The following is a 103,759-nucleotide window of genomic DNA, read 5'->3' as shown; positions in this document are numbered from 1 at the left end:
AGGACTGATGCTGAACCTGAAGCTCCAGTACTTTGGCTACCTGATGCAAAGAGCTGACTCACTGGAAAAGACCCTGATACTGGGCAAGATTGAAGGCAGGAGGCGAAGGGGACAACAGAGGATGAGATGGTTAGATGGCATTACTCAACTCAGTGGAGTTTGAGCAAACTCCCGGAGATAGTGAAGGACAGGGAAGCCTGGTGTGTTGCTGCCCATGGGGTCATAAAGAGTTGGACACTACTGAGTGACTGAACAACAAAGTAGAAACTGAACGGAAAAAGATTGATTTTACATTAAAAATTTTAAACTTTCTATCAAAAAATTACAATAAAAAGTAGAGTTCAAAGTAAAGTCAAAGGATGACAGAATAACATAAAACTAAAAGATGGTTAGTATCAGTACTGAATCTTTTCTTTTTTAATATTTATTTTTATTTATTATTTGGCTGCTCTGGGTCTTACTTGTGATATGTGGGATCTAGATCCCTCACCAGGGTTCAAACCCCGGCCCCTGGCATTGTGAGCATGGAGTCTTAGCCACTGGGCCATTAGGGAAGTTCCTGAATCTTTTCTTACAGAGAAATTGATAAAGACAAAACAGCCAATTTACCAAATAAAGAAATACAGTAAAGAAACTTAAATGGCCAATAAATCTATGAAAGATGATTTGTAATCATAGTAGTTAAATAAATTCAGTTTATTTATTTATCTATTTTTTGGCTTAGCATGTGAGATCTTAGTTCCCCAACCTGTGCCCCTTGCAATGGAAGTGAAGAATCTTAACCAATGGACTGCCAGGGAAGTCCCTAAATAAATGCAATTTAAAACAATAAGATGCTATTTTGTGTCAATCATGTTGTTACTTTTAAATACATAAAACCCATCATTGATGAGTGTGCAAGGAAATAGACATTTTCTTATTCCTCTGATAGGACTGTAAATTGGTGAACTGTAATGGAAAGCAACTTAACATCTTGTCCATACAGATTAAAAATTGCCTACCCTTGGGAATTCTCTGGTGGTCCAGTGGTTAGGGCTCTGCACTTTTACTGCTGAAAGCACAGCTTTGATCCCTGGTCAAGAAGCTAAAATCCTGCATGCTGCACGGCTTGGCCAAAAAAAAAAAAAATTGCCTACCCTTAACCCAGCAATTCTGTATCTAGGAATTTTTTGCACGAATACTTTTGGACATATATAAGGAGTTACATACTAAAATGTTCAGTACATCATTAATTTTAAAAGTGCAAGCAGTCTTAAATATCTAACAATTCGGTGTGTGTGTTAGTTGCTCAGTTGTGTCCGACTCTTTGCAACCCCATGGACTGTAGCCCGCCAGGCTCCTCCATCCCTGGAATTTCCCAGGTAAGAACGCTGGAGTGGGTTGCCGTTTCCTTCTCCAAGGGATCTTCCCAACCCAGGGACTGAAACCGAGTCTCCAACATTGTAAGCAGACTCTACCGTCTGAGCCACCAGAGAAACAATATAGTTGTTGATTTTTTTTTATTATTATTATTTTAAAGTTTTACTCCACACCCATGCCCCCTGCAGTGGAAGCACAGAGTCCTAACCATCAGACTGCCAGGGAAGTCCTAGTTGACTTTTAAAGTATAATAAACCTAGAGATTGAAATGTTATACTATATTCAGTTCAGTTCAGTTCAGTTCAGTCGCTCAGTTGTGTCAGACTCTTTGCGACCCCATGAATCACAGCATGCCAGGCCTCCCCGTCCATCACCAACTCCCGGAGTCTACTCAAACTCATGTCCATCGAGTCGGTGATGCCATCTGGCCATCTCATTCTCTGTCATCCCCTTCTCCTCCCGCCCCCAATCCTTCCCAGCATCAGAGTCTTTTCCAGTGAGTCAACTCTTTGCATGAGGTGGCCAAAGTATTGGAGCTTCAGCTTCAGCATCCAATGAATTGGAAGTCCTTCCAATGAACACCCAGGACTGATCTCCTGTAGAATGGACTGGTTGGATCTCCTTGCCATCCAAGGGACTCTCAAGAGTCTTCTCCAGCACCACAGTTCAAAAGCATCAATTCCTCGGCGATCAGCCTTCTTCACAGTCCAACTCTCACATCCATACATGACCACGGGAAAAACCATAGCCTAGTCATTAAGGAAATACAATTCGAAACCGTAATGAGATACTACTCTACTGCTTCACACCTACTAGGAGAGCTGCAAGAACAACAGCAACAAACGGAAACTAACAAGTGTTGGCAAGGACGTGGAGGAACTGGACCTCTCATGTATGCTGGTAGGAGCATAAATGCTGCTTTGGAAAACAGATTGGCATTTCCTCAATAGATGAAACATAGAATTACTATACGAGCCAGCAATTCTTCTCTTATGCATTTACTAAACAGGTGTTCAAACAAAGGTTTAGATATAAAAATATTCATAGAGAAAGGATGGAAACAACTCAAATGACCATCAACTGATAAATGAATACATAAGATGTGATATATCCACAGAATGGAACACTTCTTACTCCACTATGCTGCTACAACGTGGATGAACCCTGCAAATATTGTACTAAGTGAAAGAAGCCAGACACAAAAGGCCACACATTGTGTGATTCCATTTATCTGAAATATCTAGAATAGGCAAATCCATGGAAACAAAAGGCATATTAATGGTTGCCATGGGCTAGGGAGAAAGAATGGGCCAGGACTGCGTAATGGCTATGGGGTTTCCTTTTGTGATGCTGAAAGTGTTCTGGAACTAGATAGTGGTAATGATTGCAGAACGCTGTGAATGTATTAAATGACACTGAATTGTATACTTTAATATAGTTAAAATAGTGAAATGTATGTTATGTGAATTTTACCACAATAAAAAACAGCACATTACAAAACAGTAGATATAGTTGGTTTTGTTTTTCTAAAGTATATGCATAGGAAAAAATGTGTAGAAGGATAGGGACTCCTCTGGTGGTCCAGTGGTTAAGAATTGCCTTCCAGTGCCGGGGATGCAGGTCTGATCCCTAAATAGTTTCTGATCAGTCTCTCTCAGTCTTGTCTAACTCTTTGCAACTCCATGGAACCTGCTAGGCTCCTCTGTCCTTCACTATCTCCCTGAGATTGCTCAAACTTATGTCCATTGAGTCGGTGATGCCATCCAACCATCTCATCCTCTGTCACCCCCTTCCCCTCTTTCCCTCAATCTTTCCCAGCATCATGGCCTTTTCCAATGAGTCAGCTCTTCACTTTAGATAGCCAAAGTATTGGAGCTTCAGCTTCAGCATCAGTCCTCCCAAGGAATATTCAGGGTTGATTTCCTTTAGGATTGGCTGGTTTGATCTCCTTGTAGACCAAGGCACTCTCAAGAGTCTTCTCCAGCCCTACAATTCAAAAACATCAATTCTTCAGCACTCAGCCTTCCTTATTATCCAACTCTCATATCCATACATGACTACTGGAAAAACCGTAGCTTATACACACACACACGTATATATAAAACCTCCATAATCTGGGTTTTAAATATTATTTTAAAGTTTTCCTGGAGGATACATGAGCATCGTATAGTGTGAGAAGCTCCCTTTGTCTCACACCTTCAATTTACTAGTAAAACATCCCTGACTCAAGAAAAGATCCCTACCCAACACACCAGGATGCTAGAGAGATCCATACATCTGTACATGTGAAGGTGGGTGGATTGGAACACAGAGTTGGAAGGTGGGGAAACAGCAGAGGCAGTGCCCAGGATCCCAGCCCCTTGGTCACAGCAGCTGAGCCTAGCAAACAGCGTAGCAGGAGGAGGGGCAGCAGACACAACTTCAGCATCTCTGATGCACAGGAAATAGGGCAGCGGCACTGGTGGGGACAAGACAGTCCCTTCCACTGTGGTGACGCCTACAACTCTCCATGCTCCCCTGCCCTTGCCTACTGCAGCAGTTACTGCAAACCAAACAACCCCAGACATGGTGGAGGTGTCCCTGACCCTGGCTCCCCCAGCTCTTCCACTCCTCTCTCATCGTGGTGACAGTGTTTGCAACCCAGACAACTTCGGACAAAACAAAGGTTCCTACCATCCCAGTGCCCCTGGTGGTGACACCAGCAACACCAGCGTTACCAGCAGCAGCAAAGCACTAGGAACCCCAGAGGCACAGGCAGCGATGACAAGGGCAGCAGTGACACCCTTGGCAAAAGTAATGGAAGACTGAAAGTGCTAATTCTCAAATATAGGCAGCAGCTCTGGTAAGAGAAACCGAAAACTTGTGCTATAGCACCACCTACTGATAAACGAAAGGCATAGTGACCGGTCTGTTAAATTGTTAAAAGTAAACAAAACTACTTAGAAAAGTGTTCACTATTTCAAATGCGCTGGCAGAGGATTTGTTCATCAAGCATCATAAAAAACATGATAACACAGTATCAAAAAAAGAAAATGACAAGTCCATAGAAATGAAACGAAATCACAGATTTCTAATCCAACTGTTAAAGAAATTAAAAATAGCTGTCATGAAGAAATGAGCTACAAGAAAATACAGAAGACAGCTCAATGAGCTCAGGAATAGAATCAATGAACAGAAGGAATATTTTGCCAAAGAGAATGAAATTCTAAAAAAGAACCAAGTAGAAATTGTGGAGATGAAGAGCTCAATAAATGAGATGAAGAATGCATTTCTTAGAAAGCATTGAAAATAGAGAAGACCATATAGAAGAGATACTTCACAGACTCAAAGATGGAAATCTAGAATTGATTCATGTAGAAGAGGATATAATAAAACTAAGTTTTGTTTTGTTTTCACTGAAGAAACTATGAGAACTATCTACATTAGGAAAGGCAACATAAAGATAATGGGTATCCCAGAAGAAAGGAGGAAGAGGGAGCAAAGAACTTTTAAAGAAATAATAACAGAATTTTCCAAACCTGGGGGAGGAAATGGATGTATACATTCATGAAGCTAGTACATCTAATTATATCAGTACAGAAAGACCTTTTCCAAGACATATTATATTAAAACTGTCAAAAGTCAGTGACAAAGAAAGAATTTAAAAGACATCGAGGGAAAAAAGAGTAACCTACAAAGGTACCTCGATAGGCTATCAGCATATTTCTCAGTAAAACCTCTACAGGCCGGAAGGCAGCAAAATGACATACTCAAAATATTGAAAGATAAAAACTTTCAGCCAATAATACTCTATCCAGCAAAGTTATTATTCAGATATGAAGGAGGAATAAAGGCTTCCCCAGACCAACAAAAGCTGAGAGAGTTCATCATCACTAGATCTATTTACAAGAAATGTTGAAGGGAGCTTTTAAACGTGAAACCAAAAGACGAAAGTACAGAAAACTTTGAGTAAGGTGATGAATAGACAGAATCAGAAAAATTAGAACTCTGTATCAGAATACTGTTAAACAATAAGTATAAAGTTTAAAGGGAGAAAAGTATTTAAAATAACTATAGCTTCTTCAATTTGGTAATGAACTCATGATATAAAGAAGGATAATTTGTGACAATAAGAACATGGAAGGGAAGAGGAAAAGGACAAACCTATATAGACACATGAAGACAAGATGCTATCAGCAGAAAAAGAAACTATAGTCCTAAAAACGACTATTATATCTATATTTTCTACAAACCTTATGCTAACCACACACACACACAAAATTGGAGCAGAGATATGAAACATGAACAAGAGGAAACAGAAAAACATCATAGAAAACGACCAAACCAAAATAACAGACAGAAACACAAGGAAAAAGAAACAATGGAGATGAAGAGGAACTAGAAAACAGAAGATCAAATGGCAGGACTAAGTCCTCGTCTGTCAATACTCACCTTAAATGCAAATAGATTGAATTCACTAAGTAAAGGATACAGAGTGGCTGGATGGATTAAAAAACAAGACCCAACTATACGCTGCCTTTGGGAGACTTAGCTCTAAAGACCAACATAGGCTCAAAGTGAAGGGATGGAAGATAATACACCAATCAAATGGCAGCCAAAATAAAGCAGGTACAACCACTACTCATATCAGATAAAATAGACTTTAAGAAAATAAAGTAACAAGAGACAAAGATGTACCTAATGACAAAGGGGACAATCCTTCAAGAAGATATAACATTTATTAATACAGATGGAACTAATATATATGAATCAACTATTAATAGACCTATAAAGAGAAATTGACAGCAGCACAATAATAGTTGGTAACTTTAACATCCCACTACATCAATGGATAGATTATCCAGGCAGAAATTCAATGAGAAAATATCAGTCTTAAATCAGGTGAACTTAATAGATTTATGCAGAAGACCCCATTAAAAAACAATAGAATACACATTCTTCTCAAGTGCACATAGAATATTTTCAAGGATATAGACTAGATGCTGGGACACGAAATAGCTTTCAGTAAGTTTAAGAAGACTGAAATCACATCAAACATCTTTTCCATACATAACAATGTGAAACTAGAAATCAGTTACAAGAAAAAAGCTGGGAAAAATACGTGGAGACTGAACAACATGTTTCTGAAAAACAATTGAGTCAATGAAGAAATCAAAGGAGAAATATAAAATATACCTGAAGACAGAAATAATGATATACCAAAATCTATGGGATGCAGCAAAAGCAGTACTAAAAGGAAAGTTTATGGCAACATAAGCCTACCTCAAGAAACAATAAAAATCTCAAATAAACAACTTAACCTTATATTTAAAGGAACTAGAAAAGAACAAATGAAGCCCAAAGAAAGAAATAATAAAAATCAGGGTGGAATTAAATGAAATAGAGACTAAAAAGATACCAGAAAAGATCAATGAGGCTAAGAGTTAGTTCTTCGAAAAGATAAAAAATAGACAAAATCAGAAATGAAAGAAGAGGAATTATAACAGAAACGACAGAAATACAAAGGATTATAAGAGAATGCTATGAACATCTATACAACAACAAATTGGACAACCTAAAAATAGGTAAATTCTTTGAGTCATAAAGTCATACAACCAAGACTGAATCAAGAAATAGAAAATCTAAATAGACTGATCTCTAGTAATGAGATTGAAATAGTAATAAAAACCTCTGAAAAAACAAAAGTCCAAGACAAGATGGCTTCTCTGGTGAATTCTACCAAACATTCAAAGGATATTTAATACCAATCCTCAAACTATTCCAAAAAAATTGAAGAGGAGGCAATGCTTCCTAACTCGTTTTATGAAGTGATTATGCCAATACCAAAACCAGACAAGAGCACCACAAAAAAACGAAATTACAGGTCAATATCACTAATGAAAATAGATGCAAAAATCCTCAACAAAATATTAGCTAACCAAGTACAATAGTACATTTAAGTTATCACACACCATGATCATGCTTCCCTGGTGGATCAGCTGGTAAAAAATCCTCCTGCAATGCAGAAGACCTTGGTTCAATCCCTGGGTCAGGAAGATCCCTTGGAGAAGGGGTAGGCTACCCACTCCAGTCTTCTTGGGTTTCCCTGGTAGCTCAGATGTAAAGAATCTGTCTGCAGTGTGGGAGACCTGGGTTCGATCCCTGGGTTGGGAAGATCCCCTGGAGGAGGGCATGGCAGCCCCCTCCAGTATTCTTGCCTGGAGAATCCCATGGACAGAGGAGCCTGACTGGCTGCAGTCCATGGGGTCACAACAGCGACTAAGCACAGCACAGCACACCATGATCAAGTGAGATACATTCCAGGTATGCACGGATGGTTCAACATCTGCAAGTCAATCAGCATGATGCGCCACATTAGTAAATGAAGGATAAAAGTCATATGATTATCTCAATAGAGTAGAAAAAGCATTTGACAAGATCCAACATCCACTTATCTGGGTCATGAACATTTTTTTGGTACAGTTCTTCTGTGTATTCTTGCCACTTCTTAATATCTTCTGCTTCTGTTAGGTCCATACCATTTCTGTCCTTTATTGCACTCATCTTTGCATAAAATGTTCCCTTGGTATTTCAAATTTTCTTGAAGAGATCGCTAATCTTTTCCATTCTATTGTTTTTCCTCTATTTCTTCACTTTGATCTTTGAGGAAGGCTTTCTTCTCGCTCCTTGCTATTCTTTGGAATTCTGCATTCAAATGGGTATATCTTTCCTTTTCTCCTTTACCTTTTACTTTTCTTTTCACAGCTATTTGTAAGGCCTCCTCAGAAAACCATTTTGCCTTTTTGCATTTTGTTTTCTTGGGGATGGTCTTGATCACTGCCTCCTGTACAATGTCACGAACCTCCGTCCATAGTTCTTCAGGCACTCTGTCTATCAGATCTAATCCCTTGAATCTATTTGTCACTTCCACTGTATAATTGTAAGGGATTTGATTTAGGTCATACCTGAATCATTTAGTGGTTTTCCCTAGTTTCTTCAATTTAAGTCTGAATTTGGGAATAAGGAATTCATGATCTGAGCCACAGTCAGCTCCCGGTCTTGTTTTTGCTGACTGCATAGAACTTCTCCATCTTTGGCTGCCAAGAATATAATCAATCTGATTTCGGTATTGACTATCTGGTGATGTCCATGTGTAGAGTCTTCTCTTGTGTTGTTGGAAGAGGGTGTTTGCTATGACCAGCATGTTCTCTTGGCAAAACTCTGTTAGCCTTTGACCTGCTTTGTTTTGTACTCCAAGGCCAAATTTGCCTATTATTCCAGGTAGCTCTTGACTTCCTACTTTCGCATTCCAGTCCCCTATAATGAAAAGGACATCTTTTGGGGGTGTTAGTTCTAGAAGGTCTTGTAGGTCTTCATAGAACTATTCAACTTCAGCTTCTTCAGCATTACTGGTTGGGGCATGGACTTGGATTACTGTGATATTGAATGGTTTGCCTTGGAAACGAACAGAGGTCATTCTGTCATTTTTGAGATTGCATCCAAGTACTGCATTTTGGACTCCTTTGTTGACCATGATGGCTAATCCATTTCTTCTAAGGGATTCTTGCCCACAGTAGTAGAGATAATGGTCATCTGAGTTAAATTCACCCACCCCAGTCCATTTTAGTTCACTGATTCCTAAAATGTCACTCACCTAAGTGGGCCTTAGGAATCATCACTATGAAAAAAGCTAGTGGAGGTGATGGAATTCCAGTTGAGATATTTCAAATCCTAAAAGACGATGCTGTGAAAGTGCTGCACTCAATAGCCAGCAAATCTGGAAAACTCAGCAGTGGCCACAGGACTGGAAAAGATCAGTTTGCATTCCAGTCCCAAAGAAAGGCAATGTCAAAGAATCTTCAAACTACCACACAATTGCACTCATCTCACACACTAGCAAAATAATTCTCAAAATTCTCCAAGCCAGGCTTCAACAGTACATGAACTGTGAACTTCATTGTTCAAGCTGGATTTGGAAAAGGCAGAGGAACCAGAAATCAAATTGCCAACATCTGCTGGATCATTAAAAAAGCAAGATAGTTCCAGAAAAACATCTAATTTTGCTTTATTGACAACGCCAAAGCCTTTGACTGTGTGGATCATAACAAACTGTGGAAAATTCTGAAAGAGATGGGAACTCCAGACCACCTGACCTGCCTCCTGACAAATCTGTATGCAGGTCAAGAAGCAACAGTTAGAACTGGACATGGACTGGTTCCAAATCGGGAAAGGAGTACATCAAGGCTGTATATTGTCACCCTGCTTATTTAACTTATGCAGAGTATATCATGCGAAATGCCAGGCTGGATGAAGCACAATCTGGAATCAAGATTGCTGGGGAAAATATCAATAACTTCAGATATGTGGATGACACCAACTTTATGGCAGAAAGCAAAGAAGAACTAAAGAGCCTCTTGATGAAAGTGAAAGAGAAGAGTGAAAAAGTTGACTTAAAACTCAACATTCAGAAAACTAAGACCATGGCATCTGGTCCCATCACTTCATGGCAAACAGATGGAAACAATGGAAACAGTGAGAGACTTTATTTTTGGGGGCTCCAAAATCACTGCAAATGGTGACTGCAGCCATGAAGTTAAAAGAATTAAAAGAATAACTCCTTGGAAGAAAAGTTATGACCAACCTAAACAGCGTATTAAAATGCAGGGACATTATTTTACCAACAAAGGTTCATCTAGTCAAAGCTGTGGTTTTTCCAGTAGTCATGTATGGATGTGAGAGATGGACCATAAAGAAAGCTGAGCAGCGAAGAATTGATGCTTTTGAACTGCAGTGTTGGAGAAGACTCTTGAGAGTCCCTTGGGCTGAAAGGAGATCAAACCAGCCCATCCTAAAGGAAATCAGTCCTGAATATTCATTGGAAGGACTGATGCTGAAGCTGAAACTCCAATACTTTGGCCACCTGATGCGAAGAACTGACTCATTGGAAAAGACCCTGATGCTGGAAAATATTGCAGGCAGGAGGAGAAGGGGACAACAGAGGATAAGATGGTTGGATGGCATCACTGACGTGAGGGACGTGAGTCTGAGTAGGCTCCGAGAGTTGGTGATGGACAGGGAAACCTGGCATGCTGCAGTCCATGGGGTTGCAAAGAGTCAGATATGACGGAGCAACTGAACTGAACTGAACTGAATGTCCAGTTATGATAAAAACTCTCAATAAAGTGGATACAGAGGGAAAAACCTCAACATGATAAAGGCCATTTATCACAAGCCCACAACTAATATACTCAGGGTAAAAAACTGAAAACTGTCGGCCTAAGATCAGGAACAAGACAGGGATTCCCACTCTCACCATTTTTATTCAACACAGCATTGGAAGTCCTAGTCAGAGAAGTTATACAAGAAACAGAAATAAAAAGCATCCAAACTGGAAATCAAGAAATAAAACTGTCACTATTTGCAGATGACAAGATCTTATGTATAGAAAACCCTAAAGATTCCACTAAAAACTATTATAAACAATAAATGAATACAGGAAAGTTGCAGCATATAAAATCGACATACAAAAATCAGTTCCATTTCTATATACCAACAATAAACTATCAGAAAGAAATTAAGAAAACAATCATGTTTACAATTGCAATGAAAAGAACAATATACACAGGAATAAATTAAACCAAGGAGATAAAAACCCTATACACTGAAAACTATAGGACATTGTTGAAAGAAATTGCAAAAGACATAAAGAAATGGAAAGGTATTTTGTACTTATGAATTGAAGAACTAACATTGTGTAAATATTCGTATAATCTAAAGTTATCTACAGATTCAATGTAATCCCTTTCAAAATCCCAATGAAATTTTTCACAGAAATAGAAAAGAAAATTCTAAAATTTATATGGAACCACCAAAAAACTCAGAAAGCCAAGGCAATCTTGAGTAAAAAAGAACAAAGATGGAAGTATCACACTCCCTGACTCCAAATTATACTACAAAGCTAGAGTAATCAAAACATCATGGTATTGGCAGAAAATCAGATGTACAGATCAATGAAATAGAATTGAGAGCCCAGAAACAAACCCACACATTTATGGATAACTAATTTATTATTTCAATTTGTGACAAATGAGTCAAGACCATACAATGGAGAACAGCAAATCTCTTCAATAAATGGTGTTGAGAAAACTGCACAGTCACATAAAAAACAATGAATCTAGACCACCATCTTACACAATACACAAAATCAACTCAAAATGGATTAAAAAAAAAAAAAAAGAAAAACTTGAAGACCTGAAATCATAAAATTCCTGGAAGAAAACATAGGCAATAACATTGCTCTTAGTAATATATTTTGCATATGTTTTCTCAGGCAAGGGAAATAACCTCAAAAATAAACAAATGGGTGGGAATTCCCTGGTGGTCTAGTGGTTAGGACTCCATGCTTTCATTGTTGAAGATTTGATTTCAGTCTCTGGTCAGGGCATTAAGATCCCACAGGCAACATGGTGTGAGCAAAAAATAAATAGATAAATAAATGGGATGACATCAAACTAAAAGCTCTTGCCCCGCAAAGGAAACCACCAACAAAACAAAGACTAATCTATTGAATGGAAGAAGACATTTGCAAATCATATATCCAATTAGGGGTTAACATTCAAAATATATAAAGAACACATACAACTCAAGAAAAACAAAAAAAAATGCAATTGATAAATGGGTAGAGGCTATGAATAGACATTTTCCCAAAGAAGACATGGAGATGGCCAACAGATAAATGAAAATATGTTCAACACCACTAATTATTAGGGAAATACAAATCAGAACAACAGTAAGTTATCACCTCATGCTTATTAGAATGGCTATTATAAAAAATACAATATATAGCAAATGTTGGAGAAGATGTAGAGAAAAGGGAATTCTCATAGTCTGTTGGTGGGATTGTAAATTTGTGTAAATGGAGATTCCTCAAAAAAAATTAAGAATAGATCTACTATACAATTCAGGTATTCCACTCCTGAGTATTCAAAGAAAACAAAAACACTAATGTGAAAAGATATACACACCTCTATGTTCATTGCAACATCATTTACAATAACCAAGATATGGAAACAACCTATGATCTTATCAGTGGATGAATGGATCAAGATGTGACACACATATACACACACATATATACATATATATATATATACAGTATATAATTAATATATATATACTGTATATATACACCATTCAGTCATAAAAAGGTGAAATCTTGCCATTTGTGACAACCTGGATGGATCTTGAGGGTATTATGCTAAGTGAAATAAGACAGATGGAGAAAGACAAATATCATATGATTTCACTCATGTGGAATGTAAAATATAAATAAATAAATGAACAAACAAAACACATAGACACAGAGAACAGATTTGTTCTAGACAGGAAGGAGGTTGAGAGGGAAGGTGAAGTAAGTAAAGGAGATCAACCGTATAGTGATGGATGGAAGCTAGACTTTTGGTGGAAAGCACACTATTGTGTATTTAAAAGTGAAATTATAATGTTGTACACATGAAACTAGTATGTTACAAATCAATGTTGCCTCAATTTTAAAAAGTATGCCATTTCCCAATCAACTGAAAAGAAAAAGTTCAATCAACTTGAAGTGGGAAAAAAAAGTTTTTCTTATATTTAGCCAAAAACTCTTTTTACTTATTAAATGAAACCTTTAGTTGGGGAAAAATTGATAGGGTTTTAAAGGTAAATAGCACCAAGGAATCTGGAAACTACTAAAATGATGATGGAAGAGAACATTCAGAGAAACAAGTAAACATGTACTTAGAAAGAAAAAAATCTTTCATAGCTAACTGAGTCAGAGATGTTACTGTAGGGGAGAAGCACCTTTCAAAAAGGGAAATGCAAGCAAAGAAAAGGGAATAAGGATGCAACAGAATCATATTAAGAGGTACAGACTAGAAGTTCCTTTTACAATCAACTGTAACAAATAGTGCTAGGGAATTAAAAAAGAACTCGGGGAAAAAATTAGAAAACTATTTTCCAAATCTGTTATCTCTGACTACAGCTGCCAGCTGGGTTGTAAGGATGTATGGGCTGTAAATGTGGTTTGTGTTCATGAAAAAACCTTCATAAGGGACCAGAGAAAATAACAGATACGTGCAGTCATGTAGCATTTATAATAATAATGATGATGATATCTTCATTTCTAATAATAGTATTTACACGTACCTTTGTCATGCTTACTCTGTGCTTCACCCTATCTTAAGCACTTCTAGTGTCTTAATTCTATTAATCCTTACAATATCCCTAAAAAGCAGGCACTAACATCCTTGTTTTACAGTTATGGAAAATAAAGCCCAGGAAAGTTACTATCACACAGCAGCTAGTCAGTAAAGAGCTGACTCATATCCAGGAGTCCTTGCTCTAGAGTACATGTACTTAACCCCAGTAACACTGCCTCTGTGGCCAAAACATTCCCTCCAGCTGTGATTCCCAAAGGGCAGTCCTTTCAAGAAGTCCAGGGGATCAAAAATATTTTCAAAGTAATACTAAGTTTTTTTTTTCTTTTTTCATTCTCATGTGTTTATGAGTACACAGAGGAAATCTCCAGAGGCTACAGGAAGTATAATGACATCATCACTTTAATGGCTAATAGATAATGGATTTGTATCAGTTCAGTTCAGTTCAGTTGCTCAGTCGTGTCCGACTCTTTGCGACCCCATGAATCACAGCACGCCAGGCCTCCCTGTCCATCACCAACTCCCGGAGTTCACACAAACTCATGTCCATCGAGTCGGTGATGCCATCCAGCCATCTCATTCTCTGTCGTCCCCATCTCCTCCCACCCCCAATCCTTCCCAGCATCCGAGTCTTTCCAGTGAGTCAACTCGTCGCATGAGGTGGCCAAAGTATTGGAGTCTCAGCCTCAGCATCGGTCCTTCCAATGAACACCCAGGATCGATCTCCTCTAGAATGGACTGGTTGGATTTCCCTGCAGGCCAAGGGACTCTCAAGAGTCTTCTCCAGCACCACAGTTCAAAAGCATCAATTCTTTGGTGATCAGCCCTCTTCACAGTCCAACTCTCACATCCATACATGACCACGGGAAAAACCATAGCCTTGACTAGACGGACCTTTGTTGGCAAAGTAATGTCCCTGCCCCTCAATATGCTATCTAGGTTGGTCATAACTTTCCTTCCAAGGAGTAAGCGTCTTTTAATTTCATGGCTGCAATCACCATCTGCAGTGATTTTGGAGCCCAAAAAATAAAGTCTGGCACTGTTTCGACTGTTTTCCCATCTATTTCCCATGAAGTGATGGGACCAGATGCCATGATCTTCCTTTTCTGAATGTTGAACTTCAAGCCACACTTTTCTCTCTCCTCTTTCACTTTCATCAAGAGGCTTTTGAGTTCCTCTTCACTTTCTGCCATAAGGGTGGTGTCATCTGCATATCTGAGGTTATTGATATTTCTCCCAGCAATCTTGATTCCAGCTTGTGCTTCTTCCAGCCCAGCATTCCTCATGATGTACTCTGCATAGAAGTTAAATAAGCAGGGTGACAATATACAGCCTTGACGTACTCCTTTTCCTATTTGGAACCAGTCTGTTGTTCCATATCCAGTTCTAACTGTTGCTTCCTGACCTGCATACAGGTTTCTCAAGAGGCAGGTCAGGTGGTCTGGTATTCCCATCTCTTTCAGAATGTTCCACAGTTTATTGTGATCCACACAGTCAAAGAAAGGGAATGCCAAAGAATGCTCAAACTACCGCACAATTGCACTCATCTCACATGCTAGTAAAGTCATGCTCAAAATTCTCCAAGCAAGGCTTCAGCAGTATGTGAACCATGAACTTCCAGATGTTCAAGCAGGTTTTAGAAAAGGCAGAGGAACTAGAGATCAAATTGCCAACATCTGCTGGATCATGGAGAAAGCAAGAGAGTTCCAGAAAAACATCTATTTCGGCTTCATAGACTATGCCAAAACCTTTGACTGTGTGGATCACAATAAACTGTGGATTTGCATAGTCTTGTGTTTTCTGGAGTTTTCTTTTTATGAACTTTTATTGGCATATAAATTGCTTTACAATGTTGTGTTAGGTTTCTACTGTGCAGCAAAGTGAATCAGGTATACATATATCCACTCTTCTAAAGATTTCCTTCCCATTTAGGTCACCACAGAGCACTGAGTAGAGCTCCCTGTGCTATACAGTAGGTTCTCATCTATTTTATACATAGTAGGGTATATACCTGGGATTTTCTAAGGTTAAGCTGTTTGGGATCCTGAAACCAAAAAGTTTGAGAACCATTGCCCTAAGGTAGAGTGTTCTCTGGTTTCTGACTGATTGCCATAATTTATTCATTCTTTCATTCAATAATTACTGAATTACTATTCCAGGTATAGGGATTACATTGGTGGATAAGAGTGGCATGGTCCCTTGAGTTTGGTGTGATGGTTCTAAAACATTAGGGTGCATGGGAGTCCCTTGGTAAGTTAACTAAAAGTACAAATTAAAATGCAGATTAATTTTTTTGGAGGTGGGGTTCAGGAATTTTTATATATATCCACTAACTATACATTGGAAAACGCTTGTCTAGCAGTTGTTTAGCGTGAAGAGAAAAATCGGAGAAATGAAAGTGATCACCACAGACTCTGCGTCTGCTAAAGAGCCATACCATAAACATTGTCATAAAAACGCTTACATTGGATGTTACATTCTTCTGTATGACCTCTAAGCATGAGGGAACTTTAAAAGAACCAAAAGGAGGGGCTGATAAAGGTCATAACTAATTTAGTGCACTATTTTAACCACTAATTTTCTCCAACAAACTATGTCAACTCAAATGATAAGGCACATTCCAAAGTGACCACTTAAGCTAGGACAGGCTATGAGGGCCAGCTAAAGTTCAAGAACTTTGAGAATGAGAGGATGAGGAATTTAGAGAATGAGGAAAAACTGAAAGCACCTTCCCAGACCTTCCCTTGTTCCTCACGTGGCTTCACCCCAAGTTCAGTGTAGCCTTAAGGGCCTTACTTCCGCAGTAAGAGCCAAGAACAGTAGACCTTTCTTCCATTTTGGGAGGGGAGGTCTGTCAGGCTTCATCATCCCTGCTAACACCTGAGTTCCAGGTTCACAGACTCTTTCTGTGATAGCCTAACTAAGAAACCCATAGGAAACATTTCATGTAACTTAGCTACTTCCAAGTTTCATTTCTTGCTGTGCAACTAGACCTACTAGAGATTTCAGTTCAGTCAGTTCAGTTCAGTCGCTCAGTCATGTCTGTCCAACTCTTTGTGACCCCATGGACTTCAGCACACCAGCCTCCCTGTCCCATCACCAACTCCCGGAGTTCACTCAAACTCATGTCCATCGACTTGGTGATGCCATCCAGCCATCTCATTCTCTGTTGTCCCCTTCTCTTCCTGCCCCCAATCCCTCCCAGCATCAGGGTCTTTTCCAATGAGTCAACTCTTCGCATGAGGTGGCCAAAGTATTGGAGTTTCAGCTTTAGCATCAATCCTTCCAATGAACACCCAGGACTGATCTCCTTTAGGATGGACTGGTTGGATCTCCTTGAAATCCAATGGACTCTGAAGAGTCTACTCCAACACCACAGTTCAAAAGCATCAATTCTTCGCTGCTCAGCTTTCTTTATGGTCCATCTCTCACATTCATACATGACTACTGGAAAAACTAAAGCTTTGACTAGAAAAACCAAAACCTTTTTTGGCAAAGTAATGTCTCTGCTTTTTAATATGCTGTTTAGGTTGGTCATAACTTTTCTTCCAAGGAGCAAGCATCTTTTAATTTCATGGCTACAGTCACCATTTGCAGTGATTTTGGAGCCCCCAAAAATAAAGTCTCTCACTGTTTCCATTGCTTCCCCATCTGTTTGCCATGAAGTGATGGGACCGGATGCGATAATCTTAGTTTTCTGAATGTTGAGTTTTAAGTCAACTCTTTCACTCTCCTCTTTCACTTTCATCAAGAGGCTCTTTAGTTCTTCTTCACTTTCTGCTATAAGGGTGGTATCATCTGCGTGTCTGAGGTTATTGATATTTTCCCCAGCAATCTTGATTCCAGATTGTGCTTCATCCAGTCCGGCATTTTGTATGATGTACTCTGCATATAAGTTAAATAAGCAGTGTGACAGTATACAGCCTTGATGTACTCCTTTCCCGATTTGGAACCAGTCTGTTGTTCCATGTCCAGTTCTAAATGTTGCTTTTTGACCTGCAAACAGATTTGTCAGGAGGCAGGTCAGGTGGTCTGGTATTCCCATCTCTTTAAGAATTTACCACAATTTGTTGTGATCCACACAGTCAAAGGCTTTGGTGTAGTCAATGAAGCAGAAGTAGATGTTTTTCTGAAACTCTTGCTTTTTCAGTGATCCAGCAGATGTTGGCATTTTGATCTCTGGTTCCTCTGAGATGAGAGATACTATAACATATTTGTATAACGGAAGAAATTGATGGTGCAGAAGAGAGAGGGTGTAATGTAGGAGCAAACCCTGTGAGTAAGGAATAGGCATTAGACTTTAGCACACAGATGAGGGGTTTGGCCTTAAATGTTAATGAGAATAGTTCATCCATTGTCAAAGGTGAGAAGGCAGACAGGTACAGGCCTAGGTGTTTCAGTAGCTTGGTGAAAAAGTTTTTGGCAGCAAGATTGTGGAGTAGAAGGGTGTGCATTCATCTTCTCCTGCGAGAACTCCAAAATTACAGCTCGCTGCTGAACAACCATTGACAGGAGAATGTTGGATCCCACCAAAAAAAGATACCCCATGTCCAAGGGCAAAGGAGAAGCCCCAGCAAGATGGTGAGGGGCGAAATCACATTTAGAATCAAACCCCACACCCGCCAGAGACCCTCGGAGGACTCAAACAAACCTTGTGCACTCCAGGACCCAGAGACCCCACAGAGACTGAGCCAGAGATTTCAGTACAGAAAACCTAGCCGTGTCCTGTACAGTATCTGTGGCCCACTCTTGAAAGCAAACACTATTATGCCCATTTTAGAGATGAACTAGAATTGATTTTATAACTCACTTCATAGTTCACTGAGAAAATAGAGAAATGCAGTTGAAAACTACTTGAAATTTTTCACCAAGCTGCTGAAACACCTAGGCCTATACCTGTCTGCCTTCTCTCCTGTGACAATGGATGAACTATTCTCATTAATATTGAAGGCCAATCCCCTCATCTGTGTGCTAGATTCCAATCCCTTTTCCTTACTCACAGGCTTTGCTTCTATAACTATATCCTCTCTCTTCTACACCATCAATTTCTTCCTCTGTAAAATATGTTATAGTATCTCCCATCTGTGGAGAAAAACAAAATTTTGTTTCTATCATGACATTGCCTATTTTCTCTGCTCTCCTATGTCAGTGGCAGTGTAAATTATGCTTAGTCACATATAACATAAGATCCAAAATCTATAAGACAGGGTCTGTTTTCTTTTATATAAAGGAAGCTCAGAGGTAGAGATTATGGGTTCATACTGTCCCCAGGGACCCAAACTCCTCTGTCTTCCTGCTCAGCCATCCTTTGCATAGAATTTCCAGGCTCAAGGTCACCTTCTGACCCAATATATCTACTGTACTCCAGACATCTTATCTATGTTCCAGTTTCCAGCATACCAAAATCAAAAAAAGATATGACTTCTGACTAAGCACTTCCTGGAAGGTAAAGCAAGAACAATTTCTAGTGGATTAGTAATACTGTCTCTTTAGCTGGATAGTGAGTGATTGCATTTTATTTTTAATCACTATATAATAAATAGACATGAATATGTTTAAAATACTCTCTTGTAGATTTTCAGTGTTTAAAAACAATCCCTTGACAAAAGAAAAACAAAATAAATGAGGGGAAAGAAGGAATTAATAAAGAAAAATCTGACATTAATAAAATGGGAAACTGATACATTGTAGAAATAAGAAAAACCGCAAAACAGAATGTTTTCAAAGGTTGATAAAAATCCTCTGCTAAGTGTTATTAAGGAAAATAAAACAAATATATGAAGAATGTGTAAGGCACTATAACCATAGAAACACACAAAAGAAATGAGTAGCTAGTACAAATTTATGAAAGAGTTACTATGGGTAACTAAAACACTGTTTTAGATATTGTATCATTTAAATTTCACAAGTGTATTATGTAATTTAATTTTCACAACAGTTTTATACATAAAATAGATTTTACTGTTATCCCTATTTCCCAAATGAGACAAACTTAGCAGAGAGAGGTAAAAGAACTTCCCCAAATTTACATTGCTAGTGAGTGACAGAGCTAGATTAAAATTAGGCAGTATATGTGTTTAATCCTTCCTCAACATTGCCTTTCTTCATATGTTTATCTCATGGAGTGTTGTTGTCCAGAAGATCCTTCAGTTCAGTTCAGTTCAGTTCAGTCGCTCAGTCGTGTCCGACTCTCCGCGACCCCATGAATCACAGCACGCCAGGCCTCCCTGTCCATCACCAACTCCCGGAGTTCACTCAAACTCATGTCCACAGAGTCGGTGATGCCATCCAGCCATCTCATTCTCCGTCGTCCCCTTCTCCTCCCTCCCCCAACCTTTCCCAGCATCAGAGTCTTTTCCAGTGAGTCAACTCGTCGCATGAGGTGGCCAAAGTATTGCAGTTTCAGCTTTAGTATCAGTCCCTCCAATGAACATCCAGAATTGATCTCCTCCAGAATGGACTGGTTGCATCTCCTTGCAGTATAAGGGACTCTCAAGAGTCTTCTCCAACACCACAGTTCAAAAGCATCGATTCTTCGGCGGTCAGCCTTCTTCACAGTCCAACTCTCACATCCATACATGACCACGGGAAAAACCATTGCCTTGACTAGACGGACCTTGGTTGGCAAAGTAATGTCTCTGCTTTTTAATATACTATCAAGGTTGGTCATAACTTTCCTTCCAAGGAGCAAGCGTCTTTTAATTTCATGGCTGCAATCAGCATCTGTAGTGATTTTGGAGCCCAAAAAAATAAAGTCTGACACTGTTTCCACTGTTTTTCCATCTATTTCCCATGAAGTGATGGGACCAGATGCCATGATCTTTGTTTTCTGAATGTTGAGCTTCAAGCCAACCTTTTCACTCTCCTCTTTCACTTTCATCAAGAGGCTTTTGAGTTCCTCTTCACTTTCTGCCATAAGGGTAGTGTCATCTGCATATCTGAGGTTATTGATATTTCTCCCGGCAATCTTGATTCCAGGTTGTGCTTCTTCCAGCCCAGCGTTCCTCATGATGTACTCTGCATATAAGTTAAATAAGCAAGGTGACAATATACAACCTTGACGTACACCTTTTCCTATTTGGAACCAGTCTGTTGTTCCATGTCCAGTTCTAACAGTTGCTTCCTGACCTGCATACAGGTTTCTCAAGAGGCAGGTCAGGTGGTCTGGGATTCCCATCTCTTTCAGAATGTTCCACAGTTTATTGTGATCCACACAGTCAAAGGCTTTGGCATAGTCAATAAAGCAGAAATCCTTACAGACCACTTAATCCTTTTCTCATTTTATGGTAGAGGGATCTTTTTTCGGATTGTCCAATACTTTGGCCACCTCATGCGACTAGTTGACTCACTGGAAAAGACTCTGATGCTGGGAGGGATTGGAGGCAGGAAGAGAAGGGGACGACAGAGAATGAGATGGCTGGACGGCATCACCAACTCGATGGACATGAGTTTGAGTGAACTCCTGGAGTTGGTGATGGACAGGGAGGCCTGGCTTGCTGTGATTCATGGGGTCGCAAAGAGCTGGACACGACTGAGCGACTGAACTGAAGAACTGAAGCTTTCTAAAGATACGTGGTGATGAATTGAGAAGATCATTCCATTATTTTTCTTTCCCAAACCTTTCTTAAAGCTTCTTTCACATCCTTGTTTCTCAAAGAATAGATAAGGGGGTTGAGCAGTGGGATCACCACTGTGTAGATCACAGCAACTGTGCGGTCTTGGGTCAGGGAGTAGCTGGACCTGGGGCGCAGGTACGTGAAAAGTGTTGTGCCATAGAAGAGGCACACGGCAGTGAGGTGGGAAGCACAGGTGGAAAAGGCCTTGAACCTGCCCTGGGCTGAGTTCATTCTCAGGATGGTGATGAGAATTAAGAGGTAGGAGACCAAGATGGTGAGGGTACAGCTCAAAAGGTTGAAACCAGCAAAAATGAAGAGCAAGATTTCACACAGTGAGGTGTCCACACAAGATAGAGACAGGATGGGTGGTCCATCACAGAAGAAGTGAGTGACCATGTGAGTACCACAGAATTTCAGACTAAAGATACAGCTTGTGTGGATCAGAGAATTAAGAAATCCTGCACCATAGGATCCCACAATCAGAGAGGCACAGACCGTAGGAGACATGGCAGTTGGGTAGAGAAGGGGGTTACAAACAGCCGCATAGCGGTCATAGGCCATGGCAGCAATGAGATAGCATTCACTGGTGGCAAAACCCGCATAGAAAAACATCTGAACCACACAGCCAAGATAGGTGATCACCTTCCTCTTGGCCAAGAAGTTCACCAGAGTCTGGGGGACAACCGTGGAGGAGTAGCAGAAATCCAAGAAGGAGAGGCTCTTCAGGAGGGAGTACATGGGTGTGTGCAGCGTGGCACTTACATGGATCAGAAGAAACAGGATTAGATTCCCCAGCACTGTGACAGTGTACATGCCCAGGAACACCACGAAGAGCAGCTTCTGGAGCCAGGGGTCACTGGTGAGCCCCAGAAGCTCAAACTCAGTCCCTCGGCTCAGGTTGGCCCTTTCCATATTTCTTCAATGCTCTGAGACATGGAAAGAGAGGACCACCAGAAAGAAGTGAAACACCCAGGGGCTCTCACTGGCTTACTTCTGCCCTAAGGACAACCTTCTGAAGATTGCTCTCACCGAGGAAGTCTGGCTTTGTCAGTGGAATTCTGTCATAGAGAAGTTCTCCTCAACTTGGCTGATTAATCAGTTCGGAAGCATTACTTGAGCAGCAATGGAAAATAGAAAAGAAATATACACAATTTGGTCTCTCAGGGATCTTAAAAAATTCTAAATAATGAAACAATTACTTACCAAAAATTTACTGACCATCTTCTATAAACTTAGCTCTACGTTCTTCCTATCAGGAATTCAAGTATGTCTGACTTTCAGGAAGCCTATATTCTAGAGACTATATATTTTGTGTTTAAGCACACAAGCTCTGGCATCAGACTGGCAAGGTTCCAAACTGACACCTCACCATTAGCCAGCTGTGTAACCTTGGGAATGTTACTTAATCTTTCTTCTGATTTTCAGTTTTCTGTAAAATAGGGATAACAACACTAATCTCAAAAGATTATTGTAAAACTTCAATGAGTTAATTCATGTAAAGCACTTGAACAAAGCCTGGCACTTTGAGAAAGAATATTAGCTTTGATTATTCTTGGAGAGAGAGATCTAACACAAAACTAAACAACAATAAAAATAAATAAATGAAACACTGACAAGATTTAACAAACAACCTACCACCAAACAAAATAGAAGAGAAACATATACTAAGTAACAGTGACTAAACAAGACTTCAGAGGATCCGGAGAATTCTAGAGGAGTGGAAAGTGGTTCGTTGGCTCAGCTATAAAATTGCTTCTCGGAACTTGGCGCAAGTCAAGCACTATTGTGGACTCTAAAGGTGATGGGGGTTGGGATGTGGAGAAATAGGGGTGGTGTAAGGCTGCAGAGTGTACACTGAGAACTTGCACTCCAGAGCATCAGCCAAGGGGAAAATGTCACCCATCCTTCATGAAGGCACCGTCATTTCCAGTGAATAGAATCACCTTCTTCTCAAGGGATGTTGGGGCCAGCAGGGAAGGAATAGCCCCTCCCCAGGACTAGGACTTTGAAAAAATGCCTTTTACATGCAGAGAATGAATAAAGTCATGATGAATAAAGTCATGATGTACTCTTTAGAGTCCCTTGGACTGCAAGGAGATCCAACCAGTCCATCCTAAAGGATATCAGTCCTGAATATTCACTGGAAGGACTGATGCTGAAGCTGAAACTCCAATATTTTGGCCACCTGCTGCGAAGAACTGACTCATATGAAAAGACCCTGATGCTGGGAAAGATTGAAGGCAGGAGGAGAAGGGGATGACAGAGGATGAGATGGTTGGATGGTATCACTGACTCAATGGACATAAGTCTGAGTAAACTACGGGAGTTGAAGATGGACATGGAGGCCTGGCGTGCTGTAGTCCATGGGGTCACAAAGAGTTGGACACGACTGGGCGACTGGGCAACAGAACTGAACTGAACTGTACCACCTGAACACCACACTCTATCCTGCTCCATTGGCTGCTCTGTTCCTGAGTTACCTTGGGGTCTGGAGTCAGCTAAGTCTCCTGTTCTCTTTGGCGAGGATCCTCAGTTGTGAAGACTCTGAAACCAGCAGATGTGATTGAGGAGGCTAGGAAGGGAAAAAATTGAGCCCCCTCCTCCTGCCCTGAGGAGTAAATGAATAATGGAGCTGTGAAAGATGTTGGGAAGATTCCAGAGAGGAAAGAGCTGTCATGAACAGGAAAAAGATTCTGGTTTGTCCCATTGGCAAACTTTCCAGAATCAGCAAAGTGCCAGAGCAGGGGAAGACTCTAGAATATGGATAACTAAATTTATCCATAAATTTGTTGAGGGACTTCCCTGGTGGTCCAGTGGTTAAGATCCTGTGGTTAAGGATCCAGTGGTTAAGACTCTGTGCTCCCAATGCACGGGACCTGGGTTTGATCTCTAGGCAAGGAACTAGATCCCACATACTGTAACTAATAGCTCACAAGCTGCAACTAAAGATCCTACATGCCACAACTAGGACTTGGCACAGCCAAATCAATAAATAATTTTTTAAAAAATTTTAGCTATCAAGTAGATACTGAAGGCACTATGGCTATTGATGGAACGCTGTGAGTGGTGACTGGAAGAAATCATTGTAATGCCCAATGTCCTAATAAAGTTGCGATACAAAACCCAAGAGGGCAAATTTGAATACAGGGTACTGGTAACATCTTTTATAGCACATGGAGCACAACTGACTTATTTGGTGTAGCTGAGATGTAACATTTCAGCCATTCTGAACCCAATAGTTGCTGCTGCTGCTGCTGCTGCTAAGTCGCTTCAGTCGTGTCCGACTCTGTGTGACCCCATAGACGGCAGCCCATCAGGCTGCCCCCCAGGATTCTCCAGGCAAGAACACTGGAGTGGGTTGCCATTTCCTTCTCCAATGCGTGAAAGTGAAAAGTGAAAGGGAAGTCGCTCAGTCGTGTCCGAATCTTAGCGACCCCATTGACTGCAGCCCACCAGGCTCCTCCATCCATGGGATTTTCCAGGCAAGAGTACTGGAGTGGGGTGCCATTGCCTTCTCCAAATAGTTGCTAGTTTATGATAAACCCTATTATTGTAGGATTGCAGGCAGCCCCAGATTTGGGTTGCAAATGTCATTGGCCCTATTGGTGTCAAAAGCCAACTCAGCTTCAAGGCAAATTACAAGGACTTTAAAGAATTAACTGTAAAAATCTCAGGATGAAATAACTTACAGGCACTTCAAGAAATTGAGAAATGGTTATTATGAGTGAAGCAGAACTTAAGACCCAAGTTCACACCTTCTTCAATAGGTGGTTTCAGTGTGGGTAACAGGTCTGCAAGTACTTCTCTGATTAAAAGAGTAGACAAAAGCTGAGAAGAGTAGGAATGCGGCCAACACTCAGGCCAGGAGGTGGGATAGAAAAGGGTAGGGTAGTGGGTAATGTAATGGGTAGCTGATCAGATTTCTGATTTATTACTTGCTTTATGTCTACTTGCTTTCTCTTCTTCTCCCCTTTCCTCTGTCATCCCTCTTCTCCAATCTGCACTAAATTCAAAACTATTCAGAGTATAGAGAGTTAGTCAAGCAAGGAACTGTGGACAAACTGACATCTCTGACAGTCTTTCAAAGGATGCTGGAGTGGGGTCTCCGTGGCGGTCCAGTGACTAGGACTCTTTGGTTCTAATTCAGGGGGCACAGGTTTGATCCCTGGTCGGGAAACTAGGATCCCACATGTTATGCAACATGGCCAAAATAATAATAACTAAATGGAAGTAGTTCATCTTGGCGGAGGGGGAAGGATGCTGGAGTAACCACTGTTTCTGTTGGCTGTAGTTTATACCTGTGAATGGAAACTAGGAAGAAAACTTGAGTGGTCTAGTCTAGTCATGCTGGAGTGGAGTGTTTACGAGTGAGAGCAGGTGCCAGGGGCCTGTAGATGAGGGAGGAATAAGCAAGGGGTTTTATTATACCTGTTTCTTTGCCTTCCTCCCTGGGATAACAGAGTGGGAGTACAACGGAGAGCAGGCAGCCAGAGGGAGCAGCAATGACCCCAAACAGTGAGCAACAATGACCCCAAACAATGGTTCTGAAACATTAAGGCACTCTGCCCAAGGTTCCCTGGAGAAGCTTGCTGCATGTGCAGATTCTAGGTACCAACCTCAGAAAATGTGATCTAGTAAATCTAAAGCCAGGCCCCCAAATCTGGTGAATCTGAAACAGGTGGTGACTGACCACTCTTTGAGAAACACTAAACCATGGAGTATCTTCCCCTGAGCCACATATAAATATCCTTTTCTGAGTTGCTACAATTCTCCATGTCCTGGAAAATCAGATCAGCCTGTAGGATAAGGTGGTTGTCCTGGACATTCCCTTCCTTCCAGAAGACATATCAGTAGTTAACAATTCCCAGAAATCTGAGTATTACTTTGTGATAGTCAAACACCAGCAAATTTCCTCCTTCAAGTTTGCTTTAGATGTTCATAAGGAAACCATTTAATTCCAACAGAGCATGTGACTTGGTGGCAGAGCTGTTGCTCTGGAGGTCAGAACACAATCTTTCGTTAGAAAAACAGTGATGATAAAGCCAGACTCATTGGGTCCATAGACTGAGTCTGGGGATCAGAGCCAGCTACTGACTTTAACCTCTCACGTGGTGAGGGGAAGAAGGCAGCCCCCACTCTGAGAGGCACTCACAGCTGGTCCTGTACTGGGAAGAGACACCCCAGAGCCATCTTTTCCCATGGGTGGCCCATGAGCTCATAGCTGGGGAGGATGGGTCTTCATTAATGAAGGCTTAGCAGGCAGGTGAAGAAGTAAGAATAATTGGCCCCATATAGATCCATTAATGTATTTGCAAAGTTACTGAGTTTCTACCCTTGAGAAATCTGGTGACTGGGACACTGGGAATAAGGGAACGGATTCATACCAGATCCCTGCCAATACACTGATCGGTAGCCCCAGAGGACCTCTCTACCTCAATCCCAAATTGAACTCTTATGTAATTATTATCTGTATTTCTTCTATGCTGGAGAAACAAGTTTTTAAGGTTTTTCTTTCCTTTATTCCAGTTTCCCAATGTACATAGTGACCTAGACTACAGTGGAGGATGACCTCTCCATCCATCAAGATCACAGTAAAATTAGAGGTATATGATTTACTTAACACATACTTGGGATTTTCTAGGGATAGTTTTGTTATCAATTTCTAATTTAATAGCATGTCATCAGAGAACATGCTTTGTATGACTTGAATACTTTTGGATTTATTGAGACTTGTTTATGACCCAGAATATGGTGTATTTTGATGAATGTTCCATGACCACTTGAAAAGAATTATATTCTGCTGTTGTTAGGTCAAGTGGTCTATCATTTTCAATCACCTCATGTTGCTTAATAGTGTTGTTCAAGTCTAGTATATCCTTTCTAATTTTCTGCCTACTTTTTCTATCAAAAATTGAAAGAGGAGTACATTGAAATCTCTAACTATAATTGTGAATTATTTTTTTCTTGCAGTTTTCCAGTTTTGCTTTCATGTATTTTGAAGTTTTGTTATGAGGTACATAAACATTTAAGATTGTTATGTCCTCTTGATAAATTTTCCCACATATATTATATAATGACCAGGAGCTGAGAATCACCAGGGCCATCTTGAAGGCTGGCTATCATAGTCCTCCCTCTGGCCCTCACTGATTCTTGTCCAACTTATACATGAATATATGCTCAAAATATACTCACACCTCCCAAAAGTCATGTTCCATTACAGTGTCAGCTCAAAGTCCACAGTCACGTCATCTAAATCAGGTATAACTGAAGTATGGTCCCTCTGTAAGAGTATCTTGACTATAGTTCCTTTCAGTCTTAAGACTGGTGAACTAAACACAGAAGTTACATCTGGCTTCTATACACACAAAACATACAATGGCAGGACAGGTATGGGATAAGCTCTGTAGGAAAAAATGGGGGATGGGGAAAGGTGGGCACACAAGAGTCACTGAGTCACAAAAATTCTAAAATCCAGTAAGATGCTTGTTGACAAGTCCTTGATTAGGACTCAAATCCTAAGAATAATTCTCTGTGGCTCTTGGCTCCACTCGGAGATTATAGTTGTCTCAGATGGTAAAGCGTCTGCCTACAATGCGGGAGACCCAGGTTTGATCTCTGGGTCAGGAAGATCCCCTGGAGAAGGAAATGGCAACCCACTCCAGTATCCTTGCCTGGAAAATCCCATGGACTGAGGATCTTGGTAGGCCATAGTCCATGGGGTCACAAAGAGTCAGATATGACTGAGCGACTTCACTAAATTATCCTTCACTTTATATGAAAGCAAGCCTGTGTTTGTAAGCTGAGTAGTTTTCTTAGCTTGCTTCCTACTGAAGGAATTGGGGGACTGAAAGGTTTCTCTTCATTTTTTTCTTACAGTTCAATCTGGTGGTGGTTTCTGTCTTCGTGATATTCTTAAAAACTTGGGGGTCTTCTGTGACTCTTATTAACAAATCTTTCTTGACACAGCCCTCTGCCTTGAACCTCTGCTGAGACTGTTGAGGGCTTGTGCTCTGAAACTTTTTGGAAGTCCTATCATTTAACTGAACCATTCTCTGAGGCACTACCTTAGATCTTCCTAAAGTCTTAACAAAATATTTTACCAACCCTCAGTTTCATCTTTGGTATTTATTTGGCCATGAGCCGCTTGAGGGATCTTAGCTTCCTGACCAGGGATTGAACCTGGGCCTTCAGCAGTGAGAGCATGCAGTCCTAACCACTGGACAGCCAGGGAATTCCCAGATTGCCAATTTCATTAGGCAATTCATATTTTCTACCATCTACGTTACTGAAGGCACCACTGTTGCTAAACTCTCTGCAACTGCATAATAGAGATTTTTTTTCCCTCTCAGTTTCCAATAACATTTTCCTCATACTTATCTAAATCCCACGTTTATTTTTATTGGCAGCCTTCTCAAAGACTATCAGAATTTTGCTAACAGTCTCTTCAAGGCATTTTAGACTTTCACTGATCCTCTCCTCAAAGTTCTTTCAGCTTCCTCCCACCATATTGTCAAAGATGCTTATAATTTTTTAGGGTTTTATTAAATCCACGTCTCATTTCCATTTTCCAAAGTCTGTTTTATTATCCATTGCTTTGTAATAAACCTAAAATTTAGCAGCTTAAGAAAACAATAAACACTTAGTATTTCACATGATTTCTATGGGTCAAAAATTTGAGAGACCTTGGCTTTCTCATGGAGTTGCAGTTAAGATGTCAACGGGAGCTGCTGTCAGTTGAATCATTGGAGGATCTGCTTACAAGATAATTCACTCACTTGACTGGTGTTGATGCTGTTAGCAGGAGACCTCAGTTCTACACATGGATCTCCCCACAAGACTGTTTGAGTGTCCCCCTGACGTGATGGCTGCCTCCCTGCAGAGGAGGTGAACAGAGTGCAAGGAGAAAGCCACAGGGTGTTTTAAGACCTTGGAAGCCTCAGAAAGCACACACTATTACTTTCACAATATTCTGATGGTCACTCAGGTCAGCCCTACTAAGGGCTGGTAAGGGCCAAGAGGGCTGGCTATCATATTTGGAAGTTAAGAGGGAATCAATTCAGTGTCTTGAAAACTAGGATTTAAAGGGAAAGAATCAAACATTTATTCTGTATTTCTTATATGAACTACCACATCTAAAATATAAAGACAAAGAAAACTCAAAAGTAAAAAACTGAAAAATATATATACCACGCACATTTTAACAAAAAGAAATCTAGTTTAACTATGCTAATATAAGTTAAAGTAGACATTAAAGGAAAGAGCTTTAGGAGAGACTAAGGGCATTTCATAATAACAAAAGGGCCAATCCAACAGGAAGATGTAATAATCTTAAAATTAATATGCATTTAATAACACAACCACAAAAGCAAAGTGATAGAACATAAGGTGAAACATTAAATTACAATCATAGTTGGAGATTTTAACACATCTCTGTCACTAAATGATGGGACAAGCTGACCAAAAGTCACGAAGGATATAAAGGATATGAATAAACGCCTAATGAAACTGATATACATAAAACAGTGCACCTACAAATCACAGGATGCACATTCTTCTAAAGCGATATATGCTTTGGATATTTACCAAAATGGAACATATACCTGGCAATACAGTAACTCTTAAAACATTTCAAAGGAATGATATTATAAAGAGTGTGTTCTCTGAATGCAGTGGAATTGAACTATAAATAAAAAAGACAATTATAAAATCCTGCTTAGAAATTAAATAGTAGACTTAAGAAATAAAGCAATAGACTGACTTCTAAATAACCAGAGTTAAAAAAGAAATCACAATGTTAATGACATACAACAAAGATTTAAAAGATACAAGAATATTATGAATTATATTTATTATCCCAATAAGTTTGAATTTAAATAAAATAGAAAAAAATCCTGAAAGAGCATAACTTATCAAAAAAAGAGGAAATAATCAGAATAGTCCTAAAGCTAATACAAATTTTAATCCATTATTAAATTTTCCCTACAAAGAAAACTCTAGGCCCAGATGGCTTTATCAGCAAAATTTCCCAAACATTTAAAGAATAAATACCATCTATATTACACAGAAAATTCCAGGGGGTAGGAAAAGAGGAAATTCTGTTTAATTTATCATAAAAGACCCATATAACCTTGACGACCAAAACCTGGAAACAACACTGTAAGTAAGGAACCCCAGGTCAATTTCTCTCATGAACATAGAGACAAAACTCCTAAATAAAATATTTCTGTGTGTGTGCTCAGTCATGTCTTTCTGTCTGTGGCCCCATGGACTGCAGCACTCCAGGCTCCTTTGTCCATGGAATTTTCCAGGCAAGACATCTGGAGTGGGTTGCCATTTCCTTCTCTAGGGGATCTTCCCAACCCAGGAATCAAACCTGCGTCTCTTACGTCTCCTGCCTTGGCAAGCGGATTCTTTACCACTAGTGCCACCTGGGAAGCCCTAAATAAAATATTAGGAAAACAAATATAGTAATATATAAAAAGGGTACACATTACATCAAATTGATTTTATCCTAGGAATGCAATGTTGATTTAACATTCAAAATAGAATCTAAACAAGGGGTACAAATGAACTCATTTACAAAACAGAAGTAGAGTCACAGATGTAGAAAACAAACTTACGGTTATCAGAGTGTAACAGGGGGAAGGGATAAATTGGAGACTGGTATTGACATATACACACTACTATATAGAAAACTGATACTGAGACCTACAGTAAGAACCTACTGTACAGGGACATACTGCACAGGGAAATCTACTCAACTCTCTGATAGCCTATATGGGAAAATAATCTTTAAAAAGAATAGATATATGTATATGTAAAACTGATTCACTTTGCTGTGCACCTGAAACTAATACAACATTGTAAATCAACTATACTCCAATGAAAATTTTAAGAAAACATTCAAAATAAAGACTAAAATACATAATTGTCACAATTAATGGAGAGCAAGCATTTGATAAAACTTCATACCCAGTCATGATTTTTAAAAATCTTTGCAAACTAGTGATAAAAAAGAATATCCTGCTTCAGCAATACGTGAACCGTGAACTTCCAAATGTTCAAGCTGGTTTTAGAAAAGGCAGAGGAACCAGAGATCAAATTGCCAACATCTGCTGGATCATAGAAAAAGCAAGAGAGTTCCAGAAAAACATCTATTTCTGCTTCATTGACTATGCCAAAGCCTTTGACTGTGTGGATCACAATAAACTGTGGAACATTCTGAAAGAGATGGGAATCCCAGACCACCTGACCTGCCTCTTGAGAAACCTGTATGCAGGTCAGGAAGCAACAGTTAGAACTGGACATGCAACAACAGACTGGTTCCAAATAGGAAAAGGAGTATGTCAAGGTTGTATATTGTCACCTTGCTTATTTAACTTATATGCAGAGTACATCATGAGGAATGCATCAGATATGCAGATGACACCACCCTTATGGCAGAAAGTGAAGAGGAACTCAAAAGCCTCTTGATGAAAGTGAAAGAGGAGAGAGAAAAGTGTGGCTTGAAGCTCAACATTCAGAAAACGAAGATCATGGCATCTGGTCTCATCACTTCATGGGAAATAGATGGGGAAACAGTCAAAACAGTGTCAGACTTTACTTTTTTGGGCTCCAAAATCACTGAGGATGCTGACTGCAGCCATGAAATTAAAAGAGGCTTACTCCTTGGAAGGAAAGTTATGACCTACCTAGACAGCATATTCAAAAGCAGAGACATTACTTTGCCAACCAAGGTCCGTCTAGTCAAGGCTATGGTTTTTCCCGTGGTCATGTATGGAAGTGAGTGTTGGACTGTGAAGAAAGCTGAGTGCCGAAGAATTGATGCTTTTGAACTGTGGTGCTGGAGAAGACTCTTGAGAGTCCCTTGGACTGCAAGGATATCCAACCAGTCCATTCTAAAGGAGATCAGTCCTGGGTGTTCATTAGAAGGACTGATGCTGAAGCTGAAGCTCCAATACTTTGGCCACCTCATGCAAAGAGTTGACTCACTGGAAAAGACTCTGATGCTGGGAGGGATTGGGGGCAGGAGGAGATGGGGACGACAAAGAATGAGATAGCTGGATGGCATCACCGACTCGATGGACATGAGTTTGAGTGAACTGCAGGAGTTGGTGATAGACAGGGAGGCCTGGCGTGCTGTGATTCATGGGGTCGCAAAGAGTTGGACACGACTGAGCAACTGAACTGAACTGAACAAAACATAAATACAAAAACTTTACAGCAAGCATCATGTTTGTTGGTTTTATTAAAATCTAATAAATAGTAAAATACTTTCTCCCTGAGATCAGGAATGAGACAGTGTTATCCTCTATCAAAATTTTGATTCAACAATGAACTGGACAATTTCTATCAATAGTGTGTCATAGGCAAGAGCAAGAAATAGGTATTGGAAAAGAAGAAACAAAACTTTTATTATTCACAGACAGCATGATTGAATACATAGAAAGTCCAAAATGAATCTACAGAATTAAAAAGTTAATCTAGCAAAAACCTGAATATAAAGTTATAAAAATAAATTATTTGAAAAAGTTATTATAAAATAAAACATTTTAAATGATAGCATTTACTTTGGTATCCAAAATTAATTAAATTCTAATGAACGTGAAAATAGAGTGGGAAACAATGACAGACTTTATTTTGGGGGGTTCCAAAATCACTGCAGATGGTGACTGCAGCCATGAAATTAAAAGACGCACGCTCCTTGGAAGAAAGGTTATAATCAACCTAGACAGCATATTAAAAAGCAGAGACATACTTTACCAACAAAGGCCCATCTAGTCAAAGCTATGGTTTTTCCAGTAGTCATGTATGGAAGTGAGAGTTGGACTATAAAGAAAACTGAGTGGCAAAGAATTGATGCTTTTGAACTGTGGTGTTGGAGAAGACTCTTGAGAGTCCCATGGACTGCAAGTAGATCCAACCAGTCCATCCTAAAGGAAATCAGTCCTGAATATTCATGGAAGGAATGATGCTGAAGCTGAAACTCCAATACTTTGGCTACCTGATGCGAAGAGCTGACTCATTTGAAAAGACCCTGATGCTGGGAAAGATTGAAGGCAGGAGGAGAAGGGGACGACAGAGGATGAGATGGTTGGATGGCATCACTGACTCAATGGACTTGAGTTTGGGTAAACTCTGGGAGCTGGTAATGGACAGGGAAGCCTAGCGTGCTGCAGTCCATGAGGTTGCAGAGTCAGGCATGACTGAGTGACCGAACTGAATTGAAATAATGAAGTGCATGAAGCTACTAAATAATACTGAAACAACTAAAGAAGACTCAAAATTATAAAAATTCATTCCATTTGATCTATAGATTACATTCAGCCCCATTCAAAATCCCAACAGTTCGTCTTTAGAAATTGCAAACTGATTTTAAAATTATTACAGGTTTTTAAAAACGCCCTCCTCAAATCCCATCTTTAGTCAAAGGACTGGTAAAGGGGTGGCCTAGGAGAACAGAAAATCTTTTTGCAATATTCATACTACTCCAATCACCAAAGCAAAAAATGCAGTCAGCAATCCTGAATAAGGAACGTAGAATTCCACCTCCTTCAGTAGTAGTGAGGCACCATTCTCTCTGCAGAAGCTGAATGGAGGGTCTAGACTTCCATTCCTGCCTGACAGTAACAAAGTGCCCCTCTGAAGACGCATGACGTCAGTAGAGGCTTAATCAAAAGTCTAAATTTCTACCCCTACCCAGCAGTAATAAAGCATTTCTCCCCGTGTCAGCAGAGGCTGAGTGGAGAGCATGAATTTTCACTCCCACCCCGTGGAAAAAACAGGTATCCTTCCTTACTTCCAACCAGCAAGGTATCATTGGAGGCCTGCTAAAATACAAGACATAAATAAGATTTAGAAAGTCATAAAATAATAGTCAGTCCAGAGTACAACAAAAAAACCACTTGTCATACCAAGAACCAAATGAATACCAAAATAACACCAGATGAACACCAAAATAACACTGATGTTAGAATTATCTGAAAAAGATTTTAAAGCACCTATCATAAAAATGCTTCAATAAGAAATTATAAATAAGCTTAAAACAAGTGAAAGAACAGAAAATTTCAGCAAAGAAATAGAAAATACAAATTAAAACAAAGTTGAGTTTCCATTGGCAATCTAAATTTCCAACTTAGAACTTAAAAATAAAATAACTGAAATTTAAAGTAACTGAATGAGCTAAAATAGTACAAATGGGGATGACAGAGGAAAAAATATGTGAATGTGAAGATAGAACAATAGAAGCTACCCTATCTAAACAACAAACAGGGAGAAAAGAGATAAAACAAACACAAACAAAAAAACTCTCAGGTACTTGTGGGACAATAACAAGAGATCTAGCATTTGTATGATCACAGTCCCAGAAGAACAGAAAGAGAATGGGAATTTGTTAATTAAAAAAAAAAAAAGGCTAAATTTTCCCAAGATTAGGTGACAGGCATAAACCTGCAGATTCAAAAAGCCTAGCATATAATTCCTAACAAGATGAACCCAAAGAAAAATCACAGCCAGAACATCATAATCAAACCTCTGTAAACCAAGAAAGAAGAAAACATCCTGAAAGCACCTAGAGAGAAAAAATGGATTACCTACAGGGGAATAAGAATTCAAATGTTAGATTTCTCATGAGAAATCATGGAGGCCAGAAAGAAGTGGCACACTTCAAGTGCTGGAAAAATGGTGAAACTTGAATTCTCTATCCAGAGAAAATACCCTTCAAGAAGGAAAGTTAAATAAAGACATTTTCAAATGAAGGAAAACTAAGAATTTTTGTCAACCAACCTAAACACAAAGCAAGATCTTTGAAAAAGGATCTTGAAAAAAATCTTGGAACATTTGTAATGAAGAAAAAGACAATGAAAAAAGTAAAAATATGACTAAACATAATACACTATGCTCCTCTTGAATTAAAAAAAAATTCTGTTTGATGGTTGAAGCAAAAAATGAAATTGTCTGTTGTGGTTCTCTATGTAGGTAAAGGAAATATTTAAGACAACTGTATGATGAAGGAACATGGTAAAGGGATCTAAATAAGGCAGTTTTCAAAATTTTGCTCAAAATGGTAAATAAAAATAGTAGACTGTGATCAGCTTTTTATGTGTAATGTAATATTTAAGCAATATCTAAAACACTACACTTAGAGGAAAACATAGGCAGAACACTTGATGACATAAATCAAAGCAGGATCCTCTATGATTCACCTCCTGCTGCTGCTGCTGCTGCTAAGTCGCTTCAGTCGTGTCCAACTCTGCGACCCCATAGATGTTAGCCCACCAGGCTCCGCCGTCCCTGGGATTCTCCAGGCAAGAACACTGGAGTGGGTTGCCATTTCCTTTCCAATACATGCAAGGGAAAAGTGAAAGTGAAGTCGCTCAGTCATGTCCGACTCCCAGTGACCCCATGGACTGCAGCCCACCAGCCTCCTCCATCCATGGGATTTTCCAGTCAAGAGTACTGGAGTGGGTTGCCATTGCCTTCTCCATGACTCACCTCCTAGAGTAATGGAAATAAAAACAAAAACAAACAAGTGGGACCTAATTAAACTTAAAAGCTTTTGCACAGCAAAGGAAACTATAAGCAAAGGTGAGAAGACAACCCTCAGAATGGGACAAAACAGCAGATTAAACAACTGACAAAGGATTAATCTCTAAAATATACAAGCAACTCATGCAAGTTAATACCAGAAAAACAAACAACCCAGTCAAAAAGTGGGAAAAAGACCTAAACAGACATTTCTCCAAAGAAGACATACAGATGGCTAACAAACACATGAAAAGATGCTCAACATCACTCATTATTAGAGAAATACAAATCAAAACTACAATGAGATATCACCTCACACCAGTCAGAATAACCATCATCAAAAAATCTACAAACAATAAATGCTGGAGAGGGGAGAAAGGGAACCGTCTTGCATTGTTGATGGGAATGTAAATGGATACAGCCACTATGGAAGACTGTATGGAGAGTCCTTAAAAAACTAGGAATAAAACCACCATATAATCCAGAAATCCCATTCCTAGGCATATGTCCTGAGGAAACCAAAATTGAAAAAGACACATGTACCCCAATGTTCAATGTAACACTATTTACAATAGCTAGAACATGGAAGCAACCTAGATGTCCATCAACAGATGAATGGATAAAGAAGTTGTTGTACATATATGCAATGGAATATTACGCAGCCATAAAAAGGAACACATCTGAGTCAGTTGTGATGAGGTGGATGAACCTAGAGCCTATTATACAGAGTGAAGTTAAGTCAGAAAGAGAAAGATAAATATCATATACTAATGCGTATATGTGGAATCTAGAATGGTATTGATAAATTTATTTGCAAGGCAGCAATGGAGAAACAGACATAGAGAACAAACTTATGGACATGGGGAGAGGGGAGGAGAGGAGGAGAGAGTGAGATGTATGCAGAGAGTAACATGGAAACTTAGATTCAGTGCAGTTCAGTCGCTCAGTCGTGTCCGACTCTTTGCGACCCCATGAATCACAGCACGCCAGGCCTCCCTGTCTATGACCAACTCCCAGAGTTCAGTCAAACTCATGTCCATCGAGTCGGTGATACCATCCAGCCATCTCATTCTCTGTTGTTCCCTTCTCCTCCCGCCCCCAATCCCTCCCAGCATCAGACTCTTTTCCAGTGAGTCAGCTCGTCGCATGAGGTGGCCAAAGTATTGGAGTTTCAGCTTCAGCATCAGTCCCTCCAGTGAACACCCAGGATTGATCTCCTTTAGAATGGACTGGTTGGATCTCCTTGCAGTCCAAGGGACTCTCAAGAGTCTTCTCCAGCACCACAGTTCAAAAGCATCAATTCTTCGGCGATCAGCTTTCTTCACAGTCCAACTCTCACATCCATACATGACCACGGGAAAAACCATAGCTTTGACTAGATGGATCTTGGTTGGCAAAGTAATGTCCCTTCCCCTCAATATGCTATCTAGGTTGGTCATAACTTTCCTTCCAAGGAGTAAGCGTCTTTTAATTTCATGGCTGCAATCACCATCTGCAGTGATTTTGGAGCCCCAAAAAATAAAGCCTGACACTGTTTCCACTGTTTCCCCATCTATTTCCCATGAAGTGATGAGACCAGATGCCATGATCTTCGTTTTCTGAATGTTGAGCTTCAAGCCAACCTTTTCACTCTCCTCTTTCACTTTCATCAAGAGGCTTTTGAGTTCCCCTTCACTTTCTGCCATAAGGGTGGTGTCATCTGCATATCTGAGGTTATTGATATTTCTCCCAGCAATCTTGATTCCAGCTTGTGCTTCTTCCAGCCCAGCGTTCCTCATGATGTACTCTGCATAGAAGTTAAATAAGCAAGGTGACAATATACAACCTTGACGTACTCCTTTTCCTATTTGGAACCAGTCTGTCCAGTTCTAACTGTTGCTTCCTGACCTGCATACAGGTTTCTCAAGAGGCAGGTCAGGTGGTCTGGTATTCCCATCTCTTTCAGAATGTTCCACAGTTTATTGTGATCCACACAGTCAAAGGCTTTGCCATAGTCAATGAACTACTACATTACCATGTGTAAAAGAGATAGCCAATGGGAATTTGCTATGTGACTCAAGAAACTCAAACAGGGGCTCTGTATCAACCTAGAAGGGTGGGGTGGGGAGGGAGATGGGAGGGAGGTTCAAGAGGAAGGGGACGTATGTATACCTATGGCTGATTCAGGTTGATGTTTGACAGAAAACAACAAAATTTTGTAAAGCAATTATCCTTCAACTAAAAAATAAATAAATTAAAAGAAAAAACACTCTAGAAAATTAGGACTTCCCTTGTAGCTCAGCTGGTAAACAATCCACCTGCAATGTGGGAGACCAGTTTTGATCCCTGGGTTGGGAAGATCCCCTGGAGAAGGGAAAGGCTACCCACTCCAGGATTCTGGCCTGGAGAATTCCATGGATTGTATAGTCCATGGGGTTGCGAAAAGTCAGACATGGCTGAGCAACTTTCACAGAAAATTAAGAGTGAAAACACAACCCACAGAATGAAAGGAAATATTTGAATATCATGTAACTCATAAGGAATTGATATCCAGAATTCATAAAGGACTTCTTTAACCCAACAAAAAGGAAACAACTGGATTAAAAAATGGGCAAAAGGGACTGCCCTGGTGGTCCAGTAGTAAAGAATCCACCTGCCAATGCAGGGGACATGAATTCAATCCCTGGTCCATGAAAATCCCACATGCCATGAGGCAACTAAGCTCATGCACCCCAACTACTGAGCCCAAGTCAGCTACTGAAGCCTGCACACCTAGAGCCTGTGCCCTGCAACAGAGAAGCCACTACAGTGAGCAGCCCACTTACCACATCAAAGAGTGGCCCCCACTCACCACAACTTAAGACCCAGCACAGCCATAAATAAATAATGGATTTGAATAGACATTACTCCAAGGAACATATAAAACTGGTCAATAAACACAGCCAAAATGTTTAACATTATTAATCATTCAGTTCAGTTCAGTCGCTCAGTCGTGACCAACTCTTTGCGACCCCATGAATCACAGCACACCAGGCCTCCCTGTCCATCACCAACTACCGGAGTTTACTCAAACTCATGTCCATCAAGTTGGTGATGCCATCCAGCCATCTCATTCTGTTGTCCCCTTCTCCTCCCACCCTCAATCTTTCCCAGCATCAGAGTCTTTTCCAGTGAGTCAACTCAACTCATGAGGTGGCCAAAGTATTGGAGTTTCAGCTTTAGTATCAGTCCTTCCAATGAACACCCAGGATCGATCTCCTTTAGAATGGACTGGTTGAATCCCCTTGCAGTCCAAGGGACTCTCAAGAGTCTTCTCCAGCACCACAGTTCAAAAGCATCAATTCTTCGGCGATCAGCTTTCTTCACAGTCCAACTCTCACATCCATTCATGACCACTGGAAAAACCATAGCCTTGACTAGACAGACCTTTATTGGCAAAGAAATGCAAATCAAAACCACATTGAGATACTACTTAACATATACTGTGATGGCTATTATCAAAAAAAGAAAGAAAAATAATTACAAGTATTGGGGAGGACGTGGAGAAATTTGAACATTTGGCATTGCTGGTAAGACTTTAAAACGGTGCAGCCAAGGTAATTCCCCGGCAGTTAAGTGGTTAGAATTCGGTGTTCTCACTGCCAGGGCCTGGGTTTGATCTCTGGTTGGAGAACTAAGATCCCATAAGCCATGTGGTGTGACCAGAAAATTAATGGTGTGACCACTGTAGAAAATGGTGTGACAAACACCTCAGAAATTTGAATAGAATTTGCGTATGATCCAGAAATTCTACTTCAAAGTACATAGCCAAAAAAGTGAAAGCAGAAACTTGAATAGATATTTGTACACCATGTTCACAGCAGCAATCTTCACAACAGTCAATAGGAAGAAGCAAATCAGTGTCCATTAAGTAGATGGATAAACAAAAGTTTATCCATTATACATAGGAATAAATCTATGTAAGGAGGCAGGAGAAATGTACTCTGAAAACTGTAAAATGGTGATGAAAGAAAATAAAGATGACACAAACAGATGGAAAGATAGACTGTGTTCTTGGATTGGAAGGATCAATATTTTTAAAATGACCATATTACCAGGAATTCTCTAGTGATTCAGTGGTTGGAACTCCATGCTTCCACTGCATGGGGCACAAGTCGATCCTTGGCCAGGAAACTAAATAAAGTTGTGTGGCACAGCCAAAAAAAAAAAGACTATACTACCCAAGGAAATCTACAGACAAAATTCAACGCTCTTCATGAAAAAATATTCTCAGTGAGTTAGGAATAGACGGAAGTTATCTCAACCAGATAAAGAGTATATGTGAAAAATCTATAGCGAATATCATACTTATGGTAAAAGAGTGAGTATTTCCCCCCTCAAACTGGGAACAAAGCAAGGATGTCTGGTCTTTATGCATCATAGTACTACAAATCCTAGCCAGTACAAGAATGAAAGAAAACAAAAATCATACGTACTGGAAAGGAAGAAAATTCATATTTGCAGATGGCATGGATCTTGGAGATGAATCTATAAAATTCTCAATGCACGGAGAAAATTCATTTCCCAATGAAGCTATTAAAAACCTGAAACTACTAGAATAAGAGTTCAGTTAAGGTTACAAGATGATGCAAGATCAAGATAACAGTACAAAACGCTGATGAAAAGAAAAGACCTAAACAAAGGGAAAGTCATACCATGTTCATGGATTAAAGGACTCAACATTGATTAAAGCCATCAATTCTCCTAAACTGAACTATAGATTTAATACATTTCCTATCATAATCCAAGTAAGATTTTTAACATACAAGCATATTCCAAAATGCATATGGAAATGCAAAGGAAATAACTAAAACAAGTTTGAAAACATAGATTAGTAAAGTGGAAATAAACATTCTACCCAATTTTAAGACTTTCTATATAGCTGCAGTTAAAAAAATATGATATGGACAAATGGATTAATACACTGAACAATGGAACAAAAGAGAGAAACTAGAAATAGACCCATACAACTATGCTCAACTCATTTTTGACAAAAGTGCAGGAGCATTTCAGTGGAGGATGAACTGAAATTCAACAAATGGTGTTGGAATAATTGAATAGCCATAGTTTAAAAAAAAAAAACAAGAACAAGAACATCCTTCAGTCTAAATCTCTCATCTTATACAAAAAATAACTTTAAATGAATCATAGATTTAACATAAAAGCTAAAACTCAAGAAATTTTAAGAGAAAAACATAGGAGAAAATTGGCAGGGCTCAAGTCCTGGTAAAGAATTATTAGAAATGACACTAAAAGCATGATCATAAAAGAAAAAGAACTGATTACTGGACTTCACCAACATTTAAAACTTTTTTTCCACAAAGTCTCTGTTAAGATGAAAAACCAAGCTACAGAGTGGGGGGAAACATTTGCAAGCCATCTCAACAAAGGACATGGAGCTGGAAAATATAAAGAACTCTCAAAACTTAGCAGTTTAAAAAATTCAATGATAAAATTGATAAAAACATGAACAGCTATTTTGCCAAAGAGGGATGTATGGATAACAGATAAGCACATGAAAAGATGGTCAATACCATTAGCTACTAGGGAAATACAAACAAGCAAACAAAACCAGAAAGCCACTACAAACCTATCAGAAAAGTGAAAATAAAATTGAGTGACAATCCCAAATCCTGGCAAGTATATGGAGAAACTGGATGTCTCATACATTGTCCATGGGAATGTAAAATATTACAGCATCTCTGGTAAATAGTTTGGCAGTTTTTAATAAAAATAAACATGTACATTTACCATACTACTCACCAATCACCACAAATTGTCCACAAAAACTGATACACAGTTATTCATAGCAGCTGTTTTTAATAGCTCCAAACTGGAAACATCCCAGATGTCCTTAGCCAGATGAACAATTAAAACACTTGAATATCCACAGCAATAAAAAGGAACAAACTATTGATACATGTAACAACTTGGATGAAATTAAAGGGCATCTTGCTGTTGGGGTGGGGAGGAGCCATACTTAAAATTATCTACATACTGTCTGATACCATTTATATAACTTCTTGAAATTTTAAAATTATGGTGATGGACAGGTTAGTGGTTTCCACAGCTTAGGGATGGTAGTGGGAGGATGTGGGAGCACACAATGAAGTGATAAATAGTACACAAATGTTCCCTTGTGGTAATGGGACAGCTCTTCATTATACTGATTGTGGTGGTGGTTACACGAATTTATGCATGTGACAAAACTGAGCAGAAACACACACACATATAGGGAAGAACTGGCAAAATCTGAATAAGGTCTGGAGTTTAACAGTAATATGCCAGTATTGGCTTCTTATTTTTGACGAATGTGCCATGGTAGTGTTAAGATGTTAACATTAAGAGAAACTTAATGAGGGATGAGGGATACACAAGGAGTTCTCTGGACATCTTTGCAACTTTCCTGTAAGTCAAACATTAAAGTCTTATTTTTTATTTTTTATAAAAGAAAAATTTAATGTGATACCACTCAGTTCAGTTCAGTCGCTCAGTCGTGTCCGACTCTTTGCAACCCCATGAATCATAGCACGCCAGGCTTCCCTGTCCATCACCAATTCCCGGAGTTCACTCAAACTCATGTCCATCGAGTCGGTGATGCCATCCAGCCATCTCATTCTCTGTCGTCCCCTTCTCCTCCTGCCCCCAATCCCTCCCAGCATCAGACTCTTTTCCAGTGAGTCAGCTCGTCGCATGAGGTGGCCAAAGTATTGGGAGTTTCAGCCTTAGCATCAGTCCTTCCAATGAACACCCAGGACTGATCTCCTTTAGAATGGACTGGTTGGATCTCCTTGCAGTCCAAGGGACTCTCAAGAGTCTTCTCCAACACCACAGTTCAAAAGCATCAATTCTTTGGCGATCAACCACTAAGCATCTTTAAAATTAGAGAGAGAATATAGCAGGTAGGCAAGGGTGTGGAGAATACTCTTTATCCCAGTAACTTCATTCTTAGTTTCATAACCAGAAGAAATAGATACATGTGTTCAAGAATGTTCATAGCAGCTTTATTCATAACATCCAAAACCAAAAACAGTACAAATACCTACTCACAGAATGAATAAATTGCAGTATATTTTTACAGCATAATAGTCTACAACAGTATGAACATGCAACAATAGAGATGAATTGCACATGATGTTGAATCAAAAAGTCAGACACAAAAACTACATATTATACCATTTATTTACAGTTCAGAATCAGGAAGAAATAATCCATGGTGTCAGAATAGTATGTTCCTGGGATGGTGGTATAGAGATGAGAAGAGGGCATGCACACATGGGGCTATACTGGTGATTTTCCAGTTCTTGACTTCTAGCTATTGTGTATATTCAGTGTGAGAAAAGTTAACAGCTATACATGGTTTGTGCACTTTTCTATGTTAATTATACAATAAAAAGTTTACCAAAAGGAAACACAAAGTGAGATACCACTACATACTCATTAAAAAACCTAAAATTAAGAGGACTAACAATATCATGTTGGCAAGGATGTGGAGAATTGAAAATTTCATTTACAGTAAGAATATATATTAGTTTAACTTTGGGAAAAGTGTTTTGCAGTATCTACTAAAGCTAAATATACACATATTATATGACCCCCAAATTCCACCCAATTATATACCCTACAGAAATGTGTACCTGTGTGTTCTCCAAAGACAGGTTTAGGAATGTTCATAACAGTACTATCTCAAACTGAAAATAGTCCAAATGTCTTTCAATGCTGCTGGAGCCTATTAAGATTGATTATAGCCCATAATTGTATAAGTTAATGGGGAACAGGAGCCAGCATATTCCAGCCTCTATTCTCCCATTTCTCAGACAATTCTGGAAAGCATTACATGTTGTCTCAATAACACACCTTTATGTTGGCTTTTCCTTAACTAACTCTCCCCACTTCACTACTCCTGTCTTCCAGGATCAATCCCTCAATAAACTACTGCATCCAAGTGTTTTCTTGGGGAAGCCCAAACTTCCACAATACTATTCCATACATACATACTTCAAAAACAGACAAAACCTATCTAATGGTGACAGAAGTCAGAATAGTGGTTACCTAGTGGTATAATGACTGGAGGGGGCATGAAGGTTTCTGGGGTACTGGTATCATTCCATATCCTGATCAGGGTGGTTCACTTTACAAACCGTCAAGCTATATGCTTAAAATGTTTGCACCTTATAGGGTGTGTGTGTGTGTGTGTGTACACTTTTCTTGGCATCAGACAGATCATTAAGGGACTTGTTAGTGACTAACACTGGACGAGGATTGTGAAACAGTGGAAGCAAAGGCACTGAAGTCCACCTGTGAGGAAAGCACCTCCTTGAGACAGGCATAGGCATTACATTCTTCCAGGTGTGTTGTGAAGTCAGTTCTTCAGCCTTGTTTGGCATTCCTGCTGCTGTTTCTAAGACTGCCTTACACTAGGCTAACTCTTCTCCATGTCTTTCTTTCTTCATTCATACATCAAACATGTACTTTTGTGTCAGATACTGTGTTAAGCACTTGGGATATATTGGTGACCATTAACAGATGTGGTTTCTGCTTTCATTGTTTCAACTCTAAAACTTATTAATCAAATAATCATACAAATTGTGTCATCAGTGCTACAAAGACTCCTGGTTCTGAGAGCCTACTGGTCTAGTTAGGAAAGGAAGGGAGGATTCCTGGAGTGACACCTGAGCTAAATTCTAAGAATGAATAGAAGTTAACTATGGACAAATGAGTAAAGGTGGAGGGAGAAGAGCATGGGAAGTAGGTGGGGCAAAGAGAAGTTCCATATGGTTGGAAAAGATAAAGACCAGGAGCGTATGGCAGGGCAGCTGGACATTCAGGCAGGGTTAGCCCATTGATGCTTTTAAACTGTGGTGTTGGAGAAGACTCTTGAAGAGTCCCTTGGACTTCAAGGAGATCAAAGCAGTCAATCCTAAAGGAAATCAGTCCAGAATATTCAGTGGAAGGGCTGATGCTGAAGCTTCAATACTCTGGCCACATGACATGAAGAACTGGCTCACTGGAAAAGACCCTGACAATGGGAAAGACTGAAGACAGAAGGGGATGTCAGATGATGAGATGGTTGGATGGCATCACTGACTCAATAGACAGGAGTTTGAGCAAGCTCCGGGAGTTGATGATGGACAGGGAAGCCTGGCATGCTGCAATCCATGGGGTCACAAAGAGTAGGACATGACTTAAGTGACTGAACACTGTTTTGTCATTATCCTAAGGGCAAGTAAGGCCAGGGGGGTTTTAAGCTGAAAAGTGCCATCATTTTATTTTGAAAACGCTATTGTAATTGATGTGTAGTTAAGTGGACTAGAAAAGGATCACAGTGGGTATGGTTATACATGAGGGTACTGAGCAAGCCAGGGGAAGGGTGACAGTAGCCTGGCCTGGGATGACAGCAGTCAAGATGGTGAGAAAAAAACAACTGAACAGTTGTTTAGAAGGCACATGGGCTTTAACACCAGCTATTAATGTATGCTGTATCATCTTTATTTCTAAGCAGAGCAAATTGTGTTTACATGCTGCTGCTGCTGCTAAGTCACTTCAGTCGTGTCCGACTCTGTGTGACCCCATAGACGGAAGCCCACCAGGCTCCCCCGTCCCTGGGATTCCCCAGGCAAGAACACTGGAGTGCGTTGCCATTTCCTTCTCCAATGTGTGAAAGTGAAAAGTGAAAGTGAAGTCGCTCAGTCGTGTCTGACCCTTAGCGACCCCACGGACTGCAGTCTACCAGGCTCCTCCATCCATGGGACTTTCTGGGAAAGAGTACTGGAGTGGCTTGCCTCATGAGCTAGATGCAAATGTACATGTGTTGTTAACCTTGATTGATGTTTCACTAGCACATTTCTTACAAAAAAAGGTGTGGCCATGTTGCAACTGAATTGGGCCAGGATATTCTGAAACTGATAGATGTCAATAGTGCTTAAGGAAAAGAACTGAAGATTGCCATAAAACTGCCACAAGAGAGCAGGGGGAGAACATGGCTAGGGAACCAATGATGAAAAAACATCCAAAGGGCATTCTGAGGGAGGCAAAATGAAAATCAAGTGTACAGAAGACAGGCAGGAGGCTGCCATCTTGGTGAGAAAAAGTTGAAAAATGACTCCAGATACACCAAAGCTAAGTCAGAGCTTTCCAAGTTCTGTAGAGATTTAAGGAAAACAAACCTTCGAGTCCCTTGTGTGAAAACTGCAGAATCCTTGAAGTGCAGAACTCTACTGGGGGTGTTAAGTCTTTCCAAGAAAGATGTACATACTTACACTCTGGTGAACAGGACAAGAAAGCACAACTGCAGGGGTGTGCTGCCATGTGCCTGATCCCAGGTAGAGGGCGAGATAGTAGAACCCTGGGTATGTACCCAGCTAGTTGGAGGGCCCCACCAGAATGGATCAAGTTTGTATTCCCAGGTTAAGATGGAATGAAAACACTGACAGCTAACACTGAGGTCATCCATCTCCAAAAGTGTCTTGAGAAAACAAAGTGAGGATGCTGTCAAAGGCTGTTCCTCTGCCCAAGGCAGGGCTGAAATACCTGTAGTTGGGAGGTCCGTCCAACATGGGGCACCTGTAAAGGACAGTACAAGCCAGCACAGGATTTTCTGCAGTTATGCAGACAACTTCCTGGCAACTAAACCCCAGCCACTTCTGGGACTCTGGGAATGACCTAGTTGACGCTACCCAACAACTTTTGTGAAGAGTGTGTATAAAATTTTGACGAAAGGTCAGGTTTGGCAGGATGAGGAAACTAACAAAAAGTAAAACACAGGTTCCAAGCAGGGAGAGAAATTTTGTGGGTGAGGCTGGGCTGGCAGCTGGTTCTAGCCTGCTATTCAGCAGACTACCTGGTCCACTACAAGCTCTCTGGTTAGGTTGATTTCTCCCAGAAAGACCAACAACAGGGTGTTTGAAGTATGACACTGTTAACTCTGCTTGAAGGAACAAGTATCCTTTAAGGCAGAGACAAAACAGGCCTAAAAAACGCTAAACCCAAAAAATGTCCATACATTGAAGTCCAATATAAGACTTCTAAATCTGGATGTTAGAAACTAGTAAAGCTGTTAACCAAGGACCAAGCTGGAAATCAACAGGTTCACCTTCCTCCTACCCCCAATATGTCTCATAGTCACACCATCAATTCATTATTGTGGCTTGTCTGGGTCAATCTGTGTCATCTAACTCCCTCCACATTATAAGTCCTTTTGGGAGAGACTTTTCTTTAGGACATTCCTGTAATGGTACTGCCAGGTGCTTCTCATGAATCACACACACAGCCTCAAGGTACAGGGTAAAAGAATGCAGTCATTGTTCTTCTATCCTAACAAAGAATAATTTTTACAAATTATTCAGCTCTTATCCAGGCATTTTTCAACAATGCGCTTTTCCAGTGATTAGGTCCGTGAACCACTCCAGTACTCGGTGGACAGATGGAAAGAAAAATGGTGGATTTTTTCAAGAGAGTGGATTACACAACAGAGTAGGCTTGCGGTTGTACATGTTCTCAGGCTAGGGAAATACTCAATTTAGGGTCAAGGGATGTTCTAGGTAATGTTCAGTGCTCTAGGGAAGTCTTCATTGTTAGTGCCCGGGGCTCAGTAATAAGTATTTTCAACTCCAGACATGGAACATCTTGGAAACAGTCACTTTATTCAAGTAAGTTTGAGTTAGTAAGCAATTATCTATTACTTGTTTAAAAACTGCTCAATATTCTCTACTACCATCCAAGAAGGCAGTCACTACATGTGACTACTCAAGTTAAAATGAAATTCCAATTCCTCACATTTTGGGGGATGGGGCTGCACAGCCTGTGGGACCTTAGTTCTCAAACTAGGGATCAAACCCAGGTCCTCGGCAGTAAAAGCCCAGAATCCTAACCACTAGACCGCCAGGGAAATCCCCATATTAGCCACATTTCAAAGGCTCACTCACAAGGCTACCATATTGGTCAATGCATGATGACACATTTCCATCATCTCAGAAAATTCCAGTGAACTGTGCAGCAGCTTCTTATTCCCTGTATGTCTTAGGTTAGAACTCCTTCCCATTAACTTGTCTTTTTGGCATATTCCTCATTATATTATCCCTTCTCTCTTCCTAACCTCTCTTGTAGTTTTAATTCAAGTGGTGGGGGAAAGAGTCCCACTCTAGCTCACAATAGGACTTTTTTGAGGCTTTCTCCTTGATTAATTTGATTAATAAAAATTAACCTTCAGAATCCCTAATCTCTTTCTCTAAACATTTGGAATTCTGCCATTCCAGTCAGGTAGCCATCTATACAGTTTAACTGGCCAAATTTTTGTCTCTAATGTTCCTCCTAACACTAAAAATCCTCCAACATAGTGTCCCTTTATTATTCAATCACAGTAGACATGCCTGTTCTCTGTGAGTTACAGCACTGATAAAGCAAGTGAGGCTCTTTAAAGTTACTCAGTATCCCCACTCTGCATTATTATATATAAGACTGACTCATCACCCTCATTTCTATGTCACACATGCTTACTACTGTTAACTAGTTTCTGCAAGTAATCAGGGTACTACTTTTTCTTTGACCCCTGTGAATTCAACTGAAATGCATTTTCTTGGTCAAGGTGATCTTAACTAGGGTCCCAAAATTCAAACCCCACTTTATACTGGTGCAGCTGAATTTTCCTCATTCTAAATAAAAAGGTTAACGGTACAGAACTTTTTAATGTGGCTAAGTCCTTCGTTCTCCCAGGCTATAGTCAGTAATGATGTTTCCTGGTTCTCTTCTGAAAACAAAATTAGTTCATCAGTGATCAGTCCACGGGGTTGCCAAGAAGTGGACACAATTTAGCGACTAAACATGGTCAGTCAGTGTGGCCACAGGCCAGCCATGTGTTCTCAGAAAAAGCACATTTTAAAAACTGATCTCTAAATAAAAGTACCCTAAAGCTTCAAGGGTATTAGATTTCATGGTATACTGAGAAAACCCATTATTCTAAATTTTATATCCAAGCAAATCCAACACTGTATTTTACTTTGAGATTTCCATAGGTTTTTCAATATTGGTTTCATATGGAATGAAAAAGACACTTTCATGCCTGGGCTAAGTGGTCCAGTATTTTAAAATACTGATGGCTAAAAATCTCAAAACAGCTTTTATTAGCATCTTAGAACTTTGACCTAGAAATCTGACCCTTCTTCTAAGGATCTAATTTATTTTCTTGTCATCAGTTATGTGCTAAATTCTGAGTTTGTGTAACATATGAGAACATATAAAACAAGGTAGTTATAAGTATTTTTGACCAAGGTATCTAACAAAACCTACTTATATACCGTGATATAAGATACAAGGGCAGTCCATAGTTCAGCCTTTCCCTTCTATTCTGTTATATAAAATGATTTATGGAACCTTTATAAATAGGACATGACTTCTGTTCCTACCAAGTTGTATATAAATGCCTTTGAAACAGCAGCAACTTTCTGGGAAATCCAAGGTTTGTGTAAGTTTTAACAGCTCAAACTAACCATGTTTTTGTCCTGTCCTGCCAGAAAAACTGAAGCATGAAACATAAATAAGAACGGCCTTTCAGGACAAGGCAAGCATCACAAACCTGAAAGCAATTTAATAAGTCCAAGTTTGGGTGCTAATTGGTACCATGCCTAAAATTAGCTTGAATGGACTGAATTAATTGAAAGTAAAATAAATGTGTGACTCTGTCCTCGCAGTTTTGTAAAAAGGAAGAGACTACAGAAGACCAGGAAATAGAGAGCTCTACAATTTTCAGTTAACACTGAGGCAGAGACTCGGAATCCATTTGGTAACTGGGGGTATAAAGAGCAATTAAAAAACAAAGGGAAGAAAAGACAAGTTTCCTTCTCCAGCTGTTTCACTCTTGACATGTTTGAGCCTCTTCTACTTAAGGATGAAACAATTCAGCACACAACAAAAAATCTCAAAAAAGGTGCCAACTGGATCACAAAACATTGACAAAAAGGCTTAAGGAACTTCCCAGACTTCTTCATTAGGCTTTAGAAGCCATTTCTGCAAACACATCTCCACTTCAATCCAAGTTACTGGTCTCCTGGATTCAACACCCACCCCAGTGAAACCTAAGCTGAAGTGTATGTTGGTATGCATGATAATTATGACTCAAAGATAAATACATCTAGTACATTCTAGGGGTTTTGTGAAGGCTGCTGTGAAACAAAGAATTTGAAGTAAACAATTATAAAATACAAAAATAAAAAAATCAGGGTATTTATTTTTTCTCCAAATTCCTGGTTTAATAAGGTATTGTTTATTTTGAGAAAAAAGGTCCCAAACATCAGGCTGTTCACAAAAATAACCCACAGTATCAACTTTAGAAAACAAATCTTATGACTATTACACTATTTTTCTAGAGGATGCATTTAACATGCCAACTCTCATTCACAAAAATACATTGTTACATTTGTGTTGAACAGCCCCACATAGCACTCTTATGTGGGGTATAACACACATACCTCTAACTCAAAGCTGCTCTCAGGTTCTACTCAACTAATGAGACTGCCTTTGTAGTTAGGGAAGCAACTATTTTATGAATGGAAAGAACTGTACTCCCTGTATAACAAGAGATTATTTTGGAGACAGTTGATAAAAACCATACATCCTTTTTATTGTTAAGTCATAAAGAGGTATCAAAATTAAAAGCAAAAATTACAGGGTAAGACTTAACATAACTACTAGGAGGGTCAAAGGAAGTGAAAATGGGACTAGGCGCAGGGCAATATGAATTAATGAACATGGGAAGGACAAGGATGGGGAGAACAGTGAGCATGTGCTGAAGATACTAGGGGAGAGGATCTGGTGAAAATTTTGACTTAGACAAGCGCCTAGGTAAAGAAATAATGGGACAAGATTTCTAAACCCCGCTATGTGCTTAAGAGTCATCCTCGCCATTGGCGCTGTCTCTGTCATCCTCTCCTTCCTCAGCCTCTTTTTCATCATCCTTGATCAACTCCAGCTGTGAGAAACAGACACAAATAGGATGGAGTTAGAGGCACTCCATGTGTCCCTGATCCCCCCTCCACCACCTCTTTCTTTCCTTTCCCGTGGTTTTCACCTGGTCATCCCCCCGATCTTCATTATCATCATCATCCAGTAGGTCCCCCTCCTCAGCAGAGTCATCTGCACCCCCCTCAGACTCCATCTTCACATTAGTCTCATCTTTCTTCAGGGAGCTGCTGCTCTGCTCCTCTTCTGACTTATCATTCTTCATCTCTACTGGGGATGAGAAGGACAAGTCTGTCTAGGGGCAAGTAATGTCCACAGGATGTAGACAATCCCCACTAACATATCATAGAACTGCAGCACAAACCTAAATCCTCCCACAAAATGCCCTTCCCAATTCAAATTCCACAAGTTTCATATTCAATTGCTTTATACCCCACTATTCCAACATATACTTGCAACTAGCTTAGGTAACTAACTCTACTTTACACCCAACAAGCAATGGGACCACTTACCTCCTTGTTTGCTCTGTTCCTTTTCTATTTTTTCCAGGCTTTCCAGTAAAGAATCCACTTTTTGTTTTATCTGGGTTAACTCCTTCTTAATGGTCTGAAGGTCATCTCCTTTCACTTTTAATACAAACAAAAACCTAGATTAAAATCAAATGTACCAGAAGCTACCAGATAACCAAACACATTCCCCCTCTAGACTATACAATAGTAGTCAACACGAGATCCTTAGAGAGAAATGGAGCCTATACCAGATTGTCCTAGTAATGGGGGGGTGGTGGTGGTGGTGAGTGAGGTCACCGATCTTTTGATTATTAGCTGAAAACTGAATCTAATGAATCTATTCTCTTAGCAGCAGCATTATTACTTTTGTAAGCCTGCTAAAAAAAAACCCCTCAATTCTATTTAAACCATTTTCTAGTTTTAGCAATATTATATTATACACTGAATGGGTGTTGCAACTCCTTAAAATCTAATGACTTTTCCAAATTACCAAGGCCTTAAGGACAGAAGGCTGCCTAGAGCTGGCCCCTTAATCACTATTTTCTCATCTTCCATTATTTGATTACACAAAGCTATTTTTACAAACAGAAAAGTTTTGAATATTATTAACTGCGTTAATCTCCAAAACTCAACATACAAGAAATATCAGAACCAGAAAGCTGCAGTAATAATACTTACACTTTCCAGACTTAGAAGAAGATCCCCGTTGTCCACTCTTAGAATTGAAGCCACTTTTGCCCCTTCGTGAGGTGTTTCCTGATACACGCTGGCGTTTTGAGGGCACTACCGCCCGAGCAATAGGAGGAGGAGGAGGAACACGTGCTGGATAACTGTACATCCTATTGGATAAAAGGAAAACAGAATTTCTTCACAACTAAGTCAGGAAGATCCAACAACTGAATCCTTATAAAATGATATATTATTGTCAATCATCTAGCAATCACTTCTTTTTGCTAATTTCATTCAAAAGGCCACTTTATTCTTTTTAATACTGCAACTGTACACGTACACATATCCAATGGTTGCCTTAAGCTCTGGACATAAAGGTTCCTGTGTACAACGGCATCACTGATAGAACCTTACTTTGCCTTTGTTCTTATTCCTTTCATATATGTGCTACAATATTATAAGCAAATAAAGTACTCACAAATGACTCCAAGTAACCAACCTTGCAAACCGAGCTATTATTAGCTAAAATCCTGGCATTTTCACCCACAGAAGCATACAAATAATCATCATTAGTTTGTAGTATTAGGTTGAACCATATAAAACTTCCATGATTAACTGCTTTTGGCCTATAGAAACAGGCATTTCATATGTGTTAGCTGGGTTGAACATACAACTATCAATTCTAACAACATTTAGCATAAGCTCCACTCAAAGCTCCAACAGAGGATATTGTCTATCTTGTTCACTATTCACTAGTGCCTAAATTCATTGCCCAGCACACATTTAGCTCTCAAAAATTACAGATTTTTCAACTGCTGCTTCCACTGAGTAAGTAAGTATTCCTGTGACTGCTAAAGATATACCAAAGTGATGGCATGGTACTGGTGCTTATATCTATAAAGAGAAAAACCTACAACAAAAACCTTCCCACAAGGACATTAGTTCCAGAAAGTCTTTATTCCATGTTGTTCTTTTTACAAAAGCCTGTAGGGCATAAGTTAATACATACCAGTAGGAAAAAAACTAGTAATTCTAGTTCTGAACCATTTAAGCTATTGACTCCAAGGCCAACATCCACCAACTGTTCCCCTGCCTAACTTCAAAGCGCTGAAATTTTAAAACCATTATATAATGTGATGCATCTCCCTCTTATACACCTCATCAGTGGCTAGTTTTCTCTGAATTATATAAGTCTCCAATCCTGGCAGTGAGAACATTGATTCTACAGTCTCACAAGGCAAGGAAGCATGACAGGAACATTTTCCTAATTTAAGAGTATGTGTGTACTGCCAAATAAGTGAGGGAATAACGTACTATTAATCCTAAAGATTTTAGTACTGACCACCCTATACCCTTCCTCTTGAAACACAGTAGTTATTGATTTCCCATTGTGCCAAAGAATCAACCCTTGGTAAGTTATTAAAACAGTCATGCCTTGTTTTAAGTTCCAATAAGGAAGTTTGAATCCTAGGAAATAAGAAAATTTAAGATCCTATGATTCAGAAAGTAGGCTCATGCTTCTGCAGAGGTTTCTTCTCAGTAGAAGAGTATTAACCAAGCTGTTTGTCAGTTTTAATTCATTTATGGGAATTACCAAAAGAGCTACTTAGTAACTTTTTACTGTAACTACTTTCTTCCATTTTTACATAAAGCTATTTGTCTTTTGGCCCCAAATTTTCCAAAGTATAATGATCTAGAAACTGTAAAATATCAGTGTTCAGAAACTACTTTCCTTTGTGATACTCTGTACAATTTCTGGGAGTAAAAAAGTGAGTTACCACACCTTCAGGCATGAAAGAGCTCATGCCTGAGCCCTGCTGGATTTAGAGATCTAACCTACCTTCCAACCCACTCACTCACCGGCATCAGTCTCCAAACCAATGAACTAGCCATTCCAGATTCCCTATGCTCTAAGGCACTGAAATTTCTTTTTTGAACCACACTACTTCATCTTACCAGGGTATATATCGCTGTAACAAAAATGAAGAAGCACAGTGTATATTTTCGATTTATGTAATAGCATCATGAACACACAGGAAGTCAAATGCTTTAGTTCTCTGAAGAAAAATGATCAACTGGTTATGCTGAAGGCTTTTAGGGCTACAGAACTTAACTGCTGCTTAAGCAAAAATGGGCTCTCAAAAAACTCACAAACATTCCTTTCCCAAGGAAGTTTAAGTAGACCATGCCTTATAAGATTCCAAAGCTCATCAATGTGAAAACATGAGAAAGAGAAAACAGGAAGAGAAAAACCACACCTACTGAGATAATTTTTATGGTTATAGAATAGATAATAGGAAGCTTCCTATTACAGCTTCAAGGTACAAACTAAGTAACTACTTCCCCCACAAGAAAGTTATACAGTAAATCACAGGAGGTAATGAAAGAGCTGAATTCTCTAAATATAAAGCCCAAGCCATTAAAAAGTCTTCATGAAAATTACATTGTTGCTAAAGAACAAGCATTGAACATGGAAGAGAACTGTGACTCCACTGAGTTCAGAACCTAAGTGTTGGTATAAAATCTAGTCAAAATAAAAAGGCAACTAAAATATCATTTTAAATAAATCAAAACACTTGTGGACACACATTAGCTAATAATCTAACAGATAAGACCAAAAAAAAAACCCCTCTAATCTCCAAACTAAAAAAAATCTCCAAGCTAAAACATGAGCATTACAAGGCCTTATTATTCAAAGGCAAGCTTATTCAATAACTAAACGTAACACAGTGATCTCTGGCCTCAGAAAACCTGATTAGTAATACACATAACTATTACCAAAGTAGAAACAACTAGAATAAAGTACTGGCAAAAATCTACATTCTCCAGAATGCTTACTTTAGGGAGAAGGCAATGGCAACCCACTCCAGTACTCTCGCCTGGAAAATCCCATGGACGGAGGAGCCTGGTGGGCTGCAGTCCATAGGGTTGCTAAGAGTCGGACACGACTGAGCGATTTCACTTTCATGCTTGGAGAAGGAAATGGCAACCCACTTCAGTGTTCTTGCCTGGAGAATTCCAGGGACCGGGAGAGCCTGGTGGGCTGCCGTCTATGGGGTCGCACAGTCGGACATGACTGAAGCAACTTAGCAGCAGCAGGCAATCAATTAAGATTATCGCCCCCCTAACAATACTGACTTACCAAATTCAGTTTAAACACACAATCTCATAATTTCATTCAAGGGTTAGGAAATATTTTTTTCTCCCACTACATTATTTTTCATCTGCAACAGAAAAATCTCAAGATGAAGTTTCTTCCTGATTATTTTTTATTTTCCTAGAAAAGGGTCAGATTTTATAGGCTACTATATTTTGGGGATTTAGGATGTCAGACACTCCCTCAAACTGTCTGCTAAAATTCTGTGAATGCTTCAATTTACAACAATCTACAACTTATACAACTTCAATTTTAAGTTTCCCAATATATCATCCAAAGTAAACCTTCACAACACACCCCTTACGTAACATTATGCTGTACAGATCTGCCACAAAGAAAAGGCGTTTTACAGCATTTATCTATCTGGCCTTGTGTGGATGAAGCAGTACACTGGATGAGCAGAGTTATCAACTACTGATACTCATGAATGCCAGAATTAAAGAAACTGTTCAAGAATCAAAGTCTTTCAGACTTCCCTGGTGGTTAAGAATCTGCCTTCCAACGCAGCGCACATGGGCTCAATTCCCTGGTCAGGGAACTAAAAAAAAAGCCCACATGCTGCAACTACAGAGCCCACGTGCCACAAGGGAAGAGTCCATGCTCTGCAACTAAGACCTAACAGTTAAAAATAAATAAATAAAATTATTAAAAAATCAAGGCCTTCAGTAACTGGCATCTTTGAACATTATACCCTTTAGAAAACCATCTGAAAAACCTTATTTGAATGATTTAGGTAACTGTCTTCTGATCATAAGAAAATTACCAAATTTTTCACTAGACTGGATTGCCAGCACAATACCCTCAGTAGACTTTATGTCTTAAAATTGCTTTTTAGTAATTATTAACACAATGAAATTATCTTAAACTTATTACTGAAGACTATGGTATACAATTCTTTTAAACACATAATTTACGAACCAAAAAAATTTTAAATTTAACACAATAAAATTTTAATAGTACGTATTTTTTTTACATCTCAGTTTTATGAATGAGTAGACTGTTGCCTTTAATTACCTAAGGGGAAATTGCTAAAAATGACTATTAGTCACTCCGTTCCGTTCCGTTCCGTCGCTCAGTCGTGTCCAACTCTATGCGACCCCGTGGACTGTAGCCTACCAGGCTTCTCCGTCCATGGGATTCTCCAGGCAAGAATACTGGAGTGGCTTACCGGTTCCTTCTCCAGGGGATCTTCCCTACCCAGGGATCGAACCCAGGTCTCCCACATTGGAGGCAGACGCTTTTAACCTCTGAGCCACCAGGGAAGCCCCTCAGTCATGTCCAACTCTTTGCAGCTCTTCGAAATATAGACTATATACAGTCTGCCAGGATTCTCTGTCCATGGAATTCTCCAGACAAGAATACTGGAGTAAGTTGCCATTTCCTACTCCAGGAGATCTTCCTGAGCCAGGGATCAAACCCAGGTCTCCCACATTCTTTACCATCTGAGTTACTGGGGAAGCTCTCCCCCCATGACTATGTAACATGTTTAGTTCAGGTTTACATTAAAATAAAGCTACTATGTATCAATATTCACCCTCAACCCCCACCTTTTCATGATGTGAAATTTACCCTGTTGACCTTTAAAATAAACCCACTAGTGAAATTCTTGTAATTTGTGTTTTATTTCTAAATTAAGAAATAATTTCTAATTGTTATTTGTAGGCACCCCTCTACAAATGTTCCCTTGACTAGTCTGGGAGAAACCACACTGGATATAACTATAAACACTTGTTTTGACAACATAATTTACAGGTAATGTGCCAATTACTAACGTAAATTTACACAGTTGCACTCTGGTCCTTAACTTTCTTTAAACTGTTCTTTTGGACTATTAAGGATACAGATTATCTGTAGGACAGTTAAAATTAAAAACAGCAAATACTGCTCAACTAAATGATTAAGGGGACAGAGGCCGGCAGAGGCATTGTAGAAGTACCTGACCATCATGGCCTTGCAGACACCCGTTAATATAGGCTCCATGCAGAAATCAGGCTTAGAAGCTCCTGGAAGGAGAGGGGCAATGGCTCCGTCATGAGGACGGTCATCACTGCTCCATACGAGCATAACAACTAGAACCGAGAGACGCCGGGCTCCCGGCGGCGCAGACGCGAGAGACGCCCGGCTCCCGGCGGCGCAGACGCGAGAGACGCCCGGCTCCCGGCGGCGCAGACGCGAGAGACGCCCGGCTCCCGGCGGCGCAGACGCGAGAGACGCCCGGCTCCCGGCGGCGCAGACGCGAGAGACGCCCGGCTCCCGGCGGCGCAGACGGGAGAGACGCCCGGCTCCCGGCGCAACCGACCACGTGCAGAATCGTGGGTGAGAGGAGCTGCCCCGCACCCAGGGTTAGGGCGGTGGCCGAGACGAGCTGTACCACCTCCAGGAGGCGGTGGCTGCTTGGGCACCGGAGGGCCGAGAGGAGCTGATCCACATTCAAAGCAGGAGGGGCGGCCTTGAGGAGATACCCCTCGTCCAAGGTAAGGTACAGCGGCTTTGCCTTGCTGGAGCAGCTGGGAAGAGGTACTCCACGATCAAGTGGAATATAAGAATCCAGTGTTCTGGGGAGGAAGGAACAAGATGGCGGAGGGATAAGACGGCGAGACCACTTTCTTCCCCACAAATTCATCAAAAGAACATTTGAATGCGGAGTAAAGTCCACAAAACAACTTCTGAATACTGGCAGAGGACATCAGGCTCCCAGAAAAGCAGCCATTGTCTTCTAAAGGAAAGAGAAGAAATCAAGCTCCACCCACCAGAACACTGACACATGCCTCCCTAACCAGGGAACCCGGACAAGTCACCCGTCCAGCCCCACACACAGCGAAGAAACTACATAATAAAGAGAACTCCACAAACTGCAAGAAGAGGGAAAGGCCACCCCAAGCAAAGCAATATAAGCAAGATGAAGAGGCAGAGAAATACCCAGCAAGTAAAGGAACAAGATAATTGCCCACCAACACAAACAAAAGAAGAAGATATAGGGAATCTACCTGATAAAGAATTTCAAATTTTGATGGTGAAAATGATTCAAAATCTTGAAAGCAAAATGGAGTTACAGATAAATAACCTGGAGAAAAGGATTGAGAAGATGGAAGAAAGATTTAATAAGGACTTAGAAGAAATAAAAAAGAGTCAATATACAATGAATAATGCAATAGATGAGATCAGAAACACTCTGGAGGGAACAAACAATAGAATAACAGAGGCAGAAGACAGGATTAGCGAACTAGAAGATAAAATTGTAGAAATAAATGAAACAGAGAGGAAAAAAGAAAAACGAATTAAAAGAAATGAGGACAATATTAGAGACCTCTGGGACAATGTTAAACGCTCCAACATTCGAATCATAGGAGTCCCGGAAGAAGAAGACAAAAAGAAAGACCATGAGAGAATACTTGAGGAGATAATAGTTGAAAACTTCCCTAAAATAGGGAAAGAAATAATCACCCAAGTCCAAGAAACCCAGAGAGTCCCCAACAGGATAAACCCAAGGCGAAATACTCCAAGACACATATTAATCAAATTAACAAAGATCAAACACAAAGAACAAATATTAAAAGCAGCAAGGGAAAAGCAGCAAATAACACATAAGGAGATTCCCATAAGGATAACAGCTGATCTTTCAACAGAAACTCTTCAGGCCAGAAGGGAGTGGCAAGACATACTTAAAGTGATGAAAGAAAATACCCTACAGCCCAGATTACTATACCCAGCAAGGATCTCATTCAAATATGAAGGAGAAATCAAAAGCTTTACAGACAAGCAAAAGCTGAGGGAATTCAGCATCACCAAACCAGCTCTCCAACAAATGCTAAAGGATCTTCTCTAGACAGGAAACACAGAAAGAGTGTATAAACTTGAACCCAAAGTAATAAAGAAAATGGCTACGGGATCGTACTTATCAATAATTACCTTAAACGTAAATGGGTTGAAATTTTCAAAAAGGCTAGGAAACAATTCTCATAGCCATCAATAGTTCAGTGTTGAGTTCATGAATAGTTTTTAAAGTTTGGGACAAACTGTAGTATTTGCTATTTGAAGTACTATTTGTAATTGGCATATTACGATGTAACATTGGTCTTCATTTCCAACTTAAAACGCCTAAAAATGCCTAACAGGTTTTTAGATTTGTGAATTTTAGTTGAAATGTATTTTACGATGTTACTAAACCTGCAGAAATATTGAAATATTTCAGAGAACTTATTCACTATACATTTATTTTATTTATAAAAGTTATGAACTGTAGAAAGTTTTACTTGTTGGGTCAAATGCTTGTTGCTTCAAATGTTTGTTGCATTTGAAGTGCTAGTTACAAGAAAATCAAATACCTTCAATGTATAAATGCTATTAAGTTTTTAAAGGACTCTGGAGTATAAGTAAGTTTGTTTAAAGAAATTTAGTCTATTCAACCTGAATCAGCTCTGTCAAACATTAATTAAAAGCCTCATTTTAAAAAAAAAAATAAATAAATAATGGTGGTGGGAGAGAGGGTTGGGAAGCTGGCTGGAGGTGGAGGTGGTGAAGTTTATAAATCTAATTAAAAATGAAGTTGCATTTCCATTTTCCAAATCCACCCATCCACCAGCGTACTGTGTCACTAGACATTATGTACGATTTTACTTTGCGACAGAAACCATTACATTTAAAAATTCATTACAGCAAGGTGAGTTAGACACATGATGGATGCAGCTTTAATTCTGCCATATATTATTACAGTTAAAATGTAAATGATGAAAAATATTTTGTGCTTATCAGCATTTATGTGGAAATGTGTTTTACAGTGATATATGATATTTCTATTATTGTGATGAAAAAAAAAGCAATACAAAAAGACGAAGTGTTTATTAAAACATGAAAAAAAAAAAGAAATAAATGGTTTTGCAGCACTGAAGAGATTATAGAAAGTAAATAAGCTAGATCAGACCTGTTTTATGTAGTAATTTTATAGTTTATTTTAATTATTTCAGTTGTAAAATATTGTTATACTGTTAATTAGTTCTGATTGTTCATATTAAACTATTGTAATGCAAAAAAATAAATAAAATTAAAAAAAAAAAATAAATGATTAAGGGAGTTAATGATAAACAGGTCTGCTGTGCAGGATTCATTCAATATATAAGGCACCCAAAACATCATATTTTAACTAAGTTTTTTTCAGCTAAAGGAAAACAAAATAAACAGGAAAAAAAAAAAAACCCAGAAAAACAAAGGTTTAGCAGTACCTCTGTAAGGTTTAACTACCTTGCGCAAAGAACAGTGATCAAAGCTGGGGAACACCACACGCACTGATACTTACAAATAGCAGGAATCAATAACCTCTGTAGAATTAATGAAAGCAATCAATAATTGGCTCTGTAATCTTCTTTTGCCGGAGAAGGCAATGGCAAGCCACTCCAGTACTCTTGCCTAGAAAATCCCATGGATGGAGGAGCCTGGTAGGCTGCAGTCCGTGGGGTCACTAAGGGTCGGACACGACTGAGCGACTTCACTTTCACTTTTCACTTTCACACATTGGAGAAGGAAATGGCAACCCACTCCAGTGTTCTTGCCTGGAGAATCCCAGGGACGGGGGAGCCTGGTGGGCTGCCATCTATGGGGTCACACAGAGTTGGACACGACTGAAGTGACTTAGCAGCATCAGCAATCTTCTTTTGCAAAGTATTGGTGATATTAGTATTTAGAGGTACTCTTGAAAATCAATGATACATTTGATTAAAATATGAAAAGCTGCTTAAGTTAAGCAACTAAATTGAATTTTCTTCATGGATTCACTGGTAATCTACGTTAATCTAAAACTATGTTTCATGGGAGGACAACTTGAAAATTAAAATTATCTGGGTAATAGAACACAGATTGCTTTGATTCCTTTGAAACAGGACTAGATCCAAAACAGTATTAGGAAAAACAACTTTTAAACTGTTTATAAAACTTTCCATCCATGTGATGGATGGAAATCTTTCCAAGTCTGCACAATTTTCAAAGAATTACACTATTACTCAATTGTCATGATGTACTCAATAAACACTCCCAAATATCACTTTGGATCTTTCCAAAAGATAATGTCTTAAACTGTCAGTGTGGTCCAATTTTTATTTTTTTAAAAAGGCTAAAACTACAAAAGGAGATCAAACCAGTCAATCCTAAAGGAAACCAATCATGAATATTCAAAGGACTGATGCTGAAGTTCCAATACTTCGGCCAGCTGATGTGAGGAGTCAACTTATTGGAAAAGACCCTGATGCTGGAAAAGACTGAGAGCAGGAGAAGAGGGCAAGAGAAGATGAGATGGTTGGATGGTATCATCGACTCAATGCACCTGAGTATAAGCAAACTCTGCGAAATAGCGAAGGACAGGGAAGCCTAGCTTCAGTCCATGTGGTCATAGCAACTGAGCGAATGAACATTTATGAAAAATACTGTTTATAAACAGTAAGTTAAAAACACGTAAGACCATTCATTTTTAAATTCTCATGTTGTCAAGCCAGGTCAGAGTATACCTCTCTCACTTACGATAAAATTCCTTTAAAGGAGTTGTCTGTGAAAACAGATTTGTGATCACCAGGGAACACAGTGGAGGAAGGAGTTGACTACAAGAAGCTTCATGGCAAATTTTTCGGAGGTATGGAACTATATCTTGATTGCACTGGTAAATACATGGCTATGCAAGTAAAAATTGTACACCCAAAGAGTAAAATTTTAAGTTTTGTATGATGTGTCTGCTTCCCTGGTGGCTCAGTGGTAAAGAATAAATATGCCTGCCAATATAGAGGACAAGATTCCCTAGAGAAATAGAAATCCACTTGAGTATTCTTGCCTGGGAAATCCCATGGACAGAGGAGCCTGGCAGGCTACATGAAGTCGCAAGAGGTGGACACGACTTAATGACTAAACAACATGATGTCTCCACAATTTGTCTTTCCATTCTCTCTTGAACTGCCTTATAGTCGTGTGTCCCCTCCATTACGAAAACCTACCCTTGACCCCAATGAACTCCACACCTGCTACTGCCTAATTAACATCTCTCAAAGTGGATGTCTAATAAGGAGCTTATATTAATATATCCACAATTCAGCTGTTAATATTCACCCCAAACCTTTGTTCCTTCTATGTTCTTTCCCCGTAACTGTTCCTATAAATTCCTAGCCAAAACTTTGGTGACATCAGTGATTTCTCTCTCAGCCCTCACAAACATCTGGAAGAAATCTATGTCTGCGTTAACTTCAAAACACAACTACTATTCACCACTTCCACTGTCACCTCCCTGGTCCTTCCCCAAATGACTGTTTGTCTGCACAATTCCATCAGCCACTTTCAGAATAATCTAGTTAAAATAATAAAACAATAAGATCCTATCTGTTCAACTATCTCCAATGGCCATCCCCCCATTCAGAGTAAAAACTGAGGATACACAGTATCTTAACATGCTCTATGTGTTCAACCTTTCCACCTTCTCTGAGGCCACCTATTTTCCACTACTACCGTGATACCCACAATATTTCATAGTAAGATCTTAACAAATATTTATTGAGAAAAGAAATTTTCCTAAACTGGCCTCTAGGAAAGAATTTATCACAAGTCACATTATCAACAACAAATAACTAACCAATTATCAACAACAAATAACAAACCAATCTATCATTTAACTGGAAAGCCAGTATGATTCAGCTCTCCTTTTTCTAGTTGTATAAAAACTACTGGGCGTTTTCCCCTAAGAAAATTAGTTTATTATTGAAAAAAGTTCAATAATAATTTAACCACAAAACTGAATCCTTTTTCAAGCTATTGATCACAATATAAAAATAAGATCTTATGCATATAATGTATATAATTTAAGACTATTATGCCATGCTTCCTGAAAGGACATCACAATTTTCCATTGATGAGCTCCTGCTATTATACATTTTGTACTCTATCTGTTCCTCTTGCTGAACTATTCTATCTCATAGTAATAAGATCCCTGTAAAATAAAAGTCCTGGAAAAGAAGTTTATCCACCTAAACAAGTCAAATTCCATTTGGTGGACTTCATTTCTTATTCCTCTGATTATAGTTTAAGAGGGTATCAAAGTAGTTCCTCAGTCGTGTCCAACTCTTTGTTGACCCCATGGACTGTAGCTTGCCAGGCTCCTACATCCATGGGATTTACAGGCAAGGATACTGGAGTGGGCTGCCATTTCCTTCTCCAGGGGATCTTTCTGACCCAGGGATTGAACCCAGATCTCCTGCATTGCAGGCAGACTCTCTACATCTGAGCCACCAGGGAAGTCCTTGCATTGAAGTATAATCTTATCCTATTTATCAAAAGGATATCTCCTTTTTTTCTTTTCTCTTGAAAAATAACATTAGTTTCCTGGATATTCTTTCAACATTGTCAGCTTGTCCTAAAACCCAGCTTGTCTGGGTTCCCTAACTTCTGAAGAGCAGTCCTTGGTCCTTTTATTTCTTACACTTAGGACTAACTTTGTAGCACTCTTAAGATCTGCACTATCAAATCAAGTAGTAACTAGCCACATGTGAGTATTTAAAACAAATTTAAAATTCAGTTCTGCAGTTACACTACCCACATTTTCCACAGTCTATGACACCAATAGTGCAGATACAGTATACTGATCTCATCACACAGTTCTACTGGGCAGCAGCATTCTAGTTTGTTCCTTCCAGACGTCTACTTACTTTCTATATATAATTTCCAAAGAGTCTAGAATTCTATGATAAAAGAAAAAAAAACTAAGAGTAATAAACTTCAAAAATGATAGTACCAGAGTCTTATATATGAAAAAGTTTTTCCCAATATAAAACTGGCCACAGAATCTGTCTGAATATATTTTTCCAAAGAGAAAAACAACCAATTAGCACATGAAAACTAAACATCAGCTTTTTTTTTTTTTTTTTACTGAAAAAGAGTCAACTTTAATTGTAACTGACCAGACTGTACCCAGGAATGTCTCTGAACAATCAAACAAAATCAACGTGATAAAACTGTCCTATTGAAGAAACCAAGAGCTTCTGTCGGCCCCAGACGTTCTGAGGGCTAGGCTGAGAGCAGCCCGTCCCCATTCCTGAGGCTGGTTCTGTGCCCCACAGAAGTTTCTCATCCCACAGGGAGGGCCAGGGTGGGTGAGGGACCAGTCTCCACCTCCCAGCATGCTGGGGTCTAAACATCAGCTTTTAAGAAAATACAAATAAGAACCAGAAAAAGATAATCCTCACAACAGAATAGTTTAAATAATAAAGACACAACAAAAGAGATGTTGGCAAGGATGTGGAGAAATTAAAAACCTCATACATGGCTCAGTTCAGTTCAGTCGCTCAGCTGTGTCTGACTCTTTGCGACCCCATGGACTGCAGCACTCCAGGCCTCCCTGTCCATCACCAACTCCCAGAATTTACTCAAACTCATGTCCATTGAGTCGGTGATGCCATCCAACCATCTCATCCTCTGTCGTCCCCTTCTCCTCCTGCCTTCAATCTTTCCCAGCATCAGGGTCTTTTCCAATGAAGTCAGTTCTTTGCATCAGGTGGCCAAAGTATTGGAGCCTCAGTTTCAGTATCAGTCCTTCCAATGAATATTCAGGACTGATTTAAGATGGATTGGCTAGATCTCCTTTCAGTCCAAGGGACTCTCGAGTCTTCTCCAACACCACAGTTCAAAGGCATCAATTTTTCAGTCTACATGACTACTGGAAAAACCACAGCCTTGACTAGACGCACGTTTGTTGGCAAAGAAATACATGCCATACATGCAGCTCCTTTGGAAGACAATTCCCCCCAAAGTTAAAGAATTATCCTAAGACTCAGCAATTCTACTCCTAGGTACATACCCAAGAGAAATGATAACATATGCCCAGGCAAAGATGTGTATACCAGTGTGGAAAACATTTCAAAAATCTACCAACTGATGAAGGAATAAACATACCGCAGTAGTCATGACAGGAGTGAAGTACTAATACAGAGTGTAACGGGGTTAACTGTTGGAAAAAACGTGGAACAAACTGGTCACAAAAGACACACCTCACATGATCCCAGACATGAAATGTCTAAAATAAGCAAAGCTATAGGAAGAAAGGCAGCCTCCCTGGTGGCTCAGTGGTAAAGAATCCACCTGCCAACGCAGGAGATGAGACTCCCTTGGTCAGGAAGATCCCCTGGTGGGTACAGTCCATGGGGTTGTAAAAGAGTCACGATTTAGTAACTAAAAGGACAATACAGAAAGTGGTTGCTAGGCCTGGGGATAGAATAGGGAATGACTGCTAGTAAGTTGTTTATTTTTAGGGTGATAAAATGTTCTAAAATTATATCATGGTTGTAGTCACACTATGAATATATATATTGAACTGTATACTTTAAAATGAATTACATCTCAACAAAGCTAGGTTTTAAAAGAAAAAATTAACATCAAGGAGCTTGACAAAGCATATCTGAATGGAGAGTCCTTAAACAGCAGAGATCACCTATGGGTTAGGTAATAACGTACCCAGAACACCACTTAATTCAGAGCCACAAAGCAGATTCTCTGATATGGATGCAAAAGCTTCCCCTTATCAAATAAGTGTCTCCCACTTACTCAACAAGAGTCCAGGACACAAATTCAAGTCTAACAGTATCACATTTATGCTCAAAGCGTAACCAGACAAATCTATGCATTAATCTAAAATCTTAGTTTCCCATAAGAAACAAACAGAAGGGCTATTAGCAAATGAAAATTCTCAGCCTTTGCCTAAAATGAAGATCATCTTAACTGTCAACTAAAGAAGCATTTCTCAGCTTTCCCAAGTAGCTAAGAACTCTCTGGTTCTCTAAATCACATGACTTTCCAAGCAGATGATCTCACTCAATTCTCCAAAACCTGAATATTTCACGTACTCTTCTTTTGTACACATATCCAAAACCTCTCTCTCTCTCAGATCCAGTGTTGCTCAGGAATATCAGAAAATTGAAAGAAAAGGAGGGAGCCAAGAAGACAATTCCTCTAACACCAATAAGGGCGCTGGCACCTCAAATCCATATACTGTATTTTTTGACTTACTAATTCAAAACCTAAAACACTGTTTGCCTAGAACAAAATAAGGGCTCAGATATTAGTTTAACAATTATGATGGTTGTTACCATCTTTCATTTGTCTTGCATTTTCAATGGCGATTCCCCCACTTCAATTTATGTTCTCTGCTTTCTGTAAGCATCTTATTGGAAAAGAATTGCTTATTTCCCCAAATTCTAAGAACTCAAACCTTTCACAGACCTGTCACTTAGCAAAAGATTATGCCTTTAATGGCATAATTCTAGTCATAAAAATAAAAATCTCATCTCGACTTTCCAATTTCTCTTTTCTAGTCATGGGGTGTTAATAAGGTATCACTGCTAATAGGACACAACTACTTAATGTGTTCTTTCCAATCACAGCTGGCCGCTTCCCCAAATATGCTAGGAATATTCATAACCATGTATCCACACCCTGTCTAAAAACCTCCCGCTTAATATCAAAGGCAGGTACATATATTGCCCTTTGTGAAACAACCTGGAGCTCTTTAAATTTTAACAGAGGAGCTTACACCTCCCCCAAGGGCACACAATTCATCTTTCTATGGGACAATCCTGTATAAAGCAGAACACATAGCAGCCATTTAATTTCACAGCACTTTCTTCACTGTATAACAGTGCTTATCATAAATGTGCCACATTTGATCTGCTTGTAGACTTACTTCCCTCCTCCTTTCACGGTATACTAGCAATACTTAACGTACTTATATGTGCCATAATAACAGCACTCTGAAAAATCTCTAGTGGAACAACTTCACAGTTCAGTTCCTCATGCACTGTTAACAATAGTATCCACCTAACATATGCAACTTCTGACAAGTTATTTATTAGAAAGTCCTCAAAGACCACTAAACTAAAATCAGGGTCCTTTTGAACCTGCTTAACAGGTGTTTGCCAAGTCTTAGCTATCATACCATAGCCTATTATCAAATCTAAGTAAGCATGTGATTTTTCTTGTGTTCTAAAGTTCTTTACAGAAGAATAACGGAGAAAGAACTACTCCATTGTCATAACTGAGTGCTATTTCTTTTATTTAAATTGACACAATTCACATACCAAACCAATATAAACCCTTTGAGTACGTACAACGTAGTGATTTTTAGTATTCTCACAAACTTCTGCACCATCACAGCTCTGTAATTCCAGAATATTTTCCTGGGAGATTATAAGGGAAAGAAAAGCAGGGCTACAACTGATTACAAAAAGTCCATCTGAAAGCTTTTCCTAAAAATGGCCATGTTTTAAATTTAAGCAGAGTTCCCTGTGCTACAACAAAAACTAAAGCTTTAATGCCTATTTCCAACAATGTACCGATTATTTTTATTGTAGCACTTCTGGCACAACAGCACAATCTGCTTTCTAATGGTCATTAATATCAAAAGTGAATGACTAAATATCTATATGGAAAGTGAAATTAAGAGAAATTCATTTAAGCATTTCAAAGAAAAATCACTCAAAGGAACTACTTCACACAAGAAGTCCTCCAACAGGAACCACTCCAGCAACAAATTTCCCTAGAAGCAACAAGACTCAACAGGATACAAGTAGAAATGGATCTCTGTCAGCTTACAGGCTGTAAGATTTTCAACATCAAGGGTAACTGATGTGGAGATCCTCCTCCATCATGAAGGCTTCCCCAATGGCTCAGGGGGTAAAGAATCCACCCGCAATGCAGAAGATGCAGGAGACGAGAGATGGGAAGATCCCCTGGAGGAAGAAATGGCAACCCACTCCAGTATTCTTTGCATGGGAAATCCCATGGACAGAGGAGCCTGGCAGGCTAGTCTATGGGGTTGAAAAGAGTCGGACAGGACTGAGCATGCCCACCAGCCCCTACCATGAAGTCACCCTAAATCAGAAAGCTACTTTGGGGCTTGTCTTCCTACCAGAAAAAAATGTGTTAACAAATCTTTGAATAATTATAAACTATGTATGACAGTTTACAGAACATTTAAAAGAGCTGACAGTGTATCTGAATAACATTAACAAGTATCTAAAATGGTAGTTTCACAGATGTTGGTAATTTACGTTAAATTCACCTAAGAACTTCCAATACATATTGTATCAGAAATGGCCTTAACAACAAATAAAATGATAGGCCTAATTTACATAATTTATGAAAAATAATTTGCATTAAAGCTGTAGAATCCAATCCTCTGTTGCATCCTCAGAGATAGCATATATTAATATATAAATGACTCAAAATTTACTGTTTGATTATCCTCCAGTATGAAAAGTATTTACAATCTTTGGAACTTGTGCATCAAAACCCATGAAAACCCAAGCAAAACTAAAAATCACTCTAATTCTAACAAAACATCATTAATCACCTACTCCCTGATATCTAAAATGTATCTCCTTAAGAAACACCTAATGCTTACATTCCTAAAGTTTCTGACAAAAGTCAGGCTAATGATGATTAAATTGCATAATACCTTTAATGAAATATTCTGGTCTCCTCTCCGACCTCCCCCATGTCAAAAAAAGAAAAGAAGAAAACATCCTGAATCTGAACTAGCCTCCAAATCTACCCCACTGCTGCTGCTAAGTCGCGTCAGTCGTGTCCGACTCTGTGCAACCCTAGACGGCAGCCCACCAGGCTCCCCCGTCCCTGGGATTCTCCAGGCAAGAACAGTGGAGTGGGTTGTCATTTGCTTCTTCAATGCATGAAAGTCAAAAGTGTAAGTGAAGTCCCTCAGTCATGTCCGACTCTTCATGACCTCATGGACTGCAGCCTACGAGGCTCCTCTGCCCATGGGATTTTCCAGGCAAGAGTACTGGAGTGGGTTGCCACTGCCTTCTCCGACCCCACTAGTTCAGAGGAAATACAGATGACAAGTTAACATGCTAAACAACATAAAATACAACCTGCAAAATCAAGTCTGGGAAACTTGGATGATTAAGGAATCTTCCTATCTTAAGTGGTATTGTCATTATGTTTATAAAATGTCATTATGCTTATAAAAGCAGTCTTGATCTTACACTGATACACTACTTTCTAATATAAATTAAAATGTTCTGTATTAATAAACAAAAACTTGAAATAACTACTAAAAAACATGTCAAGATAAACACAGTCTTCATTTCACTATGCGTTAGTTTAGACTTCTGTCACATAAGGAACTGCATGCTAGAGATATTAGATTTTGTGGAAAAGAATGGTGGGGTGTCCATGATTCCCTTCATTGATATGAAGGGAGTCAACAATATATACAGAAGCAATAATGTATGTCAGTGTTAACACTGTGGAATGTGGGATCTTCCTGAATCAGGCACTGAACCCATGTTTCCTGCATTGGCAGGTACCACCGAACCACCAGGGAAACCCAAGATTAATTCTTGATTAACTGAAAGTATAATAGTATTTGAGGGTTATATATAATGCAACCTTTGTCAATGTTTCCTTAGTCTTCATAACAACTCTTTTAGTAGGCATTATAATTTTAGGGATAAGAAAACTGTGATACATGACTCTGGTCATAATCCTTTTTGCTAAGTGACTAAGCCTTTGGATTCCTCTATCAGCTGCTGCCCTAATGTACGTTTATGTCTTAAAATATTCATGTGAATTTCATGTTAACAGTGTGACTAAGTAGACTGACTTAAACCCCATTTATATAACAGGACACAGAGCTTTCAGCACATCTCAGAGCTAATTTCCCATCTTCTTTTAGTAAAGAATCTAGAAGTTAATTTATGATGTTTTTAAGGATATCTTAACCTTGTGAATAAAGTATCTTCAGGATGACTTCTGAGAAAACTGATACTACCATTTTCCCAAGAAGTTTTTCCATTCTTAACTAAACAAGCTTGTTTTCCCTACTAGACCTTAGTATATATTTGAATGAGTTCTTTATTAAGCCACTGTTTGGTTACTAGTCATCAGACATCTTATTTTATTGGCCAAGTTTAGAATGGAAGGTCAAAAACATTTACTTACTTTTCACTGTCACCCTATAGTATCAAGCAATACAGAAAACAACTAAAGGTATTCTCTTGCTCTTGAAAAACTAGAGTGAGGCCAACAGTGGTGCTGTCAACAATTTTTTAAGACCAAACATCAGTGGTAAGATATATGAAGATATTTCTGCAAACATCTCAGTGTTTTCATTATTCCTTGCTGTCTTTCTCTCTTATACTCAATTTCAAAATTCATCACTTAAAACAACTTTTCCCAAACTTACTTGGAATGAGATGATGCATCTATATCAACTTTCTCATGATTTTTCAAATACAAATGCTATTCTGGAGGCATGCTGCTGCTGGTAAGTCACATCAGTCGTATCCGAATCTGTGCGACCCCATAAACGGCAGCCACCAGGCCCCTCCGTCCCTGGGATTCTCTAGGCAAGAACACTGGAGTGGGTTGCCATTTCCTTCTCCAATGCATGAAAGTGAAAAGTGAAAGTGAAGTCACTAAATCATGTCCAACTCTTAGCGACCCCATGGACTGTAGCCCACCAGGCTCCTCCGTCCATGGGATTTCCTAGGCAAGAGTACTGGAGTGGGGTGCCATTGCCTTCTCCGTTCTGCAGGTATAAGAAACCATTATTACAACCCCTCTGCCTTTTAGAACTGTATCATCATCTCCCATCTACAATATAAATCTTAACACTTAACATGAATGCCTAAAGCAATTAGCATTGTAAATTCATTACATATGCTTACTGTATCCTATTCTGCATTGGTCGGTTTGCTTAAAGGATTACTGAAATTTTAAAGAATCATTTTTTAGTTTTGCTGTAATCTTCTACAATGCAAATCTAAGCAGCTAATATCCAAAAAAAAAAAACAACCAGAGAACATGAGACTGCTAATTAAATTCCCTTTATCATTAGGCAAGTCAATCCTTACATTTATGTGGTACAAATTAAAACAAAAGACTGACTTGTCAAGAAAAAGTGTTAGTCCAAAAAATATTGGACATGTCTCCATATGCCCTGACAATATATATAAACTGATTCTATTAAATCAACAAAAAAAAATCATCCTTATCTAGTCTAATGATTTGCAGGAAGTTATTTTTTCATTGGGCTTCCTGGTGGCTCAGACGGTAAAGAATCCACCTGCAATGCGAAAGACCTGGATTAGATCCCTGGATCAGGAACATCCCCTGGAGAAGGGAATGGCAACCCATTCCAGTCAGCATTCTTGACTGGAGAATTCCATGGACAGAGGAGCCTGGATGGCTACAGTCCATAGGGTTGCAAACAGTCAAACACAACTAAGCAACATACACTTTTTTCCATTATGTTCTGACAGAAAGAGGGGGCTTTATTTGAAAACATGTTTGTTATTCATTACTACAAAGTAGAACATTTATTACCACAAAATAGAAAAATAAATGGTTCTCAGTAGACAGCCTCTAATTGGAAGAGAAAACATCTTAAACATACCTGTCGTAATAATCCCGTTGAAAGTCATAGTCCAAGTCAAAAGATGAGCTGAAAAACAAATACCAAAGAGGATTAATTTGGAGCTGTTGACAACAGCAGATGGGAAAAAAGAAAAAAAACCCACCCTAAACCAACCCAACAAATAGATCAACAGATTAGCATGGACTAATGCCCAATCGTTAAGTAACAGATCACTAAATTCCAACCACTTTAGGCCACTGTATACAGTGGCCAAACTACAAATTTAGCCATAAGATAGCTAAAATGTCAACACTTAAGAGCTAAAATAAGAATATGGAAAAACACAATAGTAAATTAAACATTCTTATGTCATCCTCTTTCCCTTTCTTACTCCCTCCCCAGCTTCTTAGAAGCTAAGTAACTCCTTTTGAAGGAATTTAATTTATACTAGTAGGGCTTCCCTGGTGGCTCAGATGGTAAGCAATCTGCCGGCAATGCAGGAGCCCCAGATTTGATCCCTGGGTCAGGAAGATTCCCTGGAGAAGGCAATGGCAACACACTCCAGTATTCTTGTCTGGGAAATCCCATGGAGAGAGGAGCCTGATAGGCTACAGTCCATGAGGTTGCAAGAGTCAGACATGACTGAGTGACTATCACTTTAAATAACAAACTACTCTTTAATAGTAAAAAAAATCTCAGGAATTCCAACAACTCTCTGCGAAATGGGGTAAAATGAAGTATATTAACATAAAATTAATAAAGCAGTCCTTTCACATACATAAAACATACTACAGTAACCCTCCCCACATCCAGAAAACAGATAAAGAAGATGCCCACTGATGGACACAATGCAGTTATAAATAATAAAGTTCCGGACCTGAGTAGAGGGGACGGAGAAGGGTGTTCTGGTACTGACCCGTACATCTCCGCTGCAGATCGTTTCACACCTGCTTTTCCTCGGTTCACTTTTGGCTCTGCAGCCAGATTAATATCTGGGGGCGGAAAAAAACTTTAATGACAACTCTGTTGGGAGGGAGGTGTCTCAAACCGCACCTTTCTAAAGTGCACATGGCCATATAATTAACAAAAGTCAAATAATGCATCTAATCTTTCCTTTATATAAAATAGGCTCAAGATTTTTTTTACAAGGTTAGGACTTAATCCTCCATTTCTTTGTCCTCTGTTCTGTACCAACAAAACAGAAATGCAAAACACACGAAGTTTGTCTTTAGTACCTTTTACCCTCGACTTGAACACCTCAATGAGAAACTGGGGATTTTTATTCTCCTCACAAATAGGATAAACTGAAAAGTTGCATAAAAAAATAAACACTGTGCAGTGAACTGCTTATGAGTAAACAATCTTCATATGCTTGCATACACTCCAAGAAAATGGAAAGAATTAAAGGAAAACAATTCTAGTTTCCATATACAACATAATTTTTAAAACACCTATGCCAGAGTGCCCAGTTGCGCACTATGCCACTACCTATCAAAGAATTCATGTTCTCCCAAATATTTTAACAGATGAGACAATTTCTCAAAAAACAATTAAAGCTAGCCAGCTCTCCCAAACTCAGTCCATCAAGTGACCACTGGAAAGACTTTTAAGTACATTGTCTTATCTGCTAAACACCACTACATTTATGAATAATCTTCAGAGTTCTTAGTTCACTAAACTCATTTCTAATTTTTAATAATTAATGTTTACAACAACCCTGCCTTTACAGTTTTGACTTTGGAATCATAAGATTTTATAAAACTAAAGGTTTTATAAAAGCAGTTTAAAAAATGTAGTAACAAGATTAACTACACTACGTATCCAACTGATTTTACAACCTCATAGAATTATTTCATGATATTCTAAACTATAGTACAGTTAACACTTGAACAATTTGGGCTTGGGGTCCTGACCCTCTGTACAGTGGAAAATCTGCATATAAATTAATAGTTGGCTCTCCATTATCTGTGGTTTTGCACTGGGATTCTACCACTGCTCTTGCAGTACTGTAATACATATTAAAAAATCCACGTAGATGTGAATCCATGCAATTCAAACATGTATTATTCCATCAAGGGAAAACTGTATTAAGTCAATATCCAAAATAGAATAATTTTGGTAACAACAGAGATATGATTGTTTGAGGCTGTGGCACAATGCGCACATAAAAATCTGACGTTTTGTTTTCTTAAAAACCTAAGTGTCGCCTATTCTGCCCACTGACGCTAACAAGATGCAATTAAAACTCAATAAACACTCCTGGTATACAGGGAGTGGGTTTCTAAATAACTCCCATTAAAAGGAGCCAACACTCTTACAAGATACACAGATGACCTAGAATATCCTGTGGTGCAGTAAGCAAGGAAGAAATGTAGTATCACAAGAGTAAGGTATCAAAGACACAGGAACCAACTTAAAGGTGAGATATCTCGAGTTTCAAACAACAATTTGCAAAAAATAATTTGAAACATATGTAATGAGATCTAAAGTTTAGAATATAAAATTTCTGAATAGAACTCAGATCTCATTTCTCAAAAATTTAAACATGCTAGATCAGAGGCGAACCCTACTGGGGAACTACTATAAGGCAACCTTTAATTATGATCACCTCAATTAATCCTCTCAAGTTATCTAAATTCTCTTGACAACCACATAGTAGTATCACCTTCAGTAAGAACAGATAATAAAGAGGCAGCGCATGCACACACGCACACAATTATTTTAACAAAATAAAGCTATGTAGGCTGCCCAACACACAGCTAAGGCCCTAACATACACCTGGGCTCTAGAGCACGCGACTAAGCCCTGTCGTCTTCACCCCATCTACTGTGTTCACAATGACACAGCCATTTCAGGCAGCAAAAGTACCTTATGAAATACTGTTCCTCGCTCTCCAACTTTACTCAAGACTGCCAACTAAGGGTTATCCAGTCTCTACCACACCAAATGGCCTAATAAGTAAAATTCTCTTTAGACCTATAAGCCTAATTTTTATTTTTTATTAGGCTGATGTCAGACATAACACCCAGAACACCTAACAGTTTTATGGAAAGGGAGAGAAAGAAAACATGAACAGAAGAACTCCCAGATCTGAATTACATAATCAATGAAAAATTAATTCAACCCAGATCTTACCTAAAACCTGGCCAGCAATCATTCTGCCATCCTCTCCTGCCACAGCAGCCCGGGCATTTCTCTCATTAACATACTGAACGAAGGCAAAGCCCTTATGAACAGAGCAACCCACGATTTTGCCGTATTTTGAGAAGATTGCCTCCACATCAGATTTCTTGACCACAAGGGTATTGAGATTCCCAATGAATACACGAGAGTTCATGGAGCGAGGATCCGTCTTGTTGGTAACATTGCTGGCCATTGTCTTTGATGATACGGTGTCTCACAAAGCTGAAAAACTGAGAGGGGAAAAAAGGCAATCAGGTGAAAAGATGCTAAAAACAAAATAATCCTTGATAAAAACCTGTTCTACTCTTATTTTGAACCATTCTACCTACAGTTATCAGTCAACTTAAACATAATGGATCTCACAGCATCAAGTTTATTAGTATTCAGAGACTTGAGCCCATAAATATATATCCTTATAGAAATTCAACCTCCTCTCCTTTACATACTCCTGCTAGACTATCACTTCAAGGGGGGAAAATTCCTCTTCACATAATACACACAATCCTCTTGGAAATTATTAATCCCAAGTGACTTCACTGTTTAAAACTCCTCAAGCAAATCAGAACCCCCTAATCTCTCTACCATAAATTTGTTTTTCACTGTCCCAGTTATGCTAATCGAACCATCCCTTGCCATCAATAACTCCACCTTTTTGCACGTTGCTTTTACCGAGTCTCACTCATTGCCACATAGACATAATGAACTCCAGTTTCTGCCCACAAACTATTCTTTAGCTAGATGAATGTGGACAAGTGACACTCTGCCCTTCAAGTTTAATTAACTTTATTATATGAAGGCAATAAATAGAACCAACTCATTCACTCTGGAAATAATCTATTTCCAGGTACTTTGATTGATTTACAGCATCCAATAGATACCTTCAGTATCAATACCATTTTTTTTTTTTTTACAGAATGTTAATGATTCTTTATGTGAAAACAATACAAAATATAGCTAGGACATTTAATAATGCTGGATGGTGATGATGATAAAACTAGAAGGTAGAACACTGCCTTAATCAAAAAAGAACCAGAAGCAGTAAGGAAGAAAACACAACTTTGCTCAGACCATTTCAAAACAAAAATTATCTTTATATATGTTACAGAGGCATAATCTGTTAACTATGTGGAGATTCATTTTAGGTCTTTTAAAGCGCAAGATGTCTTGATATTTAGTTTTTCTATCAGCTTTTCATCTACTGCTCCTTCCCACTCCAACCACCAAAGTTAAACAGGGCTTAAAATGAATCCACCCTAGAGTAACATTTTTAAGATTATTTCCCATTTAACCCCTTGAAAGGTACCGAATAGCAGTGTCTAGTATTTCTTAACTTTCCAATCCTCGAGAAGATAATGACAAACTAGTTCTTGTGGATTATGTAAAGGTCTTATATATATGTAAAAAAACTAGACGGTATAACATTTACACATGACCACTACCATTCTGACCCTTCAAATACCTTGTCTTTTCATAGACATACTGAGTCTAAAACTTTAAAGCTCCTATCCTTCTGAAATTCAGGCAACAGCCTGCCCTTATTCAAGTTTCTAAATTGTATCTTTACAATTTTTTTGTCACTAAGCAGTAAAAATTAACCTAACAGTGGCTACTCAGAACCACTAACAGCTTTTCAACTTAAGCGGGAGCACCAAAGATCCTTAGAACTCCAAGAGGAATCAAAACAGAAACCTACTAAAAGGCCTAACTGGTTTCAAATAATACTTCTACATGGCTCTTAAGGTTTCCTATTATTTTAAGTGGAGACATAAGCCAGTTTTCAGCAAATTTTTTCACAAACTGTATATATATACAAGTGGTAAATACAGGTATAAAAGCTCCGAGTTTCTTCTTTAATATTTATTTGTGGTAGGCAGGATCTTCGATCTCTGCCCCAGCATATAGGATCTCTAGTTGTGGTTTGCAAAATCTTAGTTGCAGCATGTGGGGTCCAGTTCCCCGACCAGGGAACAAACTCAGGCCCCTGCACTGGAAGACAGATTCTCAACCGCAGGACCACCAAGTAAGTCCCTCTCCTTGAGTTTAATAAGAAGAAATTAACTGTGGGTAAAGCAAAAACCTATGAACAGCATACAGAATACAACTTTGTGTCAATGCATCAAAACAAAACTCCATAATGCACACTGGTAAGGGCAAGTCAGAAGCTAACATGCATGTTATATATCACTGTGGGAGAAGCAAAAGAAGCAACTAGGAGCCTAAAAGAGCCAGAAAACTGAAGAACATCAAAATACCCAGTTAGCATTTACTGGAAAGGAAAAGAACAAATGTTAGGAAAAGCAGTTTCAACAGGGAGGGTCTTGCCTGAGTCAATAGTGGGTGAGTACAAGGTGCAGTAAAACTGTCCATAGGTGCTGAAGCAGCTCAAGTCTCTATAATCTCAATATTCAGAAGCCCCATGTGCATTCCTTTCTCAATCTCTTTCCTCCTCCTCAAACTACCAACTTCACAGTAAAATCACTTTCTTCCTTTTAAAATAATTCTACCTAATGTGTACCCCTGGATAGTAGTCTTACCCACTGATACAAATTTGATGTCTTTTAATGCTCTGTTTAGATAAGTTCCCCTTTAACTTAACATTTATCTGTTGAAGAATCTTGAGCATTTGTCCTGCAGTTTTTCAAAATTTCATACCCTGAGCATAATTCCACATATTCTTCTATCCTTTCGTATTTTCAGAAATTGGAAGCTGTGACCAATGCCTTGATCAGACTCACGTGTGACACTTCTGCAAGGTTATAGTCAAGTAGTATTATCTTTTTGTAATATTAATGTTAAAATTCTACCAGATCTCTCTAAGTATTACAGTAACTCAAGCTTATCCTTAATATTATTACTTAGAAAGAGCTTGAAAATAATTTTATTAGTTCCTGCAACTTAGTAATAGTTTGCCTGTGTCCTTTGTATCTGTTAGTTTCGCTGGGTATAAAAATCACTGAATCATCTTTTTTCCTTAAATATACTCTATTTACTTCTGGGCTGCCACAGAATCATTCCAAACTATAAACCTTGCTGGCAAAGTTCTATTTTCTCAACCTGAGTAGACGATACAGGGTTTTTGCTTTATAATAATTCATTAAGCTGAGTTTTTTTGTTTTAAAAACAAATAGAAATGAAATAGATCTAAATGAGTGTATTTGAGGGTGCCTCATGGGTCATACCAGAGAAGGCAATGGCAAGCCACTCCAGTACTCTTGCCTAGAAAATCCCATGGATGGAGGAGCCTGGTAGGCTGCAGTCCGTGGGGTCGCTAAGGGTCAGACACGACTGAGCGACTTCACTTTCACTTTTCACTTTCACACACTGGAGAAGGAAATGGCAACCCACTCCAGTGTTCTTGCCTGGAGAATCCCAGGGACAGGGGAGCCTGGTGGGCTTCTGTCTATGGGGTTACATAGAGTCGGACACGACTGAAGTGACTTAGCAGCAGCAGCATGGGTCATAGAAGTTTACATTTTGGAGTCACCCTTATAGGATAAGTCAATTTCTCCTAGCTTTTTAAAGATGGTAAGTAAATAAAAGCACATAGTATAAAAAACACACCATAATCGATTTCTTTCCTAAAATTAGTTTCAAAGATTAAAACCAAAGAGGGAAATATTTCTGAAATGACTGACTCCCTGGTTACTCTGTGAACTGTTTAAACTCAGTAGCAGACATCAAGTGGTTTCCAGAAAAGCAGAATCCCATCACAGTTTACAAACAGAAAAAATATTGAGTATTTCCCTAGAGGTTACAGGATGGTAGAATTCAAGCATACGCATGTGTGTGCTTGCTATCTTTTCACCCCAGGTTATTTTCACAGGTTTTTATCATCAAAGAATCACTAAGATTGGCGAGTAAAAGTCAAAACCAAGAATGTTGAGTTACTTGATTACACCAAAGGATGTATGTGTTCATTTCATTATGTTTTATGCTGAAGCAATAAAAGCAATGAGTAGCTGTATGAAGGACATGAATTGCTCAAGATTCATGGATACAGAAATGTGTTTCTACTACCAATTCTACCACATCAGTCATATCCTAAACCAAAAATCATGAAATCTACATCACGTAGATTTGGAATGGAGTTGGAATACAAGCTAACTTGTCAATTTATTTTTAACTGTTCATCTTCAAGTCTGAGTTATGGTGTGCAACTCCCATATGCCTAATATGCTATTTCCTTTCTCTGAAGCAGTTTAAAGACAAAGTGTCACTAGATGGCAGCAATGAGTTGACAAAATTTTAAAATGATAGCCATCTTCTTGAATCCAAAGACTTCCTATCTCACAGTCTTTCACAATTTCTTATCAAGTTTCTCAGTACCTCTTAGATACTATAAATTTCTCTGCTATACAGCAACATCACCTGTATAGGTGACATCACACGCTTAAGCTCCTATTTTGCCCCTTTAAGTCCCTTTCACACTACTTTCCTGTTATTCTTCCCCACCCCCATCACATTCTCTACTTCCTATGGGTCTTCATTGCATTCATCAACTATTTCCCTCTGGCCTCCTTCAGCGGGCAACAATAAACTGCCTATGGCTGCAAAAAATTGGCCAGTGTACAGTTGGCCCTCCCTATATGCAGATTCTGCATCTGTAGATCTAAAGAATCATGGATCAAAAAATATTATGGGGTGAAATTTATTATATAAAGTTCCAAAACCCCAAACTTGAATTTGCTGCACACCATTTATATAACACACTATATTTACTTTTTTAACTCAGGTATGTTTTATTTTCAGAACATTTTCAATGGTAGAATATATGAACTGGCACAGAGCAGGAACTGCTTTGTTTATGCAAGCAGCCAGTCAGCCACTGTCTTTAAATGAATTAAGGTAATGTACAATACCCAACTAAGCACTGTATTTGGTGCTTCTTACAAATACTAATTTTCCTTTTTTTGGAATATAGTTGCTTTACACTGCTGTGTAGCAAAGTGAATCATCCATAAGGTGTACAAAGAGCCCCTTTTCTGGATTTCCTTCCCATTTAGGTCCCCACAGAGCACCAAGTAGGGTTTCCTATGCTACACAGTAAGTTCTCATTAGTTATCTACTTTATACACAGTAGTGTATATACGTTAATTCCAATTGACCAGTCCACCCCCCTTCTCCCATAGTATCCATGTTTGTTTCGATGTCTGTGTCTCTGCTTCCTCTTTGAAGATCAGATCATTTATACTATTTTTCTAGATTCCACATATATGCATTAATACATAAATTAATTTTTTACACTATTTTCTTTACAACTATTTACACTACATTAAGGTATTATTAATATAATATTTGGTATTGTAAGTATGAGAGGATGTGCACAGATTATATGCAAATACTACACCATTTTATACAAGGGACTGAGCATCCCAGAATCTGGTTATCTGCCAGGGTCCTAGAGTCAATTTTTCTAGGATACCAAGGGACTGTAATTTGCTCATTCCCAAAGCTAATTATTTATCAAAACACAGACATAGTCCCAAGGCAAAGACTATCATGTAAAGACTATTAACATGAAAAAATAGCACATGGTAGTATTTTTGGGCCACAACAATACCAAATTGACCATTTTAAGATAAACTACATAGAACTGAATCACTTCATTGTACACCTGAAACTAACACAACACTGTAAATCAACTATACTTCCAGAACCAATTATAAAAATATTAACGCTGAAAAACAAAAATAGATTGAAAGTAAAAATGGTACCCCACAGCCATCTAAACAAATGTTGGGGACCAACCTCACTCTACACCCCAGAAGTATAATTGTCGAAACAGACAAAATGGTCCCCCCAAAAGTTATGAGCAACAAAAAAGGGGAATAAAATAATAAACCATTAACATGAAGAAATGTTTTATGAAAAGTATATTGAAAAAGACTCAGACCACAACCTATTAAATCAGTGACAATTATACCAATATAAGAACTGATTCAGACAACTGTCAATATATGCCAAAAGCACTGGGTGAAAAGACTGTTGAGAAAAATAGGATTTACACGGATTCCAAGTATGATTGACTATTAACTAAAAAAAAAAAAAGTTACCTCTACTACTATAGAAATATGAGTCACCACTTATATGAAACGATCTAACATTATATGCTTCCTGATTTGACAAAATAAACGTATGTCACCTAAGCAACATTCTTAGTAAAATATTTGGCTTGAATCGATACAACAGAGAAACAACCAGATTTCAAGTCTGTGGGGACATTATACAACACAACTTGTTAGGACTCCTCAAGAGTAGGAAGATTAAGAAAGCAACACCATGGGAAAGATCTTTTCTGTGAAAACAAGAGAAATTTAATGTAGATTGTGTAAGAGATAATATTGAATCAATGTTTGCCATGTTGCAGTTCCCATCTGAAGTATCACGCCTGTAACTTTAATATTCAGGAGGGGAAAAAACACAGATCAAACATGGTACATTTAGACAGTTGTTACCAGAACAAGAACAGGAAGGCTGAGACAAGAACGGCTTATTTTACAAAAGTATACATTATCTGTTCAAGTTTTTTTTTTAAGAACCTATTACAACAAATGGAAAAGAAATATATACCACATCACACTCTTGAGCAAGTTCCCAAAAAAAGTTTTTTCTGTCAGATATGCAGAATGATCATCCAGTGGGGTAGAGGAGGAAACCAGCACTTACACTGCTGTAACTGAGTAAAACTAGTGTATGTTTCTGAAAGACACTGATGCTGGGAGGGATTGGGGGCAGGAGAAGGGGACGACAGAGAATAAGATGGTTGGATGGCATCACCAACTCGATGGAGTTGGTGATGGACAGGGAGGCCTGGCGTGCTGTGATTCATGGGGTCGCAAAAAGTCTGACACGACTCAGCGACTGAACTGAACTGAAGCTCATTTGAAAATCCTTTGTAAAGCTACTCCAGCAAAAACTAATTTTTAAAAAAGCTCTTTAAAAAAAGAACAGAAAAATCTTAATTAAAGCTAAGTGCTAAGCAATGGGGAGGTCAATAAATTTGTACTAATTAAGCAACTGATGATGTTAAATAAATTTCAGGTAATCCTATTTTGGAACAGAAAGAGAAAAGATGTTTTGTAAATTCCTAGACAAAAAAGTAAAAAAAAAGATTAGCTTTTTAACAAAAACATGTTATAGAAAGTTTACATATTGGTAAAGATGTTAAAAGAATATAAAGCATATATAGAGGTTAGATACATCTATAGCTAATGAGACAGGAAAATGGATCAAAACATTAAAATATTGATAATGGTTATCTCTGAGTGCTGATGCTGTTAATATTTTCTTTCTCTGCATGTTTCCAAGTTTTAATAAGTATTTCATAATAATAAAAAAGGACTGTTCCTGTAAAAGTATAGTGCAACAGGCCTCAATGACAAAAAAAAAATAAATCACATAGATCAATGTCCCCAAATTCTTCAGAGGATGATTAATCATCAAACTTCTTGAATTGCCACTGAAGTCAAGGAACTCACAATCTGAAAAAGATACTCAATTCTAAAACTTAACAGGCTCTGAACTATATTCTAGATGCTACCCAGATGCTATGATGTCTGCTATCTTTAGCATTGTCAATATCTGTAGAATTCACTGTTAAGTGCAAGGCTCTGCATTTCATATACTATTTAATCCTCTTATATCTAATTCATAGTCTTTGGTTCCAACCTGAAGAAAATTTCAAACTTTGACTTTGTTGTGTGAAGTATTAACAATCTCTCCCAATTCTCCAGATTTTTTTCAACATACTATAAGTGGGCTCATCCCTCATTTTAAAGTTTAGTAAGATTAACACACTAAAACTAAACTATGTTAAGTCTTTGAAAGTTGCTCAGTCGTGTCCAAGTCTGCAACCCCATGGACTGCAGTCCATCAGGCTCCTCCGTCCATGAAATTCTCCAGGCCAGAATACTAGAGTGGGTAGCTGTTTCCTCTCCAGGGGATCTTCCTAACCCAAGCCTCCCACATTGCAGGTGGATTCTTTACCATCTGAGCCACCAGGTAAACCCAAGAATACTGGAGTGGGTGGGTAGCTTATCTGTTCTCCAGGGGATCTTCCCGACTCAGGAGTTGAACTGTGGTCTCCTGCATTGCAGGCAGATTCTCTACCAGCTGAGCTACTGTGTGGATCACAACCAACTGGAAAACTCAAAGAGATGGGAATACCAGATCAACTGACCTGTCTCCTGAGAAACCTGTATGTAGGTCAAGAAGCAGCAGTTAGAAGTGAGCATTAACAACAAACTGATTCAAAATTGGGAAAGGAGTATGTCAAGGCTGTATGCTGTCACCCTGCTTATTTAACTTCCATGCAGAGTACATTATGAGAAATGCTGAACAACACAAGCTGGAATCAAGACTGCCAGGAGAATTATCAACAACTTCAGATATGCAGATGATACTACCCTAGTGGCAGAAAGTGAAGAGGAACTAAACAGTCTCTTGATGAGGGTGAAAGAGGAGAGTGAAAAAGCTGGCTTAACACTCAACATTCAAAAAGCAAAGATCATGGCATCTAGTCCCATCACTTCAAGGCAAATAGAAGAGTAAAAAGTGGAAACAGTGACAGATTTTACTTTCTTGGGCTCCAAAATCACTGTGGATGGTAACTGCAGCCACAAAATTAAAAAGATGCTTGCTCCTTGGAAGAAAGGCTATGACAAACCTAGACAGCATATCAAAAGCAGACATCACTTTGCCGATGAAGGTCCGTATAATCAGAACTATGTTTTTTTCAGTAGTCAGGTATGGATGTGAGAGCTGGACCATAAAGAAAGCTGAGTGCTGCAAAATTGATGCTTTTGAACTGTGATGTTGGAGAAGACTCTTGAGAGTCCCTTGGAGTGCAAGGAGATTAAACCAGTAAATCCTAAAGTGGAAAAAAAAAAACCCTGAATATTCATTGGAAGGACTGACGCTGAAGATCCACTACTCTGGCTACCTGATAAGAAGAGTTGACTCACTGGAAAAAGATGGTGAAAAGATTAAGGCCAGGAGAACAGGTAACGGAGGATGGGATGGCTGGATGGCATCACCTACTCAATGGACATGAGTTTGAGCAAACTGTGGGAGAGAGTGAAGGACAGGGAAGCCTGGTGTGCTGCAGTTCATGGGGCTGCAAAGAGTCAGACATGACTTAGCGACTGAACAACAAAGATTAACAAAATTTTCTTTGAAAAGTTTTTATGCCATATTTTAGTTTTGAAATGATAATTAGTAAGATCAACCTCAACTGAGAAACCTTTCTGCAAATGTTCTGTATACTGAAAAGCTCTAACCAGGTTTACTTCTTAAAGACCCAAGTTAATAATTATGAAAGTTTAGATTAGCCTATTTCAGAAAATTTTTTAACTGAAAAGGTAGATACAAAGATATCTATCTCCACAGTCATGCCATGCCTATCATGACTGAACTACATGTAAAGTAGTAACTTTGACATGAGAACTTCCTGAATAGAAAATACAAAAAAATGAGACAATCCCCATACTAAAATATACCCTAATTAAAAAGCAAAAAAACATGAATGTGTGCAATACGTATTTGTCCACAACAATTTAAGTTAATACTGTATATTAAAAAATAAAGACATTCCAATTTCAAACTTAACCACATAAGTGGTGTGGACTTCCCTCTGGAAAGCCAATCCCTTCAAACATCAGATTCTTCAATCATAAATGAGTATCACTGAATGCGCTTTTCTCATAGGATCGATATGAGGTGTAAGTGAAGATACAGAAAACACTGAACATGGTGCCTGGCACACAGCAAGTGTAGCCACTGCAGCTGCTCCTACTACCACATCATTTTCTATTATTGGTACATACCAATTAAAAAATGGGACACAGACACAAAGACACAACAAATGATTAAAAATTAAACCAAACACTATACCTACCAAACAAGTAAAAATGTTTTAAATTGAAATTTTCACACGTTATTTCTGACAGTATGAACAGGTAACAGTATATTCAGAAGTGGACTATTTTATCAAAGTCTTAAAATTGTACATGTTCTTAAAAAAAAAAACACCTCATGCATATTGTGACTCAATAATCTTACCTCTGAGAACCTATCTGAAGGAATCAAGGATGTGGACATATTACAGTGAAAAATTGGAAAATAAACACATAATACGAGACTAAATGAATTTCAGTACATCAGTCTAACTGGAAACAAGCAGCAACTTTAAAAAAATAACTTATTGGGAATTTTGTCAGTCCAGCAGTTAAGAATCCACACTTCCACTGGAGGGGGGCACAAGCTCATCCCTGATTGGAGAAATAAGACCCTGCAAGCTGCATGGCACAGCCAAAAATATATATAACAATAAAAAAAAACTTGACACCAAAAGATTTTCAAGATGTTAAGAAGCATACACAATACATAAATTATCTAGAAGATTACACACTAAAGTGTTAGACATCTCAGGATGTGGTAAGATCATGAGGTTTTAGAATACTCTTTTCTCCCAATCTTTAACTGGTACAGTTTCCTAATTTTTCCTTCTGTAAAGATGGCTTCATGCTACCCTGGAATTTAATGATTATTTGACTTGGTGTACTCATCAATGCTTTTCTATAAATTTCTTAACAGAAGTTAGAAAAGTTGAGTGCTTCCCCTCAATGCAATTCAGAACTATGTAAAATCAAGGAAATGGGCATCTTTAGGACAACAACTTTCACTAGATGCTGCTTTCCGTAATTTGGTGTTTCTCAATGTCTGTTGGCAGTCCCAACACACAGAGATATTGGGTATAATTCCCTATGTTTATGTGCTTAGTCGCTTCAGTCATGTCCAACTCGTGTGACAGTATGCAATGCAGCCTGCCAGGCTCCTCTGTCCACGAGACTTTCCAGGCAAAAATATGTTTTCAACAACACTGAAATGTGTTGCTATGCCCTCCTCCAGGGAATCTTCCTGACCCAGGGAATGAACCCACATCTCTTACATCTAACCTGCACTGGCAGGCAGGTTTTTCACCAACAATGCCACCTATATTTACTAAACAGTAAATCCTTGCTTATCGATTTTATGTTTAGTAGTTAATTCCATACTCCTAATACGTCCTCCTCACCCATCATTAAATGTTAAGTCACCTCTATTCTATGAGTGTTACATCACACTTTCGGGGAGTGGGAAAAAATACAGCATTTTAAAACCCATCATATTCTTAACCAGAACAACTTCTATACAGGAAAACTCCCCAAATACATGTTTCCTCAGAATATTTTAAACCATTTGAAAAAACGTTCCTGAATCTGTAAGCATTAGGAATGTGTAAGAGAATGCTTTTCATAGCAAAAGAATTACTTCAGTAAGGTCAATAAATATTGACTGTTTTCAGCAAAAAACATTTGAGAAAAAGCAAACATAGCAATCTAGGTAAAAAGAAATTATTCTGTTTTGTTATGTGTCAAAAGCTGGGAAAAGGAAAAAATGGTCGTAACTTAAGAGCCATCCTGACCTGCAAAGTTACGTTTTTCAAATGTTTCAGCTATCATTTATCACAAAGAAAGAATTACACATTGGTCACATTATATAAGATATATGATTTGCCTAAGAGCTCAGATAATTCAAAATATACATATTTCAAGATGGCATGTATATCTGATTACTAGCTTAAGTGGCGCAACCATTTATTCAGATTGCCTGATGGAAATTACTTGATTTTTAATTCTATTTGTAATTAGGAAGAGTCATTATTCAAAATTTGTACAAAAGTCATCTTTAATACTATATTATCTCAAATTTACATAAAATGTGGCTACTTTTGACCCTCAGCTATGCTCCCCAAAGAGCAAACACACTCATCAGAAAGTCTATTAAAATTTCCAACTCCCAAGTAATAAAAAAGAGTGAAGGGTAGGACATGGTATGCTGTATTTCTAAGAAGCTTCCAGATAATGATAATGATATGCTATTGCTGTAGCACAGATTACAGTCTGAATAGCAAGGGTCAACAATACTTACACATAAGACTTCATTTATTATCTTGCAGAAAGCATCAATGTTATCAGTGAACTCAAACTGAGCCTTTAGTAACACAAATAAACTTTTTTAAAGTCTCACCAGGAGACACGTGTTAGGGGAAAAAAAAATCAAGATTTTTCAGATTTTTGAAAAAATACTATAGTTTTGCTATGTAACATTGAGTGGGATCTGGGCGAGCATCCAGCTACCAGGTATAATACATTAATATTCCTGCAATAATACATATGCACAGTCACTAAATGTAACAAAGACTATAAATAATATCATGTCAGTTGAAGTCAGGTTTTGTGATCAAACTGATGAAAAACTGTTACAGATTTCTGAACTGAGAACAAAAGATCTGATGGAACAACAAAGTAACTTTTAATAAGGAAACCCAACTTAAAGTTACTACATCATTCTCCATCTCTCAGACCCAAGCAACTAAAACGTAGGACACTCCTTAGTCCCAGAATTTAGTAGTAAAATGTGTATGTGTGCTAAGTTGCCTCAGTTGTGTCTGTTCGTGACCCTATGGACTATAGCCTGTCAGGCTGCTCTGTCCATGGCATTCTCCAAGCAAGAATACTGGAGTGGATTGCCATTTCTTCCTCCAGGGGATCTTCCTAACACAGAGATCGAACTAGAATTTCTTACGTCTCATGCATTGGGAGGCAGGTTCTTTACCACTAGTGCCACTTGGGAAGCCCAAAATGTATATGAAATATAGCAAATCCCATCTTTTGCTAGCCTGAAAACTCAATTTTATCACACATGAGGATAATCATTACCAAGCTTCTAACTCAAAATTTTACACTTATCTCTGATTAACAGAAGTTCCCAAATTCTAGGAAGGAATAAGCAAAACATAACACATAAGCAAAAAGTCATTCAAGTTACCATTCCTGTAGAAAAAACACAACTAGAGAATGCCTTCTTCAGTCCTCAGAGTAGAACCTTAGAGTCTTCAAATATATTACATGTTTTTGTGTGATAAGAGTCCTTATCTTTCAAAGAAACACTGAATAGCTATATATGAAATAAAGCAATTATTTATTTACTTCAAAATAGCATGAGGGGAAGGGAATGGAAGCAGGTATAGATAAAAACAAGATTACCCCAAAATTGTCAAAGCCGGACAAGTTCGTAGCAATTAACCTGGCAGCAGCCTTTTACTCAGAAAATGTATTAACTCTTTAAACATTCTTACTCTTCAATTAATAGACTTATCAAACATGAAGAACATTTAAATTTCAGGACCAAATCCTGAAACATAATGAAAAAGACCCAAGAAATTAACAAAATTAGAAGTCAAGTGGTCACTTACATTAAGGAAACAGTTTTTACCTTTTTTAGAGAGCAACCTAGATTGAGCTTTTAAAACATGCAAGCTCTTGAACAGTTATACTTCTAGGGCTTAATTCTAAGCAAATAACTAAGAGTTATTCACAAAATCTTAGCTGTTAAGACTGTTCAATTGCTTTTAAAAGGAAAAATCTAAGAACTCAAGAATAGAGTACTGATTAAAAATTTTGCATAAGTATGCAATGTAATACTATGTAGTTATTAAAATCTTTAGGAGAGCTGTATCTAATAACATCTTATATTGACGTTACATTCATGCTGGGGAAAAAAAAATGACCACTTAAATGTATGTGCCATATTTAGGGTGCCTTCCAGGTGGATTGGTGGTAAATAACCTGCCTGCCAATGCAGGAGACGCAGGTTCAATCCCTGGGTCAGGAAGAGCCCGTGGAGGAGGAAATGGCAACCCACTCCAGTATTCTTGCCTGGGAAATCCCACAGACAGGAGTCATATGTAGGACATTACTTTTTCAAAAGTGTACATACACCAAAAAAAAAAAAGTCTGAAAGGATACATCAAAACTTTTATTCTGAATGGGTATGTCTTTTTTGATGGGCCTCCACTGCATTTTCTAAATTTTATATGTGCATGTGTTGCTTAATTTGAATTAAAGCTGAAATAAAGAAGGGAGTAACTTCTTTTAAAAATCCACATCAATCTTAATTCATTTGATTAGTCTTCCTTTTTAATTTCAGTAAAACTACATCTTAACACAAACCATTAATTCCAACAGAGGAAGCCAACAAACTTTCAAGGATAACAAGGGAAATTTTTTCCTTGGAAAGCACATTTTACTACCTCAATTTTAGCCATAAAGTTTTTTAAAGTTATCAGAAAACTACTAAGGCAAAGACTATATTTAAAAATTTAAGGAATTATAGCACACTATGGTTACACAATTTTCAGAATTCAGTATTTAGGAATAGCACTAAGGAAAATTTTTCATCTAACATGTATTCAAGTATTCCTAAACGTTATTCCAAACAAGTTAGAAAAGCCCAAGACTGGTTCAATGAATTTCCAGGGAGTTATATTAGTTCTGAAACTAATTCAAAAGCCATAGGTTAATCTAAACAATAAACAGGAAGAGTATTTCAGACTGGTCAAACTGGAATCAGATTAGATAGCAAGAAAAACTCAGATGCCCTTTAATCTACTATGTGTGTGCTCAGTTGTGTCCGACTTTTTGTGACCCCATAGATGAAGCTCACCAGATTCCTCTGTCCATGGAATTTTCCAGGCAAGAGTACTAGAGTGGATTGTCATTTCCTAATCCAGGGAATCTCCCAACCCCAAGGATGGTACCTGTGTCTCCTGCATTTGCAGGCAGGTTCTTGACCACTGAGTCACCTAGGAAGCCCTTAGTCTACTGTGTTAGTCGCGCAGTCATGCCCAACTCTTTGCTACCCCATGGACCGCAGCCCACCAGGCTCCTCTGTCCATGAGATTTTCCAGGCAAGGATACTGGAGTGGGTTGCCATTTCCTTCCCTATGGCTACTGCTTAAAAATAGCTATGTATTCCCAGTGAAGAATAAATCCTTAAACAATGACAAAGTTCTTCCAAATTTTTATTAAAGCTCCATCACCAGCAATATACCAGCCTATATCCTAAAATGCTAATGGGTCTCATTCCATCACAGGCAAACCTAATTTAAGGCTGCTTTTACAAGTTAAGTAAAAAAAGTCACTTACTCAACTCCTACCACAGAAACCAGTTATGCTATTTATATTCAGACATAAAATCAAAGAGCTGAAGTATATCGACAATAAGGAGTTTTAGGTTTAATTAGAAGCAAAATACTGTTGTGTTGCTCATTAATGATCTTTGAACACAAAGCAAGTTTCCTTCTAACCATAAGTCCTTCCCGCTTGTCCAGAAGTAATACATCAATGGTGTTTTATGTGCATCTTTCCAGATATTTCTCTGTATCTTACACAGTAGAAAATAAACTTCTGTAATATGTGAGCTGATGAAAAGTGCTAAAGAGCAATTAGAAGGCTAAGTGAGAGAAAACAACGAGGTGATCGCTTTTGAGTAAGAACAAAAATGAAATGATGACTCCAACTGTCTGGGGAAGAAAATCCACCCCCCCCAACCAAAAAGGCTTTTGAGGTAGGAACATGTAGTCTATTCAAATCTCAGTTAAGGAGGCCAGTGTGGCTGAAGCATAGTTCAGTTCAGTTCAGTCGCTCAGTCGACTGAATCACAGCACGCCAGGCCTCCCTGTCCATCACCAACTCCCGGAGTTCACTCAAACAGTACAATTAACAAGGAAGGAGGTGCACAACGGATCATATAGCACATCTTGTAAATCACAATACAATTTTCACTTGAATGCTGAAATAGGCAGCTATTAAGTGAGTTTCAAACCGGAAATTAAGGCAATACATTTTTCAAACATTATTAATAGGATCAATCTAGCTACCACACACTGGGGTGGAGGTATAAAAGAAATATAAATCTATTGCAATAATGTGCCAAAGACAAATGATGGCTTGAAATTGGATCAAGTCACAGCAGAAGTGAATCCCTGTTATAACTTAAAGGCAGAAATGATAGTGTTTGCTACAATGCCAAAGATGAGGTATGAGAGGAAAAAAAAGTCAAGGATGGCCAACCAAAGTCTGACCTAACGGACATGAAAACGCCAGTTTCATTAACTTAAATGGGCAACACTGCAGAAGAAACTGGTTTGAGAGAATAGCAGGAGCCCAGTTTTAGACTTTTAAACTGATATATACTTAACACTCACGGGAGCTGTCAGGTGGGTAACTGGATAGAGACAATAAAGAGAAGTCCAGGCTGGTGATATAGGTTTAGGCATCATCAGCTTATAGACAGTATAGAAAATCATGTGACTGAATGAAATGACCCAGGAAATGTGAGTAGAAAAGAGAAGTGGAAGGACTGAACCACAGAGCTAAGTGGGAGAAGGAATAGCCAGAAACAGAATAAAACCTGAGAGCTAAGTAAAAAATATTTTTAAAAAGTGGCGGCTCAACTGGTTAAATCATGCCAACAAGACTGACAAGGACTGAAAAGGGACCACTGGATTTAGTAAATCCCTCTGGGTAACATTTTTTAAAATCTTAAATTATACAATTACTTTTTTTCTCCCAATTGAAACTCACTTTTAAATGTTTACTATGTTTATTTCCTTAAAGAATGTTGCTACAACCAAAGAGTCTACAAAATTATACTACAAACCTGTATCTACCCAAATAATTACCTTGGATACATCATGCTATTTAAATTGTTGTAAACGGAACAAAATAGTTTAACAATGACACTTTGCTTAAAACTTGCTAAAAACAGAAGTCCAGAGCAGTTTTTTGTTTTAGGCACTTTAATCAAAGATGCTTTCCTAGAATACTTCACATGTCAAGTACAGTCAGTCTAGTATGATTAAGACTTGGTATCTATAGTTTTAACTGCCTGCGTTGAATCCGTGCCTCACGTGACCATTTATTGGGTATGTCTAACTTTGGACAAATTATGCAAATCTGTGCTCGAATAGTCTCATCTCCAAAATGTGAAAGACAGTAATATTTACATAAGGTTATGATGATTTGATTACGTTAACACAGGAACTTTAACAGCAATGGACACCCGGTCAGTTTCCCGTTTACCACTTTCAAGAAACTAAAGACTTTGTACTTCATTTTTCCTTTCAAATAGGAAAGCTATTATGTCAGGTCTGATTCAACAGGGGTGTTAGAGAAATAACTAACTTGCTAAAGCCCAACTAAATATCCTCTTCAAACTCTTGTTCATTAATACACACAAAGAAATCTCATTTGGAAAACCAGGGCCAAATGCCCTCAGACCTAGGATTACTACCTTCTTCAAGAGATGAATAGATAGTGGCCTATTTTAACAGGTCTTCTAACCTAGTCTTTAGTCCTACTTACACTAAGTCTTCATTACTAACATTCCCCACACAACTGCTGAAAGGGAATTCCAAGAAAGTAACCAGATCTCTCCAATCTCCAAAGTCCTCAAACAAATTCCTACTGTGTCCAAAGTAACCTAGATATTAAACATGGGCCCATATACCATGCTTGGTTCTTGCCTACCTTTCCAACTTCACGTCTTGTTCTATGTATTCTTGGTGACTATTTTCTAGTAGGATTTCTTGCACTGAGGCCAACTCCCCCTACCACCGCCATCTATCTGGGCTTTCTAAGATAATCCAACTTCTGACCTCAATTTCAACATCAGCTCCGAAGGTCTCTTTGCTGGCAGCACCCTTTCACTGCCATATCTGTATCTGGTACCCTTAACTATCATCTCTTTTCCTTCATGGATCTAGACTGCCAAAGTGCTATTCTTTTCTCTCTCCTCTCAATGGGCTGTAATACTAAAGAGGGCAGGAGACAGTATGTTTTGTTCACCTGTATACGCCCAAGCCTAATGGTGATTTTCAGAATAAGCACTGAAATGTTTAATAAACAACATTTCTAACTTGAAAGCTGGGAATCTTCCCAAATCTGCCACTCTTCATATCACAGCCACCACCAAATCCTAAATTTACTGGTTCCTAATCCTGGAGAAGGAAATGGCAATCCACTCCAGTACTGCTGCCTGGAAAATCCCATGGACAGAAGACCCTGGTAGGCTACAGTCCATGTGGTCGCAAAGAGTTGGACACGACTGAGCGACTTCACTTTCAATCACAATACCATTGCTTTTGGCAGTGATATTTGCCCAGTGAACTGGCCAGTAAAGTCAGTTCATTATTCTTCCCTCTATTCCAGTTTCTTATTTATCACTTACTCCAATCTCATTCTCCTCTACACCATTTCCACATGGCTATTACAATGACATTTCTAAAAATGAAAATGTGATGTCACTCCTCAGTTCAGAATCTTTTACTAGTCATCAGTTTCTGGATAAAGTACAAATTCCTTGGCCTGGTATTAAAATTTTTATAATCTGGCCTTAACTCTGTAAAAGCCTTTCCTGACCTCTTAAGAGTCAATTAGGCGCCCATCTACTGCACAGTTCTATAGAGTCTGTGCCTACCTTTAACCGCAGTGACATCATCTCATCCATCCATCTCCCTCACAAGGCTATGAGTCCCTGAAGAACTATTATACCATTCTGCATTCCGCAAACCAGAAAACATGACCCATAAAATAATGGATTTGTAAAAGGATATCAATAAAACCTGGACCTAAAAGAAAATTTTCCATTCCTCTTCCAGGTAACCTCATGACATTTTACTTGATTTTCTCCCATTTTGTTTTCCTTTGAGGCTGCCTTCAGTTTTCACTTTTAACTAGATTTTACTTTCAATAGGAGTAAGGGGAGGGGTCAAGAATGTGATTTACTCCGGTACAAACAGCAGTAAGTATACCTTTAAAAACCACTCTACTTCTCCCCTGGCCTTACCCTAGCTCAATATTAAAGCAACTCTCAAGTCAATTATCAAAACATTTCACCGTTGTCAGTAAAATATTACTGTGTGTTAGTCACTCAGTTGTGTCCTACTCTCTACAATTTCTACAGGATGCTATTATTTTTAACACTTTGACTATCTACATCCTCATTAATCTCTGCATTTTTCTGGTGAATGTTCAGTCTTATTAACCTTTGGAACATAGTCGATTCCCTAGTATGTAGCTGGGCCACAAGTAATCACTGAAAAAGAGGTCAATCCTTGATCTTTCCTGGTTTGGATACAGAGATTATACAGATTTTCCTGCTTTCTGAGGTTAAAAAGTCTATTTATCCTTTTCTTTTTAAAAAACGTTCCAGTCAGACAGCATTTCAATATCAAAGCATGTTTTTTGTGGGTTGATTCATGCTAAATTTTAATGATAAAAAAGTCTAAATAGAATACAATCCAAAATTATTGTCACAATTCCAAGGAAGATTACTCTAAATGACAGAATTTTTACTACTTTGCAATAATCTAAGAAAAAAAGAATACCTAATGTTTTTGTCTTGCTGATCATTAAAACGTGTCATTTTCATTCTAAAATATATGTAAACTTCAGCTGCTCTTTCCTTTATGAAAAACCCTCAGCACCCCAAGTTTGACACTTGTAATTCCATTAGTTTACAAAACCCTGAAGGGTCCTTCCTTAGGAAACATCTTCTGAGATACACACACAAAAGCCTAACCCAAACATTTCCAGAGGCTATCACCTGCACCACATCAACTTAAACAGGTGTTATTTCCTAGTCTTTTCAATGAAACCAAGTGGACCTCACACCTCTTACCATCACCCAGGAAGGGTGTGCATCTGTTCCGAAGGCCCCCCTGGCTCCAGGTCATCCTGGCTGCTGCTGCTCCAGGCTGGGCATCCGTGTTGCTGCAGCTTGTGGTTTGTGACGGGTAGTGTACAGGAAAAGCAGGATGGGATTTCAAGGGAAACAGGAGGGGGATGGCTTTCTGGGAAAATGCCATCACCATCATAGGTGTTAAGTAATACCACACACATTTTATTGCAGCACAGTTTAAAAATTTAACAAATGAAAGATTAAAAATAAAAAAAACAAAAATAAAAAAATAAAAAATACAGACGTCCAGAGATGCTCTAAAACAGTTAAGTTAAAGATCAGGAAAAATAAGGTCACAGACTTAACAGCCAGTAAAATTCTTTCGAGCGTGGGGAAGGGGATAAGGGCAAGGGGGGAGGGTTGGGAGAGAAAAGGTTTATGTGATCAATCCACTTAAAAATGCTAATGCCTTCACTTTCTCTCCCAAGATGTAAAACTCCAAAGTCAATCAGGAGGTCGAGAAATTCTTAATGAACATTCAGAAAAACTCGATTTTAATCCGGTTAAAAATCATCAGTGTCATTATCATCATCATCATCACCATCATTAAGTATAATAATAAATAATAGTAACTAGTAACAACAATAAAAAGGAAATCAGCGGAAAGTCAGGAAAAATGTAAAAAAAAAATTGGAATAACTTACTGTAGCTGAAGATCAAAAAAATCTCACTGTAAAAAAACAAAAATAAAAATAGCCCAGATTAGAAAAACGGGAGGTGCAAAAATGTCAAGTCAGTAAAGTTCATTTCTTTTCTTTCCAAAAGCAGTTTCCACAAAAACCGCAAGGGTAAAGTTCTCAGTAGCAGACAAGCAAAGCCCTTTCCACATCATCAATCAATCTTAAAAATACACGAGGAAGTAGAGAGGTCAGTTTATGAGAGGCTAAAAGGCTCCTCCTCCTCTAACCCATTTGCTGCAGAAAAAATAGAAATAGAAATTTAAAAATTACATCTTAAATCCAAGTCCCGTTTTTGGAAACAATTGAAAAAAAAAACACCTGTAAATTTGCCGTAGTGCACACCAAGTTGCATCATTATGTTTAAAATGTCTTTATAAAATCAATTTTGGAATGGGAATGTGTGTGTTCTGGGAGGCAGGGGAAGGGAGGTTAAAAATCAAAGCTGAGCTCCAGTGAGTAGGGATGGGGTTCGCCTTGCTGCCCTGTGAAAGGAGAAGGGACAGATTGAGTCAGAGTTCCTCAGAAATGTTGTGCCCTAAACCCCCAAGACAGAAACATCTGTCCATTTCATGTAACATTCTGGTAAAGCATAACATCCCACTGGATGGGGAGAGCCTCTATAGAATTATCACCTCTACCAGTGACTGGCTTCACAGTTCTTCAACGTCAGTAGGTGACTATTTTAAATACATATGCACCTGTATTCCCTTAAGGGTCTCAAAAAAATATCCACATTCAAACACTCATCTTGATAATCAGTTTGGTCAAAGAAAATTCAGAAAAACCAGGTAAACAGAGATGAAGTGAGCAAATGTCAAACATCAGAAAGCAGATCCGTGTTTTAAATTTTAGGCCCAGGTAGCTTTTCCTACCATACAAACTGAAGGGGAAGGGTCTACTCTGAAGATACATACTAGACATGATATCTAGTCTCAAAACCAATGAGTGGTGAATCTACAGTTTAAATAAAGAGCACATTAATCCACTCAGTAACAGAATGAAAAGTCAGATGAAGGAAAAACGATTATTATGGCTACTGACCATATTATGGCTACTGAACAATGTTAAAAAAAAAAAAGGCAAAAAGTACATGTTTGTTTCTTTGTGGTCCCACTGTTTACAAATAGTACATATGGCGAATTCCAAGATAGGAATTCTTAGAATGTGATACATACCACAACAGACTGGCTAAGATTTGCAATTAGACTGTAGGTCTTTGAGCAAATAAGAATGACTGTACTTGCATTTTAATATTCAGCCACGAGATTTTATTCTCCTTTCCAAATGTCAGTGAACTAAAAAAATTTAAGCTAAGCTTTTAAAAAGTGTTCCTTAAATCAATTACAAATCAATGACTACAGCAATGGAAAAGGTACTATTAACTCTTATTTTTGAGAAGCAGCAGACCACATAAGCTACTTTCACGCTTAAGACTGTGTTAAAACTAATGTGTTAAATTTTACAAATGTACAAACTATTAAAAAAAAAGTTACAAAAAATGTACAATTATTTGAATGTACATTCAAATATACATTCTGAATGTGTAAGTGTAAGGGATGTTCAGTTACGGTGAGACATTCAGTTTTCTTCTTTGGAATCACAGCCTGAACTTGGTACTCAATGTCAGGATGTTAAATAACTGGTTCATCTACAAACAAATCCTCAGCAAACATGTTTTAAGCTTAAAAAGTAATGTGAAAACATTTATATCTTTCAAATTCAAGAACTTAAGATGTCTCCCAAGATGCTATGTTTAATTGATGAGCTATCCCTCATAAAAATGATTAACCAAATTGAACACCTAATTGTAACTTTAGAAATTAATAGTATACCTGTAGTTTATATACTTTGTCAAACCTCCAGGAGATCTGCATCCCTTCTTCTAAAGGGGTATTCTCAAAGTGAGGGCTGCCAACCAAGATAGTGTGGCACATGTTGGAAATGCAAATTAACAGGGTCTACCCAGACTGACTTTATTAGAAAGTGGTGATGGAGAGCCCAGCAATCTGTTTTAACCAGCCCTCTTGCTGGTCCTAATGTCTGCTCATGTTTAAAAACAACTGTGTAGAGTTTAATAAGGAATCTCTATCCCCTAATTAGGACCGAAACATAATAACTCGAAAATTATAACCTACCACACTAAATGCTATACCATAAAGCCCTATAGAAACCCCTTTTCCCTTTATAAACCTCAGATTTCCAATATCTAAGAGAACACATGCAGCTATGCTACATCTTAAAGTTCTGGTTTTCACCATAGTCAACTATCCAGTACATCTATTATGTACAAAATTTTAAGCCTGCCTGATCCCAATAAGAATGAATGAGTTTATATTAAATGAGTAATAATGCTCCCCAAAGACAACTAATAAAATGACTTGAAGACTGAAATATTGTTATTAAGACAGTTAACAGTAATTACTAATATACAAAAACTGCTGTCAACAATAAAACTATTTCTGTACACTAGCCTTCTGGCAACAAATGACTTGAATTAAAGAAAATAGAAATTAAGAGATAACAAGTCTAAGACCCCTTATAAACATAAAACTGAATTTCAGAAAGTTTAACTGATTTGCCTAACAGGTAGGTAATAAGCAGCAGGAGGGGAAAAATCCAGTTCTCTTAACTCCTAGACCAGGGTTCTTTCAACTGTAACACGCCCCACTTCACATCCACCAGTTAATATAAATTTATCTTTAAGATTAGAATAAATACGTATTTTTGAGCTTATTCCTTGCTTGTTTCTAACAGCAACTCCATCCAATACAAGGTCACACACTATGCAAAACCCTCTAGAGACCTAATCAGGAATAAGGTGTTTATATCCTCTACCAAAGAAAACAGCAGGAGGCATAAGCATGGGAAATAGAGGTCCTCCAACTTAAGCCATCCTTCTTAAGTCCCTCTTCTCAGGCCAACAGGAAAATGTTACTAATGCCGATCTATTTGAAGTCAAATCTAGAATTATTTCAGATATTAATTTTGTGGCCAAATCATTCCTGATGAGTGATATTAAACTGTTACCTTGGTACATGCTGATCCTAAGGAACCCATTTCTAACACAAGGCAAGAAAAGTGCCCTTCAAATAATTTTATTTCCATTTAAGAATTTAACCATTCTTCAATACTGATTTCCTACATTTATCTTTATTTGCCAACAATATTAGGTGTATGATTTCCTAAATTAACCAAAAATTGCCCTTATCCATGTGACAATATAAATGCTTAAGCTTTTATTTTTTTAAAAGGCAAAGCTTTTGATTCCTATTACAAAATCTATATGGGAAGGGATCAATACATAACTACCTAGAGTAACAGTTTTAGCTTCTGTTCCTAAGGGATAAATTTACCCAATATGGGCTTAAACTGTGCTTAACATTACTTTTTGTGAATATTTAACACATTATGAAAAACAAAATCACCTAAATCTTACACAAAGATTAAAAAAAAGCGGTTTCTTGGATAAGTGAATGTGATACTTTGAAACTTCTGTAATTTTTACAAACTTGGCAAAAATTGTTTAGTAATTTTCAGGCCCTAGCAAATAGTAACCACTATAATACCTGCTTAACAAAAAGCATATAGTTTTGCATTTTTGCCAACTTTGGGATGGTCCGGAAAATTAATGCCAGAATATCCCGAAAATCAAACTTCACAAAATCTTAGGACGTTACATTAATAAACGCAAGAGTCAAGAGCAGTTTGGCAATTTCCAGTTACCGCTAGTCCTTGCTGTAATTACTTTTAATATCTACTGTTCCAACGGTGAGATAAAGCCACTTGACTTAATCTGGCGACCAAATTCCTTACTAGTTCGGCTGATTAATATGAGGCAATCAACACTCATGCCTCGGTTTCTGTCTAAGAAAGATAATAATACCTACCTCAAGCAAGTTCCACTAACTTATATATTTCAAGTGATTTGTAACCTGCAGATAAAAATCCAGCTTTAATTATTACTGTTAATATGTAAATATGTAAATCAGATTATAATTTTTTTAAACAAAATTGAAAATATTTCGAGGTCCATCATTTGTACAGAGACGCGTAAACTAAAAGTAATCAGTAAAATATTAAACCTATTGTTTTCATATTTATACCCTGCGGCACGCTCCAGAATTTGGACGCTTGCGGTACAAAGAATTTCTGCTTGATAACCCTTCCCATCCCCCACTTAATTTTAAAATTTAACAGGAAGCATCGGCACTACATTAACTTGAACTACATTCAATAGCATCTTTGATCATCCCTTTCTCAATCTGAGAGTCCTCATGGTCACAGAAAATTGAAGAACAGCCGTTAACACAGGAGAGCGAAAAACAGCATTTTCCCTGCCGATTGTGGCCCAGAGGACACTGGGTTAAAAATCTACGCAAGGGCTGAGGCCTAGAAAACTCTCCGCGTAAGATCTAATCCCCCAAACCAGAGAATAAATGGGGGCCTGCTTACTCTACCGAGGGGAGGGTTCCCTCGTCCTCTCTCCCACTCCACCTCGCGCTCCCCAAAGAACCCAGCGCTTCCCCTGCTTCCGCTCCCTCCACTTACCAGGAGGGGGAAGGGAGAAGAGATTCGATTCTGAATCTCCTACCCCTGGGTTCTACGTGGAGAAGCCGATGGCTGCTCGAGGTCGGCAACGCGGTCGCAATCGCTCAGCCTTCGCCTCTTCACAAAATGGCCCCCGAGTCTCCTCTGCCGCCGAGGCGAAGATCTAGGCCCGCCCCACTCCTGAGAATCATCCTATTGGCTGCGAGTTTTCTCGCTCCCGCTTCTCATTAGACAGTTCTACCGCTCTTCACAATTCTATCCAATCACAGTCAGTAGTGGGTTAGACTAATCTAGAGAATTTCCACATGCGTGGGAGAAACTAGTTTGTAACTGGTTATATTTCCTGTCATTTATTTTCTGAGACATGCTTATTGGCCACTGTACCCTGACGAAGCGCTGGGTGGAAACTTGCCTTTGTAAGGCTCACCGCTTCACATCCGGGTATCCGAAATGTCTGATTGGCGGTCTCAGAATCCCATCCCTGCTCTTCAGAGCAACTAGAAGGAGGCCCACCCGGATCTCGGAATTCCCGCGGCGCGGGGGGCGGGTAAAGATTGCCGGGTCTTGTTTGGTAGACTTCCGAAAGGTCTGCCCTAGCTCCCAGCCTAGGTAAAAGGAAAAGCTGTAGCCTGCGGTGTGGACAAAAAAAAAAAAATTGTTTTTTTCTTTGACTGGGGAGGGAGCATTAAAAGCTAGAATACAAACCAGTTCTGCAGTTTTTCCAACCCTAGAGCTCTTTTCTGGACATTTCTCAGCTTGCCAAGCCCTTCAAACACCCCATATCTCACGCAAAACAACTGACTTATTCACCTCTCCACTGCAAAAGGTAAATAAAGTCTAAAATACTGGCCTGGAATACTACAGCATTTGACCTCTGATCCCAAGTCATCTCACTTTCTAATACCCTATATGCCAACCAAATTGGTTCAGTGGGCTAGCTCTCCCCAGCCTGAACCCACAATCGGGTCCCTTAGTTCTCCGCATCCAGAAACGATCCTGTCTCCCACCTACTGGCATCGTCTGTACTGCAGTCCCTCTGGTTATATTATAGCAGCCGAGCACGCAATGCAATAAGGGCCAACTGTGCTACGAATAAAAGATATTTCTCTATGTAGTTGGGGAAAGCAAGACGCAGAACACTTACCTAGAGAATGTGATACTCTATACATTTTAAGGAATATATACATTTGGAATACAGTTTTATGCATTAGTTTCGAATTAATTCTTAATTTCAGAGAGATTCACAAGGGAACTGTTACCTGTCAAATGGCAAAAATCAAGACAATTTAGTAACGAGTTTAATGTCCTTTACTCAAACGAAAACACTTCATGGTTGGAAGAGTAGTGACTCACGAGCAGTGAAGCACTCCCCCAGGGAGTTTGGGCAAGAATGAGCTTAATACAGCGTTAAAAGCAGCAAGGCAATCAAGAGTTTGATCGCCTGCGGTTGTGTATCTGACCTTATTTAGAAAGATTAAGGAACAAGGAAATAAGTATACAGCCTAAAAAGTATGGCGTTTGAGAAGATTGACTGGGTGTACTGCGTTTCTGGTCAAGCTGACCTTTTACAGGAACTTGAAGTTTCAGTTTGCTAAAGTGACACCCCCAGCAGGAGCTACTCCATCTTGGGCCTAGAAATTTATTTGGACGTATCTTTGGAGAGCGAACGTTTTACATTTTTCAATGGTATGCCTTTACAATTTGAACTTTCTGCCATATGCATGTATTATTTTAAGCAAAAATAAAAAGCATGTAAGAAAAAATAAACTAAAATAATAGTGGTTCCCCCCTGTTGGGAGAACTTGTGCTTTTTTTTCTCCCCTTAAACTTCCCTGTGCTTTTCTGTATTTTCCGAATTGTTAAGTTTGAACAAGTAATCAGAGAGGAAACATCTCCAGATGCTTAAAGCCTCAGCTCAGTTGTCACATTGCAATTTATTTAAAATGACCTCATTGCACTGTGGTTAATTTTACATTCATCTCTTCTCCTTTCGTGGATAGTATGTCTTTTGATTACAGAGTTTAATTCTTGTTGCTCTCTGTATTCCCTTTGCCTACTACATGTCCTAGGACCTTAAACAGAGAGTGTCTGAAAGTTGCGTTAAATTAATCATTAGCTTTTATTTATCAGGAGAAATTGTTATTTTCCCTGGACAAACAGGTAGACTATCCTTTTTTCTATTAAATATTTTATACAGTTCTTACTCAGAGGAACCCAGATAGTATGAGGCTTGATTGACATGTTATTCGTGTGTTTCTTAAGTAAACAAAAATAAATGCTAGCATGTTTTATTGTTCATGGTTCTCATAGAATAAAAATATTTTATAAAGTGTTAATATTTAAATTCATTTTACCAGAAATTCATTTTACTGCATGATCTTTGACATGACCTGCTTATTAACTGGGGCTTCCCAGGTGGCTCAGTGGTAAAGAATCTACTTACTAATATGGGAGATGCAGATTTGATCTCTGAGTTGGGAAGATCCCCTGAAGGAAGAAATGGTAACCCACTGCATTATTCTTGCCTGGAAAATCTCATGGACAGAGAAGCCTGGCAGACTGCAATCCATGGTGTTGCAAAGAGTTGGACAAGACTAAGCATGCACGCACACACTTATTAACTATCACGGTATTTGGTGCAAGGGAGTACTTAAGAGAGAGCATTTATGTTTCTACCGAGCTCTCCCCATTGCTAGATGGGGTGGATATGGAGGATCCAAGAAGAATTAACATCCAATCCCTCCATCAAGTAGCTTGCATTTACTAAGGGTGAGAAAACAAGTGCAAAAATAGCATAATACAAGGCAGGATGCAAAACACCATGTTGATAATAATCATTCAAAACTGTCTAGTTTTAAGACTTACAGAGTGGCAGGTGAAATGGAGAGTAGGAAGTTTCCTTTATCTCTTCTACTTAAACACCCTTAAACTTCTTAAGTTGGCTGCTTTTATTAAGTGACTCTCTGTACATTATAGAAAGCCATTAGCCAGACTTCAGCAATGGATGGGAAGTGGGAGAAGAGATAGGAAATAGAAATAGTAACTCTTTCAGTTCAGTTCAGTCGCTCAGTCGTGTCCGACTCTTTGCAACCCCATGGACTGCAGCACTGCCAGGCTTCCCTGTCCATCACCAACTCTCAGAGCTTACTCAAACTCATGTCCATCACGTCGGTGATGCCATCTAACCATCTCATTCTCTGTCATCCCCTTCTCTTCCTGCCTTCAATCTTTGCCAGCATCGTGGTCTTTTCCAATGAGTCAGTTCTTTGCATCAGGTGGCCAAAGTATTGGAATTTCAGCTTCAGCATCAGTCCTTCCAATGAATATTCAGGACTGATTTCCTTTAGGATGAACTGGTTGGATCTTCTTGCAGTCCAAGAGACTCTCAAGAGCAAAAATAGCATAATACAAGGCAGAATGCAAAGCACTACGTTGATCATAATCATTCACAACTATCTGGTTTTAAGGCTCTGAAACCTAAGTTTACAGAGTGGTGGGTGAAATGCCTTACCTTGGGCTAAAGAGAAAAAACAAAACTATACTTTTGTCTTTGGTTCAAGAAGTAATTTCTCTTTTAAGAAGGCTTTATGTGGCTTAGAGGTATTACCAGAATAATGTGGCCCCTGCAACCTTTCTTCCTCCCAGTTCTAAGCCTCCTGTCAAGAGGAAGAAGAAAGGAAAAGCTGCAACAGCTTTGAAATGCCTGATTTGCTTTTCACCTGACTTACTGGCTGAATATTTTCTTCAATATTTGTCATCCTACATACCCTCAGTGTACCTAGTTATCTACCTTATTCTATTCAACAAGTCAACTAGGACTTTACCAATACAATTCTCGTTGCCTTTCTTCCTCTAATCCTTTATTATCCAAGAGTGATATCAAAAGCATCTTCCAGGGCTTCCCTGGTGGCTCAGTCCGTAAAGAATCCTCCCGCAGTGCAGGAGACCTGGGTCCAATCTCTGGGTCAAGAAGATCCCCTGGAGGAGGAAATGGCAACCCAGTCCAGTATTCTTGCCTAGGAAATCCCATGGACAGTAGGGCCTGGCAGTCTCCAGTCCACGAGGCTATAAGATTTCAACACAATTTAGCAACTGAACAACAGCATCTAGTGTCCGACAAAGATAATTGAGGGCTGATGTCCTAAAAATAAAAGCAAAAAAGAAAAAAGCATCTTCCACTGGAGAGTGAGGAGGTTGTCTCTGATGGATCCAGACAAAGCATTTAATTAAAATTTCAGAGCTTTCTAATACCGAACACTGCTGCTGGTGCTAAGTCGCTTAAGTTGTGTCTGACTCTGTGCGACTCCAAAGAAGGCAGCCCACCAGATTGTGCCGTCCCTGGGATTCTCC

At 38.8% G+C, this 103,759-nt stretch overlaps 2 protein-coding genes across 11 annotated transcripts; both read right to left on the bottom strand.

The window, feature by feature from the left end:
* Nucleotides 1-21,127: 21,127 nt before the first annotated feature.
* Nucleotides 21,128-22,216, bottom strand: OR5AU1 (olfactory receptor family 5 subfamily AU member 1). The gene has a single exon (XM_055435468.2). It carries the CDS (start codon nt 22,061-22,063, stop codon nt 21,128-21,130), a length of 936 nt encoding a protein of 311 aa, XP_055291443.2. The 5' UTR covers nt 22,064-22,216.
* Nucleotides 22,217-42,672: 20,456 nt separating this feature from the next.
* Nucleotides 42,673-99,562, bottom strand: HNRNPC (heterogeneous nuclear ribonucleoprotein C). Of its 10 annotated transcripts, XM_055435339.2 has the most exons (11): nt 99,410-99,561; nt 98,749-98,793; nt 95,180-95,343; nt 94,826-94,851; nt 74,508-74,785; nt 72,250-72,364; nt 71,412-71,459; nt 51,835-51,995; nt 51,160-51,273; nt 50,757-50,917; nt 42,673-50,657 (listed from the first exon to the last, which is right to left on the bottom strand). In XM_055435339.2, the coding sequence occupies exons 5-11, from the start codon at nt 74,746-74,748 to the stop codon at nt 50,574-50,576; spliced, it is 924 nt and encodes a 307-aa protein (XP_055291314.1). In that variant the 5' UTR covers nt 74,749-74,785; nt 94,826-94,851; nt 95,180-95,343; nt 98,749-98,793; nt 99,410-99,561; the 3' UTR covers nt 42,673-50,573. The 10 variants fall into 10 exon arrangements, with proteins under 10 accessions (XP_055291314.1, XP_055291318.1, XP_055291321.1 ...); XM_055435343.2 differs by lacking the exon at nt 95,180-95,343 and having other exon boundaries at nt 50,757-50,914; nt 99,410-99,562; XM_055435346.2 differs by lacking the exon at nt 95,180-95,343 and having other exon boundaries at nt 50,757-50,914; nt 72,289-72,364; nt 99,410-99,562.
* Nucleotides 99,563-103,759: the final 4,197 nt, after the last annotated feature.

This window comes from Moschus berezovskii, chromosome 9 (genome assembly GCF_049115385.1).
Source record: "Moschus berezovskii isolate FMDL1 chromosome 9, NW_MosBer_1.0, whole genome shotgun sequence".
NCBI classification, from domain to species: Eukaryota; Metazoa; Chordata; class Mammalia; order Artiodactyla; family Moschidae; genus Moschus; species Moschus berezovskii.
This window is presented reverse-complemented; position numbering and strand designations above follow the sequence as displayed.

What these genes read in the sequence shown, in the direction of transcription:
- OR5AU1 (XM_055435468.2), bottom strand. Translation starts at nt 22,063, where the DNA reads ATGGAAAGGGCCAACCTGAGCCGAGGGACTGAGTTTGAGCTTCTGGGG.
- HNRNPC (XM_088840021.1), bottom strand. Translation starts at nt 74,748, where the DNA reads ATGGCCAGCAATGTTACCAACAAGACGGATCCTCGCTCCATGAACTCT. An exon ending in GATTGCTGGCCAGGTTTTAG is followed by an intron (nt 72,365 to 74,507) that starts GTAAGATCTGGG and finishes TTCCGCCCCCAG; the next exon opens with ATATTAATCTGGCTGCAGAG. An exon ending in AAGATCGGGGGGATGACCAG is followed by an intron (nt 50,658 to 50,756) that starts GTGAAAACCACG and finishes TGTTTCTCACAG; the next exon opens with CTGGAGTTGATCAAGGATGA.